Consider the following 144,179-nt stretch of genomic DNA (forward strand, 5'->3'; position numbering starts at 1 on the left):
AACTCTATTCAACTATTTCATGAGCACCAGCTTTAAATCAAGGCAATGAGATCTACTGGGGGAAAGAATATCTCCTGGATAATGAGGCCAACCAACACTTTTCCTCACTCAGCCTACATTTATTAAGCAAACGACAGTAGTTTCCTCTTATCTGCAGGGATACACTTCGGGACCCCCCAGTGGATGCCTGAAACCCTGTGTGTACTGTTTTTTCCCATATATACATGCATACCTATGATAAAGTTTATAAATTAGGCACAGTAAGAGATTAATAATGAATAGCAAAATAGAACAATTATAACAATATACTGTAATAAAAGTTATATGAACCTCTCCCTTCTCTCTTTCACTCTCAAAGTATCTTATTGTACACATTTAATTCCTTTTCCATCTTAACTAAGCACTTATCACGCACAGTGGCCATAACTTTTGCAGTTTGAGGTGCGACAGCAAAACTACCACAAATTTCTTTTCCTTCTTCACAATTTCACAGATAGAAGACTCTTTCTTACCGTAGATGGTAGCTATCTCGGCATACGAGTTTTTTCTTTCCTTATTAATGGAGAACTTTCACCTTTTTACTTGAAGAAAGCACTTCACGGCTTCTCTTTGGCAGATCCGAACTGTGGGCATCACTACTCTTGCACTTTGGGGCCATTATTAAGTAAAATAAGGGTTTTGAACACAAGCCCTGAGATACCATGACAGTCATTCATATAACACAGATGGCTACACAGTGACTAACAGGATACACTGGGCGCACGGATTCACGTCTCAGGCGGATAAGACGGGATGAGGTAAGACTCGCGAGATTTCATCACTCTACTCAGAACGGCACGCAATTTAAACTTATGGATTGTTTATTTCAGAAATTTTCCATGTAGTATTTTAGGACACGGCTGACTTCGTGTAACTGAAATTACAGAAAGCGAAAGGATAAGGGGGGAACCACTGTACTATGTGCCAGGAGAGGTGCCGGGGGCAGCAAGTAATAACAATTTAGATACAGGCAGTGGCAAATTAACCATGAAGTTGATGACGCTTAACACTTTAGGGCCTCCCATTAGCAAAAGTTCTGGAAGGGACCCTAGCAATGTGTTCACGTGGTCATGCTTTTACAAACTTTGCAAAAGTAATGAGCTATTTTAACGGCACTTAGTTAAGAATGCTGTCTCTTTCCACTCAGACTCTGTCACACTTGCCCTAGCGTAGGGTGGCACTGAGGTAGCATTTATGGGATCTGGCTAAGGGGAAGTTAAGACGGGGAGACAATTAGGTTTGCATTCTGTGGGGTGTATTAGGTGATTTGCAGTCACTTTTTAAGTAAGATTTTGCTAGCCGTCTCAGTGTGCAAAAGGCTTCCAGGAATCCTCCTACTGACTATGGTGCCTGCTCACGTGGCATGTGGCACTGAGCAGCAGGGCCAAAGATCATATCGGATTTGAATGTGTCCTACAGAAACTGGCACTGGAAGTGCGTGGGTAGTGGAGGAGAGACAAGATCTGAATTGTACAGAGCCAAAAGCTAGCTATGGGAAATTCTTCCAAACATCAGATGTGTAAAATTCTAAATATAGGATTCAGTTTTCACAGATATTTAGTCATATACACTAGGAATATTCCATAATACAGCGATGCAATTCCATGCCATACCTTTTTTTTTCTTTTTTAATGACAGTTATGCCAAACAGGGCTTATGAGACTATATCAGCAAGTATGTCTGGTTGTGAAGTCACATGTTTTATGCATCCCAACAGTCAATAATAAACCTAATTTTTCTTAAGCTAGAGGAAAGACTTAATTCTCTTTCCTTTCCCTATAAAGAAAATATTACAAAACTGTTGCTATATAAAGAGGTGATTAAAGACTATTCAGACAAAAATTGCAGAGGAAGAAAGTATTATAGCAATGTGCTAAACAGTTAATTAATAAAAACATTGTATTATTATTCTGTATCTTATTACATTCATGGAATTTTTCAGCTTTAAAAATTTTACAATTTGTTGTCATTTCCTTTCTCAGTCTAAATAAAGATCAACTTTCACACCTAATTTTGTTTTTGTAATTTTTGTATTTTTCTTAAAGAGGGCCCTTCAAATTATCTAAGTTTCAGGCCCTGCATACACCCCTGGAGCATACAGTCATGGTTTACTCCTTGTTGTGGTCTGACTGGAGAATCCTATGGCCTCCCCCTGCTCTTGACATATGTGATCAGTGCCACTAAACACCAGGTTCTGAGCTAAGGATGGGCACATAGTGGTGGATGTAGCAGATCTGGACCCTCCCAGGTATGGAGATGGAGACACTGATATCAAAGAAACCAAACCATACGAGATACTGTGGGAGAGAATAAGGGGACAGAACTTCTTATACAAAATAATATTTCAGGTGAGACCCAAAGGATGAGTTAATCAGATGAAGAATTTTAAAAAGAACATGCCAAGCACAAAGAACAGCATGAGTAAAGGCCCTGAGGTGGTAAGGGCTTGGCGCCTAACTAGGTATTCAGTAAATATCTACTGAATTAATTTTTAAAATAAATACTACAATTTGGGCAGGGCCAGAGTGCCATGGGAGGATGTAGGAGAGGCACTTGAACCCTTGCCAAGGGCAGCAGGAATGAAGGAATGAGGAATGAGAAAAAGTTAGTCAAGTTCAAATTTTTTTTTCAAATTTTCCTGACTTTCAGGAGGAGAAAACAGCATGTGCAAAGGCCCTGGGATTAGAGAGAGATCAGAAAGCAGTTCTGTACCATAATGGACTGGATTCGGGGAGGGAAGTTTGACTGAGGAGAGGTGGAGAGTAGACAGAGGAGAATTGGGGTAAAACTGGCAAGAAATGAGGCTGGACATATAAACCAGAACCAGACCATGAAAAGCCTCATAAGCTGGGATAGGATGTTTGTACTTTATATTGGATTCTTTGGTGAGGTGGTTTTAAGAAAGGAAAAGACATGCTCAGATCAGCACATCAGAAAGATTTGGTTGTAGGGTGGAGAAAGGACTGGATGAGGGGGCAATGCAGGAAGACCAGGCAGGAAGCTGTTAGAGAAATGCAAGAAAATGTGGTGGCTAGAGGTAGTGGCAGTGGGGATGGGGAGAGGCAGACAGATCTGGAGACGAATGTTGTGGTATGTGATGCAGTTCCATAGGCAAGGTTAAAGAATCACGTCAGGGGCTGGTGCCTGGCTGGTTCCTAGCTCCTCTTCCTTCCTGAAGCTAGTCAATTTCATGGAAGACACAGCTTTGTCGTTTGCAATGGAGGGCTTCTTTCCAATAACAGGACCGCCTGTGTCCTTGGCTACTGGTCACCCTGTGCTGCATATCTTCTGTTCACCCCCCTGGACCTGGTCTCTATTCTCTGAATTTTACTGGGTTTAGCCAATAGGAGCTGACGGAAGACTAGAGGGCGCGGAGGAAAGAGTATTTATTCCCGTGGCTTCCCTGTGAGGAAGCCCCAGGCTAGTTGTGTCCCTCAGTCTCTCTCAAGACAACCTTTTCATTTCTCTCTTCTCCTTCCTGGTTTCAGTATCCACTTCGCTCCCCTTAGGACTTAGGGAGGTTACAGCTCCACTGACCAGCTGCAGAATCACCCCAAAAGGCCTGTGGTTCCCCCACGCCTCATCCACATTTTGGTAAGTTCACTTTCTGGAACTATTGTAATGTACGTCATCTCTTTCCTGTTGGGTCCCTGGCTGAGCCCCATGCGTGCCCTTCTGACACCAGGCTGGAGTTCACGGACAAGAACAAGTTTATTTAAATCAGGCCACGCCCCTGCAGGCCCGACAGCCAATCAGGCCAAGACAGCACCCTCATCCCTTTTCCAGGTGACCAACCAGCGTCTTCCTGTGCCCCTCGTACCAGGTCAAGCCCCGCCTCTGCCAGAAGCCTGGAGTTTGCCTGTGATTCCTGGTTCTGACCCTGGAGACCTCCCACCCCGTTCAGCCTCTGGAGCTCCCCTCCAGTGCTGGGGAGACCTGGGGAGCCGGTTATCAAGTGTCCAGTGACCGAGATCCCCACCTGCCTCCCCTGAGAGAGCTGGCTACACTTGCCCAACTGTTGTTTCTCGGACCATCCTCTAGGCTCCTTGCTGACCTTCTGTCTGTCTGCTGACACACAGACAGACAGAAAGAATCTTCTTTCTGTCTGTCTGTGTGTGTCTATGTCTCTAGTATTTTTGTCTATTTCCCCTTCCCCTACCCCGGGGGCAGGGACGTTGCCGTGTTCACGCTTTATTCCAGCGTCCAGCCAGTGCCTGAGACCTAGTGTTACTCGATCGTTTTTTAATGACCAACAGACTAACCGACTGGACTTCTGTCATCTGTCGACCGTCTTCCCCCAGGCAAATAGCACATCATTGATGAGGCTGCAAGGTTTCCCGTCTACAATCCTTTCAAACTGTCTCGCCTCCCGGAGAGGAGCCTCTTCGGCCTCATGCGTATTTCCAGCAACTCCATTTGTAGTATTCTTATGGGACACTCCCTGGGACCAATTAATATCTTCATTGGCCCTCAGCACTGATAAGTTCACAGGACTTGACTTCATAAAAAATTGAAAATAAAATTTTATTTTATTATTATCTAACAAACATTAATATACACTAAAATTTTTAAAAGCAACTTTCCAGATTTTCTGCCTGCAAAATTATGAATAATCTCATCACAGCTGGACTTAATCTTTTAATTGGGAGTGATTCCTCTGCTTCTTCATTTTGCTTACATTTCTGTGACTCTGGGTTTAGTCTCCTAAATATATATATATATATATTTATATATAATATATTTTTATATATATATAAGTAATATAAGTAAATATAAGTAAATTATCATAGCTGAACTTGTCCTTTCTTTCAGTTTGCTGGTGCCCAGCCACATGTTTCATCTTTTCGGCACTAGTTTCCATAATTCAGGGTAATTCCATTCATTGTGTGTGGATTTTACCTGTTTGAATTGACAAAGTCAAGCCAAGGTGGGGGTAGGGGGAGGATAAATCTCCCCCGGTTTTTTCCATCTTGGGAGGATGGAGGTGGCAAGCAACAGTAAGGGGGAGTCAATTCCCCATTGCCATTACACATGTTTTTCAACCTTGGCACTACTACTGGGAAAAGTCTATGCATGAGAATAACCTACTCATTGCAGGCCATTTATCATTTCTGATTTCCAGGTGCTAAAGGCTAATAGCACCCTTCAGTCATTGTGACAATTTTTTTTAAAAGCTTCCAAAATCTTCCTAGGGAACAGTACTACCTCAGGTTAGGAAGCATTGTGACCTGGGTGGTTGACTGCAGGTTGAAAGAATGGTCCTACCTTCCCCTGTTCTTCCCATCCTTTCTATTCTCCCTAACAACTTGCTGAGCCAAGGTCAGCAGAAGAACCACTGGCAATGGAGTGTTTAAAGATGGAGTCAGGTCTGGGGAGGAGAGCAGGGGCCCAGGTGGGGCCTCAGACTTGGTCAGGAAACAGACATTCCTGGAAGACAGGCGTGAGGGCACAGTGGGTGTAAAAAAAAAAAAAAAAGGCTGTTTTGAGGGGAAGGGTTTGCTTCCCTAGCAAGTTTCCCAAAACCACAAAATAACTCTGACCCTGTCTTATTTCTGCAGATGCAGTTAGAGGGATTTCAGACGCTCTCGAGGCTCTTATAGAATGCAGAATTTCTGTCATTGACTCAAAATGTCTACCCTAGAACACAGAGCTCTAGCCTGGACAGGGCATTTGAGGGCAGGCTCAGAAAAAGGAGGTAATACTACCAGAGTCCAGAAAACCCAAATGCCTCCTTCATTCCAAGCACGGAGGCCAGTAATAAAAAAGCATTTATCACCGATTAATCCATAGCCTAAATGCAAAGGTGAGATATAAAAATAAAAGCAACCCTAAACTATATGATGCACACTCTTCTTTTTTACAACCCTGGTAAAAACAAGCAGGAGACATATCCCATTTACAAGGACAGCAAAAGCTCGGTCTCCTCTCTGACCCAAGCCCTCTCCATGCATCATAAATATTTCCATAGTCGTAAATATCACTGATGAGGAAGCAGAAGGCTCTTAATTGGCTCCAACTCATTTCATGGTGGAGGAAGCTAGGAAGGATGCACTGAATAAGAATAAGACAGGGTGAGAGATCTCCTGGGAGGAAATTAAAATAGAATCTTCTACCAAAATGATGCTCTGTCTCTGCACTGACTTAAGCCAGAAAGGAACTTGCTGAAGACCCGTTGTGGGAAGCATCTCCTCCCACTGGCCCAGGGCCTTTTCCATCTCAGAAATGCCAGCTCCCTTCAAGTTTTTGTGGTGGTTGATTTCATTGATAATGGGCCACCATAAGGGAAGAAGGGAGGTAAATAGCATTTCTTAAAAATTCATAGCAGGATAATGGATAAATAAATGATAGTACAGTCATACAATGGAATACTCTTCAACAACAAAAATGGACCTCTAATCACACACATTATAGATGAGTTTCAAAAACATTATGCTAAGTGGAAGGAGCCTTCCATTGAAAAGTACATACTATATGATTCCATTTATATGATGCTTTATAATAGGTAATTTAGGGTAAGGAAAAAATCCAAACAATGGTCGGCCCTATGGGTAGGGGGAGAGATGAAATGAGAAGGGATGTGAGGGAAATATCTGTGATGATGTAAATATTGTATACGTCTTGATGGGAGTTCGGATTACACAGGTATTTGCATTTGTCAAAACTCAGCAAATGTACTAAGATTCATGGATTCCGTTGTCTCTATATTTTGTATCAAATGAAAAATATAAACAGAGATTGAACTTGAGTTGATGATATGCATGCTGGAGTATTCAGGGGAAAGTGTTCTGATGGCTGCAGTTTACACTGAAAAGCATCACTAAAATAACATAGATTCATGGATGGACAGAGAGATGGAGAGATGTGTGAAAAAGCAGTTTTGGTAAGATGTTAATGGTAGAATTTAAGGGGTTAATAGACAGTTGTTAATAGACAGTTGTATAAAATTCCTTCCACTTTGCTGTGTGTTTGAAAAATTTCATGATACAATGGAAGAAATAAGGGTACTGTGATTTAAAAAAAATAATAATCATTTACTGGGTGCCTAGGTGTGCCAAATACTTTACATACACTGTTTCAATCCTCATACCATCCTGATTTTACAGACCAGAAGGTTACCATTCAGAGAAACACGACTTCAGGGTGAGGGTCACCTCTCTGCACTTCTTTCACACTTGCCCTCCAGATGCAATGTTTGGCACTTGCATTTTGGGTTAAGAAACACCTTCATCTGCAGCTCCTGCCTCTCGCCTTTCATCCCCAGCACTGGCTTTTGATTAATCTCGAAAGTGAACAGGAGTCCTCAACCACCAATCAATCAATGACGTCACAAATATTAACTGAACACCTACTACATGTAGGGAATTTTAAAAAATAATAATAAAACACAGTCTCTGCCTTCAAGAGGCTTCCGGAGTATTTATCCTAGCCTGGAGAACTCGACTCTGTGTGACCCAGTCTGTGACTTTGGCACTAATTAGCTGTGTGACCTTGTACAAGTTATTGTCAACTCTTGGGTTTCACTCCCTTCATCTAGGAATAAGGGCTGAACTAGACCATCCCTCAGGTCCCTGGCAATCCTCATGTTTCTGTGACTTTTGAGCCGAAGTAATTTTAAGAGTCAAGAGCAGATCCAGATAGTGTTTGCTAATGGAATGCTGATGAGGAAAAATCCCTGAGGCTGGAGATGTCTCCAGGGAGTGGGGTCTAAGCAGTGCCCACGTGGATGGGGGAGGAGATGGTGTACCAGCGGAGGAGATGCAAACGCAGGGCCTGGCAGGGGACACATGGAGACCATGAAGAGGGTGGCTGGAGAGGAGGGTTAGTGTCCAGGAGCAGAGACCACACTGAGGAAGAAAGTTTGGACTTGAACGTCTGAGAAGTGGGATCCCACCAGAGGTGTCAACCATGGGAAGTGTGTGACGAGATGGCATCTGGGGAAGACTAACCTACTTATTTGCAGTCATGGAAGAAAACAGCAGCATTAATAATCACCAATGACATGACAGACCCCAGAATACCCTTGATCTGTGGTTTTCAAGCTATGATCTTGAGAACATGAAGGTTCCTGGGAAGCAGGGGAAGCCGAGGGGAGGCAGGGTCCAGCACTATTCCCACCGTCACTGCAGCAGCACTGCTTCCACTGGTATAATACATGGGAGTTCCAGATCAAATCTGTTTTGAAATAAACATTCAACAGGCTTCAGCTGAACAATGTCAATTAATTACACAAATAAGCAGCCAGACAAATGTGTCAGGAGGAGGTTGTTGGAGGATAAATAATTTGCTGGGCATACGCCTCACACAGGTAATTGAGATGACTCTGTATATCCACCTGTGAGGTGCCAGCTCTGACAAAGGCAGAGGAAGAGGGCAGATTTGGGAATGGCTGTGCCTACGCCCCCAGGAAGTTATGGAAGCATTCGCACTCCACGCAACACGCATGTGCAGTGGATAGTCGACTATTGAGCCCTGGGGGCCTGACTCAGGCTCTCTGTCCTGACTTGACTCCCTCAGCCCGTCCCAGGGCCTTACTTGCTTGCCTCCCCTCCTGGGAGCTGCCCCCAAGTATTTTGGAGTGGGACAGTGTCTCTCCCCCTGCCCCTCCTCAGCTCCTTGTGATTTGTTACCCTAAACAAGCATCCAAGACTTTTTATTCTGTAAAACTAGACCAGGGTAATGATAGCCACAAACCCTGGGAAGTTACACAGGTTCTAGGTTCTTGCAGATCTGTTTTGGTTGAATTGCCTGCCTTTTGTCTTTTTCATGGGAGATAATAACGGAGAAATTCTACCCTCTGCATTTATATTTAAATGGTTTCATTGGTGCTCTTTGATTTCAGACCTGACTCTTAGATGCCCTTGGGCATAGCATTAACCCTCTCCTTGTTTCAGGGGCTCCCTGACCCTCTGTCCTACGGGAAAAGGGCCTTCCTCATAGCTGTGTTTTCAACCCACTACTTTATGCATGACCTTATGTCACGCATTCTGGTTATCCAATTCTGCCTAACAAATCATCCAAAGCTTAATGGCTTCAAAAAACCAATCATTTATTATCTCTCATGGTTTCTGTTGGTCAGGAATTTGGGAAAGACCCAGCTGGGCAGTTTGAGCCCAAGGTCTCTCATGAGGCTGCTGCCATGTGTCAGCTGGGGCTACAATCATCTAAAGGCTTGACTGGGGTGGGAGGATTCACTTTCAAGGTGGCTCACTCACATGACTGCCGAAATGCTGCTGATTCTTGTCGGGGGACTTAGTTCCTCTCTAGGTGGGCCTCTCTATGTTGCTGCTTGAGTAACCTCATGGCACCGTAGCTGGCCTCCCCCAGAGCAAGAAATCCAAAAGACCAAGCCGACGGCCACACTACCCAAAGCAATCTACAGATTTCATGTGATCCCTATCAAATCAGCCACTGTGTTTTTCACAGAACTAGAACAAATAATCCTAAAATTTATATGAAATCACAAAAGAACCAGAATTGCCAAAGCAATACTGAGGAAAAAGAATAAAGCTGGAGGCATAAGCCTCCCAGATTTCAGACAATATTACAAAGCTACAGCAATCAAAACAGCATGGTACTGGCACAGAAACAGACATATGGCACAATGGAACAGAAGAGAGAGCCCAGAGATAAACCCACACACCTATGGTCAATTGATCTTCAACAAAGTAGGCAAGAATATGCAATGGAGAAAAGACAATCTCTTCAGCAAGTGGTGTTGGGAAAGCTGGACAGCCACATGTAAATCTATGAAGTTAGAACACTCCCACACACCATATACAAAAATAAACTCAAAATTGCTTAAAGACTTAAACATGAGACAGGACACTATAAATGTCCTAGAAGAGAACATAGGCAAAACATTCTCTGACATAAATTGTAGCAATGTTTTCCTAGGTCATTCTCCCAAGGCAATGGAAATAAAAGCAAACATAAACAAAAGGGACCTAATAAAATTTATAAGCTTTTGCACAGCAAAGGAAACCATAAACAAAATGAAAAGACAACCTATGGACTGGGAGAAAATATTTGTGAACAACGTGACTGACAAGGGCTTAACTTCCAGAATATATAAACAGCTCATACAACTCAATAGTAAAAACAAAAAGCAAAACAAAACAAAAAAACCAAACAACCCAATCCAAAAAGGGGCAGAAGACCTAAACAGATATTTCTCCAATGAAGATATACAGATAGCCAATAGGCACATGAAAAGATGCTCAATATCACTATCAGAGAAGTGCAAATCAAAACTACAATGGGGTATCACCTCACAACAGTCAGAAGGGCCATCATTAAAAAGTCCACAAATGATAAATGCTGGAGAGGCTGTGGAGAAAAGGGAAGCCTCCTACACCACTGGTGGGAATGTAATTTGGTGCAACCATTATGGAAAACAGTATGGAGACTCCTAAAAAATCTAAAAATAGACTTATCAATATGACCCAGCAATCTCACTCCTGGGCATATATCTGGAAAAAACTCTAATTTGAAAAGATACATGCACCCCAATGTTCATAGCAGCACTATTTACAATAGCCAAGACATGAAAGCAACCTAAATGTCCATCAACAGATGACCGAATAAAGAAGTTTTGGTATATTTATACAATGGAATACTAGTGGGCCATAAAAAATAATAAAATAATGTCATTTTCAGCAACATAGATGGACCTGTAGATTATCATATTAAGTGAAGTAAGTCAGACAGAGAAAGATAAATATCACATGATATCACTTATATGTGGAATCTAAAAAAATGACACAAATGAACTTAACTTACAAAACAGAAAGAGACTCACAGACATGGAAAACAAACTTATGGTGACCAAGAGAGAAGTAGGGGAGGAATAATTTAGAAGTTTGGGATTAGCAGACACAAACTACTATATATAAAATAGATAAATAACAAAGTCCTACTATATAGCACAAGGAACTATATTCAATATCTTGTAATAACTTATAATGAAAAAATATATTATATATATGTATAACTGAATCACTATGCTATATACCAGAAACTAACACAATATTGTAAATCAATAATACTTCAATTTTTAAAAAATTTTAATAGTTTGTTATTATTATAGGAAATTTGGAAAATATAGAAAGAATATTCCAACCATCTGATAACTACTACAACATCCAGTAACCACTTGTTATTTAAAAAAATCAATTATTAGAAAAGACAAATGACTCAAGTCTTATTTGAGAATATAGTGAAAATTCTAGACTCTGGAATCAGACAGACCTGTGTTTGAACTCTGGCTCAGCCACTTCCTAGCCGTGTGATCTTAGACAAGATGTTAAACACTTTAAACCTGGGCTGCTTCTTCTGAAGAATGGACATCATAGCAACCCCTGATTCATAGGACCTGGCATTTAAAGTGTTCAATAAATATTACTGCTTGTATTTAAAAAAAAAAAAAAAGCCGGCTGCTGCAGTGATTTTCATGGCCTAGCCTTGAATGTCATACACTCCCCCTCCTACCTTATTTTACTAGTCACACGGTGACAGCGCTGATTCAGTGTGGAAAAGGACCACTCAAGGAGGCAAGGATCACAGGAGGTTGTCTTGGAGGCTGGCCCACCACCCCATAGAAGGGTCAGAAGAAGAGCGACGGACTCGAGGCATTAAGTCATTTACAACTTAGTAGGGGGAGAGATCATACATACCTGCAATAGTCAGAGGAGTAAGAAAGAGGAGGAGGGGGAGAAAGAGAAAAGGCAGCCAGCACATGCCCTGGAATGCAAATGAGATACGAAGTGAGCAAGACAGACGTAGTCCCTGCCCTCTTGAGGCCTGCAATCTAGCGAGAATGACGGTTTCCATGTTTTATATAAATAAGTATAAATAATTGCACTTGGAACGAAATCCAGTCTCCGTACCTTGCCCCTACCTGTTCTTTTCCTCTACTACTCCTCTCCTCTCTCGTTGACCGTCAGCCACACTGGCCGTTCCTCCATTCCTCCAGCAGACCAAGCTCCCTCCTCCCTTGGGGCCTTGCACTTGCTGTTCCATGGAAGGCTCTCCAGGGCTTTGCATGGCCAGCTCTTTCTCGCCGTTCAGGCCTCTGCACTTAGTTGTCACTTGATCTTTCCTTGGTTTTGTCATTGACCGCCTCCAACTAGAATGTACGCTGTGTGAGAACAGAGACTTTGTTCAATCCCCCTCACTGCTGTGCCTCCAGACCTGGATAGCACTTGTGACACAGTAAGCGATGAACTTGGCTTGTAATTTCCTGACCAGCCTCTAAAATTGTATAACATCGTCCTTCTAGAGTGCTGTAAGCGTGAGCTCCAGCCCAGTCGCTTGGCCATCTTGCAGTCCAAACAAAGGTTGGTGAATTGCAGACTTAGTCTAAGATCTAACCTTGCTGGCCCCTTGACTCTGAGCAAATAGCATACCTCGGCCACACCTGATCATCCACCACCTCTAGATTCAGTTGACCTAACCCGGGCTAGTTGTCTCATTTGTGTCTTCCCTTGGAGATGGGTCCTCAATTTCTGTTCGCCTTTGCTTGGTTTCCTGACCAACTTCCCTCTCTCCCCCAGGGGAGGGGCACTTCCAGCCTGTTTTACTGCGCTTTTGTTTTTGGCTTTCCTGGGCTGAAATATTGAAAACAGTTGCTCATTAACATCCCAGCTTTCCTGCTTTTCAGGAGCAACAACATGACAGAGACCCCATGCATATTTATTTTGAAAATATGTTTTTTAATTTGAAAGCAAATGGACGCTGCCGGTCTGCAGGTCATTTCACCTGCTGGGACGTGTGATTAGTGAGGCCTTTCCTCTCTGGGTGGTAGTGCCAGCTAATGGACTCATGCTCCCTCTGTACATTTATTTATCTTCAGTTAATTAAAATTTTGCCAAGTCTTCCTCACTGCCCTTGGGCACAGCAAGGCTTGCGCATTGGCTTGTGGCACTGATCTGGGCTGGCAGGCTGGGTGGGGGCAGCCATCCTATTAAATATTAATCTAAGAGGGCAATCAGGCCTGTGGGCTTCCACCCCTGGGGTTCTCCCGCTGGGAAGTCACAGATCGATGCCAGAGCTCAGTGCCTATGGCAACTCTCCCTGCCAGGCCTGAGTCAGCATCATATGCAATGTTTCGGAACTATTATTTGACAATAAATCTGAGCAGAATTCTGGGAGATGTCTCTTAAAAACTGGAATGAATTACACACACATCCGCCTTGGAAGGGGATGTGAACCATCATGTGCAACTGTACCTTCTAAATGATGAATGAGCCAATTTGCCCGCATTAATTTTGAAGTTATGGGTCAGGTTAGGACCAGCAAAGTCCCCTGTACTTCAGATGTTCTGAAATGGTGCTTCTCCTAGGGCTGGGGGAGGAGAGTAGGGACTGAGCTGGCACCCAAGGCCTCCCTGTCCCACTTTTGGAAACGTGGGAGTTGTTGCCCACAGGTTCACCCCTCACCAGCCTCCTCCCTTCAGTCACTTTTCGTCATGTCCCAGCTTTTGCATCATTTCAGCAGATACCTTTGCTGACAAACTTGGAAGGTAGGAGAGTGCTCTGTTGTGGGTTGAGCTGTGTCCCTCCAAAAGACAAGCTGAAGTCCTAACTCCCAGGACCTGGGAATGTGACCTTACTTGAAAATAGGATCCTTACACATGTAATTAGTTAAGACAGTCATTCTGGACTGGATGGGCCTGATCCAGTGACCGGTGTCCTTATGAGAAGAAGTCACAGAGACGCACAGGGAGACTATCATGTGCTGTCAGAAGCAGAGACTGGAGTTATGGCACCTGCCAGCCAAGGTGCGCCAAGGACCGCCAGCAACACCAGACGCTCAGAAGAGGCAAGGAAGGATCCTCCCTAGAGCCTTCAGAGGAAGCATGGCCCTGTTGACACTTGATTTTGGACTTCCAGACTCTAGAACTCAGAGGATAAATTTCTGTGATTTGATGTCACCAAGTTTGCGGTACTGTGTGCCAGCGGCCCTGGGAAACGTACACACACTTTACTCCCGGCCGCACTGCTGACTGCCTCAGCCAGCTTGCCTCTGCCAAGCCTCTGGAATGACTTGGTCACCTTGATCCCCTTCCCTTCCTGAGAGGTCTTACACAGTGAAATCTCAACTTGCTAGAAGGCTTCTGAAGTGAGAAGTCAGACTGGGAGAAAACCTCATCCCAGCTCAAGTGTTGCAGATGATTTTTGAAACATTTCAGTCCATATTCTTGCCTAGTAGAGGTCAGTGAACACAATAAGATGGCTCTTTGACAATGGAGGATGTCCCTCTGCCTCAGGGATCATCACTCTAAATTCAAGTCTCCCTGGTTGGGATCACAGATAGACAGCAAGGAAGATGCTGGCATAAAAATCATAATGACTCCAGCACTTATCCTAGAAATTGAATTTTTATTTTCACATCCCTGACTAGTTCTTTGTTTCTTCTGAATGTTGAATGTATAACAACAACAACAAAATGCAGTTAAACTGAGGGTTCAAGCTAGGTGAGTTTCTAGTAATCAAGATTCTGTAATATTTAGTTACCTTGAATTGAGATAGTGGTGGGAAGGGATATTGAACTTGAGGTCAGAAAGCGTGGACTTGAATTCCAGCTCTGCTCATCCTCCCAACAGCCTTGCAAGGGAAGTGTAATTATCCCCCAATTATACACGGTGGATGGACTGAGGCTGCTCCCATCCCCTCTCCAAAGAGACACATGCTGGACAGGTGCCTTCTGCTTGGCCTTTTTTTGCTGAGTGGGGCACACCCACTGAGGGTAGAGATGAACTGCTCCCAACAACAGAGGGAGTTTTAAGAAGTTGTAAATATATGTATGTATATGTATGACTGAAACATTGTGCTGTACACCAGAAATGGACATATTGTAAACTGACTATACTTCAGTAATAAATAACTAAACAAATTAAAATTTAAAAATTGAAAAAAAAAAAAAAGAAGTTATAGAGGTGAAAAGGAGAGAGCAAGAAAATGATTGGCAGGGAAAGGAATTTGGGAGGGAAGGTGGAGAAGAAAGATGTCTGATGGAGAATTTGATTTAGTGTCTATTGTGTGCTGCGAGATCTGTGTCTTCTTCCCTATGTTCCCCCAAAGAATTCCAGCTAATGTGTCACGGAGTCAGATCTGGTTTGGGAGTTGGGAATCTGATGAGAAACAAAGACCACCCATGAGGAGCTCATCATCCCGGGGCTACAAGGGACCTGAAGCTCAGAGAGCTTGGGTGTCTTGCTCAGGGTTGCACAGCCTTTGGTTCGGAAGTCAGATCTGTCCCACTCCACATCTTTGTTCTTTCCTGTAACATATGGCTTATTCTTGTGGTGGACTTGCCAAACTATTTTAGGCCCAAGAGGTAGTACAGGTTGAAAATTTAAATATTCTAACATTATTTGTATAAATGCCCTGGACAACAAGCAGTAATGACCTATTCATTGTAGTTTTCCTATGGCTAGAGCTTTGCAGTTTCTAGAAACGGTCTCCATTTACCGAGCATTTACTCAGTGCCAAACCCTTCCCTGTGCATTTTATGATCTAGTTTTCTGAGCAGGCCTGAGAGGTAGACATTTTTATTCCTGTTTTACAAATGCAGAAACATGAAAGAGTGGCTACACCAGGTTGCCGTTGGAAAGCAGCAGACCCAAGACCAAAACATCAAAAATCACTTAATTTACTTTCTGAATAGGTAATATATGCACATAGGACAATGTTCATCAAGAAAAGGCCAATGGTGAAAATTTAGAGCCTCTCTCTTCCCCATCCCCCAGAGACTGGGTCCCCTTCCCTGCCACCCTCAAGTCGCTCATGTTGACCAGTTCTTGAGTGTCTTTCAAAGATATCCTCAGAATTTACACATACAATCACAGGCGCCTCCCTCAGGGAGAAAGCATTTGAAGTTAACCTGGGGAAACAGTGCTTCCCTCACCCTTCATTAAGCTTCAGGTTAAATCTTCAGAGCCCAGATGCCACATGGAGTGTGTTTTTATGTTTTACTGGGAGTGACTAAAGGGATACTAAAAACAGCATGCAGTCTAGAATGTGATGGGACAAAGCTCAAGTTCATGCCAAGAGCAGGTGCCTTCACCTCTTTGAACCATTTTCCCATCTGAAAACGGAGGCAAACATCCCCACCTCCAAGGGCTGCTGTGGGGATAATATCAGAAAATAAAGGTAAAACATCTGGCACGTCTGGTCTCCTTCCTTCCCCTCCTGAACAAGAGCCTGGAGTTCTCCCAGCGAGTCTTTAAGAATACAGAAAAGAGGGAACGCAAACTCCCCAAGTCTGCATGCTGTTTAGTGATCAGCTTTGACCTAATTCTACTTCACAGCGTTTCCTTCTCTTTCCTACCTCCCACTACCTCCCACCCAGCTGCCAAGTATAGAGAGAACATGAAAACTTGGGCCAAATGGGAACCTGGACTATGAAAGCCTTTGAGAAAACAGCTGTTTGTTTGTTCATTTATCACCGTGTTTTTGCCCCCGTCTCATTTGATTACAACAGCCTGTGAGGAAGCATAATAATCCTTTGTGCTTAGACTAGTCTCCGCACGGGGATCGGCCATCCTTGATTTCACTTTGCAACAGCAACGTGAAGGCAAAACTGCCGTTCAAAGAGGAAGTGCTTTGGCCAAGAAGCACAAGGCAGAAATGGGACTAGAACCTGGGTCTTCACTGATTTCCTTGCCTTTTGATGTTTCAAATAGTTTTTTTTTTTTTTTCTGTGTAATCACTACTGCATCCGTCAGGATGCCTTTGACTGCAAGCAACAGAAAATTCAAGCCACATTTGCTCGTGTAACTGGAAATGCAGAGGTTGGGGGGCTTCAGAATCAGCCGAGGTCAGTGGCTGTGTGCTTTCTCTGTTCCTCTCTTGTTTCTTGCCTCCTCTGTGTCTTGGCTTCATTTGCAGGCTGGCTTCTCTCATACCAAAATGATTTCTTGCACTGCAAACTCCATACCAACACATCACAATGTTCAGAGGGGAAGAGTCTCTTCTTGTGTCTGTCTTAAGAATGAGGAAGATTATACCTAAGAAATCCCAACAAACAACACTGGTTGTGCCTCATTTTCTCAAATGGAAGCACACTTTGTGGCAGACATCTGTCCTACTTGTAGTCACTCTGGCTCTTTTGAACACTCATCCTTTAGGACAAGTTTAAAATTATAAGCCCCACCTCCCCAAGGCAGACACCAGATTTTACTCTCCTGACACAGACATGGGACTTTTACTCCAGTTGGTGATAGAAGAAGAAAAGTACAAAGCATGCTTCTCCTCCTTCCCCTCTCCTACCTCTTCCTCCCCCTCCCCCCTCCCACAGTGGAAGCATCAGTGATCACAGTAAATTCGAGCTCCTGGCACAGAAGCAGCCGGGGTACAGCCTGTGGCTCCCGCATCCAGAGCTTGGGGGTAGCAGCAGTTTTCTTGTAGGCTCTGAACTGTAGAGTGGTTTGGGCCAGCTTGGCCTGGAGCCTGGCTCTTCAGCTCTCCTTATGATCTTGTGAGCCATCCACTGTCCTTTGAAAAAACTTTTAAAGTGCTGAATCACCCAGAGTCAGCTTCTGTTATTGCAGCTAAAAACCTGATTGATCCACAAGCCCATGCCTGCTCACATGGTTTGGGTTGGACCTGTGCCCTCTGCTGACCAGCGCACGCCTGAGTTGCAAAGCCAATCTCATGGTGACAAGAGGGTTGGGATTGCCCTGCACCAATCCAGACCAGCTCCAAAGTTCAGGGTGAGATCAGCTTCCCAGGAAGCACAGAGGGATGGGTGTGAAACCTACATAAAAATCGGGACTGTGTGAGAGAATGGGAATGGGTGCTTCCTGGGAAGCCAACATCTGCTAAGCCCTGCCGTGGGAGAGGCTCTGCAGCTAAACATGTTCACCCTCATGACACTCCGTAAGGTAGGCGTTACCCCCATTTTACTGGCGTGGAAACAGACAAGGAGACATTAGGTACAAGATGATAGAATTAATAAGCTAGAATTCAAATTAGGTCTGTTGGACTCCGAAGTCATTCATACACTCATTTCACTCACTATATGATCAGCTGTGGTTCTCCTGGGACCCACTGAATCTGGTTCCAGTTATAGGTTGAGTTCAGGTTGGCTTCATAAGCCTCCTCATTTTTCTTGGGCCAGTGGCTACTCAATGGCTGCCAAGTTCTCCAGGTGTATGGCAAAGTACATGGGGCCAAGTAAACTGCAAGCCATCCTACAGCTGAGCCCCTCTCACTTGCTCTACTTACCTTCTCCCGTCTCTGCATCTCTTGCATTTCCTGTCACAGATTTACTAGGTTCTGCTACTCCAGCAGGCCTGGCCTTTCCCCTCATAATCTGGCTATGTTGTAGTCAATGACTGTCTTGTTTTGGGTGTCCATCATTCTCTCCAACTGCAACTTCATATTATTGCCTTAATTTCCCTTTGGGGGAAATTGGCCACTGTGTCTTACCTCCCCTGTGCTATGGGGGCTGGAGTGATCAGATCATTCCTCTCCACGACCCAGAGCTGGTGGGGGGAGCAGGAGTGGATACACAAATCTTGACCAATTGGAAGCTCTCTCCTGGACTCTGACTCTTGGGTGAGAGCCAGAAGGACAGTCTTCAATGGGGTGTAGGCACGAGCTTGTCCATGGGGTGGCCCTGCTCACTGACCTACCCATTTTGCAGGCAAGGCCTTCAGCCTCTCTCTGTGGACACCGGAAGTCTCCATGATCTTGCTAATTTCTTCTTTGTTTTAAAAGGGGGCAAGGGCAGTTTCTGTTGTTTACAATCAAGAACCCCAATCACAGCACATGACTCAGGAATTTCACATCTAGGTATATATCCAAGAAAAATGATAACATACATCCATGCAAAGACTTGGACACCAATGTTCACAGCAGCATTCTTCATGATAACCAAAATGTAGCAACGACTCAAATGTCCATGAACTAATAAAGGAGTAACTGAAACATGATAGATCCATACAATGGAGTATTGCTCAGCCATACAAAGGAATGCAGTACTGCTACAACACGAGTGAACTCTGCAAACATATACTAAGTGAAAGAAGCAGCACAAAAGGCCACATCTGTATCCTACTTATGTGAGATGTCCAGAACAGGTAAATTTATGGAGATAGAAAGTAGATTAGTTGTTGCCAGGGGCCTGAGGTGGGAGGATGATTACCGATGGATATGGCGCTGATACTGGTGGTGATAAATGGTCTAAAGTTGATTGCACTGTTGGTTGCCCAACTCTGTGAATATACTAAGACCCACTGAATTGCACACTTTAAAAGGGTGAGCTTTTTTGGTATGTGAGTTCTCTCTATATCAATATAGCTGTTATTTAAAAACAAAAGAGCCTAATCAAAATGCCTTCAGATGCAGGGAGCTCAAGGGCGGAGGTGGGCGACTGAGAAAATCACCACCCTGGGCTCTAGAAGATTCAGTCCTAACCCCTACTAAGGTCTGCATCTTGCCAACCTTAAATTTCACCCTTTTGGACCTCAGTTTTTTCAGCACTAATGTGAAGTGGCTTATGAGATCAATATTTCCCATACTTCAGTCATTTGTGAGCCACCTTCAATGATTTTTGTTGTATCATTGTGCCAACTGGATGATTATTTACCTAGTTCTTTAAATCAATGCATTTTTTTTAATTTCTAAAAAAAAATTCATAAAATCATGTGTTCGTTGTGTTGGTTGTATTTTCCCCAAACACATGAAAATCAACACTACACAGTAGAATTAGAGATAATGATCCAGGCCCCAGGTCACCAGCCCCGATCCCCACCACCTGGGAAACCTGGAGTAAGGTCCTGAAGTCGGGTCTACAAGCTGGCCCTTTGGGGAGACGACCAGGCCCTGCCTTCGCTCCTTCCTCAGCTAATGTGGACTTTTAATCACTGCCTCTTGGGACACGGCCTTGCCCTGTGGCCTAACCTCACTCTGGTTGTAGGAATTTCTGGCCACAGAAGAGAAGAGTTGTCCCAAGGCTGAGTTTAGTAACTTAGGGAGCACCTTTATTCATTCACGGGATACCCCCCGGAATGCTGGGAATGATTATTATTCTAATTTTACAGAGAGGGAGATTGTCTCGAAAACCTTCCCTAACATACCAGAAGAGAAAGAGACAGGATTCAAAACCAGATCTTTTCAAAATTCCTGCACTCTTTCAACTACATCATAATAGACCCTGGGGCCAGACATTTGCAGTCACCATTGAATCAGGCCATGCATGCATAGGCCACCTTTGCCTTCACTGTAGAGGAAAGGGATGCTAATGTGGCTTCTGAGATGAAAATTTGTATCCATTGAATTTCTAGCATTTCCATATATCAGTAATAAATAGTAACAGACTCCCCTGTACTTCCTTCGCGACCCACATCCCACTAATATTTATTCCCCACTAGTCAGGGACCATGTCTTTCTTACTCATCGCTGTGTCTGTAACACTTGGCCCAGTATTTGGCACAGAGTAGGCCCCTCATGAGTCTCAGTTTAATTTATGAATAGCTGCTCACCTCAAGAGTTCCTCTAGCTCAGGTGTATGAGGTTGGGAGGCGACATGGGGTGGGCTGAGACAAGCCCACAGGCAAGGGCAGGACTCACCACCGAGTCCAGGTGCCTGCACAGCAGGCGGGAGGAGGCCGGTAAGCCCCCCAGTCGTGTACCCTATGTGGATCGACATCATTCCCACATCTCTGCCATGGAAGCAGGCTGCTGCCGCCACCTGGGTCCATCTGTGGAGGTGGCTTCCACCCGTCCAGATCGGAGAGCAGAGCCGAGCAGTGAAGCGTTTATGCCACCCAACAAATTTGTGTTGACAGCCAGCCCCATGCAAAGCCCCGTGCCAGGCGCCGTGGAGGTAACAAATGTAAGTTGGCCCTGCACTGAGCCCCACTCAGGGCTCCCGAACAGACAAATCCACCAGCCCAGGTCTGCCAGTTCCTTGTGCACTGTTCCTTCCACAACAGCACCACCTTCCAACAGCGATGCCTGAGCTGCCAGGATTAGGAGCATTCTTCCTGCAGTGTCCTCTGGAAGGCTGAACCTGAGACTACGGTGAGCTAGTGCGAGGGTCCAGGGGAAGCATGACTCACCTCACCCCAGGGAGCTTCTAGTGGTGGCTGGGTCGGTAACTAGATGAGTTGGAGCGGGTAAGAGTCCTAGACCGGGCAAGATATGGGGTTAGTGCCTGGTGCACCGGGACAGAGGAAGGGGCAGGTGTGCTGTGTGTGAAGCGCGCTATTTGGGGCTTCAGTAACCTGGGGCTTTCTGGCTGGTTCTTGTCAGGGGAGAGGGCACTGCTCCCTAAGGAAACAAGCCCATAAGCTCCTTCCACAGCCCTAGCCCTTCTTGGGACGGACAATGACAATGGACCTGAAGGCTTCCTGCTTTCTGCTTCCTGCCATCAGCACTCTTTCCCCATGAGGTTTCTATCGTCTAGGCTCCCCGAATGCCAGGATGTGTCACATGGAATGACTGCACTCCCCTACGTAGGGTGTGCCACTGTGGACACAGTTGCCCACCCCATTCTGAGGCATCTCAGTTGTACAAGCAGATAGAGGATGGGAAAGCAGGCTACAGAGCTTTCAGGAATCCCAAGGAGATGATGTGATGGTTGGTCTACATGGGGTTTCCCAGCCTTAGCACTGCTGACATCTGAGTCAGATCATTCTTTGCCCTGCACACTGTACGATGTTTAGCAGTTTCCCTGGCCTCTACTTACTATGTAGTAGGGTGCAACTCCCCAGTTGTGACAACCAGAAATATCTCCAGACATTTCCTATGTCCCCTGGTAGGTAAAATGGTCCCTTGTTAAGAACCACTGTTGAATCAGCCTCATGTTTGAATCCGGGCTGTACCATTTGCTAGCTGAGTGAGCACTGCAGTTGCTTTAATCTGTGCCTCAGTTTTCTTATCTGTAAAATGGGGGTAACAATAATATCTTCCTCATAATAATGCTATGAAATAAGTTAATATGTGTAAAGAATAGTGTCTAGTAAATAATAACCACTCAATAAATGCTATTATTCTTATCACCAGAAACCAAGAGCAAATAATGTGGAATGTCAAAAATACTGCTCCATAAATCCTCACTGTAGTACAAAAACAAGAAATTAAATTAATTCTTTCATTTTCTGCCCTGCTTATTTTTGTTAAACTAGTTGAGGCAGCTTAAAATAAAAGCACACATACTATTGGGCAGTTTAAAAACTATTTTTTTTTACAACACAAGAGTAAATCATTTTAATATTTAAGGAAATCATACAGACAATAAGTAAGCACTAATATAACCTAGATTAATGAGGACAGAACATAAGTTCAAAAGTTTATAGGAAAGAATAACTTACCATGGAAAAAATGCTCAACAAAGATATAAAAATTTAAATAGCAACCAAAAACAGCCTATTAAAAATGCCACATTAACAGATAAGAGGCAATGAAATGGATATGTTCATATATTGCAGCTAGAAGTATGGTAAATTAAAATTGATTCAGAGATTAGTAACTATTAAAACTGGAGTAAAAACTAGAAAAGGGGAAGTTAATTTTACAGAGAACTCAAAATCAGATGGAGTGTTCACTTAAGCAATAAATAGAAACCAGAGCTTCCCAGCAGCCACTGCAAAACTAAAAACACAACCAACAGAACTCACAACCAGGACCTACCAGGTCCATCTGGATTTACATAAATGAGCACAGTCGACCATTTAACCATCTTTGTTTTCCCAACTTCCAAATAAGATGAACTTTGTTCACCAAGCCCAAAAGGAACTTTCATCAAGTGAGTCCTAACACAGGGTCTTGAGTAACAGAATTAGCAGTGTTTCAGCAGCAGCTCTGAGGTGATGTGACATGTGCTTCAGCTGCAATAAAAGCTTATTTAAAGCACCACACACAACTCTACACCCTGCTCCGGCCAAGAATGTGCCCCCTCCTCCCTCAGCAATGAATTAATTCCCTCAAAACGCCTGTCCCTCTAGTGCAAATTGGGGCTGGCAGGAGAAGCAGCCTCTCTCCACAGCTCGCCCAGCTGACCTGCAGGCCCCCTCCAGGCTGCCTGGCAGGGCTGGTGGCCAGGGCATGCGGCCAGCTGCCTAAACAGTCCTGATGGCTTGGCTCTCTGGCTACAGCCCCTCAGTAACGGGAGGCCCATAGCAGAGCCTGGCACTGAGGGCGAGGCTGCAGCCAAACTTCCCCAGCAGTGTGCTGAATAGCTCCCTCAGGGCAAGTAGGGAGGGGAAGGGGCCAGCTCTGAGCATGTGGAACAAAAGAAGTGGAGGCTCAGAGTGCCCTAAAGCAAAGGCAAAGTCACGTGAACAGACGTGATGAAAGCTGCTCCTTGCCCTTTAACCTCACTGTGCCTCAATTTCCTCTTCTGTAAAATGGGAATTTGTTAAAAGAATTTTATAAGTAAAGTGCTTAGAGCAATGCCTGGCATACAGTAAACGTTAGCTACTATTATTGTTATTATTTTTGCCCTCAGCTTTCTTCTGTGTACATCCTAGACTCAAGTAACACATCTCCTAGAGGAGTTCACAGTGCAGGGAGGTGATAGGAAGAGGTTTCTGAAACTTTTCATCACTGTGTAACCCTCAGCCTAGAGACGACTAATGGAGCCAAGTATTAGCCCATGATACGTTGGATGAGCCCCAAGCTTGGAGTCCGAGTCCAGCCCTGCCACTAACTTGTGCCCCGGTGTGAGGGCCCTGGGCCTTGCACAAGTCCTTGCTCCAATCTGGGCCTAGTTTACTCACCTACAAAACAGAGTGATGGGATTGAATAATTCCTAATGTGACTACACATTTGAATCACTCCAGGACATCACAAAATACGGATTCCCAGGCTCTGGCAACTGAATCAAGTCTGGAAAGGGAGACTGAGAACCTGCATTTTAATGAGCTCCTTGGAGAACCCTGATGTTCAGTCAAGTTGGAAAGCCACTAACTAGGTAAGTTCTAAGCCCCGCTCCGATATTCACTGTTCAATTAATCAAAGAGTCACAGAGCAAACACGGCTTGGAGCGGTCTTGGGCCTTAGGGGCCCGGTCAGATGGCCACTGGCCCTCAAGACAGCAGAACAGTGCTAGTGCCCCTGGCGCTCTCCCAGGGTTTAATCATCCCCAGAGGTGAGGAGTTACACTTTCTTTCTAAGCAAACACTCCATCTCAGCAAACCGCCTCCCACCCTGCTGGCTTTGTTCTGAGAGCTGTAGAGCAGGGCTGGTTGGTGCCCTTCAGCACAACCTTCACAACCTTGAGTGCTGCCTGAAGTCAGCCTGGTCCCAGTAATACTACTGGTGAGATGGCTCCTGATCTTGGCCCTTTCTTTCCATTCCCATTGCTGCTGCCCTAGTTTAGGCTGTTAATACCTCTTGTTTGCACTACATAAGAGCTTCCCAGCTAATCCTCTGCCCTTCCGTCTCTCCTCTCTTCAATCTTTCCTTCATGGCATCAACAGCTGTTTTCCTAACCCCAACTCCGACTGCATTACATCTCCAGCCCACAATCCTCCACATCTACCAATCAAACCCTAACTCCTCAACCTGTCACCTGAGACCTTTTAGAGCCTAAACCAGCCCACGTATTTGTTCTTATAGCTTATTTCATTTCTCTTCCATTATCTCCTTTGGCCAAGAGCCACTCTGGGCTACAGTTAACTTTCCGGAATATTTTTGACAGGGTTTTTCCCAAACTTGAATATCACAAATCTCCCACTCCCCACCCCTGCCTATTTTTCATGGCAAAATATGTACAGGTAACATCTCATGGATCCTAAGTGATTCACGGAACTCAGTTTGAGAAACAGTCTGTGCTCTTCCATCTGCTTATCAATGGCTTGACTCTCTATCCTGGGACCTGCCCAGGTCTTGAACTCCAGCTCAGAACCACCACCTAAGGTTGTCGTGCCTGCTCTCTCTCCACCTGTTTGTGAACACTGTCAAGATTCTACAGAGACATGGAACCAGAACACTACTGTGTCTCCACCCTTATTCCATATTTGCCTTCCTTCTTGAGCTGGTACCACATTTCCCCCAAAGTTGAATTGGTCCAGGTCCATCCTGATTTACTTACATGAGCATAGGTGGACCATTCAACCATTTTTGTTTTCCCAGCTTCCAAACAGACAGCCTCCTCTTCTCATTAGCAACCTTAGCAGGTACATATCTGCCTCTTGGGGTTACTCCCCTTTCCTGCATCTGTGACAGACATTGTTGATAGATCACAGCACCTTCTCCTAAGCCCCAGATATGATGATGTAGATTCAGAATCCTTCTCAACACGATTCCCCAGGCAGCTATTATCCATCAATTGAAATTGGCATGCCAGTTGAGACAGTCCTACTCACCACCAATGACCTAGTTGATAAAATAGCTAATGTGTTTAGTAGAAAAGCTCCGTTGAGTTTCGATTTCAACTCCTTTATGGAACCTTAAACTAGAGTAGTTTCTCGTTACATTCTATCTACTCCAAGTCTCTCAGGCTGGAGGATCTGGTCTGGGGTAAGGCTCTATCAGAAGTCTAATTTGGCATAAGAATGGGAATAAGACAGCCAAGGTCAGAAAGGCTTCAACTACGAACTGTCCTGGAGCACGGTCCACCTCCCATCTCTTTCTCTTGCCAAAACCCACAGAAGTGTCTGGTGAGTTGGCTGGTCTCTGGCCATAAAGAAAAGCATCTGAGAGGCTACAAAACAATGACAAACTACCCCAAGAAAGATGAATCTGTGGGGCAGAGAGCAATCGGAGATGGCTTCGATGTCCCTGAGCAGCGGGAAGGTTTTCACCTTGGCCTGAACCAATGGAACCATCATCAACGGAGCCGTGTGCAGTGGAAAAACTGTTATCTTCAGATAGCAGGCTACTCCAGTTTCTTCTCTCTCCTCCTCCCCTCCTCCTCCTCCAAGCTGATCACATTTCCTTGGTGATTTTCATGCTTCGTCAGTAGGTCTTAGGGGACAAGTATGAATTCCATAGGGACCTTGTCCATATAAACTACTCAGTACTAATGTTCTTTGTATGATATCTTCCTTCCTTTCCTTCTGCCATAAGCACTGGTTAAACACCTACTATGTGCTATGTGGTGAGCACTACTGTAGAGAAGAAAGCCCTTAAACTGCAATGGGAGCCACCAGGGAGGCTCTGAGGAGACAAAGATAATGTCACTGCTCTGATCTGCAGAAAAATGCATTTCAGGTTACTTTCTTCTTTAGATATTAAAAGAGCTGTAACTGAGTGGGAGAAAATTGAGAGCCTGACAGCTAGAATACAGGATTTCCAGGGAATTCTACAAAATCATGTAAAACCCCCATACGGTGAACACTAACCAGTCTCGAATCCAGAATACAATTGAGATCAGCAGAACACCTCCTAGCCTTTCATTATTACCAGCGACTGTTTAAATTGTTTTATATATACTAACTCTCTAAATCCCTACAATAATGCTAGAAATTAAATATCTTATTATCATCATTCAAAATAGGAGAAATAGAGATACAAAGAGGTTAAAGGACTTGCCCCAGGCTGGCAGCTTGGAGGTGGTGGAGCTGGGATTTGAATTTATGTAGTCTCATTGCAGAGTCCTAAGCTGTCTGAAGCAGGTACATTTACACAACCAAGAAAGTGCTAATTCATGGATTGGAATGGGGTGGGGTGAATAACAACTGGATGGAGCTTTTGATCCCAAGATATTCTATGAGTTAAAGATAAAAAGGTCTTGATAGCTGGGAAGCTCAGAGTGCCTAGCATCCCCTCACACTTTTAAGGAAGGCCTCAAAAGGGCCAGCTGCTCCCCTAGACCCACCATCTCCTGGTGTCCCCCTGACAGACAGCAGCCTGGTGCCCCAGTGCCTGACCCAGATTACAGTGCTCATGTTCTTGAGTATCAGATAGATCTGCATGGGTCCCTGTAATAGCAAACCATATTTCTGACTGGAAAACCACATAATGTAATTAGTATCCAGTGTGGCAATATTTATGGTCCTAGAAGCCTGGAGTCCTAACCTCTAGACTGGACTCTACCACCTACAGTCCCTTGATTTAGTTTCTTCCATCTGTAAATATTTGTTCATTCAGTAAACACTTTTAAGCACCTCTCTGTGCCAAGCACCACATGCTAAACCCTGAAACCACTAAGCTGAATTCAGGAGTTGCCCCAAAGGAACTCCCTATTTGGTGCTCGAGGCAGAGGGGGAAAGGGAGCTTTGTAAGGCACTCTCTCAGTCCTCTTAAGGCTCCAGAGCGCCGGGGAGGACCCCACCCTCTCCCTCCTCCCAGGAAGTTTGTGAGCAGCAAATGAGATCACACGGGGAAAAGTGCTATGTAAACAGCAGAGGGTAAGAAAGAGGTGTGGGGGGAGGGGAGGGGAGGTCTGTCACCCAGGAACTGTCGGCTATGCCTAGAGGCCGTGGCAGGCGGCTGGCCTTGCTAGTGCTCCGTCTGGGGCTGGGAGCCTGGGCGAGCCCTCCTGGACGCGAGGGAACAAAGCCTGAAGCTCTAGGCTCACTCTCCCAGCAGCCGAGCCCAAACGCTGCTGCCCCGGCCAGCTACTCTGGGCTCTGCCGAGGCGGGAACCTCAGCCCGTGTTACACTGTGTGGGACTAGGCGCTTTTGCGGCCCCGCGCCTCCCCCGATCTCTTCAGGGTTGTAACTTGAACGTGACAAAGGCCAGATCTCCCTCTATTGTGCAGTCCGAGAAGCCCGAGTCCCACGAATCCCCTTATATAAGGAATATGCAGGGAAATGGTGGCCCGAGGTGACGCCAGCCACTGCCATTCTCTGTGCTGAGGCGCCACCTAGAGGCCGGCTCTAGCTCAGACGACTGTGTAGGTACGGTTCCCAATTTGCCTGGGCAGGGGAAACCGAGGAAAAGAGATGTTCAAAGGACTAAAAGGCAAGAAAACGGCAGAGGACCCCATCAGTCCCTTCACTAGCCCCCCTGGACTTGCTGATGAGATAGTCAAGGGCTGACATGTCTCAGCTTCTCACTGGACAAGATTTCCTCCATGGCCAGGGACCAGTGTGAGAATGTCACTTTCTCACATACTCTGAACTGTAGATCCAAGAGCAAACTTGCCGAGAAAACCCACCAGTATACCCTGCAGCCCAGACCCCATCCCATCTGCCACTCCTCTCCTACCCCAAAGTTTAGACTCTTGGGCTAGCTTGGGAAAACGTTTTTTCAGTGGATAAGACCTCCTTTGGGGGAGAGTTTGCTGATTCTGCTTACATTTCTTGAATCAGCTATCCTGCATTGAGCATGAACACATATTTATGGTGGTCCATTTATTCAGAAGTAGCTGGATGAGCCTACAAAGGCATCAAAGATAAGCCAATACTTCAAAATCAGCATGGAGTTATTTTTGCCTGAGGAAAATCCAAGCCAGATGGTCGCAGAGTATCAAGAAAAGTAAGCCAAGCTCCCAAATTGAGCAAGGAGTTCCTTTTTTAAACCCTCTTACTTTAGGTTTTTCTCTTCAATCCTTTGCCAGACCTGCAATTTAGCTTCCTACTACTGGGCTTATTGAACTCTTAAGTATAACTGGGAAATAAGATACATAAAATATTTAAACTCTCATTGTCCATCAAAGGGTCCTACCTTGTTCGTGCTGCTTGGAGGCAGCTCTGTGTACAGCATCCAGGAAATGCCCACAGAAGTGACAATGCATCTTCACCTACAAACAGCTGCTGGTCCATCTTCAGACCCACAACAATTCAAATAAGAGGTAAACCCCGAGGAGCGCTGGGAAAACTAGAATGATGCTTGAATCTCTTAAAAATCTACAGCTGTTTCTCATGGATAACGTGCAGTCCCCTGACTGACAAAGGGCCCAGAAGTGAAGTTGCTATTTACTTCACCTGTACTCCCAAATAAGTCAGATTTACAAAAACTGAAGTTTGCTTCTCCCCAGTAGAAACAATTCCACTTGGTGCTCGCAGCACTCGACATGAGATCCTGAGATGAGGACTATTATCATTGCCGTCTTACAGAGAAAGAAACGGAGGCTAAAAGAAACAGTAATTCTCCTGCAAGTGCAGTAGCCGATTTGCAGTAGTCAAGTGTTCTGCCTCCAGTTTTCCCAGTGTCACTATCTCTCTTGGCATAAAGTCAACATAGTAAGTACTGAAGACTCTACTCTCCAAAGCAATGCAGTTTGCCACAGGCTGTTGCAAGAATTCTTACACAGTCATTAGGACTACACTCTAAGGTGGAATTTGTAGAACAAGGATGACTCTCATTCAGGAATGGTGCTTGTTGGAGGTCAGTTCACCCAGTACACTTTCTGGGACGCTCAATACTTCTCAGTTAAACAAAAAAAAATTTCTTCTGACTTTGTTTCACACTTCATTCCTTTTCATTTATGCTACACAGGCTCTTTGTCCCCCATTAAATCCCACGCAAGTGTTGCAATTATTATTCTCTGATAAAGTGAGTTTCCTTCTGGGAGAGTTAAGAAGAACCAGTAAACAACAATTGGAAGAAACAAAGATACAATGGGGACAGTGGTGTGAGGATGGCTCTCTGTGCCCAGAAAAACCATAGTATTTCAGAACTGGAAGGAGCCTTTGAGAGCATCTGATGACAGTGCAAATGCTCTCTTGACAGATGGAATCAAGATGCAGCAGTCAAGCGACTTCCCAAGATCACATGGTCGATGAGTGGCTGGTCAGAACCCCAGTCCAACTGATTCTTAGCTGAAGGCATTTTTCATTTAACCATAGTTTCAGGAGATTGTATTTTGTTTCTGAATAAAATCCAGTTAGGGACCCAAATCTCCAGGACTAATCCTGAGATGATTCTTTGGGGAAACTGCTGACATTCCCCATCCTGAGCTGTTCCAGATGGGCAGGGCAGGGCTCGGAAAGTGGAGGAAAGGGAAGAAGAATGCTCCATTCTGAGTGTCCATAACAATAACTAACAGCAGCGAAAGTTTACTGAGCACTGCGCTTGGTACTGTGCTTAGTACTTTATATGCATTAGCTCCTCCGAACAACCATATAAGGTAGGCATGATTCTTTCCACTTTACAGACAAGGAGAATGAGGCACAAGGATCTGGCTTAAGCTTTCACAACTTGTAAGAGGTGAAGGTAGGACTGGAACAGCTCCGTTCTACACCAAAGGCAGTGTTCCAAATCACTGATGTAAAAGCCATATGGTGAATGCAGAGCCCAGGAAAACGCAAACTTTGGCTGACATAGGGAATCCTCGTCTACCAGTCAGCTGTCCCTGCAGAAAACTGCAGCCCTTGCCTAGCTGAAAGGGCATTTCCACCACAGATGGCAGACTGGGGACTTAGGAGTTTATTTTCTTGCTTCTTCTGCCCAAACTCTCTTATTGGGGGGGTGGGGGCAGAGTAGGAAGAGCAAAAAGGACGAAAACATTCAGGACTGGAGGTTTAGCAGGGACAGGAAGAAAACTGAACAAGTTTTCTTTCTAAACCAAAGGTTTTCTGAAAGCCCACCCTGCCTTCAAGAGCTATAGAAGAAATCCTGTGCCGTTCTTAAGTTCTTGCACCACCTCAGTAACCATGTCACTAACAAGTCTTGGGCTTGCATCTGCTAGAACTTGGATTAGACACAAGGAAGGACTTCCGGGAAAAATGAACCAGTCACCTTTGTAAGTTGGAATTTCTCTTTATAAAATCCCTTTCCCGGAGTGAGGAAAGTAATGTACCCAGCCAGCAACTAGGACCTTCTCTAAATTAAGGCTGCCCAAAGGAAGAAACACCGAGACTTTCGACAGAGGAAGACGAAGAGGCAGTTTTCAAACTTCTTGCCTCCCTGGGTATGAAAGTCTTTTGAGCTCAAAGGACCTTTAGGAAATTTCACAGGTAAGAAAGGCAACTAATGTTTAGAAAAGGTGTCAGAGAAAACTGGTGCTTTTGGAGGAGTGGGGCCCTGGAGGCAAAACTCCTGCCAACATGATGCATTGCTTTTTCCCCAAAACTGCAATTTATTGTGATTTTGTGCTTCTCCAAAAGTCAGAAGTTCTCAGCAAGACACACTTGAATCTTAACCTTAAGTTCTTTTTCAATAAGCACATCTGTGTGGTCCCTGAGTCACCCCTAGGTTACTTGTATAAAGAACAGGACCCTGGAAGCAGCAGTAATTCACTGTTTGACGATAATTGTATTTCTTCTCTGCACTAGCTGTTTCTGGCATAGAGCAAAAACCCGTGCACTTGTCTCTGGAGCTCGCCCAGAATAAATAATTCAAGCTAGCCTCTATCACTGCCGACCTTAATCACATGCCTATTGTTTTTGAGACAGGAATTCACACAAGCTTTGATGGAGCATTTTAAAAGGGCACAAAATTGAACTACTTGATCTGCCATGTGACCCAAGAGCAGCCAGTCATGCCACATCTGGGATTCTACTTGTTGATTTAAAAACCTGGCTTCTTAGGAGAGAATAGCTTAAAAGCACTTACTCTGGAATGCTCCAAATACCTTGCTTCTTTGTTTCCAAATGTACTCAATTTACAGTCATTGATGTTGGAAACACATGTCAGTTTCTTACATCCTGGCAAGGACCGTTCAGCACTGCAGTCCCTTTCGTTGGAATCAGTGAGGCTGGAGATGTGCGGGCATCAGAACTGCAAGCCAGCCAGCCAGTGTGTTTGTTGGTTTCATTTCCAGTTTCTCTCCAGTGCTTTTCGGTATATAAAGCGCCGACTGGGGTCACAGAAGCAGCAGCAGCAGCTCAGCAGCAGACCATGGGCTTTGGATCATGTTACCGTAGGCAACTCAAACAGCCTGACCTATAAGAAAATGCTACTAACCTGGCTGGGTTATTGGAAGACTGTATTAGTTTGCTCGGGCAACCGTAACAAAATACCACAGACTGGGTGGCTTACACAACAGAAATTAATTTTTTCAGTTCTGAAGTCTGAAAGTCCAAGATCAGCGTCAGCAGGTTTGGTTTCTTCTGCGGTCTCTCTCCCTGGCCTGCAGATGGCTGCTTTCTCTGTGTGTGTCCTTCTCCCGCCTGGTCTGTCTTCTGAGCACGTGCGGGTCTGGTGTCCAAACTTCCTCTTCTTAGGACACCAGTCATATTGAATTAGTCTACCCTAAAGACCTCGTTTTAACTTAATTACCTTTATAAAGACCTTATGCACTCGCATTCTGAAGTACAGGAGAACAGGGCCTCCACATATGAATTTGGGGAACACAATTCAGCCCGTAACAAAGACTAAATGATGAAGTAGGGCCTTGATAAAAGCTCACATTTTTACTTTCTTTGACACGGAGAAAGAATCCGTGCTTTGGAATCACAAGGCATAATCTCAACTCCTGGTTCTACTGCTTGCTATTTATGTGAATTCGGCCCAAATTGCTTAACCTGTTTCAACATCTGTAAAATGGGAATGAGACTACCTCCTTCAAAGGGATTGTTGTGATAAAGTGCTGATCATATAAAGTGCTTAACAGTATCTGAAAGGGGTCGGCAGAATGCGTTTGCTATTACTGCATTATTTGCTCCCAGCAGTAACTGTGACTAATGCTTCCTACTTGTCTTTTTGTCAAAGAGCTTTGGCAACTAGCCTTGATGATGGTCTGTGAACCAAATAAACAAAGTGACCAAACTTGGTCCTAGAGATTTCAAGAAAGGTTTCTTGATTGGCTGAGCAAAGACAGCAGCAGAGGGGGCAGAAGGAACAGTGCCAGCAGAGCCTTACAATAGCAATTACACAAGGCCACATCAGAGCCCAGGGCATCAGACCACCTCCTTCCCAGTATGACCACCCATGTGCTTCCTCTTTCCTCAGCCTATCTCATGGCAGAATTTCCCTATAACAAAAGGCACATGCAGTCCATCCCAAGAGCACTGGCCAGAAAGATGGCAGGACTGCACATAAGCCTCATGTTACAAAGGACTGTACCACACAAGTGAGGAGCTTCGGGGGGGGGGGGGCGGTGGCTGAGCTGAAAGGTGTTGTAACTATTGCTTCGAGTCAGGGAAGCTTCTAGACAGAAGCCCAGTTCTCAGTTTCAACCACTGCAAATTAGGAGAACAAAAAGGAATGACCAGAGATAAGAACAACCCCATTATAACACATAATCATGTTGCTACATGGTAACAGCAATGCTACTCCAAAAGTGGTCTGCAGATCTTGCCTGTCTGGCAACTACTTGCCACTGGTCCATGACAAAGCACAAAATGAGCACTTAGAAACTTCGACAGCTGTTTGACAGTCACTTTATACATTAAATTTATAATAAAAACTTCATGCTTGCGGGGAGGGTATAGCTTATGTGGCAGAGCACATGCTTAGCATGCCCAAGGTCCTGGGTTCAATCCTCGGTACCTCCTCCAAATATAAATAAACCTAATTACCTCCCCCTCATAAAACAGAGGGGAAAAACAAAAACAAAAACCTCATGCTTTTGTGTCCTTTGATTTCATTTTTCTAGAAATTCTTTCTTACTGTATTTTACAAAAGTATTGGTCCATAGCAACAGGCCCTAGAGCACAGACAGCTTCAGCACTGGTTACAAACTTCTAAATAGCTTTGAGAGCAAGCAAGCATCTTTCGTAACTCAGCAGGACACCACTACTTGGGCCACAGGACATCTCACTGCAAAACAAAAAATGTAAGACCATGGCATTTTTCTTCCTTCTACCTAATAAGAGAAGAAAGTGAGAGCCTGTTTTCCCATCAGGAATAAAGTAAAACTCAATGCCTGGTATACATTCCCGTCCAAACCTTCACCATACTGATCAATGTGCAGAGGGCTTTTATTCAGATGTTTATGAAGACCATAGACACAGTATCTGTTCAGAACTGGAAGGTTATCACAGTGGGAAAAGTCCTGAATGTGAGTCAGAAATTCTGGGTTCAAATCCTGATTTTACTGCCTAAAAGCTTTTTGACATTGTTTAAGTGATAATCTCACTGAGACACTTTTTTAACTACAAAAAGTGGAGATTAAAATTTCTGCCCAATCTACGTGAAGAGTGTTGTGGATTCAAATAAGATAATGTCTGTGGACCACGCCTCATAAAGAACAAAGTGCAGCAAAAGTGACAGTGGGGTAAGTTTTGGGAGCTCAGCCTTCAAAGAGTTGACAGACTCAAAGGAAATCGCCCCTGACATGGCACCACGAGGAAGCTGACCAGAAGACTCACGTTCTTCAAGTATCTTGTTAAAGACTTAGCAAGTTAGAAAACTGCCTTCAAATTCTTCCTGGTGCAAAAATCACTTACTTTCTAATGAACTATGAGGTGTGTCTGTCCCCATCCTGCCAGGCATCCAGCACGAGGTTGGAAGGGGACAGCCCGCAGTGCCCACCCTGGAGTGGCTCACAGGGTGGCGCCAGTGGCAGGTGAGGCAGTGTGTGACTCTGAAACACGGTGAGAACTAGAGAAGAACTCGTCTCCATTTTAACTTGTACAGCTATTTGGAGAAACCTCTCAAAAGGACCGCAAACTTAAAAATGGCACCATTTCACTCCTGTCCTTGAGGCAAGAGAAGACCAGACAATCATGATGTATTTTAGCTTTATTGAAGACATATTACAATAGACAAACAAGTAGACAAACACATGCTTTATAAAATATACATTCTCATGTGTGAGAAAATATAAATACATACTAGGAAAGGGCCACACTGAACAACTTGGCTTATAACTCTTTAGGTACATCCAGTACCAGGGCTGCTCAGAAAAACACCCTCTGACAGGGGTAAAAAGGGAGAACAAGGGCAAAGGAGAGGGTAGAAGTAGTCTCTCTATGGATCAAGAGGCCACTTCAAGTAGCCAAGAGATATTCCAAGAGCACTTGACCACCTGATGATCAATTTCTCTTTCAAGACCGTTACGGTTGACAGAAGATCACTTTGCTCCTTACATTTGAAAACAGGCTCAAATCAAGCTGTTTTTTCACCTTCACTCCACCCGTCAGTGGAGATTATCATGACTGCTAAGAAACACTCAACACAACCTTGAGGGCGCAGGTCCAAATACTACTTTTCACAGATGCGTGCACACGCGCGCACGCACACACACACACACAAGCACACCTTACTATCCACAAAACCTCCAGGTGATCTGTGGGCTTTCAGGTGCCATTTTATTAAGAGACGCTAGTAATATATCTCTTAATTCAGAACATGTTATTTTTGTCAACAAACTAGATAGTTGCTCAAAAGAGAAAAGAAAGAACAAAGAAAAAAAGAAAATTAAGGCTGATGTTGGCTTAGATTGTACTCAAAATGAAAATTTTTAAGTTAGAAGAAGCAAGAGGGAAAAACATCTGCCAAACTGAACTGGGAAAGAGGCCATGTAACAGAAAAATGAAACATTATTTACAGGTTGCCAAAAAATCTTAGCTCAACTTTCTAAGGTCCAACTGTTTCACAATTACCTCTGCAATCTGCATCAAGAAGCAAAATAAGAAATGGAGGATGTAGCATAAAATGACAGCAAATTTGCCTCTGTTGCTCCATTACCCACTTGGCATTTCTGTGGATATTAAAATGATAAGAAAAGGCCACAACACACTTGGGTAAAATACTGGGTATAAGACCTCATAATTCCAACCCCATTTCAAATGGAATCCCACTGATAAACAGAAACAGGAATAAAAAATTAAAGAGTAAAAGGGAAGCTATATTACAGGCTTTAAAATTTTTTATTATGATAATACCATTTGAGTTAGCAACTAGTTATAGATTTTCTCAGAAGAATAAGCCCAAAGTTTCATGTTTTCAGCCATTAACACAGAACAGGCTCCTTTTGTCAACCAAAGAACATAATCCTTACGTTAAAAAAAAAAAAACTTTTTAAGTGCTCTACACTTACTGCATATAAAGGATTCTGAAAGACCAAGTTCTAAGACTGTCAGATTGTTTCTAGAGATTTCCAATGATAAAACTGAAAGAAGCTTGAAAGTCATCTTACCCAGTTTCCATCTCAATGCAGAAATTTCTTCAGTGCTATTAACAGATGATTATTTAGCTTCTGTGTATACTTCTCTCACAAAAGGCTAATTATTCCAATTGTCTGACAAGTCTAGTTGTTAGAGTGTTAGCTTATATTGAATTATTGGCAACTGTATACTGCATCTCCCTGTAACTTCTAACCCACTGATATGGCCCCTGTCCTCTGCAATAAAGAGAATGAATCTAATCCTTGTTTCATATGACAATCCTTTAAATATCTAAAGACTTTTATCATCTCTCCCTTTTCTTAGGAAAATGGATAACAGAATCCAAGCTGCTTGACATCTTAATGTTTCTTTTACAACCTCCCAATGGGCAATGGGAAGGCAGCTGTTTTTAAATATGAAAGTCACCTTACAGAAGAATATACATTTAAAGATTTCTTAGATGGCACATTAGAGGGAATGGCACACTGGGCTCGGTTTCTGGGATTTCCTGTGCTACAGAGCAACCTGCATACTAGGGAAAGCACTTTAGAGGCCATAGGGTGACAGGAGGCCAATGGGTTAGATGTAGACTCTGTGGCAACAGGGCTTGAAGTACAAGGAAAATGTTCCTCCTTCTTCCAGGTAGACTTACAAAATCAGTCTAAGAGGGCAACAAACAAATTAAGAGAATTTATGTATCCCTACGGATATGAAGTGGTAATTTGGTGGGGGACAGAGAACATTTCTTCAAGCATTTTAGCTTCCCTTGCTTTTGCAACATTTCTGATCAAATTGGTAGGCAGACTTTACACTGCTGGGAAGAAACACTGATAAGCCACTAATCCTGTTTATAGTCGAGCATCTGCTTGGTCAGAAACATATGCAATAATGAGAAATTTTAGGAATTCCATCTTCTAAGATTAGAATTTATTAATATTTTTTTTTAAGAGCAGGGGTAGGCTATCCACATTTAAACAAACTCCTGACTAGTTTTTTAGGCAAGCTAGCAGTATCTGGGAGGACATCTCAACTGTTCACGTTGACATAAAAGAGAACCTGGCCACTGAGGAGACCAGACTGGCAGCACTGGCAGCAGAAGGACCACTGCCAAGGCAGAGACAGCACTCACATTTAGAGCACTGGTTCGCAGCCTGTTTACCGTCCTCTCACATATGACAGCTGATGCACACTTGCAGCCTGGCTCTAACTCCACTTTTTCACTGAAGAGAGTCCGTCAGAATGTGAGTAAGAGTATGTAATTGCAGGGATAACCTTGAATACACTGGAAAGGTAGGTGAGCCACAAACTAGTTACCGATTAGCTGTGGCTCACCCCTGCACTGACTCTGATACCCCTGTGTGCTTTACACTAGCCTTCAGACCTGCTCTGCTGGACAGCAATGGGTGGTTCTCAATCAAGGTTCTTGACGTTTACCGATACTGTTTTAGAAGCCAAGTATTTCTTCTTCTCATGAGTATTTCTTAGAGCATTACTCCTGCTACAGAGGAAGTAAACCTGGCTCAAGTCAGAGTAAGCAGCATCACTCCTGTTCTACTCTAACAAACATTTCGTGAGAGCAGCTTTTTATTAGAGTAGATAATCCTCCCTGATTCCTGGAGGGATCACAGGTTCACAGAATGTTACAGCTGGAAAGGGCTTTAGAGCATCTAGTAAAATGCCCTCAATTTCATAAATGAGAAAGTGAGGCTGAGAAGTGAAGGGACTTGCCCTCGATTACACAGCTAGTAAGCAGCAGAGCTAGGAACTGAATCAGGCTTCTTGATTCTAAGTTAGTCCAGTACAAACTACACTGCAACCTAGAAAGCAAGAAGGATCACAAATTGAAGGGAGAGGAAAACAGTGATATTTAAGAAGATCAAAGTGAAAATGAACAGAGGCTGAAAGTTTAAAAAGGAAAAAGAGAAAGGCATGGTGGTTTAAAACAGCTAGAAAAGTGCTGCTGCCTATGGGAGAAAAACCTTAGGATTGACAACTAGAATGAAAAGAGCTGAGAAATGACGTGAGCTTAAAATCTTTGGAATGCACAGTGACTTAGAAATAGATATTTTCATTAAAGTGATTGAAGTTATCTAGTGTGCAACTAGTCCTCACTAAATCTAGAGGACAAAATCTGAGAACCTACATAAAGAAATCTGACAGCAGAAAGAAGAGCTTTAGTACACTACACTCTACTGAAGCACTGAGTCTTGTTTACATAAAGCTTTTTGCGATCAGAAATTCAAGAAAACTTTTTGGCTTAACTAATCGTTCGTAAAAAACAAGGACCACTCTAAAGCTTTATGCTATAAGAATTTCTGCATGTTCTTCTATTCCCAAAACAATTTCCGCATTTCTTCTACTCCCAAAAGCACTCTTCTCAAGATACACTGTGCATTGGTAGAAGAGACATTATTAAAATACACACACACACACACAGGAAAAAAACAATCTTTGGTTTCCTCAGTCAACTAAGTATTTTGCTGAAAGAAGACATTCTCAAGATAAGTTTTCCTTTCTGTGCATATGGCAATGACAAAAATGCTAATCTTTTGAAAGAGACTTTTTATGCTAGAAAGATTACCTGGCAATTGTAAACACATGACAAATGACTAGAGGTATGAATCTTTAGGTATGAAGTGGTTAATTACACCATGACTGTGTCTATGTGCACGCAACCACTAGGCACCCTGCCCCTATGCATATACTTCTATATGTATTTAAACATTTAAAGACTTTAGACTCACTAAACCAAGTTGTACAAAATCCGTGGTCTGAGAAGCTGCTGTCAATTATAACTGGACGTTACATGTAATTTTGGCATATCAAAAATATTTACATTGCAACCAACACATATGCTCAATGATACAAAAATTATTTATAAATGCACATATTATTTACAATGAGATCCCTGGGCAATAGGGACAAAAAAAAAAAAGAGGGAGAGAGAAGTAGAGAGAGAGAGAGAGAGAGAGAGAGAGAGACTCACAAGAATACAAAACCTTTGACCTGGTTAACAGTTTGGTCAAGTCTGAGATTCTTGTCAAAGACCTTGAATATCAAAGCCCCACGCTCAACTATATGCTTAAAACCACTGCAGAGTCCCAGGCACATTACGCAGAGGGCTCCAAAGTCATTTTTGTTCCTTGGAAGGCAAAACAGGACAGCAATGTTTGCTCAGGATCATTCTGCGGGTTGAGACAACCCAGGATGTTAAGCAGCACTGAGACTCCTCCTACTAGGCAATGCGCGCCTGGGCACGTCCTGGCAGAACCACCAGAGACACTTCTGCCCTCTACCTTCCTCTGCCCGTGCTGCACACGTTTTATTAGAGGTACCCATGTCTGTCAGCCGTTACCTTTCTTTGTCCAGTGTAAGCCCGAACAAATGTAACTGCAGACCAAGAGTAAAGCAAACACTGACTTTGGGGTTTCTTCTGAACTCTGAGGTAGTAAATACAAAATTAACTAATTTGAGTCTTTGCCCAGATTTCATCCTGGAGTGAGTTTCACGTGCCCTCACTACCATCTTGAATGTTCCGAGTCCTACTAAAATCAAAAGCATGGTCGTGTAACCTGTGACAGGACACAGGGGATGGGGAACAGTCTGGATCATTCTCCGCCAGGCCCTCGTTTTGATGGAGTTGTGGTGACTCAAGGACTGACTGCTGGGAAAAGGGAGGATGAGGCAGACCTAGTTCTTTGCTTACGTTCCACAGAGGCCGCTGCAAGGTTTCTGAGGATGAAAGAAAATAATTATCAGTGGTGAGTGGAAGTTCAGAATTAATTTTCTAAAACTTAATTTTCTTTTTTTTTTAACATTTTTTATTGATTTATAATCATTTTACAATGTTGTGTCAAATAAAACTTAATTTTCTCCTAATCAAGTTCTCAAAGAAATAAAGATGCCCAATATCCCTGATTAAGGAATGAGATCAAATGTATACTTGCCAGCTCTGGCAACAGCTAAGATAAGAAAACAAAACAAAAACTGGATCCATGGTCTTTCAAACCGTTCTACTCAACAACTTTACCAATTATTTACTGAGACCATGCTGTGTCATCTACTCTCACCTATTATTTATCAAAAACAAAACTCTTTAGACATATGGAAATAGACTAAATGAGAATTAGTATCCATATCATAAAGTTGCACAATACATAGACAAAAATCACTAATTCAGTGCAGTCATTACATCTTCAAATAATAATTAAATGCTTATTTTTAAAAAAATCATTTAAAAAATAAATGACCATTCCCCTCTAGCTTCTAGCATGCCGATAATTCTAATAACAAAATAATAACCAAAAGCTGGTTATTTTAAATCAGGTTATCTACACTCTGGCTTCAAAAATATGCATTTCTCATCCTCCTTATTTACAGCAGTGGTGAGTTCTTTCCCAGAGGACATTTACTGAAAGTTTTATTAACTTTATGGGGGCATTTTGGAAAAAGCTAGTGAAATATTCTGAAAACACTCAGAAATAAAAATAAAACCCATGTGCAAGGTAAACTAGGGCAGGGTTTCTCAAGCTCTAATATGCATACAAATAACCTAGGGATCGTGTTAAAATACAGACTCTGGTTCACTAGGTCTGCTGCGAGACCTGTGTTCTGCATTTCTCACAGGCCCCTAGGTAATGCTGCTGCTGACAGACCACACTCTGGGGAGCAAGGAGCTGGAGCACCCTAGGTGAGGAACGAGCAGCACATCAAAGCACTCTCATTTGTTGATTCCCTCACTTACAGACCAGATTAACAACTGCGGTATCCCCAAAGCTGGGGAAAGTTGCACTGCAGTTTAGTTCTACTGTTTTTTGTGTGTGTATATTTCTTCTAGGACAGGGGAAAGGGGTCTAGTGTTGGTGCATTTCTTTCATGCACACATAATTTTAAGACAAGAGACTAGCTTCAGTAACAGGTTATTTTTCTCTGACCTATCCCCTCTCCAGAAGTCTTCAGAGTTGGTCTCTTAACTAAGAACAACAAAACACATCTTAAAAGTCCACAACAGGTCACTGACTCCAGCCAGAACCATCCCTGGAAGCACCACTACACACTGTCTTCCTCTGTAAACCCACCCTATTTCCAGTGTTCTTCCATTTCAGGATGACAGGAGGGTGACAGCTGATGAAAAGACTAGGTGGACAGAAGACATGCTCAGTAGTGCCCCTCATGGTCTAGAAAGAGTTTTGTTTCATTTTACTTTGCTTTACTGACTGCATTGTTATCAAATGTCTCATCTGCACAATATAACATGTGTTTCTTTTCCTGAGCCACCGTCCCGAAACTGCTTTCCCACCAATGGCCCTGATGATAATACCTCACAGATGAAAGCAAACAACAGCCAATTGTACTGACAATCAATATCTACCTGACAGGACAGCAACCAAATAAAATATTTTAAAATCTTCTCAGTGAAAACCTTCAACAAATTATGTCCAAATTATAACCAAAACATTTTAGATCTCCATTATTTAAATAAAGATGGAAGAAAAAATTAACACCTATATGAAACTTTTTAATAGGAACTTTTTCTGTATGGCTTCTGAATTTTTAGAAGTGTGACCTTGTTACTCACACAACAGCGGTTTTCATGCTACAGATGCAGACTTCTCTAACTCTAGTCTCTAAAAATCTCTGGCTCTAGTTTATACTAGTTAACAGCAGCTAATTACTCCATTATACCAAGTTGTCTTCTTCCTGTCAAATGAGAACACTACCTCTATGATAGAAGGAAAAATCAAGTAGGTGAACGTGAAAACAAACCAAAATAAACAAAAAACACTGTGCCCTTTACCACTGCTCTTCTGTGTGGAAGAAAGTTTCTTCTCATTTATCCTCTCATGGTTGGTGGGAAAGGCAGACATCTCTCCACCTGCTGATGATACCAGGCTCTCCAGGGTAGTGGCATCTTGGGGAGGATGTGCCAAGTAAGTCTCTTTGGGCATCTGGACCATGAGGCTGGACAGTGTCTGATCTAGAACATCCTCTTCAGCAATGTATGTGTACGGACAGTATTCTCGGGTCCGGGAGTAGATGTTGGCATTGTCATAACAATCTGAGCAGATAACCCGGGTACCAGTGCCACCTAATGACAAAAATGGGAAAGAACCCAACATCTTCAGTTGAGGAATCAGCTTTGCCAATAGTTAGTTTTCTCTAACAGCAGTCATCACTGTCATCATAGCTGGCATTTGTTCAAAACTTACATTATAAACCAGATGAAGTTTCAAGGTCTTTCTATGAATTAACTAATTTAATCATCACAACATTCCCTAAGAGGTAAGTACTATTATTATCCTCACTTTACAGATGGAATAACTACAACACAGAGAGGTTAGGTAACTTGCCCAAGACATACTGCCAGAATGGAAAGCTGAAATTTAAACTCAGGCCCTCTGGCACCAGCACTGAAGCTCCTGAACACTGAATACTACATTAAACCATCTTTGTCCAGCCTGGATAAGGTCATACATACTCAAATCAGGGGAGCCAAGATAAGGCTGGCACTGTGCTACCAGACACATGTTTGGCTTAAGTAAACTAAAGCAAAGAATAACGAGTTATGTTGACTTTGCTTCACAAAAGCCCACATTACTTTCGTGAGTCAAGAGGTTATAAGCAACACTAATTGCTAAAAGCACCCCTAGAGAAAGCCTCTGATGGTCAAGATCCTGCCTGACAAATGTGTGTCTGGCAGAAGTAAAAGTTTAATAATGGGCTCCGTGGACCGTTATGTGCTCTGAAAACTGAGTGATGAAAGAGAGGAAAGTGAAAAATAAAGAGCACGTTATTTAGTCATGATCAAGCAACAGAGTGTTAGAGCTGGAAAAGAAATGGAAGTAATTCAGTTTAACCCAGAAAGCAGTGTTACTTCCTTCAAATTTCAAAGAGTAGAGGCTTTTAAGTATTCTTTAAAAGTTAGTAATACCCCCCTTTCCTTGGAAAGCCAAAATAAAATCCAATTTATCAATTATACAGAGAAGTTCTATTAACACCCAGACTAAAAAAAATCTCTGTAGCAATGAAGTAGACCTTCCATTTGTAAAGCACATGAAGTACCAGACAGATCTGCTGAAAGGATCTGTGAGACTCTTGAGAGAAATGCTTTATAAAACACTTAAGTTTTTTAAATGAAGAAATTAAAGCTCAGACTTTAAGTGACTTCATGATCACATGGCTGGGAAGAACTGGGAATCAAACTCAATTCCATCCCTTAATTCATCTCCCTGTGTTCTGTCACCCTCTGTGGGAAGGGAGGAGTGGAGGGGAAAGAAGTGTTGAGAAGTCAGGTTCACGTGATGACTTTCTCTCTCTCTGATGCTCTCCAATACATGCTGAGAATCATCAATGCCCTTGCAACTGTAGTGAATATCCACCTGTCAGCAGGAGAAACAACCTCCCCTGGACATGGTCTGAAGGGTGGTCATGAAGGAATAGGGTAAAAGACACCTGAAATAAGCTTCCAGAGCACCTCCTTCCCATAACAATGTTTGGTTTTGGGAGCCTCTACTGTGTTCCCCAATCCTGTGTTTTAAGATGTGTTTCTACTGTCAGATGATTTTCTTCCCTATTAAGACTTCAATCAATTTTCATCCTGTTTTGCATGAGGCCAAATGTTTTCACTGAGTATCTTACTTTAAAATATTGCTTCAGGTTAATGGGGAAATCTATACATTGAAAAATAAACTTAATAGGGCTAGCTGAAATTTTAAGCATAGACAACAAAGAGTCATTACCATCAGCGCCTCTGTGTAAATATCCGTTGGCAGGAGGCATAAGTTGCTGATGACTGCCTGCCTCAGAGTTGCTGTAGCCTTCCTGTGGCTCAGACAGTGTTCCTTGGGAAGACAAGTAGCTGGGAATATCTGCAGGCAGATTGAGCTCCTCTGTAAAAGAAACATCTGTAACTTTCAAAGTTAGGCAATTTAAGCCAACATTTGGAAGACTATTTTGCAAATGTATTCTACTTTGGTACTATTGGCCAGGAAAATGTTACGTCCCTAGGAACTCACCAGCTTCTAGAATTTTCCCTGAAAACTATTTCTCACTAGAATTCTCCTCTAAGCTTCATTTTAAAAGTGTTAGCAAAAAGAAATAAAAACTAAAGTCTGAAATTTTATCCACAGACTTACTTTCACCATCTATCAGGCTGAGCCTCTTCTCTCACAGGATTTCAGGATGAGAAGCGTGAAGGCTGATCTCCATCGTAAGGACTCTATGCTTCCTCACAGGGAAATTACAATGGAAATGAGCCTTGGGCATTAAAGAAAGAAGCTGCACCTGTGATTGCTTCTAAGTGCAAAGTTTGGGTAAAGTGTCTACAAATTCTTAAAGTTATTCATTAGAGAGGCTCCACTGCATCAAGGAAGTAGGACTTTTAACAGAAAACCTCTTCCTTCTACCACCCATGAAGTATCAAAGCTGCTTAGTTTTCTATATTTTACAACAAATCCTGTATTACATTCCTAACTCAAGTATAAGCAATAGTTGTTAACTCACCTGTGTTTGTGATACTATAGTCTTCATTTTTCCTTCTCATGTGGTAAATAACAATGACCCAGATCAAAGAGGTGCCCACAACACAGCAGACCACAACAATGATGACAATGCCAACTGTAGTCCAGCCATCATCTTCATGCCCAATGCTACTCTGGGAAGAGTCACAATTGGGGGATGAAATGACATTTAGGTAAATGTGACCTCGTTCTGTCCCAAGAGTGTTGGACATAATGCAGGTGTATTTCCCAGCATCTTCTAGCCCTGCATCTACAATGATGAGAAGCTGGTTGGCTGCAGCAAAGAAGTGCCGTTCTGTCACCAGCAGTGGTCCGTCATCTTTGGTCCAGTTGAGGCGAGGGGCAGGACTCCCTCCAGCTATGCACTGTAACACTGCAGTTTCACCTCGGGTCACTGTCTTGTCTTCCAGGGGTCTAATAAATGAGGGTGTCTCTAATAGAAAGACATATTAAAAAGTCATATTAGGTAATTTTATTCCAAAAATCCTACTGAATTGGACTAATGAGGTTATGATAAAATAAGCACTTTCTTATCCTCCTGGGAGGATTAGAAGTTAATGTTCCAGAAAAGCAAGTATCTCAAAAAATCTAAATCTTATCTCAGGATTTCCACCTTGAGCAAGCTATCCTAAGCAAGGAATTAAAAAATGTATATACAAAGATGCTTATTACAAACTTAGTTGCAATTTTTAAAAATAAGAAACATTTTTTAAAAATCTCAAAAAAGTGATTAAGCAAATTACAGTATAGCCATATATTTTATAAGACTTAATGACAAGGTAACCCTGTAATATGGTATTAAATGGAAAAAAGTAGGTATATATAAACACATAAAATGAGTGTTAAAATAAGCCTAGGATATGCCAAAGTCTTTAACAGTATTTGAGAGACTTTCCTGTTTTTATTTTCTGTATATCTTAAAATTTTTAAATAATAAATTTATTTTTCTGATTTACTCAAGTAATTACACAAGGCAACAAAAGTTTAAAAACCCTAACATCTAGTGGAATAGTGAACTAGAAAGTAAAATTTGCCTTGGAATTGAGCTCCCATGAAGACAAGTTTCTCCTAAGAAAAAAATAGGTTTGTCAGGGGAAATCTTTAGGGAAAGGAGATTTTACCAGAGCACAGGATTAACAGGAGCACACTTGGAGGAAAACAAAAAATCTAACCAGAAAACAGTCATTCTTTTTCAACTTAAAAAGAATTTTTTTTAATGAACTAGGGGGATAGTAGTTAAACTGTCTTAAATTCTCTGAGAAGCAGTATGAGAAGCAATATAAAGCTGTATACTCACTCCTGAATATTGAAAACATACACATGAAGTAGAAAACTTACACAGGGAGATATAACAGGATAAAGGGATTTGAATTTTCAATTCATGTGATAAAGGTCTCTAATTCTGCCCTCAGCATTTCCCCAGATTTCAGTTAACTGATTCACTAATATCCTAGTTGACATAACTCTGCATAAATTGGCAAAACAAGGTGACAAAGACATAAGGATCACACGGGAAATCTCAAACTTAAGACTCTTCTTGCCATTAAGATCAAAAGTAAGTAGATCCACAATAGAAAGGCTCCCACAAAAGTGGGGGACCCAGGGTGCAGTAAACATACCTAACACTGTCAGTGAGGCATTTGCGGAGAGGCCTCCCGCTATATTCTGTGCCATGCAGCTATAGATTCCCATGTCTTCTATTTTCACATTTGCAATGAAGAAGACATCGTCCTCTGGCATGACATGCATGCGTCTTTCTCGAGCCGCAGGAAAATCAGTACCACCATCTTTCTGCCAGGAAATCTGAGGTGCAGGGTGCCCCTCTGCAGCACATTCTAATCTGGCCATGGCACCAGTGCGAATAGTTAGATCCATCGGAGTTTTCAGAAAAGATGGCATCTCTGTTCCAAGAAAGATCACCAACGGAAAGTGGTTGGGGGGAAACACACACACACACACACACACACACACACACACACACACACACACACACACACACACACACAGAAGGGAGAATCTGTTAGGCAAAATACCAACTGTTGTAATGCTCCATTTCTTTAAGACATGCTCTCTGGATTGATCGGAAACACAACTTCAGAGGCCATCTCCCCCCAAAACCTCAGAGTATTTGGGGTACAGTGATGACTAACTTCTAGAATGCATGACACACCCACCTGATCTCCCTGATGGGGACAGGGAAAGCAGAGGCCACAAACCTTTTTGAACTCCACATTTTACAACCAGTATCTACTATGACAGCCTGTCTTACTAAGAGACTGATCATACTTCCCATGCCAACATCTACAAACCTGTCAAGGCAACTGCATGATAGAAAGAATTTATGTCTTCAAACATTTCCTAAAACAACCAGAAGCAAGACACATGTACATCTTTTAGTTGCACAAAGCCTAAAATGTTGTAATTATTCAATCTAATAGGTGATAGATAAATCAAGCTGTTTTGGTTTTATTACAGCTGCAGTGAAAATGAGTATTATTTTCAAAAATGATTCTGCATGACTACATTTAGACAATGAAAACGATCACGAGACCCAGAAATGTCCTAATTCTCCCAGTTACTGGAAGGCCCTGTGAACAGGGTCAGGAATAAATTTCATAGTTTTCAAAATAGAATTATGGTTCTAGAAAGCAAATGGAGAATTTCAAAAGAACTTTTTCAAGAGCATAAATAAAAATGAAAGTAGTCTACCTCCTCGGGCTGCAGAATTCACCTTTACTCCTCAGTCAAAGACTGATTAGGGACAGTAAGTGTGCAAACTAGCAATCCAGTCTATATATTATCACAACCCTAAAGACAAAAATAGTAAGGACTCCTTGCCAAATATCAAGTTTAGCCTCATTTCCTTGGTCAAATGGTTCAAAAATTAAACATGAAAATTCCTCCTAACTACAAAATTATCTGGGAGCATAGTTCCTTACCATTCACAGTCAGCTTGGCTTTATGAGAATAATTAGAACCGAAGTGATTAGTAACAATACACTGATATTTTCCTTCATCTGTGAAATTCACATTGGAAAGATGTAAAACACTAGTATATTCCAGAGCTTCTCCAGCTTGTTGCTGATAACGAACGAGATTCTTAATATCGGCATCATACAGGATTTCACTGTCTTTGCGCCACACAGTAGACATGGGTGAATCACTGCTGCTCACTGCAGTGCACGTCAGAGTCACATTCATGCCTCTTAGAGCAACTGTGGTTTCAGGATGGGTTCTTATCTGTGGCTTGAGAAAATCGTCTAAGGGAAAGAAATGTGGCAGGAGCCAAGTCAGTTATTTATTTTTGCTTCGACCGATTCCATTTTAAAACAAATTATGTAAAATTTTGTGTTCAGTTTACAAATGGCATGTTAAGATTGAAAGGAACTGCAGAGCTAGAATCCAATTCCCTTGTTTTAAGGCGAGGAAAATGAAGCCCAGAAGGGTCAAATGACTTGCTCAAAGGTATGTACAGCAGCAGCTGAGTCTGGACTGGAACCCAGGTTTTCAGACTTCAGGGCTTAGCACTCTCCCATACCTTACTATCACGTATGCTTAAAATGTACTTCTTAAGCATTACCAGTTACTGGAAAAATAACTGTTAAAAATTACCAGTTACTGGAAAAATATAGGGATTTTAAAATAAGCTCTAATTCTATTACCCTGTGTGTGTGTGTAACATATAATGATAGGTATTCTTATTAATAAAACATTATTTTAAACTACTTTGTGCATAACTTTCACCTAAAATAATGAAAATTTCCTGAAGTGTCAAATGTCCAACTGAAGATTGGCTTAGGACTGGCTAATAAACTATAGATTCATAAATAATAATACATCATTGGACTGATTCAGAGAAGCAGGCATATGAATTCTTAACCAACAGCTTCACTGGGTAACATTTCACCATGCCATAAAAGTGATAACCAAAAGAAAAGAGGATAAAATACATCATGTGTATTTATATTTAAAACTAAAGTCAGAAGGGCACTCACGGCAAGGTAAGCAGAATTTAATCATTATTAGGTTCTTTGTTTTCTTCTTTAAAATTCGCAAAAACAAAGTAACTATTTGTGCATCTGAACTTCCAAATGGCCTAAGCATCTTTAAGTAGATTGTGGAAACAGCTCTGACAATACACAGGTATCTAAAACGATCAGAGTTATGACTGCTTTGCAACACAGACACATTAATCTAAAAGTTTCACTTTGTAAAACTAAAAATCAGTTATTCTACTTTAAAGGAAATTAAAGTGTAAAAGAAAAATTTCCAAATTGAGGAAAAAAAAATAAATGCATACTTGAAATTATAAGTAACTGCTAGAATCAAGACAACTTGTTCATGACAACTTGTCTGTGCTCCCTTTCCCCTCCACAACACTCTGAAACCGTGCCACTTTACTCTTAAGAAATGCATCAAAAATAGAAACCAAATGAAACTGGTACAGTAATATACTGCTGGTGACAACATAAACTCTTGCTATCTATTTGGAAAACACCTGAGGACTTTTCAAGATCTATTAAATATAAAATCACACTTTTGAGTGACTTTGTCAAAAAAAATTCATACTTTTTGATTCAGAATCTTACTACTAGGTATTTACTCCAAGGTTAACAATCCCTCTAAAAAGGGAAAGGCCTACATTCATAAAGATGCTATTATACTGACCTTATTTAAAAATGATCATTTAAGAACACACAGAGTAAAAAAAAAATAGCTTATGATACACTAAGTCAAAGAATACAAAACTTAAGCCACAATTATAATACAAAAATATTACAGAAAAATGTAAAAATGGAAATAGATATGCTAGTGGGAAAGCATTCTATTTTAATTGTTTTTTTAGTTCTGTTAAGATAGTACATGAGTAATATACAAACTTTTAAAACAAAAATACAAACCACAGACAAAATCTTTCAGCTCCACATTCAGGATGCTTTGCCCTGCTAGCCATTCAGGGTGTGCGCAGCTTACATTCACAGAATGTTGAAAGTTATTATCAACCAGCCATTGAAGCAACCACTTCAAATGGCAGTCACAGAGCAAACTGCTTGTGTTCAGAATCCTGCAGAGGAAAAAAAGTGCCTTTTACTTTTCATTCCATGTTTCTCCAGCATTAAAAGCTTACTACACATCTATGCATTTTCTTGCCAAAAAATGTTTAACTTGGATCTAACCATGAGAGAGCAAATTCAGACTGTCAGCCTTGTTTCCTCAAATGTGACAGTGCCATGAAAGACACTAATAAAAGGGGTAGGGGGGAACAAGGGTAAGGGATCTGTTTTAGATTAAAGGAGACTAAAGAGCCATTACAACCAAATGTAAAGTGTGATCCTTCACTGAGAAAATATGTATCTACAAAGAATATTTTTGGACATTGTGGAAATCTGAGTATGGACTGCACACTGAATAACATTTCATCAATGTTAATTTCATTCGGTGTGATAATAGTGCTGTGGTTGTAAAAGAAAAAGGAAATATGGGCTAAGATATTTTAGGAGTGAAGTGTCATGATGTCTGATGTCTGTAACCTCCTCTCAACTGGTTAAGCAAAATAACAGTGTATTTGTTCATGTATACAAGTATGTGTGGACAGAGGGCAAGAGACAGAGACAAAGAGAACGGGAGGGAAGGAAGGAAGGAAGGAGGGAGAAGAGGGGGAAAATAAGTAACAAATTCAGCAAAAACTTAACAATTGATGAATGTAGGTAAACAGTATATGGATGTTCACTGTAACTTCCTTCAAATTTTTGAGGTTTAAAATTGTTCCCAGAGAAGTTTGGGGAAAAGCTTATTAAATATATTGGAACATAGAGACATTTTTGTTGTGGAGAGGATATAATTATTTTCAAGTTATTTCATCAAGACGAAATGTATTTCAGCCCTGTGGCAATGCGTACTGCAACTTAAACAAAGAACTACTGAAAAATGGTTTGTGGTTACAATAGGCCCATAAAATATATCTGAAAAGTCAATGTTTTCTTTTAATGACCCCTTAAAAGTCCCATCCACTTGGAAGTAGGGGAAGCAAATGACTTTAAGAACATTGTAACTTGCTTGGTGTACACCATCAAAATCCTCAAGTTGTTTTAAAGTCTGATATAAAATACCTAAGATCTGCTTCCAAAAAAGTTTCAAAGAGTCTTTAAGGATGACTCCAAAAGCCATATTTTATCAAGGGTAGTTTTAATTAAGCAGGTCAAAAGTTACCTTTTGCACTTAAGAATTCTTATGTTATATCCATTCACTCACAGAGAAAATCTGAGTCTACTATATGCCAGGCACTGTTCTAGGCGGTGGGGCTACAGCCCTCACAAAGCTTACATATTTAGAGCCAAGCAATAAACAAACAAATGCAAAGTGTAGTGTCAGAAAGTTAAGTCCTATCAAGAAAAACAAATCTAGGCAAAGACACACAGACAGCCACTACAGGTTTAGATAAAGCAGTTAGGGAAAGATTCTTTGAAGAGATGGCATTCTGGACAAAGAGCTCAAAGAAGTGAAGCAATAAATCACGTGAAGATCTGAGGTACGAGTGTCACAGACAGAAGAAACTGTGCACAAAGATTCTGAGGCAGATGCTTAGTGTGCTCAAGGGAAAGTAGGGAGGCCACTGGGGCTAGAACATAGAAAGTGAGGGGACAGAGATGGGACTGAGGTTAGAGAGCTGGGCGGGGTAGGAGCAGGCCATACGGGTGCTTTATAAACTAAGGGAAGAACTTGAGCTGTTTTCTTCCTATGTGTGATGGGGAGCCACTGGAAGGTTAAGAACAGAGGAGTGACGTGGTCTGGTGTATGCTTTCTTAGGTATAAGTTGGCTCATGAAACCTGGACTCATATCCTAATTCGACTACTTACCTTAGGCAAGATACTGAATGTCTCTAAAATCTGTTTCTATTTCTGGAAAATGGGATTGAGAATGCCTGCCTCAAAGAAAAATGTTAAATAAAGCATTTGACACAGTACCTGGCCACAGATTCCACTGAATTCACATTAACTCGTTTCACTTCTGTTTCTTTTTCATCTTTCCACCCTTCACAAACTAATGAACCTTGCCCACACACGTCTAATGGAGTACCCTGTACTCTCTCAACAAGTATGGATAGATATATACCAAAATATTAACAGTCTTTCTTTCCCTCTTGATTTAACCGTATCTTCTAATTTTCTACCATGATTATATAATTTTAAAGCAAAAAAATTTTTAATTTATATTTGCCTCTCCCACCCCCCAATATTTATGCAAAGCACTATGAAGAACACCAAAAGGTATTAAGAGATAGTTTAATAAGTGTTGATGTGAAAAGTACTATAAATATGTCTTAAATTTAAAGTACTAAAAGCGACTAAAAATTCTCTGTAAAAAAGTTGCATCAGAGTTCCTACATTAGCAGATTGTTCAAACCAACTCCCAAATTTCTACATGACTCTGAAGAATGAAACTATAATAACTGTTTTCATTTACTATCTAAATTATATTTTAAACTGTGTTCTCTTAACAAAAGTTAAAACTTTCTTGCTGGCCCTCAGATTATCACAACCAAAAAAAGTAATACTGATATGCAGTAAGCTGTACCTTTTCAAGTTAAACTAAGCCTTAGGAGAAATAACTCAAAATATCTCAAGAGATGCCTTCCCCCTATCCCCCAAAAGCCACTTCAAAAATCTGGCAGAAAGATGGTTTCCATACATTTTAACTTTTGTTATTATTTTCGTTATTCATTCACCTTTACTATGTGCCAGGCTCTGTGCGGAACATCTTCTCAAAACCCTCAGAAGCTTTCTAATGCATTTAGGAGGAAAAAAATCCTAACTCCTCATGGCCTGTTAGGCCCTACGTGATCAGGCCTGCTTAACTCTCTGACCCCAACTCCCACCACTCTTCCCTGGGCTCTTGTCTTCCAGCCACACCAGTGTCTTTGCTGTTTTTCAAGTGAAAAAGCAAGCTTCTACCTCAAACCCTTTTCACTTGCTCTTCCCTGTGCCTGGAACACCCTCTGCCCAGCATTCAATGTTTTGCCGTTTCATCTCATTAAGGTCCTAGCTCAAAGGCTGTTATCTTCAGAAAAGCCTTCCCTCGCTACTTTAAAATAGCAATCTCTGTCACTGTGCGCACCTTTGACCCAGCTGTTTTTTTTTTTTTTCAGAACATTTATCACCTGATGAGATATTATATACCTACTGGTTTACTATTTATCTTCCTTATAGAAAGTATTGTAATACGCTACGTGGACAAACTGTCTTGTTCACTGCTGCATTTTCAGCATCTAGAACAGTAACTTACATAGCAGAAGACAATAAATATTTCTTGAATAAACAAATTACCTCATTTTATCCTCACATGACCCTGAGGGTACTGCTATTTCCATTTTGAGAAGGGAAACTGAGTCTTAGGCTAAACACCTAGTTGTGAAGAATGGCGCAAGAATTTAAACCTAGACAGTCTGAACTAACCTACTTCCAATGCATCTCAAACTATATGTGGAGAAGGATCAGTTTCTTAAATTCCTAATCTGTTGTAAACCAATACTCATAAAATTCAACAAAAGTGTCACCGTAATATCAAATTCTTCTAAAAGTTTCTAAATGCTTATTCTGAATTTCTATCCTTATTTTGTCATGAATCAGTTTTGGTCCTACTTTCTCTGAGTAGGTTTCAGGCAAGGCAAGATAAATTGATGTAGTCTGTTGATCCTTACCATTGGCTAAATAGTCCAATCATTAGAGTTTAAAATTAAAAGCACTGCCCAACTAACCACCCCTCTCCCTGCAAAATGAGAACACTTTTTTAAAATCATGAATGAAAAAAGGTAAAAAAATGATACGTATGTTTCTATTATTAACTATTCAACAGTTCTGGAACATTTTAGTAGCTTGAACAAACAAATTTAGAGACATTCTCTCTGGTCATTATACTGAAAAAGCTAGATCATCTCCAAAAAATTATATAATACCTTAATTGTATTCTACCCCAAAGGGTAAGAATTGGGAACATATGCCTCCAATAGTCCGAAAAGGAATGAGGGCATAAAAAAGGAACAGTAGGGTATACATAAAGCATAAGGAGTGGTGCTAAGTACTCTTTAACCAAAAGCATCCGCAGCAAAGGAAAAAAACAGGTCTTGGTGCCTCACACTCTTGGCTTTTCAATGTTGAGTTATTTTTAAATTATACCCAGCCACTAAAATAACTAAATGTTAACACTTTCTTTTTTCCTGCCTGAATTGTGTGCTTTGGGAAACATCTGGCTCACATTCAGCACCCTTTAAGCACAACAAGCATGGATAACGATCTATTTGGTGACAAAAAAGACAAAGTTACGTACAGTTCTTTCAAGCGAGTCTGAGAAAAAGCATTTTCTTGGATAGACATTATAGCATTGTTGTTCAAATCTCTGAAATGAAGAGAAATGAAACATTACCAGTCACCATTTCTACAATTAAGTTATATAAACATTTTAAATGGTCATGAAAACCTCTGCTAATAGCAAAGATTATTCATATACTGAGCAAAATGGATACAAAATACTTACAGATGCTCAAGGGATTCAAGACCAATGAATGCTTTCTTTGTAATTGACTTAATCTGATTTCCTTGTAAGATTCTGAAATACAAACAGACCTTTCTAATAAAGCTTTCCACTAAACAAAATTAAATTCATTAGAACAAACATTTACCTATAAAAGTAAAAATAAGCTTAACATGCATTTTTAAGAAAATTCAGAACCTTTATTATTAACCAATGCAAAGCACAGAAGAAAGGCCTCTATTAAGACTTTGGCGCTCAGTGAGGTACCCGTAAACAACCATCCTGACCACAGATACACTCGTAGTTTTCATATGAGAAACTGGATTACATTTCCAGTTTCTCCCTTCTTAGTGAAAGACCATCAGGTCAAAGACACTCAGACAAATACAGATGAAGCTTTGGAGAAATTCTCATGGGAGACGATTCTAAAATCTTACTTGAGAGAATCCTCTCTTGCTAGTTAAATTACTTACAAATCTCACATGATTAAACAGATTACTGATTCAATTCTGATTTCTCAGTGCATTTCTTTTACTTTAATCAAAATTCTAGTTCTATAAATAACTTCCATTTAAGTGCCCTTTCAGAGAGAGTGTCCCACCAACAAGAAACAAAATTAAAAACAAACCAAAAAACAAAAATGTTAATAAACAACAAAGCATCTTCTTTTACTGGATGAGTCAGAGGTTCAGGCTTTCCAGCCATAGCAAATAGATACAATCCAATCACATTTACAATTGGTTCTTGAAAATAAACCTTCGTAGACATACATACATATTATAAATACATACAATTTAGTGAGACTTGTAAGTCCAGCAAAGGCTTCACTGGCATCTTCTATGGCCCATGAAATTTCATTGTTTCTTAAGTTTCTATAAAAAATGTTAGGGATAGACAAGTTATGTTAGTCAACATGACCATTACACCACCAGGCATCATGACAAGCAATGCTAATTTTGATCCTTGTTTTAAAGGTTATTTATGATGAACACAACTCTTCTTTTTAAAGAATACCTGTGATAAGCATGTAAAATCTAATTCTCATAAGCTAAGAATTAAGCCGACCTTGATAAATAAATTAAGCAACCTGCTAAGTTAGTATTAATCTTCCTAGCTAACAGCCTGTAGTTGTGTTAGCATATTAAAAATTATAGTCAGGGTCCTACAAAAAGCAGGAAGATTTCAAGATGCAGGAGATATGGCTTACAAATTTGATATCAGACTAATGGGATTTCTGGGTGACCCAAGCCTTCCCCTGAGCCCTTAAACCTAAAATGGCTGACAAAAAGAATGTCAATACAGAGCTTCACAGCTCAACAGCAATTAAACATGTCCCCTGGGATGTAAGAATGATATACCCATGTGCTAGAGCAATCACTCTGTTTCTTTAAAAGGAGAAGTATGGATCTTTTAAAATCCACTGTTTCATTCTCAGAGGAAATGTAATTGCACCACACCATGTCTTCATGGAAGAAATACCAGTTAAAGATATTTAATCACCTCTGCTTCCTTAAGCGATCTCACAATAAAGCACAAAGCCTTTGGCTCCATAAGACATATGTAAAGCCGTGTGAATAACATTAAGGAGGTAGATCATTCTTCCCATTTGGCTCCATCTTTACTTGGCGTGAAAGCTAACAAAGATCATTTTATTTTACTGAAGAATAAACACTGAAACAACTGATGGCTCAGCGCTGCAGGGCTTTGCCCTCTCCTCCACAGAACAGCATGAACAGAACTCAGTCACCAAAGTGAGTAAGAAGCACATCCATTCTGGCAAGAGCACTGGTCTAAAGCCAGAATATCTCAGGTTTGTTCTGCCTTAACTATCTTTGTAGCATTAGATAATCATTAATTCTGCAGTTACTTTCCCAAACTTCAATATTAAAAGTAATCATCTGTGGTATACTAAAGAACCTGTTTGCCATCCCATGCACTGCCAAAAGGCTACAGCTGCATCTAACGTAAATTCCTGAGTTTGCACTGATCTAATTGCACCTCTGATAATGTAGAAAAGAGAAAAAGGGGAAAAAAAGGAAAACACTTTCAATTTTTCAAGGCCAAATCTGAAGGAGGAAAACCTTATTACAAAAAAAAAAACATTAAACACACACTTCTGCATACATAGACACCTTTACAAAATTATCATGCTTCTTTGACTCTGATGGTTAGGTCCCAAAGTTGGAAGCTTGCCTCTTTTCTGAGACCATTTACCAACTTTAAACCTGAGGACCAGATAATTTCCTATCCAGAAACCTTAAGAATCTACAAATTCTACTAATTACTCTTTTTCTCTTCTTCTGCTCTATGTTTGAGATGACTATATTTCATTAAAATATCTCTTCATACGATTATATTTCATGATCAGGGTAAAACATTCAACTTACAGAACCACAGAATTCTAGAGTTGAAATTGCCTTTAGCAACCATCTAATCCTATGTCTATCCTTCACTGGACAAGAAGACCAAATAATAATAATAATAATAATAATAACAACAATAACAACAACAACAACAGTAATAACATCAAGGAAAGGCTAAGTGATTTTGTTCATCTGGCAGTATAATAAAAAGCACATAAGCTTTAGTATAAAACAAACCTGGGTTCTAATCCTGGCCCAAACATTTACAAAGGTATGTGAATCACTTTAATCTCTCTGAACCTCAGTCTCCTGATATGGAAAAGACCAATAATGTCCTAGTATTCTGAAAGCACTTGGCCCATATCAGATCATTAATAAATGTTAGTTTTCTTCTGTCCAAAGTCATGCAGCAAATTAGTGACAGTGGGAACATGCCAGAGCTGTTCCCACTACACATCCTGCATCCTTCTAAATGAGAAGTGGCAGTTCTGGTAAACTACTGGCAGTCCAAGATCATAGGAATAAGAAAACGTGCGTTCTGGACACCAGCAACTGTGTTTTATTCCATAGTAACTGGCACAATAAGAAATGCTTTGTTATTTAATTAACTTAGAATTAAAGTACATATCAAAATGGCTAGAAATAAATAAAATTTATTTATAGGGATTGAGATAAATAAGACTGCCTTGCCCCAAGGCATAGGACAGAAGAACTGCAAAATATTAACATACATGAATCTGTAGACTGATTAGTTGTTTTAATTTATTTGCTTTACTGCTTTAAAAAAGTTAGCAAAAAGACAAAAAATGACAGATGTACTTACAGTGTCTGAAGGTTGGAAAGAAACCTAAAAACACCATCAGCAATGTGAGTGACTCTGTTGTCCCCTAAATTCAATCTCTCCAGTAAGCTCAGACCCACAAAGGCAGATTCATCCAGGCGGGTCAACTGGTTATAGGACAAATCACTAAAAACAGGAAACATGGAAAGTAAAGAATTCACTTTATTTTAGTTCAATTTTCATATTCTTATTTACATGATAAATTTAGAGCTTTCAAACTTCTAATAAAGAGGAATATTAGTCTCATTACTAGCCAGGGAATGACTTATTCAATCTGCTCTAGTCTTACAGCCTCCACTGAAATGCCACCCAACCCTTACAGTTCGGAGAGTCTTTGGCAGAATTCCCATGCATCAGGGCTGATTCGTTCAACAGCATTCTGGCTCACATAGAGCTGCTGTAACATTCGCAAGCCATACAACCACCCCTTGTTCACTTCTGTGAGGTTATTATGCTCCAGTTCTCTGCAGAATTAGAGAAAGAAAGAAGGAAATATGTTTCAGAACAAGGCACTGCAATGAGAAGATTCCAAAAATCTTCATTAAGACTTGCTCAGAGAGGCATATACTTTTAAAGCTCAACCCAAGTGAGCAAATTCTATTCCTAAGTATTTGTTACTTAAGATTTAGTGCAAGAAGGCAGTAAAATATCTAAAGTCTAAAATACCAGATCTATAAAATCAACACAGTAAGAGGTACAGTATACCTGTTCTGAGTAAATTCTGGTAATTTTCACCAGCCAAACACTTCATCATTGTATTTATAAGGGAATATAAACTTCTAGATGAAATGTTTTTAAGAATGACAAAAAAAATATCAGTTAGATAACAAAGCTTAAACAGTTTTGTCTGTAATATTATTTCACATTAGAGAAGGGAGAAAGAGCTTAAGTACTTTGGTATAGTTAAAGCAACTATCCTAGATGTTTGGCACTGTAAAGTCCCAGACTCCTTTCCTAACAATCTCCTATTCTACTTCATAGTACTTACAATTCTTCCATGTTATCCAAGCCAAAAAAAGCTCCATCCTTTAGTTTGCTAATTCCATTCCGTTGCATTTTCAAAGATCTTAAGGAGTCCAGCCCTTGGAATGTAAGACCTTCTACAACTTTAATTCTGTTTCTTTTAAGTTCCCTTTAACAAAAACAGTTTTATAGTCAGAAAATTGGGTATGCTAATTCGTGCTAATAAGAAGAAGAAACAACACTGTAAGAAAAAAACGATCTTCTTATAATCCATCTATTTACTCACAAGAATTGGAGGTGAGGTAGCTTGAAGATCTTGGGTGGGATCATGCTAATTCTGTTCCTGTTTAACTTTACCACTAATAAGGAACTTGACAAATTATCAAAGCAACCAGCCTCCAAGATGGTTATCCTATTATTACTCAAATTCCTAAAATGAACAAGATAACAACAACAAAAAATTAGTGAAACAAAACATTCTACCACCAGAAAGCTGCCCCAAGTCACAACTGAGTCCCAGCGCTACTCTTCAGCAACTGTACACAACTTTACAAGTCACTTAACTGCTTTGTTTCTTCAACTGCACAATAAAAATACCAACTTCATTTGAGTTGAAACAGTGTGTGTGAATATATTTTGTAAACTGTAAAGCACTAGCACACATGCTAATTATCATCATCATTATACTAGGTAAGCCACTGTTTAACATCACTCCCATTTAACTCCTACAAAACTGTTAGTAAAACATAATCCAAAATTAAATCTCAAAAATTATCCTGGATACTTAATATTTTCTGAAAATAGTGCACTCTTTAATAAGAGTAGGAAAAAAAACCACCAAAACAAATCGACCCTAGGTTTGTTTCACATAAGCATATTAAAATCACAAAAGATCTATCTGGGAAAGTAAGTATCAATGAATAATAAACATGCACTTTAAAGTAAAACTAGTTTAAACTCTGTTTTACTCACAGGTATTTAAGCTGCATTCGAGGAAATGAAGATGTCTTGATTTCTGATATTATATTTGAGCTGAGATCTAAACTCTCAAGAGCAGGATAAAACTGGAATGCTTCTGCATTTATTTCTGGGATTACATTATGAACTCTACAAAACAAAGATTATACTGAAGCTATTGCCAGTGATCTACCCTAGATCACAAAAATGTTAAATAATTACAATCAACAACAAGGATATCTAAAACAAAAATAAAAAATTGTGTACTATTCATAATTTAAGTAAAAGATCTGAAATCTTTTTTACTTACAATGACAGTAGAGTAATATTAGAGGTTGGTTCTCCAAAATATGGGATTTCTGTTAGCTCATTATAATTCATTTTCCTAAGTAGGAGGAAAAACAGGTATAGAAGTTTAGTGAAGGAAATGTTACCTCTTGAGTTCTGGTTTTTGGCTAATACATATTCTTTAGGATAGGCGCCAAATTTGGAGGAAAAAAAAAGCCTCTGGCCCCAAATGAGTTAAATTAAATGTATCCTTCTGAGAAATTACAGATAGTAATAAAAATTCTTTTCATGGTATAGTTCTATGACTTGATACCAATATTAGATTAGGAAGTATTTTGCACATTAAATACTTTTAATCTCAGCAAGGTTCTTTGAATAGTTATTTCTTTTTCAAATATACTTTTATTGAAGTATAGTCAGTTTACAATGTTGTGTCAATTTCTGGTGTAGAATAGTTACTTCTACAACACCTAATTTGAGTCCTCCTTAAAGAATAATTCTGGGGTAAAGGATATAACTTAGTGGTAGAGCACATGCTTCCACAAGGTCCTGGGTTCAATCCCCAGTGCCTCTGTTAAGGGGGAAACATTTTTTTTAATTTTAAAATAAATTTTAAAATAATTTTTTAAATTTTAAAGTAAAAAATAAAAAAATAATTCACATTTCTATACATAGATATTTATAATAAAATAAATTATAAATAAGTTAATTACATAAATTTTTTAACTACACACACACACACACTTTTTTAAGTTACTCAAAGTTAGGGAAAGTTGCTTGAGACCACAGACCTAACAGGGACTGTCTCAACTGTTTTAGTAGCAAATCTAATGCAATCATATTTTCACCGACCTGGTTTCCAATCACTGAACCACCTCAACAATCTAGAATACAGAAAAGAAACCAGAAGTAAAAGGCCTCCAAGTAATGAACTGAACTTACAAAGTCCAAATAATAAAGCTCATGCATTTCCCATTGAGCATTTAAAAATGTGAATTTTCAATGTAAATTTTTTAAAAAGTAGGCTTTTCCTCAGGGCCTACTCTTTCAGCTAATAAGCTTGTCAATTGTTCACAGTCCACAGCAGATTGGAGGCAGTCAACGTGAGGCAGAGGATAGAATGAAGAGACAATGAAAGCACAATGTACCCCTTGTCAGAAAAAAATTAAAAAGAAAAATTCATCTGAGGATTCTGGGGGTGTTTAGTATAGAGGTAAACAGGCCTCAGTAGTCATGCTCCTGGGAATACCACAGTGCAATAACTGATATTAATGATATTTTAGAAGATTCTCTCCAAAAAACATACAATAATACATCTCAGCACTAAAGGAAAAACTTTAGTGAAGTGGAAAATGGAATTATATTAACTACCACATTTCAGATGATACCAAAAACATTGTATTTCATATAAATCTACTTTAGACATGATGTCTCCACCTTAGACAAATCAAAACATAAAAAAAAAGTTTACGCAATAGTTTCACTGGCAAAAAAAAAAGAACATATTTACTTAGAAAAGGGGAAAAACAAATCTTACTTTAGGCCTCAGGGACATAGAACAGTATCTCCACACAGTTTACAACTTGAGATCACCCACCCAATGGCATAAAACCCAGCGTTTGTGAAAACAGTAAAGTCAAAGACAAGTTTAGGTTTTTTAAACAAGGTGTTTTAATATAAAGTTTTTTTCCTTCAGTTTTTTTGACATTTCTGGATTGAACATCCTGAGATTCATAATTCATCAAATCACTTCAAGGAATTTAATGTAAATTTAAATAAATAAAAATAACTTACACTTCTTGTAATGTTTGAGATTCCAAGCTGATGTTCCAGTTAGACAATCGATTATGACTCAAATCCCTAAATGAAGGACAAAAGATCCTAGTTTAGTGTCAGAAAACACACTTAAAGGAAAGGAAAAAAAAAAAAACTAAATTAAAACAGGAATCTAAAAGCCCTGTCAAATCAGAATATGATTAGTATAGATAAAAAGAAATGTTTACAAAGGATGAATAAAAATTTATCTAGACTTCAAAATAGCTATTTTACTTTTCCACTTTTATGAGGGTTTTTTGTTTTTGTTTTTACTAACTAGGGAATACATTTACATGGTTCAATAATCAAAAAGTATAAAAGGATATACAGTAAAAAAATCTCCCACCCTTGTGTTTAGCCATCCAATTTCCCTCCCCAACAGTAAAAAGTGAAAATATACCATTTCTTGCACAGCCTATCAGATATTTTTTACATGTATCAGAAAAATTTTACACAAATGATAGAATAATTTACACATAATTTTGCCCCTTGCTTTTTTCACTTAACAATAATGCATCTTGTAGATCATTCCAAAGCAACATTATGGTTTCTTCATCTCTTCCAGTAAAGTTACACTTTACTTTAATTACTATGCTTTATATACTTTTAAAAGTAATACATACTTCACATAATATATAATACTGTACTATATTACATTTTAGCTGCAGATAAAAATGTGAAGATGGATTTCACAAATCAAAATAGTGAGCTTCTATATTAGAATTGGAGTTGACCCATATCCCTGACAGAGATGCAGTCTTCCTTTAAAAAAAAAAAAGGCACTGCCCAAAGCAATCTACAGATTTAATGCAATCCCTGTCAAATTATGCAGGCCATATTTCACAGAACTAGAACAAATCATAATAAAATTTATACGGAACCACAAAAGACCTAGAATTGCCAAAGCATTACTAAAGAAAAAGAAAGAGGCTGGAGAAATAACTCTCCCAGATTTCAGATAACTCTCCCAGATTTCAGACAATACTACAGAGCTACAGTAATCAAAACAGCATGGTATTGGTACAAAAACAGACATATGGACCAATGGAACAGAACAGAGAGCCCAGAAATGAACCCACAAACTTTTGGTCAACTGATCTTCGACAAAGGAGGCAAGAATATACAATGGAATAAAGACAGTCTCTTCAGCAAATGGTGATGGGAAAACTGGACAGTAGCATGTAAATCAATGAAGCTAGAACACTCCCTTACACCATACACAAAAATCAACTCAAAATGGATCAAAGACTTAAACATAAGACAAGATATAAATAACCTCCTAGAAGAAAATATAGGCAAAACATTATCTCACATACATCTCAAAAACATTCTAGGACAGTCTACCCAAGCAATAGAAATAGAAGAATAAACAAATGGGACCTAATTAAACTTACAACCTTCTGCACAGCAAAAGAAGCCATAAGTAAAACAAAATGACAACCTATGGAATGGGAGAAAATTTTTGCAAATGAAACCGACAAAGGCTTGATCTCCAGAATATATAAGCAGCTCATACGACTTAATAAGAAAAAAAGAAATAACCCAATCCAAAAATGGGCAGAAGACCTAAATAAGCAATTCTCCAAGGAAGAATGATCAATAAGCACATGAAAAAATGCTCAATATCACTAATTATCAGAGAAATGCAAATCAAAACTACAATGAAGTATCACCTCACACCAGTCAGAATGGCCATTATTCAAAAGTCCACAAACAACAATGACAGCTGGAGAGGCTGTGGAGAAAAAGGAACCCTCCTACATTGCTGGCGGGAATGCAGTTTTGTGCAGCCACTGTGGAAAACAGTATGGAGATTCCTCAAAAAGACTAGGAATAGACTTACTGGGCATATATCAAGAAGGAACCCTACTTCCAAAAGACACCTGCACCCCAATGTTCATAGCAGCACTATTTACAATAGCCAAGACATGGAAACAGCCTAAATGTCCATCAACAGATGACTGGATAAAGAAGATGTGGTATATTTATACAATGGAATACTATTCAGCCATAAAAACTGACAACATAACGCCATTTGCAGCAACATGGATGCTCTTCCTGAAGAATGTCATTCTAAGTGAGGTAAGCCAGAAAGAGAAAGAAAACTACCATATGAGATCGCTCATATGTGGAATCTTAAAAAAAGAAGAAGAAGAACATAAATACAAAACAAACAAACTCATAGACATAGAATACAAATGTGTGGTTGCCAAGGGGAAGGGGGGTGGGAAGGGATAGACTGGGAGTTCAAAATTGATACTGACAGGCATATGTAGAATAGATAAACAAGATTATATGATATAGCACAGGGAAATATGTAAGATCTTGTGGTAGCTCACAGTGAGAAAAAAATGTGACAATGAATATATGTATGTTCATGTGTAACTGAAAAAATGTGCTCTACACTGGAATTTGACACAACATTGTAAAATGACTGTAACTCAATAAAAAAATGTTTAACCCCCCTCCCCAAGCAAAGTAGCTTCAGGGAAGGGAAATTTCTCTCACTCCAATTTGTGTTAATGAGGATGATGATGGTGGTGTCTGCAGCTAATGTGTATTAAGCGCCAGGCACTCCTCCATGCACTTTATACATATTAATTGCTTAAACCAACCTTATGAGGCAAATACTTTTTACAATCCTCACTTTCCTGACACAGAAACAGGCAGAGATTAATCACTGTCAATCCAAGGTCACAAAGCTAAATAAGCAAGGGAGCCATAAACTGGAAATTCCATCTCACTTCTAGCAGGTGGTTTATCAGATACAGCAGAGATTTCACTGAAATCACTCAAGAGTCTAAATATTTAAATAGGCATAAAAAATTCACCTTGATGCTTTCTGGCATCTTTTCAGGGCTGAGGTAGATTCCAGCCCACACAAGCTGTCTGCGCAAGAGATGTATTATACATTACAATATGGCTAGCAATAGGGGCACACTAGAGGAACATTACAGATCACTTTATCTCACTGTGCCACCACAGCCAGTTGACAGATGCATGCAGCTTTGACCGATGTCTCTATTACAGGAGAACAATTTGCTCTCAGCTAGATTCATGTCTGCCCATCTGTAAAGCCTAGCCACTTCCGTTTAAAAGCTTAATTTACACCATAATATAATTGAGTCTAGGTCAAACAACAGTTCCAAACCTTTATTCTATACCTGGCACTAGGTATAAGCTCAAGGACACTCATGAGTGGAGGAGTGTGTCAGGAACTATTAATAGAGAAAAATAGCAATTCACTCCACATAAGAACTTTATATGCAGACACTTTTTCATCCAATTCACACTTGCTGCTGAACAACAAACAGAACTTCATACAAGCGAAAAGATGTTTATTTACTGTGCTGTTTCAACTGAAGGAAAAATTCAGCTGTTCTATTTTAAGTTAGATATTCTGCTCCAAGGTGGCTGGCTGGTCTGGCAAGTAGAGAGCTAATGTCATCTGTGCAGTAGGCTACCATAGCATGATTTAATTCTATATCTCATGCTTTCTAGAATTTTTTTTTCCTTTCACAGATTAAGGGCTTTCATTTTAATCAGTGCTTCTAATGCCCTTCCAAACCCTACTTTCCTTGGCACTGTAACTTTTGACTGTATTGAGAACTGCATAGTTCTCTCATGGATGTCAATGATGACCAGTCAGTTTTAAAGAAAGTCATTATTAAAGAAAACTAAAGCAATCAAATTAAACTCAACTTATATATGGTATAAACCACTATGTATTTAGTATCAGTGAAAACTGTCCAGTGTCTCTACAAGGGGAAAGAGTAATTTTTTCTGTATCTTTGAAGAACCTCTAGGCTTTCCAATGGAACCCAAAGGACAACTGAAATACTTTGGAGTCTCTCTACAGACTAACACTGTCTTAAGAATATATGCCTCATAGGTCAGAACCCCATATAATGAGGCTCTCTGTACCTTTCTGCAACAAATCCACACTGAATGGACTAAAAAACACTAACAGTGAACTGAAATACACTCCCAAAGTAGTACTATTGTAGAAAGCAACTAGTATAAATCAGTATAGCTATTATATCAAAATACCAGGTATGTAACTCGAACTACATGGATTGATCTGATCACCAGGTATTAGTGCTATAAACATTTTCTGAACCATGTGCCAGGCACTGTGCTAGTGCTAGGGTACAACCACTGCCAACTTTAGTAACCTTTTTGTCTTTTTTGAAAGTAACATTTGTAGCGCTCAGAGGTAGAGTCACTTCAAAACTGTAAACATAAATTCAACATCAACTCAACTATTAACATGACTTGGGTACATGGGAATACACAGACACTCTGGATCTCCATAAGCATGCCTTTTCTATTTCTTTTTTTAAAGTACACAAAAAGGGTGAAGAAGAAAAATTCAAAGACCTCTAAAATCGAATGTAAAACTCTTAATTCAGAATTTCAATAGTTTTCAAAATAAAAGTCTCTCACTACTCTTGTCAGTGGCCAGTCATTAATTCTCTTTAATTCACATAAACTAATGCTAGTTTATCTGGTTGTTTTTTTTTTTTAAGTTGAGTCCTGAAATGGAGAACTGTCTTCCAAAGACTTTCTCCTTGAAATATCCTTAAAATGCACTTAAAAATTGAAGTAATCTAATGCTTGATAAACTTAACCTAAAGAGTCTAGCTCTTTAACAGTCAATAATCTTTCCTTTATTTTTAATAGCACTAATTCCTGAATATTTATGGATATGATGTTTAGAGAGTAAAGGTCTCAGAGAAGGCCTTAAGAGTGTTGTAAATTCAGCTCCCACTCATGCTAATCTACAGGGATGCAGCTGTAATAAAAGATGAATTATTAAAGTTCTTGATATCATGTGGAGCCAGGGGTGCCATTAATGTAGCCGTTTAGTACCATCAGGGTGTAAATAATTTATAGGATGTACAGAGCAATCACAACAGTTTGAGGAGAATCAAGTTCTGCAAGCTAATTGCAAAGAAGTCCTGTAGCAACAGATTCTGCCCAGTCACATACGTACACACTTTTGAGTCATCATCAATTTGTTTTTGAGACTCTGCAGCACTAATAGGCTGAACTGTTAACTTCAACAATGACAAAATTTCTGATAAAGGAGCCCTTTGCAAAAGTTAAAAGATAAGAACGTATTATATCTGCTAGTCCAGGTATGACAATGCTTCATGTATTTATTCAGTATAATTTGCCCTTTCTTTTGTGGATGGCAATCCCTGTTTTGTTCATTAGGGTGCATTTAGCATAATTTACTTTTTTTTTTAAGTTGTTTAAAAAATTTTTAAATTAAAAAAATTGGAGGGTATAGCTCAAGTGGTAGAGTGCGTGGTTAGCGTGCACTAGGTCCTGGGTTCAATCCCCAGTACCTCACATCAAAAAAGTAATTAAATAAACCTAATTACCTCCCCACAAATAAAATAAAATAAAAATATATAACAGTGCCTTAAAAAGAAAAAAAAGATGTTATAAAACAAAGAGCTGAGTGCTCTTTAAAAAAAAATGGGGGGGGAATAAGGTTGGGTTATTTGTTTATTTATTTATTTTAATGGTGGTACTGGGGATGGAACCCAAGATCTCATGCATGCTAAGCACATACTTTATTTAGCACTGAGCTATACACTCCCTTCCCCAGCATAATTTACTTTTGAAAATAATACTCAGGATTACCATTCTGATCAATTACAATACTGTGATTTAACAGGCTGATGACCTTGAGTACTCCAAGTATACTAAAGACAAGGATTCCAAACAACTCAAAATTCTGCCTGCTTTTAGGTTTACTTTTCCTTTACCACTAACAGCTTTACACCAAAAGCTATGCCTTCTTGGAACTCTCAGCCTTCCTGTCTGTAACAGCGTTATTTGCAATTTTTCTAATTTGTTGCTTCTAATCAACTGCCAGCGGCTAGGAAACCCAGTGCCTATTAGAACTGTCTGAAGTAGGAGTAAATGAGATCTGAGTCTGAGAGGCTCCTTTATGAATAAATGCTTCTTGGAAGTATTTCTGCTTTTTGGTTGAACTAGGGATGGTGGGGATATTAGGCAAATATCTTTTAGGATAAATAAGACTATATTACAGCATGGAGCATAATGCCATTTCAAATTAAAGTTTCTACCCTTCATTTGCATTGCTTATTTGTAATACACTGTACAACACTTTTTATATGAATAATTGAAAAAGTTGGAGGTGGTAGAAAAATGGGAGCATTAATTTCAAGAAAAATAGGCGTATTTTATTTTCTTCCATTATTTTTCCCTGGGTTCTTAATAACTGAAAATATTGCTTCATTGTGGGGAATAAAACAACAAAACAAGAAATATGAGTTACACAGTTACATTTAAAAATAGAATTTTTGCATGCCCAGTTCTGGTACCTGAGGCAAGTCATTTAACCTCCCTAAACTCCAGTCTCATCTACCATTAAATAAGAATACTAGTACCAACCTCAATGGACTGCTCAGAAGATTAAAAAGATATAAATAAAATGCTTAGAATACAGGTCAGTATGTAAATAGTAGTTTATTATATAATACTAGATCTGCAATAGAATGACGGTCCAGGGTTATCATCTTTTCTGAATATTTATCTTTCTTACACACAGGCATAATCCCCTTCCCAAGGTAAAATCTTAATTACTCGGAACTACTCCCCTAAATTAACTTATTAAAATTGTAAACTAAATATTGCTTCTGAATTCCAAATAAGATGACAATAACAAGTCAGCCCATCAAAGACTTGGTCAAATTATTGATAACAAACTATATCACAAGACCTGATGCTTTAGAATAACCCAATGAAACTTCTAAGACTCTAAATACAGTCATATAATTATTAAAAGGTGTCTACCAGGAAGTTACTGTAATAGCAAAATCATAAAATAAAAAGAAACCTAAATATTTATTAAAATGGGATCAGTTAAATAACTTATTAAAGTTCCTTACAAGGAAATCTCTGCAGCCAGAAAAAAGAATAGCATAAGGAATGTGGTCAGTAACACTGTAAAAACTTTTTAAAATGATTATAAATCAATAAAAAATGTTAAAAACAAACAAACTTTGTATAAGGACAGACGGTTATTATGACACCAGATTCATCATGGTGATCACTTCATAACACATACATATGTCAAACCAATATGTAATACAACTGAAACTAACACAATATTGTATGTTAACTATATTTCAATTAAAAAATAAAATAACATAGATTTTCATATGTACTGCACAGTATAGCTTCGTGTGTATGTGTCTGTTTAAAGAAAAGGGAAAAGATATATGTGTAAAACTTTGAAAAGTACATCTAAGAAAGAGTTAGCAGTGGGTTTTCCTGAGGTGGGACAAAGGAACTGGTTCCTTTTCCATTTTAAACGCTTTTGCACTTTTTTAATAGTTTACTACAAGTAATTATTATTTAAAGATAAACTCATATAATAGCTATCTTCAGCCCAGAATGTGATTGGGAAAGATTTTTAATTCTGTTACTTTTCTAAGAAATGAGAATTCCTCTTCCAGAATGTTTTCAGAATACTGCCCTAAACGGACCCAATCAGGTTAATTATTACATTGGACAAAAGGAAAAAAATAATACTAACTAGATGTTCTTTTGTATTCCTAATCAGTAATATACCTCAGAAAGATAGTGAAAAGTGCACATATACTAGACTTAATTTTTGGACTCATGTATGAAGTAGTAAACTGCATTTTAGGACTCAGTGTCTGGCCTTCAAATTTCAAGCCAGTGAACATCTGAATTTTTAGCAAGCAGTACAAAACCAGGGCATGTTAATCCCATGTTTTTAATGTCTTTTTTTCCATTTAGAATAAAAAATAATTCAGTAATAGCAGAACAAAGGTTGTTGCTTATATACGAAAATATACAGAAAGATAAGACATTTTCCATCACCATTCATGAGCATTTTCTGGGTATCAACTGGGTTCACATATTTGTCTCAGACCATTTTATATTTATATTCATATTTGTATAGACTATATTTTACTATAATTACCAAGTTATTGTAAATATTTTTAGAAGTGAATACATATTGTTTAATATAAGTTGTCTTATCACTTACATCACTGGCAGAGAAGGAAGGTCTAATCAAAGCCAAGCATTAGTTGGGTTTCTCATTGTTAATGTAATCCATCATTCCTTATCTCTACATAGTTTAACATGGCACCAAGTTTAATATCTCCTCAAATAAGGATACTTACCCTCAAGACTGGCTATGCTTTGCAAACCTGCTGCAACCTGCCAAGATTTTAATTATATAAGCAAAATATATTGATTTCAAAATAGATTTGTAAAAAATAAAATGTGTAAGAGAAACCTGAAGTTAAGAAGCATTTAGTTACAAAGTTATTTACAACACACTTCACTAATGTTGCACTGTTTATGGTTTAACTTCTAAAACTGCTCATCACTACTAATTATCCTGACAGTTATTCCTGCATTTAAGTTTATTATAAATAACACAGTTACAGTTTCTTTTGGCAGGGAACAGCTGGGAAGGGCAAGAGAAGAGGCAGAGAATCTGCACTTTAAAAAATACAGGTTTACAGCAAAGTAAAGAAAGCTTTTTTTTTAAGAAAGCTTGCATTAACTATTCTGTTCCTTTGGTTTTTGCCTCAAACACAAAATTAATAATTTGGATAGGCTCTAATTACTCAAATTGCTTTTATTTTTTATTAGCATCCGCTGACCATCTTAACATTTCTGATGACTGGAATAATACAGAATAAACAAGCTGAGTCATTTACTTTGGCATAGAAAATATGGCATAGAAATGCACTCAGATTTTTTTTTTTAAACATTTTTGCTAAGTTCTTAATATGATGTGTTTTCTCTACTGCTTAAATGCCAGTTTTCCATTAGGATTAATGGACCTTTAAAAAGAAAGCATACCATATAAAATGTCATGAACCTAAGATGAGGAAAATGTATTTTCTACCATCAGGAAGTCAAATGATTATCTTAATGTACAAGTAATTCTTTGATTATCCATGTGCTGACTATATATGTTGTATATTAAAAAATGCAAAATATTTTTAATATAATGAAACATAATTAGGATAATAATCTCTATAAAAATAAAAGTGTTCTCCAAAGCATAAAGGACTTTTAAAGAATTAAATAAAGCACTGATCTCTTCAATTAACATTCAATAAGCAACACTGTCTATGGTTCAGTGGTTCTTCACCCCTGCTGCACATCAGCATTACCAGGGAAGATTCTAAAACACTGATGCCGGGGTCTTATCCAGACCAATCAAATCAGAATCACCGGAGTGTGAGACCCGAGCATTAGTATTCTGCAAAAGTTCTCCAAGTGACAGTCTAATGTGCAGCCAGCGCTGAGACCCATTGCACTAGTCCAGAAATCTAATACCCTAAAGCCTGATGGCCAGAGGATGCTCTGTAAAGATTCTTTCAATTCTCCTTTTCTCACCTTACAATAAACCTGCCAACAAAGATTTGATATCTACCATATGCCAGGCACTGCACTAAGTAGTATGGAACAAAAAACAGACATTTTTGGTGTTTACAGACCCCTCATGGAGTTTACAGATCACCTTAAACTAAAGCCTCACTGACACTGAAATGCCACTAAATTATATTTACTCCCAAGATGAAATTCCTATAAAATAAATTCTATTTGCACCACAGGAGAGTGAGATAGAAGGGGTAGAGGAAGGGGTGGATGCTTTTATTTCTATTTAACTCATTTCTGTTTTGCTTGGTTTCTGCAATTCAATTCAATTCTGACAGTAACTGGAGTTAGCGCAGACCCCACAAGTTAAGGGCTCAATTCCACAAGACTGCCCCCAACTTCAGACACCAGTCACAAACAGTAGGTCCCCATGTTACCCACATCTTCCGTCCGACTAGGCTCCCACAACCCCCTTCTTGGATTCAGTCACCTGCTAGAACAGCTCACAGAACTCAAGGAAACACATTTACTGATTTATTAATAAAGGATATGATAAAGGACTCAGATGCACAACCAGATGAAGAGATACACAGGGCAAGATCTGGAAGGGTCCGGCTCAGGAGCCTTTCTCTCCATGGAGGTAGGATGCATCAGCCCCCCAGCACACAGGTGTTTTCACCCACCCAGAAGCTCTCTGAACTCCATACTTACAGGGATTTTGGGGAAGTTTCATCACATGGGTGTGATCAATTATTATCTCACTCTCTAGCTCCTCTCCTCTTCCAGGAGGATTGGGGGGCTCCTGAAAGTTCCAAGCTTCTAATCATGGCTTGGCCTTTCATCCTTAAGCTATCTAGAAGCCCACTAAGAGTCACCTCATTAAGTCCAAAGACACTCCCATCACCCAGGAAATTTCAAAGGATTTAGAAGTTCTGTGTCAGGAATCAGGGTCCAAGACCAAATATCAGAATGAAAAATACTTCTAGTACCCTTATCACTTTGGAAATTACAAGGGTTTCAGGAACTCTGTAAAGGTAATCAGGGGCAGAGACCAATATATATTTTTCCACTATTTCACAGCCTACCCGCTTGGTCTCTGGTCACAGACCCTCTTACACCAAAATGATACACAACTCACAAGGTACTCGCACATTGTAAGAATCCCATTCAGTCACTGGACCGGTCCATCATCATATGGTATGAAAAATGCCTTCCAGGCAAGGCCACTTAGGTTTGCAGGCATCTAGCCAATCTTGTCAGGTTCCAAAAGCAGGCATGGTCGAGGCAAACATACAGTTTCACCCTTTCAGTCATCGGGCATAAATGAACTAAGAGATTATATCATCTACTACTCTGAGTCCCTTTTGAGGTGTTAATATTGGATTTCCCTCATTATACAACCCATTTATTAATTTCTTTACCCTTAGCTATTATTATTGCTCCTTCTCGCCATGTATACCCAAACTCTTTCAACTTTGGAAAGTACATCAGGTTCAGCCACTGTGCTGGTCTAGATGGCAAACAACAATACTAGTCTAGTAAGTACCTCCCCTTCAGTCTACCCATTCACTTAAGGTTAAGGTTACAAGGCTACAGAACTACTGAGCTATTTTTACCACCAAGCAATACAGCAGAATTCATTGTTAATCTCAATTTTGCCAGACCGGGTGAAGGCACAATCCATCCTATCAGGCACTTAGGAATTCTGACCCAAAATTTAAAATTATAGTTGGCTTCTTGTTTAGAAATCATCCCTGTTCCCAGCACTTGTGTTTGCAGCCAGTCCAAAAACCCACTGCATTACGCGGGGGGGGGGGGGGGGGGGGAGGTTTGCCATGACAATGGGAGAAAAGAAAAAAGTATAGTCATTACACCAGAATACTTCTCCCTTGGTAAGAATTGTATATTCATTCCATGTCCCCTCTTCCCCAGATCCACCAGAAAGAGGGCTCTATATGGTACGGCCACTCATTTAGCCCCATCTCATGTTGTGTGTGAGCACACTCTCATGAAGGTATATAAGCCAGCCTTCGTGTCTTTATCTCTCCCCATTTTAGATAAGCAATGTTTTAATTGCCCATTCCAACTCTGCATGAAACTAGTACTCTGAGGAGGATCTGTCTCTGCCCATTGTTGGACATTATGGGCTATAAAGTATATTCCTTGGTCCAAAGAGATGATGGTCAGCCATCCAAACTGGTACAATTATCTTCTGTTCTGGTTCTTTTAAAATATTCTTCAGCATCTGCATCTACCACCAGATGAGCAAAGCTTGGTGCAGAGCCAGTATCCAATCCTATCAGGATATCATTTGTAGCCCCCCAGGTCTACCAGCATCAGTCTCACTAGCCAGCTATGTTCAGGAACTTCCCACTAGGGGAAACCTGTCAATGCCATCTCTTTGTCTCTTTTGCTTGCAGACAGAACATTATTTGGTCAATGCTTACTGACACTTTGTGCCTCAGAGGGTACAAGACAAATATGTCTAGACTCAGCCCACCTCTGCATTGCTGCAGTGCCTCCATATCCACTCATTTCATGGACCCAAGTGACCACCTCAAGTGAGCACACAGGAACACCTGACTGCTCATTCTAATCACCTTCCAAACCTAGAAAGCACTTCTTCTGATGGGCATCAACATGTCTTAGTTTAACGCACACCTCAAATTCCTACAGTAATTTCCAAAGGCCTGTGCCCCATATCCCTTTAATAAGCCAGGTTTCCATTGCTCTTTTGCCTGACCATATGGTCTGGCCATAGGCCATGGCCCAGGAGTCAGTAAAAATTCAAGCATAGGGATTTTTACCTATGTGGAAGTAATTCTTCCATTACTCTTAGAAAACAGCATGCAATTCAACCCACTGAGCTAATATGCCTTTACTTTCTTCTCAATCAATGGTGGCCTTCAAACAAGATATTGTCTGTTCACCTTGGAACTGCCATCCATAAACCAAGCAGCTCTTTGTTGGTCAGTTATGAGCTGCTTATAGGACAGTGCCAAGTGACCGTAGAATCCAGCAGCTTCTCACAGTTTCAGAGTCAGTTCTGGGGGAAAAGAGCCTCCCTGCTCTTTAGTGTCTCCTCCTCAATTTCCTAGGCAGTATGATCCTGCATAAGCCATTTCCACTTTATTATGAAACTCTTTGGGGCACTGCCCTTCCCACTGGAGTGTTCATCAGACATTAGGCAAGACATCATGACTATTTCAGGTTTCGAGATTGCTTTATGACTTTTACTCATAGTGGCAGTTTGAATTAATGCCCAATAGCATGCCAATAACTACTTTTCAACTGGAAATTCTCTAGTCCAAAGTCTGAGTAGTTGTTGCTGGGAGGCACTCAGAGGCTTCTGCCTTAAGCTCCAGTCTACCGTACACATAGGGCCATCACAGAGGATTTGTCCATACCAGCACTCCAGCTTCTATTCTATGCTCGCTATGTGGGCTTGGGCAATCTATTGGTTCCTATTTAGCATGTCCAACTAATAATATTGTGCTTGACGGGTAGATTTATACGCCTGTTTCAGGATCCTAGGTGGAGGAAACATTCTCCAACCAGATACTATGTCCATCTACATAATACAATCAGGTAACAGTCTGATCAAACATACCATTTCCCTACAGACTTTTACCTTACATTCTTACTATAGCCCCCATTAAAACTTACATTAAGAAATTCTGGGAGGGGAAGCAGTCCCCAGCCAGACATAACATTCATTCCCATTCAACATCCAGGTAAAGGAGATACAACATCTTTATATAAATCCTGTTTAAACATTTCAACTTCCATTATCCTATCAACCGTTATGTTGTCATGTTCTCAACTGTGTCAGGTTTCACCAATGGGTTTTGGTGCCACACAGTGCAAGGGGCTCTCCTATCAAGGAATCCTCGTAACTTCTCTACCTTCTAACTGGTTATCTTACTCACTTTATGCAAAAGGCTTTGGGTCCTCCCCATGGGTTGAGGCAAGGGACCATGGCCCTTTTGTCAATTTTTATGTCATTTAATCTGCCTAACCAATGCTCCAAGCAATTGCTGGTCAAGTTTCTCATCGCAGTCTCTGCCTTGGATGTTTAGATTTCTTCAAACAAGGGTAAACAAAGCAGACTTGTTTGGGGCCCTTTAATGTTGGGAGATCAGGAGGTCCCTTTGGCTTGCCCAACCTTACACAGTGCAGTGTTAAAACCTTTGTTTTGAGAAAAAAAAATGTGACAATGAATATATATATGTTCATGTATAACTGAAAAATTGTGCTCTACACTGGAATTTGACACAACATTGTAAAATGATTATAAATCAATAAAAAAATGTTTAAAAAAAACCCTTTGTTTTAACCCCATTAATATCTGTTTTATTCATCCCATTTCTTAATAACCATCTAAAGCTTTCCATTCTGCTGGGTCAAATTCTGTGATTCTTCCCTTTTTCCTTTGTTTTACTCCTGAAAATATTTGCTTTGTTCACCTTATTTCATAACAGTTTAAAAATGTCCACCTTGCTAAGACCAGTTCCTTGACTCTCTCCTCTGCCTTTCCTCATTTTCTTGTTAATTAACCTAATGTTGCTATTAGCATCTACGTAAGAGCCGCAGGGGAGGCTGAGACAGTAAATACATGGGCCTCCCCACTGTCCCCTGGTTTTGAGCAGCAAGGTTATATGGGGTGTCAATGTAAAAGAGTTCCCATTGACAGCAGCGTTTACAATGGACAGGGTAACAGGCGTATTCAGTGGATGAATATCCCAGTTATCACAAAGATAACCCCACACGGCTTATATATGAAGCATACCATCTGCTTCATCAGTGTTGTTCCACTTGACATTTATTGGAGGTAGGTGGCCCTCTTTCCCAGGATAAACAGACCTTACAGTGGCTTTTGCCCAAACCACTAAGCTGGCTGTTCCCTCAGGAATAACCTGTTTTGTGTGTGGATCATATATGGCCATCAAAGACTGTTTCATAGTGAACTGTGGATCCTCCATCAACCCAAACATGGCTCTTCCCCACTGTAGCATCTAAAACCAGATACTCCTCCTAAATTAATTACTCCCACAATCCATTTTAACAAAGGTTCTTCAGGAAGCTGATGTTATACTGATCCACAAAGTGAAAACAACTCCCTCACACTATACTTCTCGTTTCAACAATTTCTTGGTTTTGCCCCCCTCCCCAACACTGACTACATTCTTGGTGACCAGAGGTCTTAGAGGTACTTTCTGTTGTCTATGCATAATTTTTCCCTTGTTGAGCAGCTTTGAGGCTATTGAGTGAAATCTGAGCCTGGTCTAGCATCAAGGTCTGATCCAGCACTCTTTTAATTTCAATTTTACTTGTTGTAGATAACAATAACCAAGGGATTGAATACTCCACCTTTTTCTTACTAGTTTCCATTTCCTTATGCATCCAGCGAACCAACATGCTGGGAATTGGATCCATCTCTAAATTCCATTGTTAACCTTTACTATTAGTAATTGAGAGCAGCATGGCTGCTCCTCCAGACCACAGATGACCACGTGGTCACCTAGGAGTCAAAGGTTCCACATCCCCTGCCTTTTTATCCTTTCTTCCCAGACCACGTTTCCATGAGCCAGGCTCATTCTAGCAAATCTCACTGCTGCGATTCCAAATGTCTAGGAAAAACTGTGTGTTAAAAGGAAGAAAAAAAAATCAATGACACTTGTTAAAACCCAGTAAAAGATTTTATTCGAGGTGGTACAGTTATCTCTATGAGTATAGGGACTACTACCATGAAACTCTGCAGTGGGGGAAATAGACTGGGTTCAACTCCAAACACTGCATGGGAAAGTGGGAATTTATAGCCAAGGAGCTAGGTGATCAACTAAGGAGAGTGGATGGAAAACTACTAAGAGCAAACAACAAGAGTAAGGGGGGTTCTGGTTAAACAGACCTAACTAGATTCTTGCTGAAGACAAGCTATGGTGATCAGACATCAGATGGAAGGTGAGAACCTGGATCAGATATAGTGTGATCAGATATGAAGGGTAAGGGTTTCTTGCTAAACTGATTTAGCAGGATTCTTGCTTAAACTGTACCTTACAAAGTATACAGATGAGCCTGGAAGAAGGTGGTTCAGGAGACTGATTAAAATTTGATCAAAGAATCTTTGTCAGTCCCCTTTCTTGTTCAAGGAAAGAAGAGACATTCTTCTTTCCTCTGAACAATGTAAGTCTATTTTCTTATTCAGTAGCCTTTTGCTCATTAAGGACCAGGTGAACCTTCCGTTGGGACTTGGTATTAGAGGATATTTGCTCAACGGTGCCAGCAGTCAGGCATTTAATGAATGGAGTTTCTATGAAAATAAAAATCAAAAGTAACAGAGATCCAGTTTCTCAGTTCAGAGAACAGCTAGTTGGTATTCTCAGATTTGAGCTTGAAGCATCTTTAGATGGTAGAGTGAGGATGGCAATGGCCATCTGAAGTTTATATCAAGTCATCCAGCTTCAGCTCATAGGATTTCGGGAAAAGGATAGTTTTAGTTCTCAGTGATGGGAGAAAAACTGGAAACAGTTTGGAGAGTTATAGCCAGATACTGGAGGAAACTAGTGAGAATTTGGTAAGGACTGGCAAAATGTACAAGACGGAATCCACAAGGGTGCACCATAGTTTTGCATTGAAACAAACAAAAATTTCTCTCCAATCAACTTTTTAATTCTTGTTTACAAAATAATTCTGGTTTCATTAGATTTGGCCTAATTATTTATGTAAGTGCAGGAAGAATAGTGACTGACAATATAGGCTCTTTTTGAATTGGTTTTGCTGGAACTTTTCATAAGGAATCTCAGATTAGGCTTTTTAAAAACCTCTCAAGGCCAGGAAGTCAATCTAGGAACTAGCCACCAGACTCATCTCCCATTCCTACAGGTTCAGGTGAACTCCTCTCTTCTTGAGGTCCCCAAGATATCCTAAGGTTCCTGAGCATGCTGGGAAGGGACTTTCCTTGCTCACCTATAAAGCTGAGAACCCGGTAAACCAGATGTGAGGCCAGTTTTTCTAAGAGCACTGGCTCCATGAAGTCAGCCTTAATCTCTTAAACCATGCATGGTTCATTCTCAAATATAACATTTCAGTCAAAGTCGTGGTAAGATAACTAATGTTTTCAACTTATCCTGTTACAAGAGCAGATTCTTACTGAATTTACTCAAATTATACTGTTATGAAAATAAGAAAACTGGCTAAAAGTTTCTGAATTCTGGAGGGATCAGGTAGGGAGAAAAAGTAATTGTTTCATCTTTGTTCATAAAGGTATAAACTATCAGACTGTTGTAAGCTAGATAACTTAAGATAAAAGAAAAAGGTTCTTTAAATCTGATGAACAAAACATTAAAGAACCAGCAATATTTTAAACAAAGAGCCATAAAAAAATTATAACCATCCTCATCAGTTCATTCAGTCCGATGTTAACAATTCTTGTTCTGCTTGATCTTAGATTAAGTCTTATGAATCCATCAGCTTCTTCATTACTTCCGGAAATTCTTATTCAGTCCAGTGGCATGGTCTTACTGATGCCATCATGGAGCATTCTTGCCTGTGGCTGACTGTATATGCTTTCAGAGAAGAATGAGAGTAAAACAACGACTTGTCTATGAATGAAGGAGGACTTAAAATGGCCATGATTAAAGTTCCGATGAGAGTTCATTTGATAAGGAAAACTAGTTATTTCTGTGGCATACAATATTTTAACATAATAATCAGACAACAAGACTATTTCAAATCTCTATGAACTTCATACCTTTCTGTAATACCTATATTAGTAACATAAATCCATACAAAAACAACCTAGGAAGGTCTGTTCTCATTCTTTATTCGACAGTGCTTCTCATGTAATTTAAAATACCAACTAAACCTAATTAGTCTAACATCTCCTTTTACAAGGTGAGAGACAAATCCTTTGAAGTTTTCCAGGGGACTTCCAGAAAATCTCAAAGTTAGTTTGAAATCAAAAAGACTCCATTTAGAATTTGATTTGGGCAAGTTGTCAAAAAAGTCAAAAGGTTTAAACATTTGACTAAATAAGATCACAGGTCACTGTGAAACAATACTTAGTTATCTATTTAAACAAAGTGATAATTAAAAGATTTCAAAGACAAATACAGAAAGTCACATAGCTATTAAAAAAAAAAACAAAAAACTTAGCTCTTCTAATACTGAGAAGACTCAATTTTTAAAAGTAATCAAAGACCTGATAAAGACAACATGAAGCACAGGAAATTATTTTGATAAGATACAAGATCTTTGTTTCTGAGGCAGATTACTTAAAAGGTAAAGGAAAATCTTTTTCCAATTTCTTAGTAAGAGCAAACCAATAATCCAGTAAACCTTTGGGATTCTGGTTTTACATGAGTATACTTTTGACATTAAAGTTCACTTTTTTTAAACCTACAAATAAATCCCTTCAATCTTAGCAACTTGACCACACACAAAATTCCTGTTCTGCAAACCTTCTACAACCATTTTTTCTTATTTCCATTCAGTTTTTGTCCTATATTTTTCCTCTTTCTCATTCTGGAACAATTAGTCTACCTTAAAATAAAATTACTTCTTTCTCCCTCAACAAAACACATCCTTAATACCCTGCATACTTTGCAAAGTTTTTTTCTCTTCATTCTCACAGTTTCTAGTAGTTTCATTTATATATATTGATTATAATTTTTAAACATTAGTAACCTTTTTGTTTTTAACAGAGAAAACTAGGAAGTAGGCGATTGTGGGCTGTCATATATTAGTTTTCTGTAGTAAGTAGAAAATTTATGAATATACAATTTCATAATTTCTAGAGGCATATAATTCCTCAGTGCAACTGTTCAGTATAGCAAAAAAATGTTTATAACAGATCCAAATATCTTTAGCTTCTTTATACATGTAAAAACAAATGCCAAAAATATATAAACTTAGGTTCAGTACTGAATGTTTCAGTAGTTCATCTTACTTACAAATGACCTTGATTTTTATTTTAGGCAGACACAACAAGAAACAAAGCTAGCCATCATCTCAAGTTATTTCCCTATTAACTATTTCTGTAACACACGTTAGGCAAACATCACAAAAGCAAAAACCTAAAAAGGTTACATACATGGTCTTTCCCCCTCTTTTCCTCTATTTTACTGCCATGCTTGACATACATCAAGCAATTCATTTTTATTAGACATTTTATCCTTAGTTTTGGTTTAATGTCTGCATTATATTTAATGCTAACAACTCTGAAGACACGACTGTTTTTATTTTACCAACAATTTTCAAATTAGCTTTATTACAAAAAATTATCCTAGATCATGTGAACATAAAACATTGTGTTAGTTTCTCTATTTCTGAGAGTTTCAGGAATACTTAATTTATGTAATTGCTCTTTCTCTCTAAGTCAATTTAAACAGAACTCTTTTAAAGGATGTAGTAAATTAATTTGGTGGTAACACCCAAAAGTAGAAAAATGTCATATATCCATAACATATATACAGATGTACATAAACATACAGAGACACACAAATAGAGAGCTTACAGTTTTCATTCAAACAATTTAGCCAGGAGTTAGTAAAACAAAGGAATACAAATTCACTGGTTTATGTAAAATAATTAGCTCTTGTCTTTTCTCTACTTTGTATTTTTATGTAAATTGTGTTTATGGCAAATGGGACAAGTTAAGATTACCTGTTTACCAATTTTGTAGAGACAACCTTCCCTTGCTCTGATATGTAATCTTATGGAGGATATGGACCAAACTTTAGGCATTGACTAAGGAGACATCTATAGGCTGTCTGACTCTCCAGAGCCCACCCAACTGGCCAAAACATCCAGCCTATTTCCAATTAGCCTTTTTCCCTTTCAGCCTCAAGTAGTTGTTTCTGGGCATCCCTAAGTCCTTTAACAGTCCCCAGTAGAGGCCAAGGAGCCCAAAGTTCAAGTGACTATAAAGACTAGGATGGAAAAAGGACTGGCAGGGGTGGACATAGGGAGGAAGGCATTTCAAAGGAGATATTATCATAGAATTCAGGGGAACTGGTGGTTAAGTGGGGAAAGGAAGAGCAGAAGCAGTGGGGAGAGGTCTCAGAGGAGTCAGTCTGGAGAGATCTCAAGTTTCCCAAAGAAGCCAATGAAGTTCTACATTATTCTCAACAAAAGCACAGCAACAACAATGAAGACAGACAGAGATGGTGGAGAATACAGTCAGCAGGGGTTCCAGAAGAGGGTCTGAGTCATCTGATAAGTTCCCATGGGAGAAGCTGGACCCAAGAGAGAGAACACAAAGGCCTCACAGAAAGCCAGGAAGAAAGACTTCCCAGATGAGGAGTCCGGGAATAGTCCAAAAAAAAAGAGCCAAGAAGAGCCTTCCAGCCCAAAGAGTCAGGGAATAATCTCTACTCAGGAAAAAAAGCCATGAAGGAGAGATTTCCAGCCCAGTAAGTACCTTTCAAACCAAGAAGCCTAGGGTTAACTCAGCTTCTAACAAACAGCTACTTGCCTGGGACTCTAACTGAGCTTTCCTGAAAACAGAGGAACCTGGGATGTTAACCCACCCTGTGTTTTTTATCTGGGACTCTAATCCTTCTTCTGGAGTATTCAGTTGATCTTTGACACAGGGGTGAAGGGCACCAACCCTCTGCATAGTTAAAAATTCACATAAAACTTGTAACTGGCCTTCTGTATATGTGGTTCCTCTATATCCAAAGTCCTGCATCCACAGATTCAACCAACTATGGATCATGTAGTATGTAGTATTCATTACTGAAAAAAGCTGCCTATAAGTGGGCCTGCACAGTTCAAACCCATGCTGTTCAAGGTCAACCATACTCAAGACTCTCAAGAATCAAAATCTGTCCTTACCAGCTTCCACGGACGTTTGTCCGGAGCAATGGTTCAGGAGTCGGACTCACCAATGGATCCCCGATCAATCAGTCAGGAGTGAAGATAAAGGCTTCAAAGGTACGCACTTAGGGTCCTGGGTGAGAGGTCCGGGGGTCCAATGATGAATCTGATCCTATCCCGAGCTGTGGCACCATAACTGTTAAAAGGAAAAAAGTACTCAATGACACTTGTTAAAGCATGGTAAGGAAGACTTTGGGGGTGGGGGACCTCCTCAATAGGTATAGGAACCACTGCAATGAAATTCTGAAGTGGGGAAAAGAGACTGGGTTCAACTCCAAATACTGCATGAATAAAAGAAAGTTTATAGCTAAGGAGCAGTGTGGGGCCAGTGAACAGAAAATTACTAAGAGGAAACATCAGGGGTATGGGGAGGAGGGTTGACTCAACAGACCCAACAGGATTCTCGCTGAAGACAGGCCCAGGCAGTCAAGTATCACCAGGGGGAAGGTGTAGAAGGAGAAATCTGATCAGATATTGAGGATGGGGGATTTCTACTGAACTAACTTAGCAGGGTTATGGTTAAAACTGCATTTTACTAGGATATGCACAGATTGTCCAGGAGAAGGTTCAGGAACCTGACTAAAGACTGGTCAAGCAAAAAACGTTTGTCACTGGTTTCTCCGTTTACTCACATACATAATATACTTCTGACACCAGATATGTGCTTTTTTCCCCCCACACCAACCAATTCTCCAACACCAGCTGGATGTCTTCCAGTTCAATTCAATTCTGGCACTAACTGGAGTTAGTGCAGACCTCTCTGGTTAAGGGCTCGGTCACAGAAGACTGCCTCCCACTTCAGACACCAGTCACAAGTAGTAGGTCCCCTTGTTACCCACAACTTCTGTCTGACTTGGCTACAAACTGGAAGTTCACACAACCCCCTCCTTGGATTCAATCACCTGCTAGAACAGCTCACAGAACTCAGGAAACACTTACTTATGTTTACCGGTTTAATATATAACAAAAGATATGATAAAGGACACAGATGAACAGACAGATGAAGAGACACACAGGACGAGATTCAGAAGGGTCCAGCACAGAAGCTTTTGTCCCCGTGGAGTTGGGATGCACCACCTTCCCAGCATACCTCCCAGTAGCTGTGTTCACCAACCCAGCTCTCCAAACACCACACTTTGGGAATTTTGGGGGGAAGCTTCATCACATAGGCATGATCAATTATTACCTCAATCTCTAGCTCCTGTTCTATTTCAGGAGTGGGGGGGGGGGGTGGGACCGAAAGTTCCAAACTTCTAATCATGGCTTGTTCTTTCTAGTGATGCTCCATCCTAAAGCTATCTAGGAGCCCACCAAGAGTCACCTCATTAGGTCAAAAGACACTCCTATCACCTAGGAAATTATAAGAGATATAGAAGCTCTGTACCAGGAATCAGGGTCAAAGACCAAATGTAAAACAAAAGATACTCCTAGTTCTCTTATCACTGTGGAAATTACATGGGTTTCAGGGGCTCTGTGCCAGTAACTGGTAGCAGATACATATTTTAAAAACCAAGATTAATAAATGTTGTCTACCACCTTTTTTATAATTGCCACAAGTTTGAGCATTTGAGTTTGAATCACTAATATGTTCAAAGCATTCCATGTATTTTAAAAATTCAAAATTACATCAAGAAACCCATGTGTACCTGGTGGTTTTACAGGTAAAGGCAACCAATGAAAAAAAAATATTACACTTCTCAATTTAAAACAGCACAATCCCATCTTTTAATATTCTACGAGTTCTTCTGATAATATAAGACTTCCATCCGATTATATTTCTACAAGAGAATTGCTCTCCAAGGCATTTCACTTCAAATGAAAATGTCAATTTCATTATAGGACATTTAAAATTTTTGAATGTCATTTGCCTTTAGGCAATCTGTCTTGATTAAACAGGAAGCAAACAAAGACACAAAATAAATGTATCTTACATAAAACTACTTCTAATTATTATTTATCCACCAATGAAGGATCTTTTAAAAAGTAGGCCACATTTATTTCAATTACAGGTAAATGAAGTTGTGTTGTTTTTAAACTTGTACCAGATTTATTCTGTCATAATCAGGTAGCTGTTCCAAGAATTTCTTAGAAAAATGCACTTGCTGCATTACAAAGATGCTGTGTCGGGAGAGTATAGCTTGAGTGGTAGAATACATGCCTAGCTAGCATTCATGAGGTCCTGGGTTCAATCCCTAGTACCTCCATGAAAAAAACAAATAAATAAGTAAACCTAATTAACTGCCCCACAGCAAAAATAAAAACGGGGACAATGATGCTGTGTCTGTAATTCAGACTATGCTGCACATTGATATGAATTTTCAAATTTTATTTGCTTCAACAGAACCAGAATTACTACAGATGTCACTATCATAAAATAACAGAAAACACATTATGGGGGAGGGTACAGCTCAAGTGGTAGAGCAAAAGCTTAGCATGCATCAGGTTCTGGGTTCAACCCTCAGTACCTTCTCTAAGAATAAATAAACAAACCTAATTACCTCCCCTTCACACCAAAAAAACCCAAACAAATAAACAAACAAAAAAAACCCCACATTATTATACTGCAGATCTACACTACTACCACAGTTGGTTATTTAAGTTACCTTACTACAATTTTTCTCAAGGAATTTATGAAGGAGCTTTCTTTCCTAACATAACCTATTTGCAAATGTATAAATGCTTTAACCTCTGCAGAGAGAGACATTCTATCTGTATTCCATTTCCAATGAAAATCCAAGCTGCCTCTCATATTTTAATCACTCCTCAAGCTATTCTTTCTTTTGTGACAACTTTTTTAGCGACGGCTCTATTGAAAGTCTGTCCATTAATAAATGCACCGCTCAGTTAGCGGCAAAGAAATAACTGTATGTTTGTTAGTGGTTAAGAAGCCCCATAATTGGGGCATTTAATACCTACTATTGCTCCTAATGCCACCAGGCTGACTCAGACTAATGAGCTCTCCAGGTGCCACTAACATAGGCCTGTCAAGATAAGCCTGCAACTGTAGAGTCTCCAGAAGAATTCGTCCAACCATAACTTGCTTCTCATACATAAACAGCGGGGCTGATTTTTCAGGTTCTTTGCCACAAAGAAATGCACTGAAAACAAAGCATCACTTAATTTTGGAAAAAACTCGCCTTCCCTTTACAGTGAACCCTAAATTAGATCAAGTAACAGTGTTTGTAAAGCTATTTATTCAAGGTACTACTGGATCTCCTAACACATTGTTTTAATCCTGTTAAGTATCAAAAGTACAACACAAAATTAGCCAAAACTCGAACTAGGGTCAAAAGAGTTCGTAAGTCTTTACAATCGTGGTTATAAAATCACGTGCCTGGGAACCATTCAAGCTGATACACTGGATGATGCAGCCCAGATGGCGAGGAGCCTCAACCATCCAGAGCCAATGCCGGTGCCCAGGACCGGTAAGCCCTTAACAATATCCGCGCCCTAACTCCTGCCAGCCTTGGAATCACAGACTACCTGGCCTCAAGAATCTTAACCCTGGTCTTCATACAAGTGTCCAGACCCTTAACACCAGGTCTTCCGGCTCCCACCACCCCCTTAAAAGTTCGCAACATCGCAGTGGCATTTCCCTTCGGAACTTAGGCTCCCGACCACGCCCTCCGACCAGGCCGGACCCCTTCCAGGCCCCCTTGGAGGGGGAACTTCCCCCTTTCCTTTGGTCCCCGCTCCCTGCAGCTCTACTCACAGGCTGGTCGCGTCGGGGGGCAGCGAGCTCAACAGCGCCCTCCAGCCGGGCGCTGGTAGTTTCCTGCGACTGCAATCCAGCAGAGGGATGCGGCAGGAGCAGGGTGCGGGGCAGAGACCTGCCCGGACAGCCGGCAGCAGGAGGAGGATAGCCTGGGCGAGGAAAAGGAGCCGGGAGAGCGGTCCGGACCCACACTCCAGCAGCGGCTCCTCCCGGACGCCTTGGGGCGCCGGCGCCATTTTTCCTCTCCCCCGCCCCCGACCTGGACTAAGCCGAGAAGAGCTGCCAGCTGGAAAAGGCAGCTCGGCGGAGACGTCGGGCGGCTGCGCGACCACCCGGAGCACCGGCTGTCGCCTGTACCCTCTAAAGGCAGGCTAGGGGAGGACACGGCGCAGCAACGGGGGCGGCGGCCGAGGACACAGGGCTGAGGCCCTCCGTACAGCGCTCCTCCGCCCCGCGCTCCTCCGTCCCGCCCCACGACGCAGCGTCTTCACGCACAGGAGCCAACCAATCGGTGCCACAAGACGAGGTCGCGTCGGAGGCGGGCCTACATGAGGGGCGGGGCCGGAGACAGAGAGGACTTTAAGGTGTCCAAGGCTTTGTGGCGCCCCCTGGGTTCTGCCGCCTTTTCTCCGCTGGAGGGCGCAATAGCTCCTCAGGAAGAAGTGGAGGCCGGAGCGCTGGAAATCCTCAGTCCTGATTTGGGATATATACATTACAGCAGGAGGAAAGGATCTTTTAACTTCTCTGGGCCGCAAGAAAGGGGAATGGCAGAAGGGGTGCCTTCCAAGTCGCGAACAGGAAGGGGTGTCTTCCAAGTCGCAAACACGAAGAGGGCGTGGGAACTTCCATCTAGCCCGTGGGCCTCGAGTGCCAAGCTGGGCCTCCTCTGCGCTCTCCTGCTGGTCTTCGACTCCTGCAGTCCTGCAAGTGGGGGGCAACTCCCGCTCTCCTAACGGGAAGCACGTTACCGGTATCAGTTGATGGACTCATAAGCTCCTGAAGGCAAAGTCCCTGTTTATTCATCTGTATACCTCCAGCTTCTATTCTAGCTTGGAGTTCAATAAATGGGACCCCACTTGCAAGGCATGTCTTTAAGAAAATACTCTTCTCTAGTTTGGAGAATGCTGTTCTGTATGTACACTCACTGTCAGGAAATCAAGCGGGACGTGTAATTAAGGAGGGTGTTGAACAGTCAACAAAGTGAATGCTGGGTGTGAGGAATTTTTTTATGTATCCTGAAGCAGAGGCTATGGAAAACCTGAAAAAGTGAAGTCTGGCCACCTTATGTTCACTCAGACATATATTATATTCAAGATTATGGATAAGACTTTCAGAATAATAGTGGTAGTTTAATTACCATAGTGTTTTTATACTTTCCAAAGAGCATTCGCATCTCTTAACACTGATCCCTCAACGACCCTACAATTTACAGAACAGTTGTTGACGAGGAAACAAACCCAGAGAGGTTAAACTACCTTAGCCAGAAACAGGCAAGCTGGCATTACTATGGGTTGTCTGACTCTTGTAAATTAAAAACCTGAGCAGTTTAAAAAGAATAATGCCTAGGTCATAGGGTTGTCCTATAAAGTAACTGAAATCAATTTTTCCATGGCAAGTTTGGAGTTACAATTATGCTTTTAAAAAACATTTTTCCATTTCTTAATACTGAAATATTTCTTGGAATCAAGGACATAACTAATGCTGCAATCCAAACTGAACTTTTAAAGCCAAAACAGCAGAGTGAAACTTACTCTTAGCCTCCTTACCCTGGCTGTTAAGAATACTTAATAACTTCCACCAAGAAACTGGGCACAGGCAGGGGCCCCACAAAGGGGGGGGGGGCATCTTAGTACCTCTCTGTATTATAGTTTCAAAGCTTCTCTATGGGTCCATCAGAAATTCCTGCTCTCTACCCTGTGTCTTCCCCAATAAGTGGTGCAGGTAACACCAGCTGGGAGTCCCCCCAGCTCTTAATTCCTCCTGCACATTATTTTTTACAATTTTGATAGCACTATCTTTGTACTTATATATCTTATATATCTTTGTACCCCCGTAGAGACTAGCATAGTACCTGGCACATAATATCAAACATTCAATAAATGTTTGATAAATGACTAGACAATGAGATTATTTTACACTCTACTTGATAAAGTTCCCTAAAAATTTTTCTTTAAAGCTTTCTTTGTATGAAAAATCTCAATATACATAGCAATAAAGAGAATCATAGCATAAGCCCCCATAAATCCAACTAGATTTAGCAAATACATGTTTTTAATAAAGAGTTTAGTGATCTATTTCTCAATAAAAATGGAATAAAGGGTTTTTATTTTCATTGCCCTAGGATTATCTAATTAATCCTTGGGTGCAAAAGTACCTGGCCAGAATTTTTAGAGTTCAATGTAACCCATAAGCAGAGATAACTCAGCTCCAGATTCCTAAAGAAAACTGCTCACTTTGGATCCACTGTTCCAGACCTCTGTATAAACACCACTCCCTTAAAATTTAGCTTGTCCATCTCCCATTATCTCTCATATATGTGAGAGACAATGAGGTGATACCTCAGTGTGGTTCTGATTTGCATTTCTCTGATGATTAGCAATGTTAAGCATCTTTTCAAGTGCCTGTTGGCCCTCTGTATGTCGTCTTTGGGAAAATTTCTAGTCAGATCTTCAGCCCATTTTTTGATTGGGTTGTTTGGTTTTTTTTGATAATTTGAGCTGTTTATATATTTTGGATATTAACCCCTTGTCAGTAACATCATTTGCTAATATTTTCTCCCATTCAGTAGGTTGGCTTTTTGCTTTTTTGATGGGTTTCCTTTGCCGTGCAAAAGCTTTTAAGTTTAATTAGACCCCATTTGTTTATTTTTGCTTTTATTCCTTTTGCCTTTGGAGACAAGTCCCCCCAAAATACAGCAATGATTTATGTCAAAGAGTGTCCTATGTTCAATGTTCTATGTTCTGCCTATGTTTTATTATTTAAGGTCAAACATTTAGGTCTTTAATCCATTTTGAGTTTATTTTTGTATGTGGTAAAAGGAAATGTTCTAATCTCATTCTTGTACATGTAACTGTCCAGTTTTCCCAGCACCACTTAAAAGAGACTGTCTCTTCTCCATTGTGTATCCTTGCCTCCTTTGTCGTAGATTAATTGACCATAAGTGCATGGATTTATTTCTGGCTCTCTGTTCTGTCCGATTGATCTATGTCTGTTACTGTTCCAGTATAAAGATATGGGAATTTCAAAGGAAAAAACAAAACTACCTTTACACTGGATATGATTGTCTGAAGAAAAAAATCAAAAAAATCTTCAAGTAGACTATTGGAACTAGTAGAAAGGTTCAACAAGGTGTGACTACAAGATCAACATACTAAAATCAATGTTATTCGGATAAGTAGCAATAATAAAATATAATTTCTAAAAGACAGCATATGTAATAGCAATAAAAACTAAAAGATTCTTAAGAGAAACTAAAAGATACCTAGATCAAACAAAGAAATGCAAGAGAAAAAGTGTATAGAGAACATTATAAAACATTATTGAAAAGTATTTTTAAAAGGCCTAAGTAAATGGAGAGTTTTGCTGTGCTTTTAGACTGAAAGAATCATTATTACAAAGATGTCAATTCCCCCAGGTTGATTTGTAGATTTAATGCAACCCCAATAAAAGCCCCAAATATACTGGTATTGCAAGGGGAAAATAATTTTTTTTTCTTGGAGAAAAAAAAAAATGTAGAACTTGCTTTACCAGATACCAAGATAGGTTTTAAAAGTTATACTAATTTAAGAGTATAATCACAACATTGTAAAATTATTACTCAATAAAAAAAGTAAAAAAAAGTGTAATATTAATTCAGAAAGATACATGCACCCCAATGTTCATACCAGCACTATTTGCAATTGCCAAGATGTGGAAGTAACCTAAGTATCCATTAAAATATGAATGGATAAAGAAGACACACACACACACACACACACACACACACACACACACACACACACACACACACACACACCCATAATGGAATACTACTCAGTCACTAAAAAAGAATGAAATTTTGCCATTTGCAACAACATGGATGGACTTGAAGGGTACTGGGCTAAGTGAAATAAGTCAGACAGAGAAAGACAAATACTGTATATGTGGAAACTAAAAAATAAAACAAACTAGTGAATATAACAAAAAAGGAAGACTCACAGATATAGAGAACAAACTACTGGTTACCAGTAGGGAGAGGGAAGTGGGGAGGGGCAGGGTAGGTGATTAAGAGGTACACACTACTAGGTACAAAATAAACTAAGCTACAAGGATCTATTATACAATATAGAGAATATAGCCAATATTATATAATAACTATAAATGGAATATAACCTTTAAATACTGTAAGTCACTATGTTGTACATCCAAAATTCATAGAATATTGTACATCAACTATACCTCAACTTAAAAAATAAAGTGTAGTATTGCCACTAGGAAAGTTAAATAGACTTTTGGTACATAACACAGACTTGATTGAGCACTTGATTTATGACGCAGGTGAAACTTCAGATCAGCAGAGAAAGGACAGACTTTTCAATAAGCGGTGCTGGGATCATTGGATAATTACATGGAGAAAAATGAAGTTGGATCTTTTTTCACAACATATACAAAAGTCAATTCAAGACCTAAAAATGAAGGGCAAAATCATGACGCTTTTAGAAGAGAATAGTAAAGACTATCTTTTTCACATCAAAGTACAAAAGGATATCTTAAATGGAAAAAATAGTTAACCATAAATAAAAGAACAATAAATTTGAATACATTAAAATAAATTTTAATTCACAAAAGACACCATAGAAAGATATTTGCGACATTCATAACCAACAAAGTATCCAGAATTTACAAAAAATTCCTACAAATCAACGAGATAAAGGCAAAAAACCCAAAAGAAAAATGGGCATAAGATTTTAATATGTACTTCAAAAGAGAAAAAATACAGTTAGCCAAAAAGCATGTGAAGCATTGCTCAATCTCATCATTTGTCAAAGAAATGGAATAATAAAACCGCAGTGAAATACCACTACACACATCAGACTGGCAAAAATTATAAAACCTGACAATCCCAAGTGTTGGTAAGAAGTGGAACAATGAAGCGTCTCATCAAAGGCTAGCATGAATGGGAATTAACATAACCACTTTGGAAAACATGATCTCAATTCCTAATAAAGCTGAAGATGTACACATGCCATGATCTAGCAATTCCACTTTTAGGTATACACCTTAGAGATAGGTGTGCTTATGCACCTAGATACATGTACCAAAGTGTTGATAGCAGCATTATTATAATTGCCAAAAACTAGAAGAAACCCTAACATAATGTCGAGCCAAAAATCCAAATCACAAGAATGCATACTATATTATTCTTTTCATATCAAAGCTTAAAAACAAGGAAAACTAATTTATTTAGAGATGCACACATTGGCAGTAGAATCATAAAGAAAAGCTAGAAGAAATCCCTAACATAATGTCGAGCCAAAAATCCAAATCACAAGAGTGCATACTATATTATTCTTTTCATATCGAAGCTTAAAAACAAGGAAAACTAATTTATTTAGAGATGCACACATAGGCAGTAGAATCATAAAGAAAAGCAAGGAAATTATTCCTATAAAAGCTAAAAGTGGTTACCTCTACAGAAGAGGAGGATGATTGTGATTGGCAAGGAATATTCAGGGACTTTTGGAGTTCCAGCAGTATTCTGTTTCTTGACCTGGGTAGTGGTTACATGGGTTTTGCTTTACAACCAAACTGTAGATTTCTGGGGTTTTTCTTTTTTTTTTTTTTTTTACATTTTTATATATATTTCATTATAGAGAGGTAAAAAGTGATAAGTCTGTCAAAATTCATCCAAAAGTACAATGCAATTCTAATAAAGTACGTAATGGAAATTGACAAGTTGATTCTAAAATTATAAAGAAGAGCAAAGAGACTATTTTCATAAAAACTAAATAAGTTAAGGGACTTACTCTTCCACATAATAAGACTTAACAATAACACCCAAGTTGTTAAGAAACTATTTATAGGGATAAACAAATAGACAGAACAGAAGAGAATAAAAAATCTAAAAATCAAGGCATGCACACAAGGAAACCTGATATAAGACACAGGTCACATTACAAAGCAGTAAGAAATGGATGGCTTAATCAACAAATATTCATAAGAAAAAAACGAAAATTAGACCCTTAACTCACACTATAATGAAAATAAAACCCTAATAGAATAAAGACCTCAGGGTAGAGGGGGTGTAAGAGAAACTACTCCCTGCTCACAAAATCCGTTCTCCCGTTCCTCCATGACGATCAACATTTCCCAGTCTCCCCCGCAGATGGGCCTAGTAATAGAATTAAGTTCTCACAATGGGATGTGAGCAGAAGTGATGGGTACCCCTTGCAGCTCTGGGACTTGACACTAGGTCCACGTTCTCCTTCCCTTTCCTGCTGGTTGGAATGTAAATATGGCAGTGGCTCTTACTACGAGATAGTAATATGCCCAAGAGGATGGCAAACCCACGAGATAGCATGATCTGGTCCCTGATTGCATATGTACATAAAACCACCTCAACATTGAGGACTAGTCACCTCTGGACTTTTTTGTCAGAGATAAACAAATGTCTCTGTTCTTTAAACCACTATATTTTAGGGCTCTTTGTTACAGCATCTCCATCTTCACTACTAACACAGAAGTATTTTGCAACCACGACTCAAAGAACACCAACTAGATGGGAAAATGTTGATAAATTTGACAACACTAAAATGAAAAATGTCTATCCCACAAAATACCATAAAAATGTGAAAATACAAGCTGTGATTGAAAGGAGATATTTATAATGCATATCCAGAGTACAAAAAAAAACTTCTTCAGATCAGTGGTGAAAAGATAACCTAACAGAAAAACAGACAAATGAAATAAACATGAAATAACAAAAGAAACCAACTGGTCAAATAAACATATAATAAAGCTCAACTTTAAACAATCAGATAATCAGATAAATGCAAATTTAAAACTACAAAAAATACCATTTACAGACAAATATTGGCAAATATAACAAAAATATTAAAGTCTTACTATATCATATTTGGCATGAGCAACAGGAACTTTTGTAAACTGTTTTTGTAGCAGCTTAATCAATACAACCACTTTGGAGAATAACTTTGAAAGATCTAATAAATTTGAAGATACACATCACTATGATCCTGTAATTCCATTCCTTGGTATATATTCTAGAGAAATTCTTGTACATTGGTGGGAAGGGACAGATACATGAGTGTTAACTGCAGCATTATTTTTAACAGCTGAAAATTGGAAGCAACCTAAACATTCATCAACGAGAAAATACAGAGATGTAATAGCACCAAAGATAAATCTTTAATCCTCATCCAAATGAAAGAAAGAAAACTGCCAATAAATATGTACAGTATGTCCAAAATACACAAAGTTTAAAATATGCCAAAAATATTATCTAGTAAATATGTAGTAAAAACATGCATGTGGATAATAAACACCAAATTCAAGAATGTTGGGGCCTCTATGGAGAGAAGGTGTGGTATGGGCTTGTGTGTTTGTGTGTGTGCACGCGTGTGTAAGCACATGCTTTAGATTATCTTTATACAGGAAGAAATCGTCCCCTGCACGTGGGCCTCCAGAGAGGGAAGCAAAACTCCATGGAAAACCCTTTCTGTACTCTTGTAGACTTGCAAGCAGTCCTATTTACAATTCTGCTTTAATTTAGTCTCCTTCCCTACATTGTGCTTTATTCCAAGTTATACCTAAACATACAGCAATGGTTCTTGAGTTTCAACAAGTATCAGAATCACTTGAAGGGCTAGTTAATACACAACCCCCAGAGCTCCTAATTCAGCAGGTGTGGGGTGACACTTGAGAATCTGCATTTCTAACAAGTTCCCAGGTCCTGCTGAAATAGCTGATCCACGGACCACACTTGGAAAACCACACTTGGAAACCAACAGTGAAGTCTATTATACACAGCATATGTGTTTTTGTGGTTGTGGGGAATTAGGAGACAAAGCAGTGAAAGAAAATGAGGCATTTTCTACATTCACCTTGGGCTGAGGCCAGCATAGAAGCCCATAATTCTAGGTGGCGAATAGGGCTGCTGACAGTGCAGCCGGTAGGAGCCAGGTGTCAGTGGAATGAGTGTGATTTGAACTCCCTTTCCCCTAAATATATGCCTGAACAGGTACATATGATGTAACCGGTTGAGGAAGTAACTGGGCTGATTTCCCATCAAAACATGCCTCCTCACCGTCATCGCCCACCCTCACCGTCATCGCCCACCCCCACCCTCCCCCACTGCCCCACCTCCTCCATCCTCAGCATAAACTCCAGGGTCACATCCTGATGGGTGTGGGGGAAGGGGTTGAAAACGCTGACTCCATTGTATAGCCAACAAGCCAGCCATCCCTAGGCTGCTTGAGCTTCTGAGCGAACTTGTTAGTCCATCTTCATGTTTTCAGCGAGCTGGGCGACTCCCCAGGCCTGCTCCTTTATCCTTCTCAGGTTGGGAGGGAACCCACTCTCAGTCTGGATGCGGCACATGTGATGGTTTAATGGGCTCTTGGGAACCTCGGGGTGTAGCGATTCCCAGCAATCAGCAGGAGCAGTCAGTGCAGTTTCTGGGCCCTCCAGCTCCACTCTGTTCACCAGCCTTCCAGGCCTGGAATGTACCCACAAACTCTTTAGCTGACTAAAAGCCCAGGGCACTTGTGTGCATGCCTGTGTGTGTGTGTGTGTGTGTGTGTGTGTGTGTGTGTGTGTGCGCTTGCGCATGCCCAAGGGGGAGCCAAAGGCCAGTGCACAGAAGAAAGCCAGTGGCTTCCGGCTGGTCATTATCTTTGGGCCAGAATCTTCCAGTCCCTGAATGGGACCCTGGGTCTCTGCCAAACAGCCGGACTCGCACTCTGTATAATGAAGTGCTCACTGATTATCCTGATGATGCACCGAAAGACTGGGGGCCACAGTGGTCCAACTGCTGCCAACTCTGCCTCCTTGTTCTACTCCCCGTAGAAATGAGGATGTCCCTGCAGCGCCCCCCCCGCCCCTCACTTCCCCAGCATAATGCGCACCCCCAAGGGACCCTGCTCCCGGGGGCTGAACTGAAATGACAGCAACAGTTTATTAATTGGACTAATGAGCAGCTTACGCAGGGAGAGAAAGAGAAACTGGATGAGTGAGAAGGCAGGGGAGGAAGACAGGAACATCTACAGCACAGGAGTTCAGGACAAGATTTCAGACTGGAGCCAACAGCTCACTTTCCAAGTGCTTGGGGGAGTAGGCAGGCAGGGATTTGAAGAATGGTTTTACAACACTCATATTTTTCATAGGCAACAGGCTAATTTTTCATCAGCAAGTTGTAACATCCCCATTTCCTGAATGCCTACATACTAGGCCCTTTATTGTTTTATGAGCTTTGTCTCAGTTAATCTTCACTAGATCCATATGAGACAGGACGCCTTCTATTCTTTTTGCCCATGAGAAACCTGAGACCCAGGGAGGTCTGCCCAAAGTCACACTTGCAGTAAATAACAGAACCCAAACCCTTAACCGCAGCCCTTGTGGAAACTGGTAGGAAATGAGGCTCCAAGGGAACAGAACTGGTGCCCTTAGTGAGCATTCCTCCACGTAGAGGCTGTGAGTGTTAAACCCTCTGTAGGGAGCAGCACCTTCAACCCTACCGGCAGCTGGTTTATGGTCCCTGTTTTACAGATGAGGGAATTTAAACTCAGAGAGGTAAAGTAATTTGCCTAAGGCCACACAAATAGGAAGGGTCAGAGCAGGGATTTGCTCTCCTACCTGAGTCCTTCCTTAGTTCACTGCCTCTCTTCTCTCTTTGCCCTGAGCTCCTGCAGGCATCTTGCATAGGAGAAGGCTAGCTGCAGTAGTGAGTGAGACAGTTTACTTTTCTATAGAAGAAGCTCCGTTTGATAGAAGAAGCTCCGTTTGATAGCGAGGATTAGGATCGTCATGAGATTTAGCCTGTGGAACTGAAGCTGGAACTCAGCAAGCGTGGAGGAGAAATTGCCCAGACCTGGGGCTAGACACTTCTAATGGATGCAACTGCAAGGGCATCCTAAATCTGGCTCAGTCCCCTCTACAGGCAGAGGCTTGAGGGAGTTGTTAATGGCATGAAGTTTCCCTCAACATTTTAGGATTTAAAAAAAAATTTTTTTTTCTGTCAGTGAGGGCAGTGGGGTGATCTGCACCAGCAGCTGTGTTCTTCCTGTTTGTCCTCCTGAAGTAGTTCCAGGTGACCAGCCACTGGGAAACTGCTGCTTAAGCAGCTGGTAATAGACCGCAAAACAACACGAGGAGGGCCTGGCAGGCAGGAGGGTCAGTGCCCTCCTGGAGCTGTGGACCTGCTTTGCAGAGAGGAGCCAAGGAATAAAGACACAGGAACACAGCTGATGTGTGCATATCTAGCTGTCCTCTGCTCCGTATTTTGCAAACAGTAAGAAATGCTCATAGGCAAATTCAAACCAGACAGAAGAACAGAAAGTGAAAAGTGAAACTTCCCCTCTCAGATACTCACCATAACCACTGCTATTTGCTTATCTTTTCAGCTAAATCTTTGTGTTAACTATGAGCTTCCTTTTTAAATTTGTTATTATCTAACACAAAATGGCATTGATATGTTGATCTTCAATTTGATACATAGCTCTCCAGAATTTTATACCAACTTACATTCCCACCAACAGTGTATAAAAGGGCATATTTCTTCCCATCCTAGCCAATAGTGACTTGTTTTGTAGTTAAAAAAAAAAAAAGCTAGTATGTAAATCATAAAAAGAAAACCCTCTCCCACTCTTTCCCTTTCCTTCTGTCCTTTCGCCTATTTCTTTTAAATTCACAACCTCTGACCCATGTACACTACACAGAATTCCAAAGGTCTGTCAATAGGTGAGAAAACAAGGCTGGGGGGATTTATGGCCATCAACGGGGTACACAGAGATGCAACAATACTCTATAAAAGGTGATGCCAACACATCATATATATTTACTAGAGTCCAAACGCAGAGCTCCTTAGCCAGCAAAAAAATGTATGTCATGACTCCCTGCTAGGTTTGGAACCTCATTTGACCCTCAAATAATAATGCAGTTAGAAAAAGCAGGCATTATCTCCCCAGTTTTATAGATGATAAAAAACACACTAACACATTTGGGTGACTTGCCCAAGGTCACAGTGCTAAAAGTCAAAATGGAATCTAAATCAGTATCCTCCCCTTAATACTACAGACACAAATTTTATATGTGTGTAAAATATAGGTGTGTGTGTGTGTGTGTATAAACGCTAAGTGCACAGTGCATAATTTGTGAACATATATTTAGATTACACCCCATTTTATACCAATAGATATAGACTAGATGTAATCTCTGTGTGTATAATATAATGTACATAAAATGTGGTAGATTGTGCAGGAGACGCTAAGAGGTGGTTTAAAAACAGAACACCACCTAAATGTCATTTGCAGGCTCTGACAAATCCCTGACAAAAGTCAGGGACTACAACACGACAAATAGAATTAACACTGCTGTATGTTATATGTGAAAGTTGTTGAGGGAGTAAATCCTGAGTTCTCATCAAAAGAAGAAAAAAATTTTTTTTTCTATTTCTTCAATTTTGTACCTATATGAGATGATATCCATATAGGTACAAAATTCACTAAATTTCTTGTGATAATCACTTAATGATGTAAGTCAAATCATTATGCTGTAAGCTTAAACTTATGTAGTGCTATATATCAATTACATCTCAGTAAAACTGGAAGAAAAAGAGTATGTCAGAGACTAAAAATAGGTTAGGAAAGGAACCAAAAATAAATGGCATCTCTTACAGTCATGATTCTGAAACAAACAATGTATAATAAGGGTTAAGTGCATGGAATTTTGGAGCCAGATACACCTGAGTTCAAGTCCTATTGTAATTACATACTAGATAAGTGTCCTTGGACTACCAAATAAAGTTCTCTGAGTTTGGGTTTCTCATCTGTGAAAAAGAGATAAAATTCTCTGTCTCATAAGATTATTATCAAGTGGATGGAATGAAATAATGCATGTAAAACACGTTGCAATATGCCAAGAACATATAAGTCTCAGTAAGTGTAGTTATTAATAATTTTTATTATATTTTTGCCTATAGTCTTCTTATATGTTTAGATTCAACATAGTTCAGCTCTACATGAAACTAAGCCTATAACTGAAGAAGTGGGGAAAAAAAAGATTAACATAGTGGTTCTCCGCTGCTGCCCTGGCTGTCCGCTAGAATCATCTGGTGAGCTAAAAAACAAAACACTGATGTCCAGGCCAATGAAATCAGAATCTCTGAAGGTGTTCAGAATCACTGGATTACACAGAGGCTGCCTGTGAGTGTAAAGTTCGGGGGCTACTAAGACTCAATGAAAGAGGTGTTATGAAAGTCAAGGCTCTCGCTGAGTGAGTCCTCTGAATCTCTGACACCTGACTGTAGAGGATGGTTGTTGCTTGACCCCTTTTCACTTTCCCAGGAGTCCTGTTTTACGCTGGGAGATCTGTGGAGTCCTAGGGAAGCTAACTCCTTCCCTGACTTCAGAGGTCAAAAAGGAGACTCCTGAAGGCTAAGGTAACCATTGTATTTTATCCACTGCCTCTACTTTGAAATGTGCATGTGATCAAAGCTGTTGTAATCAGGGTGGCTCTCAGCACTGCTGTTGGAAATACTGGGACAAAGATACTGCCTTTCCTGCTGAATGTGAATGAGAAAGCAGGCAGCCCTGGGAACTGTTTTTAGCCGTCCCAGGACTCCAAAGGGAGTCAGCTTTACCAAAGAAGACAGCACAGGAGAAAGAAAGGTACCATTTTGCTGCTAGATCAAGCTTCTTCTAAGCTAGTTGCCTCTGGACTTCCTAACATCATGAGCTGATAAATTCCTCACTCAAGTCTATTTTTCTGTTAGTTGCAACTGAAAGCACCCCAGTCAAGTATTTCTTATGTAGGTAGCAACAATAACGGACAAGGGATGGCCAGTGTTTCTTTCTGTTTCCCAGGAAAACAGCAAGTATTTGGCTAGAGCCTCTTCCTGCTCTTTCTAGAACCAACAGCCCAAGGTTGACTTCCCTAAGCAAAAGCAAATAAACAATAAACAGAGCAGGAACTTCTCTTCTTTCAAAGTCATAACCAGTTTGAGCTCAGGGTCTCTTGAACTTTTGGCAAAAGTCTTAGTTTCTCCTTGTTAAGCTGTTGAGATGCAGTTACACCAGCATCTTCGCCACAGCTCTGACCTTGTTCCTCTGCTCACACACTTTCCGTGGCTCTTCAGCACCCACATGGCCCCTTACAAGCTGCCTCCATTCTCATCTCCTGCTGTACCACCCAATTCTCTCATCAAACTACTTGCTTTTCTCCAAATCTGATATGTTCTCCTGCTTCATTCTCCAGCACCTTATGCAGGTGTAGTTTCCTTTGCCTGCCATACTCTTTCCCCCTTTTCTATGTGGCAAATTCCCACCTATTCTTCAAGGTCCAGCTCAAGTACCACTTTCCCCATTTTCTAGAGGCAGGACAGGGGCCCTTCCTTGGTCCTTTCATGACACTGTGCACACACCTTCACCATAGTGCTTCTCACATGCTAGGGTTCACGTGTCTCTGTGCCAGTCTCCCCCGCCAGACTGTGGTTGCCTCAGGAGCAGGGCCTCTATCTTTTTCATTTCAGCAATCCTAAAGAGGCAGTATAAAGTGATGGCTTTAAGTAAACTGGTTCTGGAAGAAGGCTGCCTAGTTTAAAATCCCAGCCCTACCATTTATTAGCTCTATTACCTTGAGTAAGATACTTAACTTCTCTTTGCCTCAATTTCCTCATCTGTAAAATAAGGATTTAAATAAAGTTTATACTGTATAGCACAGAGAACTATATTCAATATTTTGTAGTAACCTATCATGAAAATGAAAAAGAATATGAAAAGGAATATACGTATGTATGTATATGACTGAATTATTATGCTGTACACCAGAAATTGACACAACATTGTAAACTGACTATACGTCAATAGAAAAATGAAAAAAAGTAATATCCATATCATGGATGACTGTTGGAATTAAACAAGACACTGCATCTAAAGTCCTCTGACGGAGGGCCTTGCACAGGTTAGCAATGTGACAATGTGATGATGATTACAAGTGACAACAAAGACGATTAGTACCCATCCTAGACCTTTGCATGTTCTGAGTACTAAGTACACATTGTTGAAAGTGAACGATAACCAGATTTCTTAACCTAAAGACCTGTAATTTAATCCTAGAGAAGCAGAATGCTATTCTCTGATTACTGCTGAGTCCCAGTGACTTCGACCCCAAGGGAAGAGGAATGTGAGGAAATCTTTGAGAGAGCTTGCAGCTCAGCATTTGCTCCTCTCGGTAACTAGGCCACCTCTAAACAGCTCCTTACAGGCAGCCCTTTTTGTCCTGCATGCAGTCATTTTCAGAAGTTTTTCCAAATCCATTAATCTCTGGGCTCAAAACAGCCTGATTTTGTTGGGTAGGGGGAGGTTGCAGTGGTGAATGGCTTTATTTTTAAAACATTTTGTGTTTCTTTTTATTAATTGTTTTACAAAAATTTAAATAGCACAAAAAGGGGGAAATTAAATATCCCCTCCCCAGTTCTAACTTTAGAGGTAATTGCTGCTTATAGTTTCCTGGATTTCCTTTCACACATTTTCTTTTCTTAATTTCAGCTTTACTGAAGTGTAACTGACATACCATAAACTGCCTGTGGTTGAAGTGTACAACTTGGTGAATTTTTTTCAGGAGTTATTTCTCTTTAATGCAGACTTAAATGTCTTTTTAAAAATTGAAGTATAGTTGATTTACAATACCATGTCAGTTTTGGGTGTACAGCACAGTGAGACAGTATTTTTGCAGATTATATTCCATTATAGGCTATTATAAGATAATGGGTATAATTCCCTGTGCTATATAGTAAATCTTTGTACAACGTGGTGAGTTTTAACACATGTCTACGCCTGTGACAGCATGACCATAATCAAGATAATGCACCATCCCTTATTCCCCAAAGTTTCCTCATGCTCCTCTGTAATCCATCCTCCCCACCCACCAACCCTGTCCACAGGCAACCACGGATCTGCCTTGTGTCACTATAGATTTGTTTACATATTCTAGAATTTTATATAAATTAAATAGCACAAAATGTACTCTTTTTTTATCCAGCTTATTCCATGCAGTATAATTATTTTGAGATCCATCATGTTATTGTGTATATCAATATTTCATTCCATTTTATTGCTAAGTAATACCCCATGGTATGGATGTATCTCAGTGTGTTTATCCATTCATTATTGATGGACACTTGAGACAATTTCCAGTTTTTTCTATTATAAATAAAACTGTTCTGAATGTTTGTGTACAAGTCTGTGTAGACATAAAATCAGTGCAACCTGAATTACTGTTAAAACAGCAACAACTGTGATAGTGGTAACGTGTGTTCCTTTTAGTACGTGTAGCTAACGTTTTATAAAATTCTAAACATCAAATTATCTAAACTTTTACAAATAAAAATCATTGAATTGATTGCAAACTTAGATTTCACCATTCCATGTTCCCACCTAGTATTAACCTAACTCAAATGTCCTCACTTCTGGGAGGAATCCAGAGAGTTACTACCCATCTTGAATACACTTTGCAAGAAACTTTTTGAAACACTGACAAGAAACTTCCTGAGGGCTGAAATTTTGGTCACTGCCATATTCCAGCACCCAGAGCCTGGACTCTCTCTCTCTCACACACACACACACACACACAACTATTCTTTTTTCTAAGTAGCTCATTCCATTTTTATACAGTTCTGATGCTTATAAAGTCTTTCCTTATGTATAGCAGATATTAATTAACCTTTTTGTCCTAATTTGTCCTAATTATGCCCTTTGGAGCCACATTTCCCTCGTGAAACTAAAAATGTTTGAAAATATACACCCAGACCCATTAACTACTTGTGTTAAGTCACAGTTTAACTTAGGACCATTCTGACCTGGCTCATTCTTCTGAAGGGCAGTGTGCATACTGACTCAGCATATGGGTGGGAAAGTTTGCCTGTGTTCAAAGGTAAATTACAGCTGTATGATGTGGAGCAAATGTTTATGCTCCAGTTTCTTCGCTTGTGAAATGAGGATAATAATAGCTATCACACAAGATTGTTGCAAGAATTAAATGAAAAAATGCATCCTAAACCCTCTTGCACAGTGTTATCACCACTGAATAATATCCTCCAGTTTTTTAAAGACCCTTCTAAGGCATGGCACACCAAGCCATACACAGAGCTACAGATATGGCCACCCAGGGAAGAGTTCTTTTATTTTTTGTCTGTTAGTTTTTAGCAGTCATACTAAAAATAATGAAGACCCCCCTCCCCCACCCCAGGGTTTTTCATAGGATTTTCTTTTGAACCATTCATCCAAAAGCTCATACCTGTTCAGTCTGATTCTAGACTTTATTGTAGGATGTAATAATACTCTTATTGGTTCAGAGTAATTAATTATTCCAAAATAACAAGATCTTTTTGAACCTTGACGCTGTTATCTAATTCATCAGATATTGCTCCCAAATTTGTCATCCATAGACTTAATAAAAATACCTTCTTAAGCCCTTGATGAAAACACCAAGGAGGACAGGATCCAAGGCCCTGAATCAGTATATATTGACACAAGCTTTTTAACCCACACAACCCACTGCACCATATTAGAATTTTGTCATGTTTTTCATCATTTCCATAATGATGTCAATGGACTCTGTAAATGTCTTGCTAGAATCAAGAGAGTAACTATCGCATTGCCCTAATTTACACATCAAGTAACTTTATTATAAAATGAAATATAGACATTTGACAGGAAATATTCCGAGAAAAGTCATACTCATTTCAAGTGTCAACATCTTTCTTTATGAAATATCGACATAACTAGTTGTTACACCATCCTGGGATTTTTTTTTCTTGTGATCAGCATCCTACTACCTTGGCTCTAGAATCTGTCCTTTTCTCATTTCTGAAATTTATAATCTTTTTGTGTTTTTAGCCTTCTGATACCCTTTTGTTTTAACACAGCTTCTCAAGGATTTTTTTTTTAATGGAGGTCCTGGGGCTTCAACCCATGACCTTGTGCATGCTAAGCATGTGCTCCACCACTGAGCTATACCCCCACCCCCAAGGATTTCTTAAAGTAAAAATATTTATAACTTTATACTCAAAGATAGAAAATTGCTTGTAGATCCATGATCCCACCAACAAATTATTTACTGCTAGAGATTTGGAGTAGCATTTTTAAAAAGCTCATTTACTGTCTCCTTATTCCTTCTGACTTCAATTTCTTCTCAGTATTATTCTTTGCGTCTTTACACTCGCTACGCTAGTCCCCTTTTACTTTGCAGTGTCTGCAGCATCTAGAGTGTTGGCCTCAGTGCTTCTTTAGGTTGGGAAGGAAAAAGAGAAAACAATCAAATCAACAAAAATCAGTCCTGGCCCACACTTCTCCTTGTTACATCTCTCCATTAATTTTAAACTTGATAACTTAAAATTAATTCATCCTTATTTGATGTATACATTTTTTGGAAACTTCTGAATTACTGGCATTTAAAAAAATAAAAGTATGTTGATATCCAGTGATGTTTCAAAATAACCATGAGTGACTTTAGGCTAATTGCTTACCCTCTCAGTGCCTCAGTTTTTCATCCAGAAAAATGAGGTAACAGTACTGACTTCATAAGATCATTAGGAGGATTAAATAAGTTTGTGTATGTAAAGTACTCAGAATAGTGTGTGATACAGCAAGTATTATGTGTTATTTCATCAATTGCTGGCCCAAAGCACTTATGTGTATAGCAGACTTTACTGAAGACTTGGGGAGAGGAAGGGATTTACATTACAGAAACACAAGCACCACAAACTGAATTTGATCATCATTTCTTCCCCAAAGCTCCCTTGCTTATCCAATTTTCAGATCCTTTGACCTCCCCCAAACTCAGTTTTCCCCTCACTTTGTTATGCCAAACAACTGATGTCTCCACCAGCTAACTCAGAACAGGTCTGCTCTGCCAAGCTAGATTTGTGACTGTGCTCTGCTAATCTGTGACCATTTTCCCTGGAGCCCACCCCTCAGGGCCACCTAGAAAGCTCTGTTTCTCCTTCTCCTGGGAGGATCAGGGACCAAGACAGATTTATTTCCCTATCAACTAGCATTTTGTCACCTTCCTTAGAAGGAAGAAACAGCAACAATTAATTCTTGTTTTAAACAGCAATATTAATTACTGAGATTATAAACACTTTAAATATGTATTTTAGGCAGGGAGGGTATAGCTCAAGTGGTAGAGCTCATGCTTAGCATGTAAGAGTCCCTGGGTTCAATCCCCAGTACTTCCATCAAAAAATAAATAAAACCTAATTACCTCCAACCTCCTTACAAAGAAAACAACAACAAAAAAAGACCACTGAACTAGTGAAAACATAAAAAAAAAAACTATTTTAAACAGATTTTAGAATACATATTTTAATACGTCTTATTAAATTTCTTAATATTAAATTTCCTGAGTATGTTGCCTAGGTCTTGACATTTACTGACTGATGTCTATGAAAAGTGAGCTTTTGAATGCTAATCAGGGTTTCCCAATTCTGAGAAAAAAAGTCAGGAAGGATGTAATTTCCTCAATCACCCACAAATATAGCCCTGATTCTGCCCAGGAGGGGAAGGAAATAAGTGGAACTTGAATCGTACTGCTTTCTCAACCTCAGTGAACACTCAGACATCATCTCCTCCGCTTTCGGAGGCTCTCCTTGCTGCTGCTTCTCCTCCAGAGCAAGGGCCTGGACAGACCCACAAAAGTTCCCCATCTTCAACAGTTCAGAAGGGTGATGGGAAGGTCTCCAAGGAGATACTGGACTTCCTGCCACCAGAGGCAGTTGGGGCCTCAAGTTTGATTTGGAAAATTAAAAGATGAGAGGATATTAATACCCTAGGCTACAAAGCGTGTCGTACCAGTTATGCCTGATGATGCAACCCAAAGTGTCCCAAGACTACAGAGCCAAGCTGCACTTCTGTAATGCACACATTACAGTGACTCCATGCCATCTTCTCTGCAATGCAAGAAGGTGATTTCTGATTCTCATTGGATCCCCACTTTTCTTTCTTGTTTGTTTGTGGCAAGGAGTCACAGAAGAGAGCCATCATGATCCTGGCAGTTGCAGGTTTCCTCCCCCAGTACATTTGCTATGTTTGCTGCTGCTCCACATGCCCACGGCCACCTGATGCCACATGGCGACAGGCTCCTCCCCGATACTGGACACTGCTGCTGTTCTCCCCAAGGTGTGTCTCTTCCACGTGGACACAGGCTTCACCCTTCTCTCCCCAAAGTACAGTTAAGACCAGCAAGTGGGTGTCAAAAAAAGTCTAACAGAAGGCTTGAGCATCACAGAAGGAGTGACACTGCAGTGGAGAGAAACCTAAACTGGAGGGGATGTAGCACTTCTCTTTGAATTTGTTAGTCCACACGCTCTCAAGGGGACCCTCTACCAGGGCTGGCTCCATGGGCCTTAGACCTGTGCAATCACACAGGCCCCCATGCTCACAATTGTAGGGACCCACATTTCATATTCTGCTGTCACCATCTTAAAATTCTCAATAATTTTTGAACAAGAGGCCTCATATCTTCATTTTGCACTGAGTAGGTAGCTACTCACACCCTTTATTTTTTATTGAGCTGTAATTGACATATATATAACACTATATTTGTTTCAAGTGTACAACATGGTGGTGATTCGATATTTGTATATGTTGCGAAATGATCACCACAGTAAGCCTAGTTAACGTCCGTCACCATACACTGTTAAAAAAAAATCACACCCTCTATTAACCATTCTTCTCCTTAACCCCCTACCAGCCTGTGTTTGCAAAGACCAGATCACTCTCACAAACCAAAATGTCTGTGATTATGTCCCTTCTACCTGGAGTTCTGGTCCAACTCCAGGCACAGAATTGCTCCAGAGATGCAACCCTGGTCACAATAAAGACAACCGTGTAGATCACTAACAAGAGATGACACTATCCTTCAAGCGCCATCACCACAAGGCAGTGTCTAAGGTTCTTTGATTGTAATACACATAGATAACAAGCATATATCTGGAATCATACAGATAAAATCGTCCAAATGTGGTTACCTGAAGATCCAGATATTTGGTTCCATGTAGACCAAATAAATAACCAATTTTGTATCTAAGACACGTGTTTTGGTTGAGGGGCTTGGCATCACTTGGATAGACTTACTCTGGACATGAGGATGTTTTAGGTAGAGGCCAGAGTGTTTCATAACCAGAACATTCTGTTGGCTTCTCCGTGTTTGGAGGTTCTAGCAGGGGAGCACAGCTACCTGTATACCCTTGATCAAATTAAAATCCTCCCCTATCAGGGAAGGTCATCCTCTTCGACTGAGCGCATAACTTCAGGAGGGACGTACACGGAGCGGTGAGGGAGGAAGGGGACACCCGCCTAGCCATCTGGACCAGCCGAATCAACCCTGGTGATCAATGGGGTGGCAGATGTCACAACCAGATCGCCCTCACACCCTTGGCTGCTGCTCTCATCTGCTCCCCACCCACACCCTTCATTTCCCCAACCTCCCACCCTCTCCTTCTCCTCCCTTCCTCCACTCCATCGTAGCCCCTTTAAGGCAATTTAAGTAATTTTTCAGCCCTGACCCTTATGGTAACTCCCTGGCAGGAGTGCTATACTCTGCAGAAGTTCCAAGAGTTGGGGATGCAGGGGTGATGGCCCACGGGTGCCCAGCTCCAGTAAGAGCTGGGAAGTGGCCAAAACAAGAACCAGAAGGAAATGGGTCACTGCCTCGTGGTTGGCAGGAGCAACTGCTGTGCCTGAGCTTTTATTCTGGGAACAAATCTTTGCTCTCTTCACCAGTGACCCCTATGAACCATAATTCCCAACAGCAGTAAAGTGAGGCAATAAAGAAGGGCTGATTCCACATCTGGAGGGTAAGTGTTCCCTGGCAAGAGAAGAAAGATGGAAAGACATAAGGCTTTCATGGAGGCAAAGGGAACAGAGAGACTTTGAGACAATAAGATTTTTTTTTTTTAAGTCTGAGCCTTGACTAACTGCCCCTGGATGCCTTCACATCAAAAACTTCTCTTTTTTTTAATCCCTCTTCCTATTTTAAGCACCCCTTCTTTTCAAGGTGAGGTAATGGGGAAAGAGTGACTGGCTGCAGAGCCAGATCAAGCTGGGAGCTTGGAATCATGGGAGCCGGTGGAGATCTTGGCAGAACCCCACCGTTTGCTGGATGGGTCCTGGAAACACCCACTGAATCGGCTACTTCTTCCTTCTTGCAAACAAGGCTGTAATAAGATTCTTCTGCTGCCTGAAGTGGTTACTTTGTGACCTCTTGGCCTTAGTCACGTCCTCTCTCCCACCCCAGCCCCAGGGACTCTTCCTCTTTTCCTTGGCAGCTCCAGAGCTGCATAGTATTATTTATCAGTCAGCAGCAGAGGGCGATCTGACCCTGGAGAATGACCAGGTCAACTCCAGCAAAAAAACGCCCGGATGGCTAATGACTTGCAACTCCATCAATATAAAGCTACCTCTTCACAAAGGAACATTGTCACCAAGCATTTTCCTTTGCATTCTTGAAAGCTCCACTGCCTTAGCTGACCCCTTCCCCCTCCCTCCTGCCTTCATTCTCTCTCTCTTTCCTCTCCCAACCTCTTGGAAGCAGCAGGAAATGAACAAGGTCCACAGTGGAGAAAAACAAATCCAGGGAAATGAGGGAAACTGCAGGGAAATGACCAAGTGCAGAAGCTGTAGGCAGTTCTGTGTGTGCTTGTCTGTGTGTGTGTGTGTATGCACGCATGCGTGTATAAGAGAGAGGCAGAGACAGAGGAGAAATGTGTGTGTGTGTCCAATATAACAGTACTTTCCAAATTTTAGTATACATAAAATCATCTAGACAGCTTGTTAAAACACAGTGTCCTGGGCCTCACCCAGGAATTCTGATTTAGTAGGGAGGGAATTTAGTAGTAGGGAATTCTGATTCTAGAGAGGGAGAGGTCCAAGTATGTACACTCTTAGCACTCCCGGGATATTTTTATGCTGCCAGTGGTAGACCACATTGTCGCACTGTTGTACACCAAATGCAGTGAATAGACTGTACGGATCTGGGTCAGGGGCTTGCTCGAATAAAGTCCTGATAAGGTGAACTCCCCTAGAACGGTCAGTCCAGATCCTTCAAAGTCCAGGCCGGAAGATTTCATAGCTCAGCCTACCCATGTTCCCTCCCCTTGGAAAAGGAGCAGAGAATGTATCAAGCAGAGCATTGTTTGCAGGGGGCTGAGTTCAGAGAATAGGCGGGTTCTCCGCTAACTGTTTCTTTCATCCCCTACTGGCAGGAGACTCCCAGTCTGCCCCTCCTTCACAGTAGCCAGGGGACAGAGACAGCATCTACACAGCCCTGGCTGTGCTCACCAGCTCCTGCCCAGAGGCCTCTGTCCCCTCCTCAGTGCCTTCCAAACTCCAGAACCTCTCCAGTTGCTGAGGTTGGCGGAATGAGCTGGTTATCTCCTCTGAGAGCTGAGCACCCAAAGGCACTGAGAGTGACTTAAGGCAAGCCACTCCTGTTTTTACACCGGAAGATAACAAGACAGAAAAGTATCAATGGACACTTCTTATCCCCTCCGCATCCCCATTTATGACATAGGCCAAAATCTGCCGGATACTTCTATTATTTTTTTCACTCGAAGTTTCCCCAAATGGCATGAGATTCAATTCAACAAACATCCTTTGAGCACTTCCTCTGTCCATGTCCTGTGTCAGATACTGGGGATGTGTAGCCTCTGAATAACCTAGTCCTAGTCCTCAAGAAGCCCATGGTTTAATTAGAGAGAAAGATTAACAGATATATAAGAGCAAATGTACCAAAATGTAGTAAGAGCAGGGAGACACCCAAAACCCTTGAGGCCATCGGAGAAAAGGAAAGCATTCTGAAAGAAGGGATTGCACTGAGATTTGAAGGCTGAATCTGAGTTCACCAAGGAGATGAAAGGGCAAGGCCAAGAGGAGCCATTTGAGTTTGGGGATGAGAAGCAAATTGGGGAAATGCTGAAATGTGAAGTGCAGGCTGGGATCAGGGTCCTCTTTCACAGCACCCGGGACTTTGGCCACTTTGAGCTCTTATGACCACTGCTAAACCAAAAGGAGACGAATGGGAAGATTTGTTTCACATACTCCTGTAAGAACTGTCAGCAGGAGGTACTCTCCCTGCTAAGACCCACCCCCCCCCCCATATCCCAGGGCAGACCAATGGTTGGGGGGGCACTTTCCCCTCTGGGGTTCACTGTGTGAGCCAGAAGAAGCCTATGGGTCTAGGGTCGGATGCTCAGCTTCCTCCTAGGACCATCTACCTGGCTCTGGCAGCAAGGGGCTAGCAGTTTGCTGTGCCAAGGGATAGAAGATTAACAGAACGTGCAGAAACCACACAAGGAGCCCAGAAGGCCAGTTTGCGAGCACAAGAAAGCCACGCCCAATGACTCCAGAATGACTCAGAAGGACCTTGAAAGGCATGTAGGTTGTGTAAATTCCCTGGAGTAGGGAACAAAGAGCACTGCTTGGTCACTGCTACTATGACTCAATTTCTCCACTTGGGCGCGTGGGGGGACACTTTTAACATGGACACCAGCAGGGCTGCTAGGGGTTCAGGTACGTGAATACTTTCCAAAGGCTACAGGACCATGGATAGTTTCAAAGGACTCAATTTTCGTGTCCTCAGTTTTCATTTGCTTTCTTCCCTCAAACTGGTGAGCTTCAGAGGAAATGTAAAGCCCTGATTTTCTTTTCCCATCTCTTTTCTCAACTGCCCTCCTGTCACTTTACAAAAAAAAAAAAAAGTTTACCACTTTACCTCTCATTCTTCTTTAATTCTGTTAAAAGATGCATTGCTTTAGGGTATAAAAACCTTTAGGACATCAAAGGAATAATTCTGCAATTTTCTTAATCCAAGGAACCATAAACATCTCCCCACCCTTTCCAGCTCCTTAAGAGACAAATTACCAATAAAATTTCACTTTTTAAGAAGTAAAATAATGCCCATTAATTGTGAAGATTTATAATATCTGTGTGTTTTGATAAAAGCTACTAGTAACAGTAATATTTTTTTAAACAATTAGAAACTTCTGTCACTGGAAACATTTTAAAATGAATGTCAGTGGGGGAGGGACCTGCTCAGTGGTGGGGGACCTGCTTAGCATGCAAGAGGTCCTGGGTTCATCCAAAGTGTCTCCTTTAAATAAATAAATAAACTAAATTACCCCTCCCCACCCAAAAACAAACAAACAAAAAAGAATGTCAATATATGTATTTTTGTTGCAGAAAAGTATGTATGTATAAGAGAAAATCAGCAAAATATTCTCAATCACTAAATTATACTAAGACAAGATTACATCAAACAGGAATCAAAATATGATTTCAAAGACAAAAAGAAACTTCCAATTTAGAGAATTTCGTCATGAATGAGCGAAATTGATAACGGCAATAACAAACTACTATGGTATTTATGTAAATTCTTTAGTTTCACTTAAAAGAGTTATTTCATAGTTTTATTATGTTAACATTTACAAAAAGCCAATAATTATATTCACAACTCTTACAACTCTTTAAGTTTGCAATGAAAAAATGTTAGATTGTGAACTTTAAAATGGACAAAGGCATATATGGCTTTTCAAAACTCTTTCAGAAAGACACAGGAGCAAAAACATTTGAGGACTCCAGCTCTAGGCTAAAGCCATTTTCAGAGGGAGAATCCAGAAGGGCTGTGACTCAGCACCACTGCAGGACTCTTCCAGGGAAGGGCCAGACCAGTCTTCAGCCTCCTCATTAGCCTCTTTCACCCTAACTCCCAGCAACCAACACTGGTTACTCACCCTGGAGTCACACAGCCTCGGGTGGCTGCAGAATCAGTCACGTACACAAACACCTAGGTATCCTTGGGCAAGGTATTTAAACTTTCTGCGCCTCAGTTTTCTAATTTATAAAATGAGAATAATACTTACTGCTTCTTCTATTTATACAACTTCTACTACTACTACCACTACTTTCTGATTTATGAAAGTTCCCTTAAAAAGTGCATGGCAATAGAGGTCATTATTGTTTACTTGAACACTCATTTAACCGGCAAGGAAGAATGAGACACAGAGAGGTTACGCCAGGTGTCAAAGGTCATTTGATTGGTCAGTTGCAAAGGACTGGAAACCCGGGATACTAGCATTTAGCCCACCTACCTCTAATTCTGGCAGTGACTCAGAGCTTGGTGAAGAATCTGGAGGGATGGTTCATAACACCTTTTCCTGACACAAGCATTGAGAACAGCCCATTCTTCCACAGATTTCAGTGAAGCTCTGCCAGAAACATCCGTAGCCAGAGTAGGGAGCTGAGGCTTATATGCTAAGGTCTCTTGTCTCCTTGTCCTAAGGCTGGGCTCCCCCAATAGCAGAAAAGAGTCAGTACCTGCTAAAATCTCCTATCACTTCCCATTTGTTTATAACTCCTAAAAATCTTCATTTTTTAAGAATCTAATAACTAGAAGGGACTTCAGAAATTGGACTGTCCTTGCTTTGGGGCACAAACCCTTCCCATCAGTCATTCTGCAGCAGAGTTTCAGAGACCAATTTCCATCTCTCCCTAGTTGTTCCTCCCCAATGTTGGCTGGCTTTGTTACCCAGAAACAGAGAGAAGTGACTGGAGTTGATGGCACTTCTGATTCTACTGACCAGTGATTCTCAAACTTTTAAAGTTCATGATCCCCTTTGATTAAAAATAAAATAATAAAGACTGATACCTTCCTTTAGCGTGAACTGAAACAATGTGATTAAAATAAATATTTTCAATTTATACAGATCTGCCTCCTTGCGAAATTTGGACTCATGCGGAGAATCATCCCAGCCCTTTACCTACCCTGTCCAGAAGCCATGTTCTGACACACACCTCTTGGTCCATGTGGGGTACATGTGGGGTCCATGTGGGAGACCACCAAAGATGAACAGAAAGAGGTGTGAGTGCACATATGTGGGTGCACCGGGATGGGAGTGGGGAGGAGTTGTAAGTAAGCAGAGAAGAGTGAGGTGGGGCTGGAGGGAACAGCTCATGAAAATACCACTGTTTTTCCAAGCTCATAGAAATAAAGGCAACAGGCAAGTCAGAGATTTAAGGCTCAGAAGATGGGAAGGGCCAGACTGCACAATTCTCTGAAGGATTTCTGTTTCGAAACTTTCTGGTGCTCTTTTGTCCATTCCTCCTGCTCTGTAGTTTGCTTACTGTTTTGCACTAATTGATCTCTCTTTAATTCTTGCCAGTCCCTCTTCTCCCTCTATTTTAGTGGTTATACTGCAGTCCTGCCACATTCACACCGATTAAGATGAGAGGGGCCTCATTTATCATCCAGTTCAAATCTTTTAAAATTTTTGTCTGTGATAACACAGTGAGAAATACATTTTACACCATGACCCAGCACCTGCATACATAAAGTATAACCAAAACTAAGTTTTATGAAACAATCCTTACCTTACCACAAACCATACACTCTGATTTCAATTTTAACACGCCAGTTGCGAAACACTAAATTGATAAGACAACCTACTAATGGATTCAAACTCACATTTTTAAGCCCAGACTCATTTTACAGAGGAACAAACAGAAACAAAAAGAAAGCTCAAGTCACCAACAGCATCAAAACCAGAATTAGAACTCTCAACTTTTCCTGCAGGGAGCTACATTTGACTCTGAACAAAAGCTTTAATTGGAATGGGAGAATTTTTAAAATATGCTATTTTGGAGCATGAACGTCTTGTCTGTTTTTGTGTGGGCTCTCTGCCATTCTCAATTATTCAGTGCCAGATAGTTGAGACCTAGTAAATGGAGAAACTTGGGTGAATTGGGAACTCAAAATGCATTTGCTTTTTTTCTTTTTTTAATGCTTGGGAACTCTACTGGTGCTCCTTGCTGGTAACTGAGGTAGAAGGAAACTGTCTCATCAAACAGAGCAGGGTATCAGGTAGGGGTTGGGGGAGAAGTGTGGGGGAACATGAGGAGACGGATGAATGGGATCTCCTCTTCTTTTCTTTTTAAAGAAGTTTTTATTCTTTTTTGGAGGGAAGGTAATTAGGTTTTTATTTATTTAACAGAGATACTGGGGATTGAACCCAGGGCCTTTTACATGCTAGGCATGCACTCTACCACTGAACTATACCCTCGCCACTCCTCTTCCTTTCTTCCTTCCTCCCTCCCTTCCTTCTTTTCTTCCTTCTATGAGCAAAGTAGTATTAAATATGTATTATTTACTAGGTCTTGCATTACTTTCTATAGATGGAGTGAAAAAAATCTCTTGAGAAACAAACACTCTGGCAAGGCAATCAACTTGTAGTCAGTCCATGACAATGCTACACAGAGGTTAAGGCAGTGTGAGGAGGAGGTTTAAGCCTGCCCCCTACCCAGAGTGATGGGAGAGGTGATAGGAAAGACTTCCCTGAGGAGGGGATGGCTGAGCTGACTCTAACCAAGTGAAGAAGGGAGGAAGGAGGTCTCAGGCAGAGACCCTACCTGCCCAGGTGACGGTCTTGCTGCTTTATTTACATTAATGGGTAGCATTCCTAACTAATCTTAGGGAAATCTGGCAAATAATCACTGATTTACAACTCCCATCTCTGGATAACACTTGAACTGGAGAGAAAAAGATATCCATCCACCCCTCCCTGACCAAACCAGTTTCCAAGGGGCCAGACCTCCATGGAGGACAGGGAAGAGAGATAGCACACATACCTACCTTGCTCATTCTTTGAATTTTGAAGTTGGTTACAATGGAGGCAGTCATTTTATTTTATTTTACATTTTTTGAAATTAAGGAACTCAGAAATCCAGAAAGAATAGCCACTGAATAAGCAAATGTTGTCACTCTTTGGAGATGCTTAAAAAACAGAAACAACCACTGCCCCACCCCCACCACATACAGTAGGCTTGCTTAGGAGGCCCTTACAGTAGTGCTGGAGAGCCAGCCTCCCCCAAATCCCCCTCCCCACATCCCCTGAAGAGACTGGATGGGGTCATTTGTTTGGATAGGACCCTAGTGCTGGAGCTCAGCCTCTGGCCTCAGGCAAGAAAACAAAACAAAACAGGAAAGTCAGAGAAGAGCTTGGAAGCTAAAACTAGGCCCTTAAAATATCAAGCCTTTAACCCAGTAGATCTTGGAATAAGGACCCTTAAAGACAGAAGTAAACAAAAACTATGTCTCAAGATCATCTTGAAATGGTATCATCAGTTCATTCTTGGTGATCTTTATGTTGAAAACAATTCCATCTTTGTCTAAAACTGATCAAAATGATGTTAGAAAAGATAAGTGAAAACTTCAGACAATTTGGTAGCTTTGTCAACTTTCTGTCTTCCCTGTGAATCAGCAAATTCACTAAGGTCATGTGCTCTTCTGTTGAGCCGACCACTATCGTCTACTAAAACTATCTGAGGTCTTTCTGATTTAATTCAGCCATTATTTCTTAGAAAAAACAGATGTGAAATTCAAAAGAAAGTGTGAATTATGCAAGTTGTCTAATTGAGTCTCCTATCAATACAAAATGGTAGTTTTCAAGACTTTGGAATAAGTGGCCTTTATTTAATGCCCATTAATACCATGAATTTTAAAAATGTATCCTATCTCATATTTAACAATCCTAAAATATAACTATTTTATTCCATGAGGTTCAGAAGTTATGCGGGTAGTGAGAAAAGTAGGAATTGAAATCCAAATGTGCCTCTTTGGAATCCGTGATCTTTCCAACCCATCACACTGCCTTCTCAATCAACTGAGCCAGAGCAGGATCTAATTTAGTTAATTAGCTGAAAGCTATGAGCATCACCCTCAAGGCAAGAGAATACCAGAAATGCTCTCTTTCCCCTTAATTTCTCCTTCCCTCTCCCTCCGCATCCCTTCCTCTCTCCCACATTCCTCAGGTGCCCTGCTCTTCCCTTTTCTCAGCTCCCTTCCCATCAAATGGAACTCTCCAAAGTGCCAGACACTCAAGTGTTCTAACAGAAAAGATCGGAGCAGGGATTCCCAGCAGGGGTTCAGAATTTTCACCACACGCCACCACCCTGAGGCTCCAAGGAGGTCTGGGAGCTGCTCTCTCTCCATTTCCAAGGAGCGTAATAGAAATTGTTAATTCTTTTTAGGCTACTCAGATATGTTTTTGTCTGGAGTCCCATCAGTTCAGTGCAGTAGGCCTGGTTGTGTTATGGGAAATAGATTTAATCAATAAATGATATTTGCCTGGCAGGCTAAAATCTTTGGAAACATTGAGACTCACCCTGAGAGCTACTTAGTATTAAAGTGGCCTTGCAATTTAATCTCCAGTAACAAAGTCTTAACTCTGAAGGCATCAGCTCCTTTAGTAAACATTCTAGCCACAGTGCAACCGTGTTGGAGGACAAGGGTGTGGATTAAAGGACTAACTGAACTTGGCATCTAGGTCTACAATGCAGGACCAGAAGACCACAGTGGTTAAGATAATGAGCAGAGAGACACCCTGATCCTGACTGTTACTTGTTATGGATTATTCACCAAACTAGTGAACTTTTCTTTGCATTAGATTTCTCATCTGTAAATAACAGTAACTATCTCATCAGATTGCCAACTGGATGCAATGAGAAATGCATGTGAGATGCAAAGTCCCTAATATGTAGTAATGCTCAACAAATGCTGTCTTAAATCTTTTTTCCAAAGGACCATAGCCCAGACTTGGTTTTTCATTATGTTACAGGTACATCTTCTCCTCCTCCACCTGCCTACCGATTACGTCCTTTTATCACCCTCCGAATTAACTGTTTTGGATGATACTGAAAAATGCCTGAAACAAAAGCAGAGGGAAAGTGCCAGTCTTTCCACTCTGAGTAAGGACTATGGCTGGCCACAGCATAGAGGGCATGTGGCCTGCTGGCAGAGAGGAGGACGAGGAAAAGAACAGATAAAGGCCCTGTTCCCGGGAAGCGCACCTTCAAATGGAGAGCCAGGAGTCATGCTTGGAAAAGAAAGAGACCCACAAAAACCAGACTGGTGTGAGTATAAACGTTGACTATGTAAGTGCCAGGAGGGAAGTTCTTACTTTAACAACAGCATGTGATGCAGGGATTCATTGTGGATGACTGGTCAAGGACGATTTTGTTGATAACTCTGCCATCACCCTCACCTGCTCCTTTTACCCCTTCCAAGCAGTCCTCCCACCACCACAGTAATTGCTCTCCTCAACTAAACATCGGTGACCCCTATGGGAGTAAGTGTAGACTTCTTAGCCTCTCCAAGATGAACCCAGTTTATCACCCACGGCTCCCTGACGTGTGCCAGATTGCTGTACTTGTCCCCTGAACTCATCCTAACTTTGCTTCCTCCACACCTTTCTTTTCTTTTTTTTTTAATTGAAGTATAGTCAATTTAGAATGCTGTGTTAATTTCTGGTGTACAGCATAGTGATTCAGTTATACACACACATATATATATTCCTTTTCATATTCTTTTTCATTATAGGCCATTACAAGGTATTGAATAGAGTTCCCTGTGCTCTGCAGTTGGACCTTGTTGTTTATCTATTTACTTTCCTCCACACCTTTCTTTACTCTTTATTCTCTATCTGGATTGTCCTCTTGTTATCTCCCATTTCAATGCTGCTTCTCCCTTTGAAATTTCCCCTAATCCTCTCCTAAATCCCTCAGCATTCCCTCACCTGAAATTTATCATTTGCTGCCTGAGGTTAAGATCCTTCGCAAATTTGTTTTTTTCCCCGTTATCAGCTAGTTAACTCCTTAAAATGTAGGTACAAGTGTTTTACTCTGGGTAATACTCTCTGCCAGCACTGAATATGTACTCGAGAAATGACTGTTGAATTGAATCAGAGCTGAATAACCTTCCTTCTCCCACAGGACTTTATTCACATTTATTCTCCTAACAACACCTCTCCAAGTGAAATGGAATTGATTCTTCTTATTTTACCGAGCAGAAAACTGAGGCCTGGAGAATAAAAATAATTGGCCTAGAAGGAGTTTCGAAGCGGAGGTGGGACAGAAGCTGATATGGAAACTTCCAGACCAAAGCAAATACAGTGATAATTCTGCTTGTCATTCTCCTGTCTGTTTAGTCTCTCTCATCCCAGGGCTATGGTGACAGCCTGGAATGAATTAAACCCTGAATAGCAACTTCAGGTCTGCAGGCCTGGGATGAAGTAATAAGTCTCTTTAACTTTCTCCTCAGAGAGAATTTCAAAAAGTGGAAAGAAAGAGGAAAAGGAAATTTAGTCCCCAGAGACATTTACTGTAATGTAAAATTATACACAGCTTTAAAATTCAATGTTTTCCTTCTCTGAGGACACCTGGGAGAGTTTGTCTCCACTGTTTTTCATCATCTGAATTGCTTTGCTTAAAAGGCAAGTGGAAGTAAATATAGCAGCAGTATCTCTGATGTAACATTTATTGACCTGACCTGGACATGTCCTTGACATTGTCCTTTAGAAAGGAAAGAGAAGGAGTGAAGTTATGTCCCTGCTATTGTGTGTAAGAGAAACTCCTATTCTTGGCCATTATCAGGGTATGGGGCACCGATGAGTATAAAGAATAAAAATAAAGAAGCAAAAGATGCCAGTGATTTGTCAGGTTTCCTGTGTCTGGCCGTCCCTGGCAGGTGGGTCCCAGCCAGAGCCAGTCAATCAGCAGTATTTACCAAAGTGGAGGTGGCCAGATGCTGACAGATCAAGTTCCAGTCCTGCTTGTTGCATTTTGAAAGTGTCCTGCCTAAAATGTTTTGTAGGTTACTGAATCCCACTTTCCCTAATCTTTCCAGTCTCTTTTTTCTTAAAGCAACAACTTAAGTATACCAAGGATGAAACTTTAATTTTTACAGGCCTGGAATACACATCAAAATGATAATTCTGGTTCTTTCTGGTGAGAGGACTGGGTAGCTGGTGGAGTCAGGTCAGGGGCTGGGTGCTGGGAGGAGGGCAGAGTGGAGAATGGCCCAGAAGTCTTTGCTCTATGTTTTTTGATCCTTTTACAATGAGAATGATTTAGTGAATTCCATATGTATATTTTTTAAGTAGAGAAGGAAGGAAGGACAGAAAGGATAGACTGAGAAAGAGGTCACCTATGATTTATACAAGAAGCTTTATTTAGGCATACTATGAACTCTCAATTATCCCCAAGTAAAATATGTTTGGTAGGTTAACTGTGATTGTTTTTTCCAGTGTCTAGGTTAATGTTTCAACTCTTTTTTTTTAATTTTGCACCTTTAATGTAAATTTTAAATTACGTACCACACATAAATAAATATATATGTATATAAGCTATATTTAGTAATTATGTGTGTGTGTGTACATATGTATACGTCTGTCTACCCATTTCTGTTTGTCAATTACTTTCTCGTTTTCTTGATAAGATGGAACAAGAGAACCTTGTGATGGTACTGCTGGCATGCATGCCCACCGCCCATGTTAAGACCTCTGGTCAAATTAACAGAATAAATTAATAGAGCTAGGAGTTAATGTATACATTAATGTACACAAAATCCCTCACACAGTGCCTGGCATATGCTACCCACTCTGTAATAACTAAGAACCTTTCTTTTCCCCCTTGTCCATGGAAAAGAACAGGACTGAAATGAAAGAATTTCAATTTGTGAGCGTCTGGCCTGGGAAAGTTAGAGCTGGGAAGTGTTTGATACTATTTCACCCATCCTCCTCATCTTAAGACAGGGAAACTGAGGGCCAGGGAGAGTTGCTTGTTTAATAAGGATTACAAACCCATTGAGTGGCAATGCCAGGTGTCAACGAAATTCTCTAAACTCCCGTGTGTACCTGTGGCTCATTTCTAAACCAATTAAAATGACTAAATTACTAGTTTTCAGATTCACTGCCTTCTCTCTTCCCTTCTTTTAGTATGTTTAAGTTAAAAACTTTTATTTTATACCTCCATGTGCCATAGGAGTAAAACTGCAGAGAAGACAGAAACACAGTAAAAGTTTAAAAATCATATTAAGTACTGGGCTGAAGGCATTCTGACCTCTCCCAGAGCAGAGTAGACACAGTCAACAGCAGGTGTTGTTTTTTATTGCTGTTATTATTATTAGCATCTTTGTCCACATCAGTTTGGCTTCCACGTAAGTGTGAATAGGTTTTCAAAAATGTCAGGACTGAGCAGCTTCTCTCATCCTGAAGGAGTGAGCCAGCATCCAGGTGGCTTCTAAGAACAATACCCACCCCTGGCTCCCCAGGTGGCTTTGTGATGCTTAGCTCCTCCTGCAAATCGTGGGGAGGCCTTCCAGAGGGAAGCTCCCAGCCATCATCCTGCTGCCTGGGGCGAGCGCCTGGAAAAGTTTACCTAATTCCCACCTAGAAAAACAGAGCTCTCCTCTGGAATTCAAACACAATTTAGAGAGGGCAGAGAATCTCACAGCCTGGGGCCCCATGTCTGCCTGGTGCCAAAACAACCACACATTCTGTTCACAGTTTGCAAAGCACTTGAGAGGCAGGGGCCTGAGTAACAGGCAGGTTTTACAGAGTTCACCATTCCCGTTTTACAAAGTTAAAAGAAAACAAAACAAAAACGGACCGAAGAAGGTGAGGAGGAAGGAAAAGGCACTCACGTGGCTTGAGAGCCCAGGGGTCCTAGACACCAGCTATTTTACATTTCTTATCTCACTTTCTCAGCCTCCCTGGAAGGAGGAAGATTTATTCCCATTTTCCAGAAACTGAAACTCATAGGCCAAGCAGCACATCCAGGGTTACACAACAACAAAAGGGCAGAACCAAAAATTAAGCCCACACCCTTTGACCTGTGACCCAGTGAATGCACCTTCCACAGCCTCAAATGAGGAAACTGAATCCCAGAGCACTTTACGAGTGCCCTGCATAAGGTCATGTAACTAAGAAATAGCAGGGCTGGCATCTGCATGTAATTCAGGCCTCAAGCTTGAGGTGAACAGTCTGTGTTCAACAAGATGTTTTGTTTGCCTATGGGAAACAGATAGTGAGCTGGAAGAAAAGGAGATGTTACACATAAGTTGACTTGTTTACAATAGATTAGTTAACTTGGGTTGGAGGCGTGGTTTGCAGGGAGAAATCACTATGAAATCATAGATTAAATAGAAAAAGTAGGACTGAAATAAAGTAAACCCAGGAGGCTACGCTGAACAGAGAACAAAACCACATTTCTCTCCTTGGCCTTAATCAAGTCTTTAAAACAACCACCCAATTTTTAAAATAAAAATGGTACATTTTCGTAATAAAAAATTTAAAACATACAAAAGATCTAACATGAAGTCACTTTTCCTCCCTCCTCTGAGCCTCCGCCAAGCCCCCACCCTCCACCCTCACCGCCAGCCTGGCCACCGTGGAGTATCCAGAGACCTTCATTCAGCCTAAACAGAAAGGGTCCTAGGTGTTAGAAGATAATGCTCTTTATATGGTGTTGACTGAAGAAAAAGGCGCAACCTACAAGTTTCGAGTTATTTGATTCAGGGATCTTACTGAGGTCCATAGCCTGGGAGACAGCCTCTCAGAAAACAGACTCAGAAGAACTGCTCCAAAGAGGTAAGAGAGGAGCCAGGATATACAGGAGTTTTTTTGCTGGAAAAATAAAAACACGCAGTCAAATATCAAAGGGTACCACTAATCACAAAGGACAGACATCTTAAGTTAATGACTTTGGTGCTTTTCTATGTATATGGGAGGATGCAAGGATCTGGGCTCACTGAAATTATTCCTTAGATACACATCTGAACTGTCTAGGGCCAGTAGCCAAAGCACGGAATTCTTCCTGTTCTCCTCCATCCTGAATTCCCCTCAGGGCTCACTATAGGTGCCACAGTGGCTAATGGATTGGTCCTTATAGAACTGGGATGGCAGGCAACACTCCCTGTCCACAATGGTGTGATTTGAGAAGCCTGTAAAGATCCAATGCTTTGTCCAAAGTTCATCTCTGCTGGCCTGGTGCCACCTTCCCCTTTGACCTAGCAGGAAATACCCCCCAGTGAGGGGTAATCCTAATGCTAAGCAAAGATGGGGACATTGCTTCCAGGACTACACAGGAAAAGGGTAACTGTCAGCCTCAGTAATTTTGCCCAAATGCATATCCGTTCCTCAACCTAATCATTCTCTGGTTATTTTGTTCTCTCCATTTTCTTCTTTAAAAAAGCCCCCGCTAAGGCAAATCCTGATTTCAGGATTTTAAATAAAATGCACTTTCCCATGGTTCCACATTTTCCAAAGAGCCAGCTTGACGCAAACTAGATTTTGCTCACTGGTGAAGCGCGAGGGATTTACGACCAAGTGGCTGCCCTCCTTTCCCGATGCCCTGTCACTGACCTCGCAAGAGCATAACTTATGAAGATCCTCACACTCCACTCTCTCTCTACAGAGTAAAACAACAAAAAGAAGATGGTGAGGCCACTGTTACTCAGGTCTTTTTTAGGCTTATAATCAAAATAGCTAAGGAAGCAAAGCTTAACACCTGTTTCGTCTGTGTCTTTCCAAATTGGAACAAAGCCTTTGCCCAACTTTGCTGCTCTTCAAAGATTCTGTCCTGTTTCTACCAGTCTCTGGCAGACACCTCTAACAAATCATCTGCCTTGGCAGTTATCTTCCCCTCTTAACTTCCAATAATTTGGTTTTGATCTCCATTGAAGATGTAATCAGGGGCCATTATTACTTCAGAATGGGTGGATTCAAATGCTCCTTCTCAGTCTTTACTGACTCACAGAGTCCCCTATTGAATTTGTTACTGCAAACCACACCCTAAAAGATGGCTTTTTTTTTAAATTTAAATTAAAAAATAATAATAATTACAGGAATAGTATAGCAAACATTAAAAGTTCTAAATATGAGGTAGAAAAAGTCACCTACAATGCCACTACACTCCCCAAAATAAACATTTTTTTTAAGTTATGTTTATCGGGCACTAGTTCAATGCATTATAGTTCATCCTGCGGAAAGTTATGCAACATTTGAAGACAATGAGGTAAACCTATAGGCATGAACAAAACTTCCATAGTAATTATGTGAAGGTGCAAAATAGCATACACAAGAATATGCATCATGATATACCATTCGTGTATTTTTATAGATAGATATTGGTGAAATAAAATTATTTTTAAGGCAGGACAAGAAAATGTTTAAACATAACATTCTCTCCCTGCCTGTTGGGTTACTATCCCCTGCCCTTCGGCGTGCAACGTGCCCCTGCATTATCCATTAGAAGACACAGCAATGCCTACTCGCCAAAAAAAGCGACTTCCTCCTGGTGCCAGCAAGGTAACTCCTTAGGAGATAACATTCCTTTTTCAATCTTGTAAGGGGGTCACACTAACCCACTACTCACCTTGCTGGACTATGTTAACTGTCAATATGTTACTTTGATGTATAATCCAAAAATTTATATAACTGTGCTTTGACCTCTAAGGGATAGAATAGTCCTCAGAGCTTTCAAAACACTGTCTCCCGGGTTATGATCCTCAGGTTGGCTCAAATAAAATTTTCCATTTCTTTCTTAGATTGACTACTAATTTTTTCATTGACAATGTCAGGCTGGGATATGTATGCAGATTTTCTGGAAGGACACATGAGACACCATGCACGATGGCTGCTTCTAGACTCTAGAAAAAGGGAATGCCATATAGGAAAAAGGATTTTACTTTTCTATTTATACTTTCTTTGGTTGATTGATTTATTTTCTGTGAATGCACTTTTAAAAAATGTAGTTAAATGTATTTAATGTATTTAAAAATACTAATATTTAAGACAAAATCTGTTTGTGCACAATTAATTTTTTTGAAATGAATAAAACAACTGTCTACACATATATCATGTGAAGCTCATTAATTATGAAATCAACATTCAAAACAAATTTATTACATTTGAAAAGCATCTGAAGGCTAGGTTTGATGTCATTCTACAGAAATTCACAAGATTGCATAATAATTTTTGAGAAATGAGAAGCAAACATAAATTAGACATCACTTACAGTTTAAATAATAATTTCAAAAGAAAAATTATACAAAATTCTGTCAGAAGTTTCCAAGGAAATTTGATATTTGATTTGGGATGTGGTATTTTGAGATGTTTTGTATGATACCACTATGCTTGAAGCACAAGAGGCTCTTAAGATGGACCTGGGTAGCATCAACTCCAAAATATCTGTATCTATACAGACATATATGAAGTAAACTTATATATTTATATATATAAATAAATTCATATCTAATTCTGTCTATGATATTTGATAAAAGGCCATTTGATGTGTACAAGGAATGATAAACTTGTTATGAGAGGACTTCACTACCTCTTTCTGCTTTTATTTTAATGGAGGTACTGGGGATTGAACCCAGGACCTCATGCATGCTAAGCATGCGCTCTACCACTGAGCTATTTCTCTCCCTGCATTTGGTACTACTTTTAAATTACATCCATATAATACATAAATTTTACCTCCCCAAAAAGTTTTTCATGTGAAAAAAGTAAGACCTTAAAAACTGTGGTCTTAAAATCTTCAATGATCCCTGGAAGATTTTGGCTGGATTAGTAAAAGATGATTTATGAGCACTCAAAGGAATTAACCCAGGTGCCAATTTGGGTCCACTAAGGGCAAGTTCATTCATTCAACAAATATTTACTGTGCACCAACTGGATCCCAGTTACTGTGCAAAGCTATGAAGAATGAAGCTGAAAACAAAACAGGCACGTTCCTGCCCCTTGTGGAAATCTAGTGAGGAAAACAAATAATAACAAAAATTACAGCATAATTACACTTGTGATAAGTGCTATGAAAGGAAACACAGGGAGACATGTGAGAACATAATCAGAGGGACTGGCCTCACTGCAGGAGGGGGCAGTGCGAGAGAAATCCTCTGTAAGCAAGCAGCATGAAATCTGAGCCCTGAGGCTGAATAGAAATTGGGAGGGGCAGGATTGCTACAGAGACAATCTAAAAACCACATGTGAAAAAGGCATGAGACAGCAATAAACTTGGCATGCTAGACGAACAGAGAAAAAGCTGAGGTGGCTGGAACAGTAAACAGGGGGGAGTGCAAGAGAGAGACTAGCCAGGTAACTGGGACCCGTATCACACAGGCACTAATGCTGTTTCCTTTTTTGAAGTGATTACTAGACAGGTAGATTAAAGAAATCCAAGGACACACTAAATTTGTTTCCAGCAAGACAGTGGATCAAAATGCTTGGGATGAACCACATTTATCAGTTCTACAACCAAATTCTATCCAAAATCCACCCACTTCTCCCCATGTTCTGTTTCCTCCCTAGATCAGGCCAACATCATCTCTCCCCAGGGCACTGTTTTCACTTTTACCTCCCACATTCTCTATATAGTAGCTGGAGTCTTCTAAAAACTAAATCATACCATCTAGACTCTTTCCTTAAAAGTCCTTCAACAGCTTCCCATTTGTCACAGGTCGGAGTTCTTCACAAATGTGGAGACCAAGTTGGGGACCCAAGATGCTTATTAAGGTTTAACACCTGTGAAGGAAAAGGAAGCAAGCGGGATGGGACAGAGGAAGAAATTAAAGTGACGCAGACCCAACAAAACCTTGGCCGACCCGACAAAACCTTGGCCAACCCGTCAGGGATCTGAAACACGTACTGTCCATCGAGATTGTCTGGTGCCGCTCACTTAGTCACAGATGTGGTTTGCTCCATGAAGAGTATGTTCTCAAAACAGCAAGGCTCTCTGCAGCTGAGGCAGTGCCTGGAAAAGGTGTCAGCTCAAGGCTGTTTGCAGACCACATTCTTACATCTGGAAGTCAAATCCTTCCTTAAAGGGCAATCAGGGTGTTGCATCCCCTTATCCAGCTCATCATCACCTTTAGAATAAAAGGAATTTAAGAACCTAAATAATCTGGCTCCTGCCCATCTCTCTTCCACTTGCTTCTGTTGAAAATTTGCTTGAGGTACACTAGCCTTCCTGTTTCTTGAAGCTCATCCTCTCCTCTGGGGCTTTGCCTTAGCTCCTCCCCTTGCCTGGAATGTTAGACGTCAGCCTTCATGTGGCTATCTCCTTCTAAAGCTGTCTGCCTCCTTCCTCATTACTTCCTCTCTCGTTGCTTGGTTTCATTTCCCTCATTCACTTAAGTAAAATTATCAGAATTGTTTACATCTGTCTCATCAACCAGACCCTAAATTCAGTGAGGGTATGGATCTGATCTGTTTTGTTCACTGCTCTATCCCCAGTCAGTACCTAGAACACGGTAGATCTTCAATAAATATTTGTTACTTTGAATCAGACAAGGTGCAGAAATGTATGTTCAATGGTACCACAGAGTGCTACAGTTTTAGCTAATTGAACAACTTTGCACAAATAGTATTTACTAGTGTATTAAGGTTAACCTGAAGGGAGAGCTCTAGTTGGCTGACACAAATGTGTCTGGTCTTGTCAAACAGTTACAAGTCAATGATTTGTGTAGACAGAGAATGTGTAATCATCCAAATTTCTGATGACACAAAGCCGGGAGGGAGTATTGGCGCCTGATATACTGGATGACAGGATTCTTATTCAAAAGCAACTGAAAGGCCATCAAAAATAGAATGGATAGCTGTGTATATTATTCATACAATGGACTACTGTACAGCAATGAAAACGAGTGAATTACTGCTTTCTGCAACATGGAAACATGGAAGAACTTCACAAAGATAATGCTGAGGGAAATAAACCAGACACACAAAGTATACACTGCATTATTTTATTTCTATATACTTCAAAACCAGGCAAAATTATCCTATGGTGTTAAAAGTCAGGACTGTGGTTCTCCCGAGGAAGGAGGAAGGGAGCAATGATTGGAAGAGGGCACGAGAAAGGCTTCTGAGGTGCTGCTAATGTCTATTTCCTGACCTGGGGGGTGGTTATATGGGCATGTTGTTTATTTTTCAATAATACATTAACCTGTGCACTTATGATTTGTACATATTTTTCTTTTCTTTTCTTTTTCAGTGGAGGTACTGGGGATTGAACCCAGGGTCTCATGTATGCTAAGCATGCACTCTACCACTGAGTTACTACCCTCCCTGATTTGCATACATTTTTATACGTATGTGTAGGGAGATGTAATTCATTAAAAGTGTAGTTCCTGATTTTGAATGAAAGAATTTTGATATTTTGCCACTAAGATTTATAATTGCTATTTGTTTACAGTAAATAATCTTTATTATATTTAAGTAGTTTCCTCTGATCTCTTGTTTCACAGAGGTTTTATTAGAATGGCTGCTGAATGGATTGTAATACTTATTGCTGCAGGGATGTGGGGTAAAAGGTATTTTCATGAAGCTGCTACTGAAACATAAAGTATTACAGCCTTTTCGGAAAGCAACAGCTGGCAAGAGCTATTATTTTTAAAATGTGAACCAGCAATCTCAGTTCTGGGGAGATATCCTACTCAAAAAACCCACTACTTTCAATAACACTATTGGCGTAAAAACACTGCAGTTCTATACACATGTACATGGATATTTATTGGTGAAATGTTTTAGGTGGCAACACACACATACAAATTGTAAATACTATGTATGCCATCGATAGGTGAATGTTTGCAAAAAAAAATATAATATATCCATATTTGGAAACATCCATTAAAAGGGCTAAATTTGTACTCTGCCAGTTGATTTAGAGGGGTTTTAGATGAGAAACTGCTTTAAGTAAAAGTCAGGAAAAAAGTAGTCACTTTAATAAAATGACTAAAAAAAAATCTATATTGAATATGTGTATATCTGTATTTGTCTGTATGTGGTCATATGCACATGGAGAAAAATGTTAACAACTAGGTTGATAAAATGGTTATTGGAGGGTAGGAATTGATGAGGTGACAGAGGAAGGGACAAGAGGGAGGCAAGGGAAAAAAAGAAAATAAAATAAGAACCAAAGGATTTTTTGGAAAGCTCTATATGAGCCAATAATCTCATATCACAGGTGAAAAATCAAATGCAGTCTTAGGGACATTAACAGATTGCATTGTGTCCAAATCGAAGGACATAATAATCGCAGTGTACTTTATGCTGTTGAGATCAAATCTAGCATATTGTATCTGTTTCTGGACACAACACTAAAAATAAAACAAGTACCCTTCTCTCCCCCCAAAAAGAAACGGTTTCTCTTGCTTTAAGAGAATCGGTTAAGAATTAGGCAAACCTAGTTTCCAATTTCTTTTCAGCCACTTGCTTAGCTATGTGACCTTGGGCAAATTACTTAATTCCTCTATGTTCTAGTTTCTTCATCTGTACAATGGGGATAATTATTGTTCCTCTCTCTCAGGGTTATTTAGGATAATTACAAATGCATGCCAAGAACTGGCATCTACATGAAATGCAATAAAAATAATTAATGTTGCCTTTGTTATTAAATTAAGTATTTATTGTGAAAATTAGAATTTACATACAAGCAAGAAAGTAAAAACATAACCATAATCTTATTTTCAGGGTTAACTACTGTTTACTTTTGGATGTTTGTGCATTTACTCAATGAGATCTGAGAAATCATCCTGAGACCTGGTGATAGCTTAGGTTGGACAAATTAGCAGCCACCAGATGTGTAAAGGGCTGTTGTGTAGAAAAGGGATAGACATATTTTGTGAGGCTCCAACGAACCACAGCAAGAGGCAAGGGTTACAATGAGAGCTGTCCAGCAATGGAATGGGCTGCCCAATACCATAGGGAGCTCCTTGTTACAAAAAATAACAGAGTCTTAGTTGGCAGGACCTCTCCCTCATACAAAACTGAGGACGTGCAACTCCACCAATTAATCCCACTCCATATGGAGAAAGAAATCAAAGGGAGGAGGTGGGCCTAGAAAGAGTTTACATCTTATCTTCAGGTACTGTTTGTCTGCTTTCTTAATACTTGGGGTCTTTTCCTGGGAAAAAATTCTGATCTGGCAAAAATTCACAGTAATTACTCAGAGGAAAGGAAAAGAAACAAACAAACAAAAAATATATTAGTGTAGTTGGAAAAAAAAATCCTAAGAACGTGGTGTTGGTGGGAGAGAAGACTAAATGTCTATATAAGACCCACCCAAGTGCTTTTGATGTCTGACCAATTATTATCTTATTATTCTTCCTGCTATAGATACAGCTGCAGTTTATGTGACAGGATGTTTAAAAAGATTAAAGAGAAGCTGTAGTAGGGTTCTGAGGTGATAAGAGCTCCTAGAATACGTATTTATGGACGTTTAGAATATAAGTTCCTGTACCTTCTTAGAATAAACCAACTATTTGTTTTTCTTTTTTTTTAAAGAAACAAGGAAAGTTTGTATTTCAATATGGCTCCTTCCTGTCCACAAGTGATAAAGGAATAATAGAGCAAAGAGAGTAAACAAATAGTACAGCAAAGAGAGGATGGTGGTGGTTCAATCTGTGATTTGCCCTGGGTTTTAATCAGCTTTGACTTTGGGGCCCAAAACATTTTATCCCTATGTTAGATAAGTGTTTTCAATTTATTTGGATTAAACTTGTTCCTCAGAAAATGGATTATTCTATTGTGCAAGCAGGAGAGTTATGTGGAATTTATGACTCCAGTGACTCAACGTGAAGATGAAAGTTAATGGAACAATTTCTAATAGACGAGTCTGTGGAATTGAAGCTGAGGTGAGCTGAACTGACTCTAGGTTAGAAGAATGCTCTATAGGTGTTTCAAACATAGGGAATGAATGACTCACTGGTATTCAAGACTGCTGTGTGGGCTCTCCCTTATTTTACAACATAAATTGGCTCTGGGCGCCCAGTAAAAGGGCTATGGGACATGTTCTCAGAATTTCTGCCATTAGTCATGTGTAAATTGCTTGTTAATTTCAACTCTTTCTTCTAGCAATCTAGACCAATACCTAGTGTGGGCTTCCACACTCTCTCCCTGTGTGTGTGTGTGTGTGTGTGTGTGTGTGTGTGTGTGTTTATTTATCTTTTTTTTTCCTGAACTCTTTTCTGTTTGAGAATAAGTTGTAGACATGATGCCCTTTTCCCCTAAGCACTTCAGTGTGTATTTCCTAAAAACAAGGACAATCTCTTTCATAACTTCTGTCCAAATATGAAAATTAAGAAGTCAATACTGATTGAATAATATTATCTAATCTATAGACCTCTTTCAAATTTTGCTCAGTTGTTCCAATAATATCCAGTATAGTAAAAGAAAATTCCAGATCATACACCGCATTCAGTTGTCAAGTATCTTTAGTCCCCTTTAATCTGGAAGAAATTTTCCATACTTTGTCTTTCACGACCTTGACATATCTGAAGAGTTACGGGCCAGCTGTTTTGTAGAGTGTTCCTCAACTTGATTGTCTGATGTTTCCTCATGATTAGCTTCAGGTTATGCATTCTAAGCAGAAATACCACAGAAGTGATGTTGTGATCTTCTCAGTACATAATATTAGGAGTTGATTTGTTCCATTCCTATTGAAGTTACTGTTAATGACGCGGTTAAGGTAGTACCTATCATGTTTCTCCACTTTAAAATTACTGCTTTTCCCTTTATAGGGAAGTATCCTGTAGGGAGATACTTTGAGACTACATAAACATCTTGCTCCTCATCAAACTTTACCCACTAATTTTAGCATCCATTGATGATTCTTGCCCGAGTCAGTTATTACTATGATCATTGCCAAATAGTGATTTTTATAACTCTATCATTCTTTCTATATTTTTTAGTTGGCATTCTACTGCAGGAAAAAAAAAATTTCTCTTCTCCATGATTTGTTTAGCAATTTATTTATACCATTATGACTCATAGCTTCTTATTTTGTTCAATGGGTTATAATCTGTTTTTGACACTATTTATTATGATGCTCAAATTGTCCCTGATTTGGATAGTGGGAGTCCCTTCAAACTGTCTTTTTGACATGTCTTTAAGATTTTTTGAAATTCCTAATTTTATGACACAAGATATTCCAGGCTTTTCTTGTATTTTCCTAGCACTGGCCCTGAAATCAGCCACTTAACCTAAGAATTCCTGGTTCCTTTAGAGGAGAATAATATTTAGAAAAGTTTAGTTCCTAGGTGTGTGCTAATTTGTCTTGGTGTGTCACTGCTTGTAGGTTCTCTCAGAGGACAGGTTCAGGCGTGCGCACTCTCTCTCTCTTTCACACACACACACATACACACACACACACCAGTATGCTCATTTGATATTTCCAATTCTAATCCAGCGTTGCAGGTTTCATTTTAGCCTTCCCCCTTTCCATATTACAGCTCCCTTCTCTAGCCATGAGAAATTCATGGCATCAGTCTTAATGCCTACCATGCCTACCCACTCTACACACAGTTTCTGATGCACTTTAGTGCAACTTCCTGCTGAAGCCAACCTGCCCACACACGCTGATCATAAGCCCCAAAGCACCTGAAGCCACTGATGTCTGTGCCACAATGCCAATGCTCCCTGAGGTGTAATCCTGCCTCTGCTTCTTTTGGAGACATGATATTGGCCAATTCAGCCTGTTACAATAGAAATTCCAACTCGCAAAAGCACTCTTCACTCCCAGTTTGCTCCACACAGTGACACAGCCAATCTGGAAGGGCTGCTTTAAGGTCCTGATGGCTCACAGAGATTTTATGGAAACTACTCTTTTGGGTTTTACATACCCTTTATTTTAACTCTTTCCCTAGGATTCAAACATGAATCTGGTCTGTGCCAAGAATTACTCCTCTCTCCCAACCCTGTCTGGTGGTCCTGTCTTCCTTCCTGTTTCTTAATCCTTCACATACATGGAACCTTGTCAGCCAGGTCCTCCAAACATGTCTAAAAATCAGAATGTGTCCACTTAAATTCTCAAAACACCTCATCACATTTGTTATTCTCTTAAATTGCTTGCATCTGTAGTTTAATTCAGAAACTCTCTGGAAGATAGAAGACTATACTGCAGAAGCAGCACAGAAATAAAAGGACTGTAATCCCATCCCAAGGATCTCATCCAAGTAAAAGAGCTCCCTCATAATTCTCCTGGCTGGTGGAGACAGAAGGGAACCTGGAGAGCTTTCAGTCTGAAGGCTGCCCTGAGCCATATTTAATCACAATGACACTATTGTCCGGCACTGCGTTTTGGTCACCATCATCATGATGTGGACGTTAAGCTGTTTTTCCAAAGGTGCTAATAGACACTGAATTATCATTCCTTGATTGCTTCTAGGCCTCTGAGGGAGGACTGGCCAGGTTAGCAAAGGGGAGTCTGTGGTTATGAGACTGAGGGATATTAGCTAATTTGTGCATAGGATAACCCCAAGAGTTAACAACCTTGATGTCATTAATATTCCCCATCTATTGAGTTAACTAGTCATAGACTGGTTTCATTTAAACATTTTATTACTTAATGGGTATTCAGTAATATGCAATTACTTTACTTGAGATAAAATCTACTGATTACATGAAAAATGTACATGCAAGGCAGATAATTCTGTTTTTGGTTTGTTTTTTTTTTAATTTTTTAATGGAAATACTGGGGATTGAACCCAGGACCTCCTATATGCTAAGCATGCACTCTACCACTGAGCTATACCCTCCCCTTAAGGCAGATAATTCTGAATTAAAGCCAGACTATATTGATTTAATATATTTCAGTATTACAGACATTAACAAGAGGCTCTTTACTGTGGATACTGAAATTGTTTCCTATACTGAAATGTAAGCTTCCTGAGGGCAGGGAACTTTGTTTTGCTTATTAAACTAAATTATTAAACTAAATCCTGACTGGGGGAAAATGGGAATGGCATGCCCCTTCTAAAGATAGTAGAAATCATTTAACGACAATAGCAAAGCACCATGCAGATCAGACATGTCTGTGGGATGAATTCACCTTACAGGCATTTTAAGAGCTTTAGTTTAGGTTTTACATTGTTTCTGTTTTTTAATATTTGCCCTTAAAGGTGTGCCTGTGTGTGTGCGTCTGTGTTCCAGCAGCTACTGGCTGGACAATTTTAAGAATAAAGAGGCATATTTGCTACTCACAGCTGTGAAGAGGCTTAAACAGGAATGACATTTAGAGGGCCCACATACCCACCTGGACTATTCTGTGAGAGCTATCTGAAGCATTTGGGGGTTTTGGACTGAATAACTCAGACTCAGAGAAGGAGCTACTGGGAGCAGTAAAAGAAAGCTCCTGGGATGAGACCAACTCTGTGGGTAATGGGTAGAGCCTCCCAAAGTAGGTGGTCAGCCACACAACAGAGACTAGGAAATGGCAGGGTTCTCAGACCTGAGGGTACGGTAGAAGATTATAGGCTGGGTTGGCTACACGGCAATCATCTGGGAAAGATGCAATATCTTGTTAGCTTTCCTGGGACTATCAGAGACGGTATTTAGCAGGACTACCACTGATACCCTAAAGCTAGGATGTTCAAAAAATATATAATGACCAATGAGTATCACTTGTCTCATTTTGTTCTCCAACCCCTGACTTTCTCTTACGGTGGTGGGGTCAGGGCACTTAACTATGCTGGCCTCCCTTCTGTAGTCTTTTGTGGGTTCACTAGGCTGAAACCAGTGTTGCATGAGATATTTGAGACTGGAATAGGGATTTCACTCTTGAGAGCGTATTTGGAGGTTCTAGCAGGGGAGGGCAGCTGCTCGTACACCCCTGACTGAAGAACTGTCCTCCTCTATCAGGGAAGGTTGTCCTCTTCGACTGAGCGTGCAGCTTCGGGTTAGGGGGACATACATGAAGCAGTGAGGGGGGAAGGGGTCACCTGCTTAGCCAGCCAGATCAGCTGAAACAACACTAGCAGTCAATGGGGTGATGGATGTCACAGCCAGATTGCCCAGGACTTCACTCTTGAGGCAGCAAGTCTATGTGGCCATGAATCTAAGTTTCTGATTAATTAGATTAAATGGAAGTCTTGATGGGACCTCCATGAAGGTAGTTTAAATAGAGTTCCTACCTATCAAATACATTCTGTGTTGGGCCAACATCATTGATTTCGAGTTCAGTTTAAAAACTTTTTTTTCTTCCTACACTGTGATTTCCTTAAGTTACTCCAACCAATCATTAAGTTTCATTGACCTACACTACCTTGTGTAGGGGAAGTGTGGCGAATAAAGGGACGAAAGTGTAAAGAGAAATGCACCCTGCCTCACTTTTACTCTTACACTGCACCCATCTCAGGGAACAGCATCCTACAAGAGAGCTGGGTCCAGTGGGGACCTGGGAAGTACGTGCTCTTTCCAACCAGGAGCAGGAGAACTCAGAGGGACATAAACCATAGCCCTCTGCTTCTTGCTCCACTGACAGTGGAGCAAGGAGAGGGTCAGGATGATTCTAACTGTAATTGTGATAATCCCTGTTCTTTGGTGGGTGTTAAAATCACAGAGGGAATATGACTTGTTATTACCTTGGTAGGATGTCATAAGGGGGTGAAAGATGACTATTTGTTCTTCAACAGCCTTCTCTCAGCCTAAAACAGCTTTGCAACATTACTGTTAACAGAGCTTATGAGACTTTAGCTAAGCTAATCATAGTTTACACACTGAAAATTTTCTAAACTTCATGGTATAAGGAGTAAAGGACTTCTGAGATAAAATGTGTAAAATCTGAACTATCCTAGGTATTTTAGGACATGTGGTTGCCACAACTAGAACACAGAAGCAAACTCCTGGACATGTAATTACCCTCATACTCTTGAAACAGTAATAAATTTTGGCCTCTCCTAACTTAGAGGCTCATTAATGAAGGGTTAGGTCCATTTTTCTATCTCTTAATGATTAAAAAGTAAGGTTTAAATCAGAGGACGGCTTAGACTGACTATTTTTTTCAGTTGAGTGGTTTTTCTAGGCAGTTTGACAGGGATAAGGGAGCGGGAAACTTCCTTCTACTTTTTTTCTTTTGCTATTTAATCATTAAAAAAAAATGATTCAGGGGGTTATTTACTAAGTGAATATCAACCTTGCTGAAGTTTGTTCCCAGTTTTCCCTAGACCTACATAAATGCCCAACTGCTGAACATAGTATCTTTTAATTGACTCTCCTATTATTAAAGATCAACTTGCAAAATATTCTAAGAGGTGGACCAAGCTGTATCCATATTGTCCTATGAAGGAGGCTAGCAAAGGTGAACTAGGACCCTCCGGTTTAAGAGTGAAGGCCATATTCCACTCCCAAATGTTTCTATTGTTTCAGCCTAGTGAACTTTTACCCACAAAAGTCTTTCTTTGAACAGTCTGATCAAAAACAAGGTCTTAAAAAAAATTTTTTTTTGGATTGTTTACTTACAGCTAAACCTTTAGACAGGAGGCCAACACTCAGTGGTCAGTTTCAAACAGGTTAACTTTGGACTGGAGAGATTGTTTTTTTTAAAAAACTCTGTGTCTTTCAAACAGACACATGAATGATGTCAGTATGCTTGAATTTATCTGCTCTCCTGAAGCATTTCTTCTCTCCCAGGGAACACCTCAGGGCAGTACTGTGGGTTTAAGAGACAAACTTTAACTGGTAATCTTTGTCCAGTACTAAAGTGAGGATGGCAGTTGATTAGTGGTGACACACAGGTTTGGGTTGGAATGGTTAGATCTGCGGGTGGGAGGAGGCAAGAAGAGGGGAGAGAAAGTCAGCACAGCCATGTTACATGTGCCTCTATGTCCTTTATACACATAGAGCCTTCTCCTTGTGACTGTGGCCTGCATGTTTATACACTGCTTTTTCAGTATAGGGTCAAGATAAAGTCATAAAGGAAAAAGTAATTACCAATAGAACAGGAAAGTGGAGTCAGCAACAATAGAAATGCTTTGTGATGATGAAATATTTGCTACTTCTGTAAAACTGGCGAATTGCTTTCTAGAACACATGTTTTTCAACCAAAGAAGGCATTTCCTATTGTAATTCTCCACTTTCTTTACTGGGCTTGACACTGAGTAAGTTTTAGCTATTAAGAAAGATCAAATCTTTTCTTAAGTAACAAAGATTTGCCCTTGTTAAGGATGTTCCAAAAAAATGCCATAGATTTCTCAGGTTAAGTCCAAAAAGAGGAGTTTCGAGTAGGTTTAGGAATATGTATACAGTCTTCCAAATGTGTTCCTTCATAGGAGATGACGCTTTTCGGAAAGGTGGGTTTTGCTGTGTTTGTTAAGCCATCAAAGACAGTTTAACCCATAGTCAAATACATTAGCTTTGGCCTGGTTCAATGCCCGGTCTACCACTTGTCAGCTGTTTGACTTTGGGCAAATATATCAACGCTTAGTGCCTGGCATCTAATGAGAGCTATAAAAATAAAAGTAACTCCTATTTATTCAGCATCACTTTTGTTAGGTACTGCCTGAAGTGCTGAACATGCTGTCTTATTTTTTTTGTAAACATCCATGAAGTGGACACTTGTGTTATCCCCAAATCACAGGTGAGAAAAATTGAAATAGAAAGATTATGCAATTTGCTTAAGTTAAAAATGGAAGAAAGGATATATACCAAGTCTATCTGACTCCAGACCAGGGTCACAAAAACAATTCTATCCTGCCAGTCCCTGAACAGAGACAAAACCCTCACTAGGTCTGATAACTTTAGGAGTCTGAGTAGGAAGGATACTGACCACCAACCAGTCAGGGAGTTTCCAGGCCCCAAAGGGTCCTCCATGGCATGGTCTTATTTTGGTGATCCACCAGGGTGAGGTTCTGGTCCTCAGTCCTATATGCTTAGAAACCCAACCACTAACACATAGATTGTGAATTCATCTTCAGACTCAAGCTCCCAGAAACTGGTATGCAAAATCAGAATACCAGTTTATTCATAACAAAAATCATGAATAGAAATATAACAGCCAAGGGTTAAAATATTCATGCCCTGTGACCAGCCCCTGAGAATCAGATTGTAAGCCAGACTGCTTGCAGAGCATGGAATCAGAAATCAGCGAGTCTGTTTTATGTATGAATGTTTATTAGAACCAAACTCATCCAACTCCAAAGCAGCAATTTACTTGCCTCTAGAACTGAGCCAGTGAAACGTCTCACCTAAAAACACTTGGATAAACACCACCAGCATTTGCCTCTTAGATCCTCTTTCTTCCTAAGATTTGAGGGATGACCAATTCTTTCCCGAATTTAGGCTAATTTTTATTTTCAGCTTACAGCACAATTGTTTTTTTCTATTAAGATTTTGAACAACTGAACTTTGACCCATTATGCATTGATCTGAAGGTTTAAATTTAAAAGGACAACTTCCAAAAGTTCCAGCTTGGTGGGGAAACTGAGGTTCCTCTCACTGAGCTCCCAAAGTACTGACAGTGGCAGTAAGAGACAAGACCCCTCTGGTAGAAGCTGCTTTCTTTCTGAAGGTTTTGCTAGGTGGCTCTCAGCTTCAGAAATAGAGGCTCTTGCTCTCTGTTTTCACCCATCTACTGAAAACTAAAAGGTAATAAACACTGTGTTCTGTGGCTACTGGGGAGGTAGATTTCTTGGAGGAAGATTAGCTGGCTCTGCAGACTCCCTGGCTGTGCCAGCTTTGGGGGAGTCGGGTGCACACAATGTTAAGTGATTTTTGCCTTGGCTCTCTGCTGTAGGTCCAGGCAGCTACAGCAACAGTTCCTACACTCACGCAGAGTTTCCAGAATGCCTGGGAGTCTCCTGCTGATAACAACAAGGAATGCTTGGAACTAGGGAAGAGAAGGCTGGGAGCCGTATCAGCTAGAACAGCCATGACTGAAAGGAGGAGGAGCTGCCCCCACAACCTTTGGCCCCAAGGTAACTGCAGAGCTCAAGGTCAAGGAATAGATGCCTCCACACCTGCACGTGCTACGTGGCAGCCATGCACAGGAGATCACAGGGAAAGGATACTGTGGACAAACTCCTCTCCTCCCGCAGGCGAGGGGTTTACACATCTTCAGGGTACAAGGGAAAGGAAGAGGGTCCTGCCAGAGCAATACTTTCCCAGCACTATTGGGCTGCCACACTGGGAAGGCACAAGAACTGAATCCCCTGACTTTGGAGGCCTCCCATTCCCAGTTCCATTCTGCAGGATGGAAAGAGTCTCAGGTAGACCCAGAGCTCCTGGTGCATAAACACAGGACCCTGCATAGACTTGATAGTATCTACAGCCTTGCCCTGGAGAGACCTCTAGATGCTGGGCGAAGGGTAGGGTAGAGCAGGGAAGTCAAACTCCAGCTACTGATTCTCTTCACTGAAGGCCAGCCAGGGGACTAGACTGTTAAGTCCACCCACTCAAAATATGATCTACCATACCCCACCTTGCCCCAGCATTCATACATTAAAATGAAGCTCCCATCAGTGTGCAGGGGTTAACTGAGTGAACACGCGACCCCTTTATGACTCCAGATTCTTGCAAGAAGTTTGTTTTCCGAACATTCCTCTCTGTGCACTCCCCTCTTGTCTTAATTGGCCCTGCCCACTGAGGTATATTCCAGATCTTTCTCCTGTATCTTTGACTTGGCTCAAGCCTCCAATCCCTCCACCGTGGAGACTAAAAGCAGAGAGATGGCCAAAATAGGCAGTCAGGGAAGAGCACAGGCATTCCTATTGCATCTGCTCAGTCTCTCAGCAATCCTCATGTCAGGAATGGCTCATGTTTACAGGCTGGGGCCAGAGCGAGAGTGTCCCCTTCCTCACTCCCTGTGTGAGACACAGAGCAAGGTCTCTCAAGAGGCTTGTCTGCTGAGTGATGAAAGTCATAGATACTGCTGTTGAATGCGGGTGTTCTCCAGAGGCTCCTCCCTGGATGTTAAGTCCTCAGAGCTGTTCCCTGGGTCTGTTTGAGGCAGGGTCTGGATGACTGTGCTTCCACCATGACTTCTTGCCTTTTCTCTTGTTGTTGTCAGCCGTTCAGGTTGCCACGGTTAACTCCTATTATTTTTGTTGTTGTTGTTATGTTTAACACTTAGAGAGCTGGCACACAGAGTTGAAAGACTTCCACCTAGCCAGAAGTAGCAACAAGCAACTACTTTGGCCAAGCCTGCTTGACTAATTGATTCAAAAACATTTGTTGAGCACTGGTATGTGCAACGTGGATGTGCAATTGATGACGTGGAGGGAAACAAAGATGAATAAGAAAACAGATTCCCTCCTCGAGGAGGTGACATTCTGATGGAGGCATAAGTGCACATATACATCACTGAAATATAAGCTGCGGACAGGAAGGCAGGTCACAGTTACATTCTCCCCACCTGGAAATGTTGAGGGAGAGCATTTTCATCTACCAGGCCACCAGGCAGATGCCCGCTTATCCCCTGGGGTAGTCTGATTATGTTTTTGCCTAAGAAGCCAACACCAAGGTTAATAAAATCAATTGTAACAAGTTAAGCACCGTTAATACTCCGTAATGCCCTATGTGCATGTAACAGGAGCTCAATGTGTTATCACTTTCGTTTAAATGAATCTCTTTTAAATTAATGAAATGGGTTGGCCTCCATTCACTTCCTTTTTATGAAAGAGAAATAGAAAAATAGAAGTGAGAAATAGAAGCGGAATATCCCTTCCCTGTTCCTCAGGGCAACGAACAAGAGAACAAACAGGGTTCAGTACCAGGAATAAAGTTGACTCATACTCTTAGGCTTTCTCTCCTTTTAGAACACATTGACTGAAGACTTGGAATGGGATAACATTCATCCTCATAGGGAAACAGATGAAGGCGCCAAGGGAGAACATGCAAGGAGGGAGCAGGGAAAATGAGGTGAAGAAAAAGGAGGCAGTGGCCACTGCACTGCTTCTGACAGTCTCTTCATCTCAGGAGAAAAGGTTGTTCCGGGAAAACGAAATTCTAGGCAGAATGAGGAGGATGAGTTGAAATCATTTATATTCCAGAGCAACATCCTAGGGGAAGAAGGTTAAGTTTTGTGACAACTTGAATAAATACATCTTTGTGGCCTGGTACCAGCCCAAGGTCCGCAGGTCCAGAAAACTTAAAAACAAAATCAACAAGAGGATAGGCTCTAATGGACAGAATGAGTAGTGAAGAGAGGAGGTAGACGTTTCCCAAGGCAGGATCCTCAATGGGTGCCATTGAGTAACCTCAGGTCGAGAGGTGAGAACCCAAAATCCAGGAGACATGGAAAGTCCATGGAAGATGTGTACAGGACAAAGACATTGTATCTTTTCCACAAGTGTACCTCAAAATTGTGACATGAAGGACAACAGGACATGGGCAGCTCCTACACTGGGATCTTGGCTTTCTAGATAAAGGAGGTAGAAATGATGTCTCATCCTCCAGTAAATTAATTTTTTCTGTATCAGTGTCTTTGCTATCCCTTCTACTATTTATAACTGTCAGTTGTCTTTACCCTATTTAAATACTCATGCTTTTTAAAAAAATATAAACTATAAACTTCTCGAGGGCAGTGATCACATATTTGTAGCTTTGATTGCAACTAGTTCAGTGCCTGTTCTTATTAGGTCATTTCTTAAGAAATGTTGTTGAATTTGATGTTATAGGAGAATTGGACTTCAAGGGTCAACAGCTGCAAGCGCTGGCAATCCATAGGTCTGGCCAAGAATTTCCATGAGGCAAGGCAACATTTGGCAATTACAAAGGCATTCCAGTGAAGTGAAGAGGAGTGTCAGATTTTGCAATAGTTCTGCAAAGAAGACAGATCTTCGGGAGTGGCTGGGTTCTCAGAAAATTATATGCCAAATGGCAAAGAGTAATCTGGGTTCTTACCTTTACAGAGATCAGTGCAAGATATAATCTCTGCCAGATTCAAATAGGAAAAGGTGACATTAACAAGTTTTCTTAGCACTATAAAGCATTATGCTAAGTATTGAACATGTAGAATATTTTTAAAAGATGCTATTACTGCTCTCAAGCTTAAAATCTTAACGCAAAGTCAATGTGTATGTATATAAACTAATCAGAGAACAATAATTTATACCGAGTTATAAGTTAAGCATTAAAACACTGCTGTTGGAGAAGGTATCCTAAAGATGGTGGCCTTGATATGGGTCTTCAAGACACCCAATTTTTGTGGATCTTTGCTCCTCTAGGCTTTACAAAGTTCTCCTGCAGACATTTGAAATATAATAAAGTTTATTGCTTTAAACCCCACCCCACTCCACCTCACCCTACCTATTAATATTTCAAGATAGCATTTCATATACCTGGTGTCATAACATGCTTAGATCTTAACCTCATAACGCTCAAGCCTTTGAGCTTGAATCTATAACCCTAATTTGTAGTTTAAACTTCACTCCCAATTCATGGACTCAAATTCCTCCTGCTAGAAGAACATGAGGACCCTACGTCACTAGTTCGAAGATTCAGTCTCTCAGGTAATCAAGCCTTAAGGGGGTTCCTACCTTATACTTCTATTCCCCAGAACTAGATTTCTTGCTGGTAACTTCTCCTCCCATAAGTAGAGTTGCAGCCCCCAAAACTATAGTCTTGTCACTGGGGGCCTCTGGTTTCCATGGTTTTTTGGATGCCAACTTTCTTCACACCTGAATCTGTTCATGTTGTCTAAAGCTTGCTTAGATTAACAAACACCCTGAATCTTGGATTCATTTTGGACTTTCACCATAAGTAAAACTTTCTGCAAGGTCCTTGGGGGCTAGTGTTGGCATAAAAGTCACAGAGAAGGCAGGAGCCCAAGGGTCTCTTATTTCAAATGTTTCTGGCTACAAGGCAAAAGCAAGAAAGAGGCTGCAGCTCTGTAACAGGCTCATAGTCATCAACTTGTTTGTGATCCAAACAGTAGCACAGGTGATTTCTGCTTTAAGGCATGAGGCAACGAAAGAGGCATTTCAGGAAAAAAAAAACCAAACAAAAAATTAATGTGGCATTAAATGGATTAGATAGCAAGGTGATCAAGATACTATATATGCCTTAGCATTTACATCAGATCAGATGAGATAATACAAGCAAAGTACGTAACACAGTTCCTAGCACTCAACAAATGCTAGTTCTTTTCCCTCTGCATATAGATTTTACACTTAAAGTGCTTTTGCCTACATCAAATCCTTAAATCTTCTGAATTAGGTATTTCCCCAAAGAATAGTGACTTGATCCCCAAAGTAGCACATCTGAAAAACCACAGGACTGAGAGTCAGACTCAGGTCTTCAGATGCCAAAGCCAGAGGTCTTCAGATAGTCTTTCCCCTACACCCCAGACCCTTCTTATTGCATTTACGATTGTGAAGGCTTGGATTAGAGTGCTAACAAAGGGATGGGGATCAAAGAATGATGTGAGCTCCTGGGTAGCTGAACTTGTTGGCGCCTTATTATTATACATCCTTATTTATAAACAAACAAACAATAACAATACTTCATCTCTTCCAAGATACCTCTCTTTTCAAATTTTAACATCTCTAAAATTGAAACAATTGATGGTATTTTCCAATTGTTTTCATTGCTCAACAGTTTCAGTGTAGTTGTTATTGTCTGCTCATCCGCAAACTTTGTTGTTACTCCCAATGGTATGACTAGATAGCTGAAACCCATGGACATTTTAGTCAAAAAACCATTTAAACACCGTTTATGCAAGAAATATGAATCCTAGTTGTTGCCTGAAAACCTTCCCTTGACACCTTCCAGTAAGATCAAGAAAGCACCAGCATCAAAACTTGCAGAATGGATGTTGGAATCTGGGAAGAAAATCTCAGGAAAAAAACGGAACAGTGCTGCTTAAGGAATGCTGCATTGCCAGTGCTCTTGATGGTACAGAGGGCGACACTGTATAGAAAAATAGAGACATCAATGACTCAGTTGAAAAGTAACTCAGAAGACAGACTCTGACGTAAAGACTCTGCGGTAACTGAATGATTTCCCTTTTATTAATGCACAAGTGTGATATATGATAAAAACCAATGTTTAGATAAACCTAAATAAGACCTTTAATAAGGGCTGAGTGAAAAGAAAGCATTTACCATTGATTAACTAGTAGCATTATTTTCTTTCTAAGCAGTATATAAAATAATGGTATGCCCTACAATTGGGGATGTCTTAGATTCAATGAGAATGGTCTCTTTCTATTTGTATAATTGCTTTACAGTTCATACAGTTAACTCATTTTGGTCATCATAATAACCTTGTGACTATTAGGAGCAAAATATTAGCATCAATTTTTATCTATGGGAAAAATAAGGCAGATTAAATAACCACCTCAGCCAGCCATAGATTCAGGATAAGGACTCCTCTGAACACAGTCCTCTAGAATAAACCTAAATCCTTTTCTCCTCTAAAATTTCAAAGCTTGTATCAATCTTAGTGCTACTGTTAAAAAAAAAAAAAAAAGAAAGAAAAGAAAGGAGCAGATCTGGTAAGAATGAATATAGCCGTTCAGGATGAGTATTGAAAATGCCTCCCTTTTTGGCAAGGAGAGTGATTGTCAGGGCTTTAGCAACAATAAGTCATTGTTACAAACAGCCTAGTACTGTGTACTAGCACATAAAACGTATTAAATAAATAATAGGAGCTGTATTACTCCGAGTTGTTCATGCTGGCTGTCCCAGCAGTCAAACCCTGAATTCTTAATGACTTAAGCAACAAAGACACGTGACTCACACATGTCATATATCCAGCACAGGCTGGTGCGCAGCGAAGGCTGTGGAGCTCCACCCTACACCTTCGCTCCAGTAACCAAGATGACCTGGGATCTATCATCTTGCAGCTGTATCACGTGGAACGTGTAACTTCTGAGGTCGCTGTGAGGGGGAAAAAGGGTTAGGAGAGGCGCATCGGCTTATAACTTCCTCAGCCTGCAAGTGATCCAAGACTTCCTTCAGGCCATTAGCCAGAGCAATGACCCCAACCTAACTGAAGGAAGGCTGGGAAAAGCAGAGGAGCAAAGGAATGTTTGGCGACTACTGTCCATACTACAACAGTCCGATAATCATTTCCTTGAGGGCAAGAATCTGTTTTATTTATGCATATTCCCAAATGTCTAGAATAGTGTCTGGTTTATAGAGTTCACTAATGATTAGTGAGTTAATAAATCAGTGACAACTAATAAATGGCATATGAAACTGGTTTTCCTCACTTCAACTATGAATCTATTCTGAAAAGTCTCTAGATAGAAGTAGATACTCACGTTCGGGTTAATATATCAGAAACACCTAGAGTCAACAAGAAGGCATTCTGGTCAGAATTAATTTGAAGTTGGCAAGCTCATTCTCAAGTGTAATTAGACCACACGAAGTCTTTTCAGCAGGAGCTTAATGATTCTTTAAAGTGACTAAAATATGAAGAAACACGGCACTCAATTCTAAAAGCCAGTTTGGATTCTTGGTTTCACTTTAAAAGGAATACAGACTGCAATCTTCCTAGACATGATTGCATAGGGAGTTGGAAATAAATTGCCATGATGATAAGATAGTAGATTGTGGTGATATAAAAAGGCAAACAGTAGCCCGGCATGGGGAACCCAATAAGTAGCAGCCCTTTTGACTCCAATTCAACACCTGTTCTTAATATTACCTGCATGATCAGGAAGACACACAGGGTGCACCATTGATTTTCACAAAGGAATCTCAGAGTAATTATAAGGTGTAATTCATCATTCATTCAACAAATGTTTATTAAGCACCAAATGTGTGCAAAGTACAATGTTTAGTGGAGATTCAGGTGCAAAAAACAGACAGGATTTCTACCCTAATGGAACTTATAAACTAAAAGGGAAGACACTGAGCAACTATTATCATAAACATGACATAGGGTGCAAAAAGGGAAGTACCAGGTGCTATGGAGTGATGAACTGGGAGACTTCCTGGTTTTGAGCAGTAAGAAAGTAGGATCAGGGAAGCTCCCTCAAGAAACTGAGGTTTCAACTTAAATCCAAAGGATAAAGAGGATTTGGCAATGGGAGAGGGAAGAGTGAGGGAAAGAGAATTCCAGATGGAGGGAATACCTGGTCTTCACAGCCCCACTGTGAAATCACGCAGGATTATATGCTTTATCGTATAGCTGGAGAAGGGGTAGAAGAATAAATTGATTTAAACGATGTTCAAAGGACATCATTTAACAAATAGCTTAATTAGGACCATAGGCCACATTCCTTACCTTTCAGGGCAGGGGACACAATTGTCTCTCTAAGGTAGACTCTCTTTCCTGACTCAAAACAGTAGCTGAGCCAGTCATTCATTTATAACCCACCAGGCACATCAACCAGCCACAGACTAGACTGATTTAACAGATACAAATTTACAGTCTGTTTCACGGCACGCAGGATGAGAACTAAAGAGCCCTAAAAGGCTTTCATGCAGGAAGAGGGTGGGGTGTAGTGGCAGAGGGGGAGGCTTCACTGGTGAGAGCCAAGCGCTAAAAGCAGCTGCTTGTGACTTTTCCGTCATCAGTCCTCCCTCCTCCATTGTGCATGAGACACACATCAGATGTTCTGGTTTATGATTTCAGCTTCAGAGAACATACGCTTTGAGATCTAAGCTCATGTATCTCTTCCTGGCATGGTGCCTGTTCATTAACTGGGCTCTAAAGTCCATCTGAGAGTGATAATTAAATGCTGAGAATACTGGGACCCTTTTCTCCCACTTTCAAGGAGGTCTGAAGTCTTGTGGAGTGGTTAAGTCTCAGGCCTGGGTGCCTACTTGCTGTACTTGCTAGAAAATGACAAAGCACAGGCTACCAAAAAGATTCTGTCCAGATGCCAGAACCATGTCAGAACACAAGGTCACATACAGCTGCTGCCTTCCCCCATTTGTATCAGCCAGAGTGCAATCTATTATCTTTCCTTTGGAAGACACAGTAGAGACTAACTCGTGGCGGTCCCAGTTAAGTGCCACTTTACCTGTTAGGTAGACCAGACATAGGGAGGGCCAAGTCTTTACCTTTTCATACTGTGTGTACCTCCCCAGGTAAATTAAAGCAGAAAAATCTATTATTTATAAGAGAAATAACAGAGGAAAGCCCTTACAGGCTTTTGCTTCTTTGATTCAAGAGCACAGATCCTGATTTGATTGAGATGTCAGCAAGTGATATATGTTTGCATACCAACAAACAATCTCCAAAAAGGTTAAAGCTC

General features: G+C 40.5%; 1 protein-coding gene and 1 long non-coding RNA gene across 8 annotated transcripts; one reads left to right on the top strand and one right to left on the bottom strand.

The window, feature by feature from the left end:
• Positions 1–17,799: 17,799 nt before the first annotated feature.
• LOC106730028 lies at positions 17,800–32,612 on the top strand. 4 transcript variants are annotated; one of them, XR_004322626.1, is made up of 5 exons: positions 17,800–17,923; positions 20,720–20,880; positions 20,981–21,068; positions 23,831–23,961; positions 28,598–32,612. It is a non-coding gene; the product is annotated as an uncharacterized LOC106730028 (long non-coding RNA). The 4 variants fall into 4 exon arrangements; XR_004322625.1 differs by having other exon boundaries at positions 20,723–20,880; XR_004322624.1 differs by lacking the exon at positions 20,720–20,880.
• A 4,169-nt stretch (positions 32,613–36,781) lies between these two features.
• LRIG2 (leucine rich repeats and immunoglobulin like domains 2) lies at positions 36,782–85,876 on the bottom strand. 4 transcript variants are annotated; one of them, XM_032487000.1, is made up of 20 exons: positions 85,156–85,294; positions 81,402–81,579; positions 61,131–61,196; positions 60,189–60,220; positions 59,359–59,433; positions 59,064–59,198; positions 58,378–58,521; positions 58,117–58,260; positions 57,449–57,592; positions 57,111–57,254; positions 54,716–54,796; positions 53,928–53,999; positions 53,721–53,789; positions 49,297–49,460; positions 47,335–47,655; positions 46,015–46,296; positions 44,379–44,828; positions 43,616–43,780; positions 41,674–41,964; positions 36,782–39,608 (listed from the first exon to the last, which is right to left on the bottom strand). In XM_032487000.1, the coding sequence occupies exons 5-20, from the start codon at positions 59,427–59,429 to the stop codon at positions 39,382–39,384; spliced, it is 2,904 nt and encodes a 967-aa protein (XP_032342891.1). In that variant the 5' UTR covers positions 59,430–59,433; positions 60,189–60,220; positions 61,131–61,196; positions 81,402–81,579; positions 85,156–85,294; the 3' UTR covers positions 36,782–39,381. The 4 variants fall into 4 exon arrangements, with proteins under 4 accessions (XP_032342891.1, XP_032342890.1, XP_014417369.2 ...); XM_032486999.1 differs by lacking the exon at positions 60,189–60,220; XM_014561883.2 differs by lacking the exons at positions 60,189–60,220; positions 81,402–81,579 and having other exon boundaries at positions 85,156–85,876.
• Positions 85,877–144,179: the final 58,303 nt, after the last annotated feature.

Source organism: Camelus ferus, chromosome 9 (genome assembly GCF_009834535.1).
Source record: "Camelus ferus isolate YT-003-E chromosome 9, BCGSAC_Cfer_1.0, whole genome shotgun sequence".
NCBI classification, from domain to species: domain Eukaryota; kingdom Metazoa; phylum Chordata; class Mammalia; order Artiodactyla; family Camelidae; genus Camelus; species Camelus ferus.

Coding starts and splice junctions, on each gene's coding strand:
- LRIG2 (XM_014561883.2), bottom strand. CDS start 85,394: ATGGCGCCGGCGCCCCAAGGCGTCCGGGAGGAGCCGCTGCTGGAGTGT. Junction 61,197..85,155: donor CCCCCCGACGCGACCAGCCT/GTGAGTAGAGCT, acceptor TCCTTCATTTAG/GGATTTGAGTCATAATCGAT. Junction 58,522..59,063: donor CGAATGCAGCTTAAATACCT/GTGAGTAAAACA, acceptor TGTTCATTTTAG/GAATTTGAGTAATAATAGGA.